This window comes from Ovis aries, chromosome 3, assembly GCF_016772045.2.
Source record: "Ovis aries strain OAR_USU_Benz2616 breed Rambouillet chromosome 3, ARS-UI_Ramb_v3.0, whole genome shotgun sequence".
Taxonomy (NCBI): domain Eukaryota; kingdom Metazoa; phylum Chordata; class Mammalia; order Artiodactyla; family Bovidae; genus Ovis; species Ovis aries.
This window is the reverse complement of record NC_056056.1, coordinates 199194463-199338641: the sequence shown is the minus strand read 5'-3', so window position 1 is coordinate 199338641 and position 144179 is coordinate 199194463. Positions and strand designations below refer to the sequence as shown.

The 144179-nt window shown below is 39.5% G+C and overlaps 1 protein-coding gene across 1 annotated transcript; it reads right to left on the bottom strand.

Moving 5' to 3' along the window:
• Nucleotides 1-24317: 24317 nt before the first annotated feature.
• SLC15A5 (solute carrier family 15 member 5) lies at nt 24318-124736 on the bottom strand. The gene is given in 10 exon segments (XM_027965843.2): nt 24318-24465; nt 31124-31232; nt 60313-60441; nt 73107-73295; nt 90325-90441; nt 90444-90510; nt 97342-97562; nt 107490-107659; nt 121663-121885; nt 124376-124736. Coding segments are annotated over 10 exon segments (1734 nt in total).
• Between the last annotated feature and the right edge of the window lie 19443 nt (nt 124737-144179).

Here is a 144179-nt window from a genome sequence, read left to right as displayed (position 1 = left end):
CCTCATCGTAGGGACACACTACAGCTGTGCCACTGCTATCCTCCTGAGTGACTCTTTAGGGAGTATGCATGTGAGGGGAGGTGTGACACAGCAGAGGCTACTTATGCACACAGGGTGGAGAAGGCTCTTCCAGGAGACCTTGCGAGCCCCTTGGGGTGAGGTTTTGAGTATGCCAGAAGCTCCAACAATCTCAGGTCCACCTAAATGATCTCGTTTAACTTTACTTACAACTTCAAAGACACTATTTCCGAATATAGTCACATTCAAAGATACTAGGGGTTAAGGATTCAGCCTATACGTTTGATGTAATCCAAGTCAGTCTAAATTCAGCCAGTAACTAGACTTTTCAATGGCATTAAGCCCATAAATTTCTGTTTCCTTTGTGTAATCTGGGCTTCCCTGCTGGCACAGCTCGTAAAGAATCCACCTACAATTGGAGACCTGTGTTCAATCCCTGCATTGAGAAGATCCCCTGGAGAAGGCAATGGCTACCCACTCCAGTATTCTGGCCTGGAGAATTTCATGGACAAGTCCATGGGGTCACAGAAAGTCAGACACAACTGAGCGACTTTCGCTTTCTTTTGTGTAATTTAGGTTGACTTTTTTCGTCACTTAGAACTTAAAAATTTAAACAAGATGGCTTCCCAATGCAACGTCTCAGCTCCTGCTTCTCAATAGGCTTTCTCTCCATAGACAAAATATTTTTAGTGCTCTTAAGAAACTTGGAAATGAGGGAAGAGAGACAGATAAGGTTGCCACGAAGTGCAATCAGATGCTTATGAAAATATATCCTCATACCTTGCCCATGAAGCCTGAAAATATTAGTGATATTGAAGATCAGGTGTCAGCCCCTTCATGTTCACACATAAAAGGAGCTTGGGGAAGTCTTAAACCCACATAGCTTGGGAGCAAATACATAGGCCTATCACCTATCCCTAGATCAGAGTTCTTTCTATCCTTCTCTTTGGTATTAACTCCAGTTGTCCATAGTTCAGAGATAAAGAGCCTAAGTTTGATTCCCAAACTGACTCAACTGTGTGATAAAAAGATTCACTTCCTAGGTGATCTGTGACTACAAAAATTTTAAAACAAAGTATTATTTATATGAAATATGTACCATTACACCAAGGTCCCTGACTAAATTTAAACTGGCAAAACATATGTGATAAAAGACCATTTTCTCACTTGCAAACAAATTCTTTTATAGAAATAATGCAAATAAATGTACTTCTCATTCAGGAAAGATTCACAAATGCTACAATCTAAACTGAGATCTTTGTAGATGTGACTTCAATTCCAGTATGTGAGTAATCAATAATTATAGAAGGAAACTTCTCTAAGGCAATATTGGGCTTCAGAACCAGGACTGAGATTTAAAATTTAGAACACCCTCTACCTATTCCTGGAGTCAATTCCACATTCAGGGCATAGGCTTTGGTCTCGGCAATGAACAGGGAGCAGAAAAATGCTATTTTATTGATACTTGCACAGTTTTCTAAAGAGGAATCACGTTCAGGGTGGATGGATATTTTTTATTTATTGAATGTTCTCAGCATTTCTCATTGGTGTCTCTAAGCAGCAGAACTAAGATCAATAGGAAGGCATAAAGTTGCAAGATGGGAATGAAAAATGAGATTAAGAGTAATGCTTGTAAAAATGCAAAGATACCTGTGTGAGAGACAGCAGAGGAAGTGTGACTCAGACTCTCACAAGCTCTCTTCTCTCCTTGTGTGGCAGCATTGATGTTGTGGCCCTCTTGAGAAAGCTCTTTCTAAAGTGTTGAGAAATTTGAGGCATGTGGAGCTTGAGACAGTGACAGAGAATGTGGTATTTCAAGGGGAAAGACCATTCAGTCAAAGTTGAGTTTTTCATCACTGCTGTTAATACCCAGGACTATAATGAAGTGTAGCTGTTTTCTAGGGGTTGGATCTTGTCTTCCGCAAATATACTAATACATTCAAATGAATGTTTTCATTGGAAAGAGTCACCTTGATAGAACATGTATTACAACACAGTAGCCATTGCTCAAAGTATCTTTGCCATTGCTTATATTTGTGAATATTCAGAGCCAATAAACATATATCTGTTGAATTTTGAAAACTGCCAGAAGCCTGCAAGTGCCAAGATTGGGAAATAAAACCTTGATTTAACTGGATCTTTTTTTTTTTTCTTTCTTTCTTTTACAATTGGTAATCAAACAAGGAAAGTCAATATGAAGTAATGGAATTGATTTTCTTGTATGGTTTATAAAATGATCCTGAAGGCTTAAGAAAGGGTTGAACAATGACAATACCATAAATAGAACCTCCCAAGGTGGCTATTCTGAAAGGTCCAATGTTCAAGTGCATTTGGTTTGTGTGTAAACACACATGTACACAAACATACACACACACACACGAAGCTTGTGTATATGTTGCCATATTTTCAAGTGTCTCAGTTGTGTAGAAAATAAAACTTTATATAATTCAGCTAAGTACACATTCAAAGACACTATCACTCTCTGGCTATAAACCACATGCTCTAAGTCAGTTCTGAGTTTTCCCTGTTTCTGGTTTAAATTCCATCAAATCATGAAAGACGAAAATGAAAGTGTTAGTCACTTGGTCATGTCCAACTCTTTGCAATCCCATAGCCGGTAGTCTTGTCAGGCTTCTCTGTCCATGAAATTCTCCAAGCAAGAATAATGGAGTGGATTGCTATTTCCTTCTCCAGGGGATCTTCCTAATCCAGGGATTGAACCTGGGTCTTCAGTGTTGCAGGCAGATTTGTTTACTGTCTGAGTCACCAGGGACTTAAGTCATAGTTTCTGCTTTTTCTGGGTGCTCACAGGAGCTCACAAGACCTTTTAGAACTAACACCCAAAATAGATGTCCTTTTCATTATAGGGGACTGGAATGCAAAAGTAGGAAGTCAAGAAACACCTGGAGTAACAGGCAAATTTGGCCTTGGAATGCGGAATGAAGCAGGGCAAAGACTAATAGAGTTTTGTCAAGAAAATACACTGGTCATAGCAAACACCCTCTTCCAACAACACAAGAGAAGACTCTACACATGGACATCACCAGATGGTCAACACCGAAATCAGATTGATGATATTCTATGCAGCCAAAGATGGAGAAGCTCTATACAGTCAGCAAAAACAAGACAGGGAGCTGATTGTGGCTCAGATCATGAACTCCTTATTGCCAAATTCAGACTTAAATTGAAGAAAGTAGGGAAAACCACTAGACCATTCAGGTATGACCTATATCAAATCCCTTATGATTATACAGTGGAAGTGAGAAATAGATTTAAGGGCCTAGATCTGACAGATAGAGTGCCTGATGAACTATGGACTGAGGTTCATGACATTGTACAGGAGACAGGGATCAAGACCATCCCCATGGAAAAGAAATGCAAAAAAGCAAAATGGCTGTCTGGGGAGGCCTTACAAATAGCTGTGAAGAGAAGAGAGGTGAAAAGCAAAGGAGAAAAGGAAAGATATAGGCATCTAAATGCAGAGTTCCAGAGAATAGCAAAAAGAGATAAGAAAGCCTTCTTCAGTGATCAATGCAAAGAAATAGAGGAAAAAAACAGATTGGGAAAGACTAGAGATCTCTTCAAGAAAATTAGAGATACCAAGGGAACATTTCATGCAAAGATGGGCTAAAGGACAGAAATGGTCTGGACATAACAGAAGCAGAAGATATTAAGAGGTGGCAAGAATACACGGAAGAACTGTACAAAAAGATCTTCACGACCCAGATAGTCATGATGATGTGATCACTAATCTAGAACCAGACATCTCGGAATGTGAAGTCAAGTGGGCATTCGGAAGTATCACTACGAACGAAGCTAGTAAGAGGTGATGGAATTCCAATTGAGCTGTTTCAAATCCTGAAAGATGATGCTATGAAAGTGCTGCACTCAATATGCCAGCAAATTTGGAAAACTCAGCAGTGGTCACAGGACTGGAAAAGGTCAGTTTTCATTCCAATCCCAAAGAAAGGCAATGCCAAAGAATGCTCAAACTACCGCACAATTGCATTCATCTCACATGCTAGTAAAGTAATGCTCAAAATTCTCCAAGCCAGGCTTCAGCAGTACGTGAACTGTGAACTTCCAGATGTTCAAGCTGGTTTTAGAAAAGGCAGAGGAACCAGAGATCAAATTGCCAACATCTGCTGGATCATGGAAAAGCAAGAGAGTTCCAGAAAAACATCTATCTCTGCTTTATTAACTATGCCAAAGCCTTTGACTGTGGATCACAAAAAACTGTGGAAAATTCAGAAAGAGATGGGAATACCAGACCACCTGACCTGCCTCTTGAAAAATCTGTATGCAGGTCAGGAAGCAACAGTTAGAACTGGACATGGAACAACAGACTGGTTCCAAATAGGAAAAGGAGGACGTCAAGACTGTATATTGTCACCCTGCTTATTTAACTTCTATGCAGAGTAAATCATGAGAAACGCTGGACTGGAAGAAGCACAGGCTGGAATCAAGATTGCTGGGAGAAATATCAATAACCTCAGATATGCAGATGACACCACCCTTATGGCAGAAAGTGAAGAGGAGCTAAAAAGCCTCTTGATGAAAGTGAAAGAGGAGAGCGAAAAGTTGGCTTAAAGCTCAACATTCAGAAAACGAAGACCATGGCATCTGTTCCCATCACTTCATGGGAAATAGATGGGGAAACAGTAGAAACGGTGTCAGAGTTTATATTTTTGAGCTCCAGAATCACTGCAGATGGTGACCTCAGCCATGAAATTAAAAGACACTTACTCCTTGGAAGAAAAGTTATGACCAACCTAAATAGCATAGTCAAAAGCAGAGATGTTATTTTGCCGACTAAGGTCCATCCAGTCAAGGCTATGGTTTTTCCTGTGGTCATGTATGGATGTGAGAGTTGGACTGTGAAGAAGGCTGAGCGCCGAAGAATTGATGCTTTTGAGCTGTGGTGTTGAAGACTCTTGAGAGTCCTTTGGACTGCAAGGAGATCCAACCAGTCCATTCTGAAGGAGATCAACCCTGGGATTTCTTTGGAAGGAATGATGCTAAAGCTGAAACTCTAGTACTTTGGCCACCTCATGTGAAGAGTTGACTCATTGGAAAAGACTCTGATGCTGGGAGGGATTAGGGGCAGGAGGAGAAGGGGACGACTGAGGATGAGATGGCTAGATAGCATCATGGACTCGATGGATGTGAGTCTGAGTGAACTCCAGGTGATGGTGATGGACAGGGAGGCCTGGCGTGCTGTAATTCATGGGGTCGCAAAGAATCAGACATGACTGAGCTACTGAACTGAACTGAACAGGAGCTCATAACACAGTCTCATAGCAATGCTAATGAGGCAGTACCTACTCCCTGGTCTTCACCTGTCCTGCACTGGTTGATCCTGAGATAGATAATTCTCCCATTTGGTCCACCATGGTGTTTTATGCTTCTGTGACCCCTCATCATGACCTCAAAACACATTCAAGGGGCACTTGTTTGTTCCCTGTCTTTCTCTCCTCTCTTTCAGAGCTATAACTTCTGTATCCTGAAGAGGGCAAGTGGGAGTGCAGGAGACTTGGACATGCTGTGGACTCTCTGCCCCAGGCATCCCATGAAGCAATTCGTCTCTACTACTGCCTTGCTTTAGTGATATAAGCAACAATGAAAGCCCTGTGGAGATATGTCTGGCACAGAACAAGGATCACTATGAATGTTTGTTGATTGAGTGACTGGAGTGAACATGGATGCTGTCTTCCTGACTTCCAGAAGAACTTGGAGTTCTTTTGGATTCCCCCAATCATCCCAGGATTCTATTCCCTTCTTCACTTTCTTTGAAACTAATCCTAGAATGAGAGTGGAGAGAAGAACATGAGGCCCCTTCTAAGAGACTTTATAAAAATAATGCTAGGTCTCCAAGGACTTCCTGTATGAACACTATCACTTGAGGGCTGCCAAGTGTCCCCCTTGTTTGATTAAGTTATATTCATCTTTCAGCTTCCCTGATAGCTCAGTTGGTAAAGAATCTATTTGCAATGCTGGAGATGCTGGTTCAATTCCTGGGTCAGGAAGATCCCCTGGAGAAGGGATAGGCTACCCCACCCCAGTATTCTTGGGCTTCCCTTGTGGCTCAGCTGGTAAAGGATCCTCCTGCAGTGTGGGAGACCTGCTTTTAATCCCTGGGTTGGGAAGATGCCCTGGAGGAGGGAAAGGCTACCCACTTCAGTATTCTGGCCTGGAGAATTCCATGGACTCTACAGTCCATGGGGTCGCAGAGAGTTGGACACAACTGAGCAACTTTCATTTCACTGCATGTCTTTCAGCATTTAGATGAAACCTACATCTTGATTCTTCCCTAGACTGTATGTCCCATGAGGAATCTTCTCTGTCTTCCTCACCTTTGTATTAGTAGGTACTATATGGGCAGGGCAGCAGTCAGTACGTATCTTTGAAATAATTAATGTGAGCATGAAAAGTTGAACAATTTGAACCAGGCTATTTTGGCATTTCAGAGGGTTGCTGGTGTTTTCTAGATTTTGCTAGTTGTTATCTCAGAAGAATTAGAAGTATTCTTTTAATCCTGGCTGCACTTTTGCAGATCTGGATATAGTGGCTTAAGAGGGAAAGGGTACTAATCTCAAGTAAACATCCCTTACACAGCCACAAATTTAAGCAAATAGTTGGCTTTTAAAATGTCATTTATCTAACTTTTCAGATAGTTGGTTAAATTTTTTTTTTTTTACACATTCTTTAAGCACACTAAAGTGTGCTTTAGTGTCCCAAAGCACACTATTAGAGTGCCTTGGGACAACTTGAGATCTGACAAAGTCAGTTATCACATGTAAAATTTTGGTTATATGATGAACAGTCCATTTCATACCATTCAGACTCTTCAGTGAACATAAATGACTTTGAAAGGAAGAATAATTCTCACCAACTAGTACAGGGAAATCTTCCAAGGACACTTTGCATAGCTGGGAAATGGCTGGTAAATCTTTAATGGACAATTGGCTCCACTTTTCATGGGTTTATGAGAACAGCTGCACCAAACTTACTAAATTGAAATGTTCTGCACTCTAAGGAGAAGGGTCAACTTCTCTCTTCCTTCCTTCCTTCCTTTCCTTCCTTCCTTCCTTCCTTCCTTCCTCTCTCTCCCTCCCCTTCCCTATTCTCCTTATTTCATTTCACCCTTTCTTCCCTCCTTCCCTCTCTTCCTTCCTTCCTTATTTTCATTTTTCCCATTACATTTATAGCTACCATGTCTTTAGTTAACTAGTTCTGCTCGGAAGTAACTTTACTTGTGATTGACACATGTGAGGGTGAGAAGAGTGCTCCTTTCCATTTTTTTTTTTCTCATTCATATCCAATTCAGCTGTACATAGGAGCTAAATTGTTTCTAGGGATGAATAATAAAGTCCAAGGTAGATACTAGTTGTCTGGGATTTTCTTTGGTCATATGTCTTCTTATAACGGATACCAAAGACAGAGAGTTATTATATACCCTCAAAGTCAAGACAAAAATTTAGCATGTCTGTGATATTTGATCTTTATTAACTTGGGTTCATCACAAGGAGTGGCACAGCCAATGGGAAGGTGGGAATTAGAAGATGTTAGTCCTTTTCTTAGATTTAGGGCAAACTGTTTAACCATAGCTTTGAAATTTGAAATTTTAGATAGATTGCCTTTTCATCTTGTTGTTAGTTCCTTTGGTGTGCAGACACTTTTTAGTTTTATTTAGTCTTACTTGTATATTTATGTGTTTGTTGCTTGTGCTTTTGATGTTGTATCCATACAATTATTGCCAAAAGCAATGTCATGAAGCATTTTTTTGTTTTATGCTAGGAATTTTACAGATTCAGGTCTTATGTTTAAAATGTTTAATCCATTTTGAGTTGATATTTGTGGATAGGGTAAGACAAGGGTCCTGCTTCATTCTTTTCTATGTGGAGGTCCAGTTTTCCCAACACTGTTTTCTGAACAGACTATCTTTTATCCATTGTGTGTTCTTGGCATCTTTATTGAGGATCAGTTAATCCAATATGTGTGAGTTTATTTCTGGGCTCTCTACTCCACTTCATTGGTCTCTTTGTCTTTATGCCAAAACCATACTGTTTTGGATACTATAGCTTTATAGTATATTTTGAAATCAGGAGATTTGATTCCTTCAGGTTTGTTCTTTCTCAAGATTGATTTGGCTATTCATGGTATTTTGTGGTTTCAATGAATTTTAGGTTTTTAAAAATTTCTGTAAAAATTGCTGTTGGAAATTTGACATGGATGACATTGAATCTGCAGATCACTTTGGGCAGGCAGTATGGGTATTTTAAAAATATTAAATCTTTCTATTCATGAACATGGGATGTCTTTAATTTGACTTTTTTGTAATAAATAAATGAATTTGTCTCGTTAAAAAAATTTCTTCCATCAATGATTTGTAGTTTTAAGTGTGCAAATTTTTCACCCCTTTGGTTATTCCCAAGTATTTTATTCTTTTCCATGCCAGACAGTAAATCGATTGTCTTAATTTTGGATAGTCCATTCTTTTTGTATAGAAATGCAGCTGGTTTTTATAGGTTGATTGTATATCCTGAAATTTAGTGAATTTGCTTATTAGTTCTAACATTAGAAAAAATGGAGTCTCTGGGTTTTTCCATATGAAAGATCATACCATTTGCAAAGAAGGACAGTTTCACTTTTTTCTGATTGGGATGCCTTTTGTTTTTTCTTATCAGTTTGTTCTGGTGAAGATGTCCAATATCATGTTGAATAGAAATGGTGAGACTGGACATCCTTGCTTTGTTCTGATCTTAGAGGAAAAGCTTTCAGTTTTTCACCATTGAGTTGATGTTATCTGTGGGCTTTTCGTAAATAGTCTAGGGCTTCACTGATAGCTCAGTTGGTAAAGAATCAGTCTGCAATGCAGGAGACCTGGGTTTGATCCCTGGGTTAGGAATATCCCTTGGAGGAGGGAAGGGCTACCCACTCCAGTATGCTGACTATATACTCCAGTATATAGTCTTAATTATATTTTAAAAACTTTTCATATATAGTCTTAATTGTGTTGGGATGATTTCTTTCTATTCCTACTTTGTTGAAAATTTTTATCATGATATGGTGTTGAATTCTGCCAAATACTTTTTCTGCATCTACTGAGATAATCACGTGATTTTTTCATCATTTATTCTATAATGTGTTATATCAAATTAACTCATTTTCATTGTTGAATAATCCTTACATCCTAGAAATAAATCCCATTGGGTTATGGTAATCCTTCTAATGTGCTGTTGGGTTTCAGTGTATGTGTCAAACCTACAGTGAGTTTCTTATAGATAGCATATAGTTTGATTTTTTTTTTTTTTTAGTCCATTCAGCCACTCTATGTGTTTTGATTGGGGAATTCAAACCATTTACCTAAAATAATTACTGATTGGGAAGGCTTTATTATTGCCACTTTTTTTGTTTGTTTCCTGTTAGTATTGTAGTTACTTGGTCCCTTCTTTCTTTTCTTGCTGTCTTCTTTTGTATTTTTTTTTTATTTTTTAATTTTTTTTATTGATACCTGTCCTTTTCACAGTTCAAGTAGAAGACTTAAATGGGGTTTGGTGGAAATCACCAGACCCATATCTTTCAAGCCCTTGATGGTTGGTACTAACTTCTGTAATCTCTCCAGAAATATAGTATTGCTTTTGGTTTCAGTTCAGTTCAGTTCAGTTGCTCAGTCATGTCTGACTCTTTGCGATCCCATGAATCACAGCACGCCAGGCCTCCCTGTCCATCACCATCTCCCAGAGTTCACTCAGACTCACGTCCATTGAGTCCGTGATGCCATCCAGCCATCTCATCCTCTGTCGTCCCCTTCTCCTCCTGCCCCCAATCCCTCCCAGCATCAGAGTTTTTTCCAATGAGTCAACTCTTCACATGAGGTGGCCAAAGTACTGGAGCTTCAGCTTTAGCATCATTCCTTCCAAAGAAATCCCAGGGTTGATCTCCTTCAGAATGGACTGGTTGGATCTCCTTGCAGTCCAAGGGACTCTCAAGAGTCTTCTCCAACACCACAGTTCAAAAGCAGCAATTCTTCGGTGCTCAGCCCTCTTTACAGTCCAACTCTCACATCCATACATGACCACAGGAAAAACCATAGCCTTGACTAGGTGGACCTTAGTCGGCAAAGTAACGTCTCTGCTTTTGAATATACTATCTAGGTTGGTCATAACTTTTCTTCCAAGGAGTAAGTGTCTTTTAATTTCATGGCTGTGGTCACCATCTGCAGTGATTTGGGAGCCCAAAAATAAAGTCTGACACTGTTTCCACTGTTTCCCCATCTATTTCCCATGAAGTGATGGGAACAGATGCCATGATTTTCGTTTTCTGAATGTTGAGCTTTAAGCTAACTTTTTCGCTCTCCTCTTTCACTTTCATCAAGAGGCTTTTTAGCTCCTCTTCACTTTCTGCCATAAGGGTAGTGTCATCTGCGTATCTGAGGTTATTGATATTTCTCCTGGCAATCTTGATTCCAGCTTGTGTTTCTTCCAGCCCAGCGTTTCTCATGATGTACTCTGCATATAAGTTAAATAAGCAGGGTGACAATAGACAGCCTTGACGTCCTCATTTTCCTATTTGGAACCAGTCTGTTGTTCCATGTCCAGTTCTAACTGTTGCTTCCTGACCTGCATACAGATTTCTCAAGAGGCAGGTCAGGTGGTCTGGTATTCCCATCTCTTTCAGAATTTTCCACAGTTTATTGTGATCCACATAGTCAAAGGCTTTGGCATAGTCAATAAAGCAGAAGTAGATGTTTTTCTGGAACTCTCTTGCTTTTTCCATGATCCTGTTTTCCTATGTAGAGGCTATTCTAATGTGTTCCAAGGTCTTTCCAACCATAACACAGTAAGTTCCCTACATATGAACAAGTTCCATTCTGAGAGTGCATTCATAAATCCAACAATGTTAACCTAACTACTCAACACCATTGGCTATACAGTACAGTACCAGTTACATCACCACTGCTTTTATGCTTGCTTCCAGACATCCTGGGCTGAAATAAAGACACTATGCTACTGTACTCATACAGTACTATAGAGTACTGTACCGTAAAGTGCACGAAAGCACAACCACTTGTAGAGGATGCACACATGTGACAATGTATGTCAGATAGCTGAACTAACTTATGTGATTGGACATGTGAAAACTCCACTGGTCATCTGGTCTTTATAAGTCTCTACTCTAACCTGTGTGCCATAGTGATGTTCTGGGTCTCATGGAATCAGTGTCAGTTCAGAGCCTGAATCCAGTAATTCCCAAATGCTCTGATCATTTCCTTATGCACAGTGTACAGGTACTCTAGTAAAAGACAGCAGATCCCTTTTGGGGAGGCCTGGGAGAAAAATTGACAGTATATTTTTGCAGTGTACTGGGATCTTTTCTCAAGGGGACCTGGTTCCCTTTTATCCAAATTGTTCTGGAAAGAGGCTCAAGTCTCTTTGATTAAGTGGCTGCAACTCCGTTTCTATGATCAGGTTAAACTTGCCTTCATTTGATCTAGAACTTTTTCTGCCAGTACAGATTAAATAAGAATTTAGCATCTTACTTCCAGGAACACCATGGTCAACTAGTCAGTGCCACAGGTCTGCATGAGTCAGGCTATTCTGCTTTGACTCTGCTGTCCAGTATAGTAAGAAGGCTCACTTTGCCTTTGGTGGTTGAGTGCTGCCATTGGCCTCAGCCACTCTGGGGTCCAATCACGCCCATCGCATTTAGGTTTCCCAATTCAGTGACTGCCATTCCCACTGTAAGGTCTGGCCTACAGAGAACCTATCAGCATCTCTGATGTATAGCAAAGAATACCAGTGCTGAGAAGTATTCTCTGAGTAAAGGATTGAGTGGTCACATGAATTTAGAAAACACTGAATAGCAAATCCATTTCTCAGAAATTCCCAGTATATATAATAAAGTTTCTGAGAAGTCCTGAAGACATCAAACTAAATTGCTTGTTAAATCCAGCATTTGATGATGGACACTTCTTCCCTAATAATTCTTTTGAGAATTTATACTCTATGGAGCCAGACTGAGTGTCAGAACTCTTGGAAGCTTTCTCAATGAAATAGGGGTTTCTATATGGGCAAATTGCATCACCTCTCTGGACCTAGATTTCTTCATTTATAAAATAAAAAACTTGATTAGCTGTTCCTTAAGGTCCTTTTTAAGTATAACTGCTTGATGATTCAGATTCATTTCTATGTGAACAAAATCCATTATGCCTTGTATAGATCACCAACAAAGTTTTAGAAATCTCCACTCAATTTCCTACAGTCAGTCAGTTCAGTCACTCAGTCATGTCCAACTCTTTGTGACCCCATAGACTACAACACAACAGCCTTCTCTGTCCATCACCATTCCTGGAGCTTGCTCAAACTCATGTCCACCCAGTTGGTGATGCCATCCAAGCATCTCATCCTCTGTTGCCCCCTTCTCCTCCTGCCTTCAGTCTTGCACAGCATCAGGGTCTTTTCCAGTGAGTCAGTTCTTTGCATCAGGTGGTCAAAGTATTGTAGCATCAGCTTCAGCATCACTCCTTCTGATGAATATTCAGGATTAATTTTCTTTAGGATTGACTGGTTTGATCTCCTTGCATTCCAAGGGACTCTCATGAGTCTTCTCCAATACCACAGTTCAAAAGCATCAGTTCTTTGGCACTCAGCCTTCTTTATGGTCCAACTCCCACTTCCACTGACTAGACATTGACCAGACATTGACATCGACATCCATTGACTAGATGGACCTTTGTAGGCAAAGTAACCTCTCTGCTTTTTAATATGCTGTCTAGGTCGGTCAGTTCCCTACAGATGCCTCAAACTCATTTTATACAAACATGTTTGCATCCTTTCTACTATCCTAGTCCCCCATCCTCCTGTATTTTTCTTTAGATGAGTGGCATTAACAGTCAATTTGTTGCTTGAATCAGAAACCTGGCGATGATCTTGAACTCTTTTTCATCACCACCACATCCCATTACTATAGCTTAGTGATTAAATGTATGGGCTTCCATGTTGGACTCTATGAATCCAAGGTCTAATTGTGGGGAAAATGGGCAAGCAGCTTGGCTTCTCTCTGTTTCAGTTTCCTTATCTACAAAATGAAGACAAGAATAATTCCTAGATCATAGAGAGGTTGTGAGAATTACATGAGATTACTCAGTCCCAGTGGAAATCCAATAGTTTCTTCCTATTATTCTGCCTTTGAATCTCTGATGTTTTCCCCATCTCCCATTCACATCTTGCTACGCTAACCTCAGATCTCCTTATCCTTTATAAAAAATTAATGTATTCATCTTTCATTGCTCTGAGTCTTCATTTCTGGGCATGAGTCTTCTCTAGCTGAGCCGAGCTGGGGCTGCGTTTTGTTGCAGTTCACTGGTTTCTCATTGCGGTGGCTTTTCTTGTTGTGGCTCCCAGGCTCTAGGTTCGTGGACTCAGTAGCTGTGGCAGACAGGTTTAACTGCTCTGCAGCATGCTGGATCTTCCTGGACCAGGGATCGAACCTGTGTCCCCTACATTAGCAGATGGAGTCTTAACCACTGGACCACCAAGGAAGTCTGGATCTCATTATCTCTTACCAATATTCACTCACACATAGTGACTATCCTGAGCTAACTTTTGTCTAGCCCCTACCAATTGATCCTCTACATTTTTTGGACTGAGTGTTCTTTTTGAAGCACAAATCTGTCATGTTATTCTGCCCTCGAATCTTGTGCTCCAAACAACTGCTCTTGTCAAAAGTCCAAATGACTTGCAGTTTTCAGAATAAGCTGTGCTGTTTTGTACTTTTCCATGTTGCTTATGCTACTTCCCAACGTTACCTGAAATGCTCCTGCTTCTTCCCTTTGTCTAACAGATATCTGTTCCTCTTCAGAAAAAAATGTCCATACTGACATTTGGGGTCCCACGTGCATTTCTAAGAGTCTTGCTACTTCTTATGAAGAGTTGGATCCAGTTTCCCCTCTTCACATCTAGACAAGGTTCTCTGATTACTTCAACAAACAGAAAGCAGTAGAAGTGATGCTGTGTAGCCCCTGGCTAGGTCACAAAAGACGATATTGTTTCTGCCTGGCTTTATTTCTTTCTGGGGATACTTGCCATAGGGCACCAGCCATCAGGTTTCAAAGAAGCCCAAAGGAGCCTATGTAGAAAGACACGGAGAAGCCCAAAGGAGAGGCATAGTAGCATCAGCTACTAACTGGAATGCTCCTTCTGTACATGGATGTAACTATATGTATTTGTGTATAATTGCTCAGTTGTGTCCTCCTCTTTGAGACTCCATGGACTATAGCCTGCCAGGTTCCTCTGTTCATGGGATTTCCCAGGCAAGAATACTGGGGTGGGTTGCCATTTCCTTCTCCAGAGGATCTTCCCAACCTAGGGACTAAGCCTTTGTCTCCTGCTTGGCAAGCAGATTCTTTACCACTGAGCCACCTGGGAAGCAAGTATATGTATATGTATATGTATATGTATATGTATATGTATATGTATATGTATATGTATATGTATATGTATATGTATATGTATATATGTATATGTATATATACGTATATGTATAATGTGTACTCAGTCTCTTCAGTTGTGTCTGACTCTTTATGACCCTATGGACCATAGCCCACCAGGCTCCTCTGTCCTTGGGACTCTCCAGGCAAGAATACTGGAGTGGGTTGCCATGACTTCCTCTAGGGGATCTTCCTGACTCAAGGATCGAATCTGCATCTCCTGTGGCTCCTGCACTGCAGGCAGATTCTTTATCACTGAGCCACCAGGGAAGCCCATATGAATATGTATACGTACATGTACAGGTGGAGATGCAGTTCTCCACAAACATTTCTGTTTTCATGGACCACATATTCTCTATAATCTTATGGCCACATCTAGAAAATAAAGATCCTGTAATAAAATAGGTATCGTCAATGAGGCAAATATCCTTTTAGCTAGACTGACTTATTAATGTGAAAAATCATTTATGATGTAGCATGGATTAGCAGGGAAAGCTGAAAGGAGAGAAGCCCTTGGATTTTTTGCACCTGCTCGTCTAGCCAGTGAACTTTATGGAGAGTTACGCATGTAAGCTTCTTGGTGATTTAAGCCTTCTCTTGTGTGCTGCATACGGTGATCTGGGCCAGCCGTCTGGGATGTGACTCCTGCTTTGAGAGTAATGATAAAGTTTCTAGCAGTCACTGTTGTTGTGGGAGGCAGACTGTCGTGGAAGTGTTATTATTAATGAGCATTACTACTGGACAGCTTGAATGAGGGGATAATTTATTCTCTGTGAACTTCTAATTGCAGAAAAATGGTTCATTCACTGCTACACTTGTCCATCTTGTTTGTTCCTGTCTTTCAGGCATGGTTGGCTGCAAAGAAATAAGGCAGAACTGTACAAGCTGCATGAAGACAGAAGTCTGCGTTTCTGGAGATATGGTAGAAACAAGTCAGGAAGGTTTAACCCATGTGAGTGAGGCGTGGGAATGCATTAGGAAGCATTTGGTTATGCTCAAGGGGGCCCTCATCAATTCAGGGAAATTAAGGCACTTACTCTGCAATGCATCCCACCCCAAAATGGGAGTTCAAGCTGTCCAGTAGTAATGCTCATTAATAATAACACTTCCACGACAGTCTGCCTCCCACAACAACAGTGACTGCTAGAAACTTTATCATTACTCTCAAAGCGGGAGTCACATCCCAGACGGCCGGCCCAGATCACCGTATGCAGCACACAAGAGAAGGCTTAAATCACCAAGAAGCTTACATGCATAACTGTCCATGAAGTTCACTGGCTAGAGGAGCAGGTGCAAAAAATCCAAGGGCTTTTCTCCTTCCAGCTTTCCCTGCTAATCCATGCTACATCATAAATGATTTTTCACATTAATGAGTTAGTTTAGCTAAAAGGATATTTGCCTCATTGATGATACCTATTTTATTACATGGGAAATCAGTGTCTTCAGATGATGTCTTACTGCTCTGGCTTCTAAAGCTCACCCTTCCTCTCTGGCATTTCTGACAGAGAGCTCTTTCTCTTCCTTAAAAATCCAGCATGGTCTCTTGACTATCATTTTGTTTCCAGAGATGGCTTTGGGAAAATGAAAACTGTCCATGATGATGGTGCATGTGCTTTCTTGATAGTTTCTTCAATGTTCTGGAGACTTCCCTGTGCTTCTTGCCAAGTTTCTGCCTCCCACTGATTCCAGTTTATGGCTTCTTTTATCCCTGTTAGCAGTGTTGCCTTGCTCTTGGCATCAGTGTCTTGAAATGTGCTTCCGACTTGCTGCTACCATGATAATTGACACATGTTATCAGCTATTGATTCATTACTCTGTTTAGACAAGGTTTGGTCACTTGTGGTTTAGCAGGCTTAAGTATTATAACAACCTGATTCCCAGCCAGTACATGGATTCAAACCTGTTTAAGGTGGATGATTGACAGAATGATCTCTGTTCGTTTCCAAGGCAAATCATTCAATATCTCAGGAATTCAAGTCTATGGCCCAACCAGTAACGCTGAAGAAGCTGAAGTTGAACGGTTCTATGAAGAACTACAAGACCTTTTAGAACTAATACCCCCAAAAGATGTCCTTTTCATTATAGGGGACTGGAATCCAAAAGTAGGAAGTCAAGAAACACCTGGAGTAACAGGCAAATTTGGCCTTGGATTACAGAATGAAGCAGGGCAAAGACTAATAAAGTTTTGCCAAGAGAATGCACTGGTCATAGCAAACACCCTCTTCCAACAACACAAGAGAAGACTCTACACATGGACATCACCAGATGATCAACACCGGAATCAGACTGATTATATTCTTTGCAGCCAAAGATGGAGAAGCTCTATACAGTCAGCAAAAACAAGACAGGGAGCTGACTGTGGCTCAGATCATGAACTCCTTATTGCCAAATTCCGACTGAAATTGAAGAAAGTAGGGAAAACTACTAGACCATTCAGGTATGACCTAAATCAAATCCCTTATGATTATACAGTGGAAGTGAGAAATAGATTTAAGGGCCTAGATCTGACAGATAGAGTGCCTGAGGAACTATGGACTGAGGTTCATGACATTGTATAGGAGACAGGGATCAAGACCATCCCCATGGAAAAGAAATGCAAAAAAGCAAAATGGCTGTCTGGGGAGGCCTTACAAATAGCTGTGAAAAGAAGAGAAGTGAAAAGCAAAGGAGAAAAGGAAAGATATAAGCATCTGAATGCAGAGTTCTAAAGAGTAGCAAGGAGAGATAAGAAAGCCTTTTTCAGTGATCAATGCAAAGAAATAGAAGAAAAGAACAGAATGAGAAAGACTAGAGATCTCTTCAAGAAAATTAGAGATACTAAGGGAACATTTCATGCAAAGATGGGCTCGATAAAGGACAGAAATGGTCTGGACATAACAGAAGCAGAAGATACTAAGAAGAGGTGGCAAGAATACACAGAAGAACTGTACAAAAAGATCTTCATGACCCAGATAATCATGATGGTGTGATCACTCACCTAGAGCCAGACATCCTGGAATGTGAAGTCAAGTGGGCCTTAGGAAGCATCACTACGAACAAAGCTAGTAGAGGTGATGGAATTACAGTGGAGGTATTTCAAATCCTGAAAGATGATGCTGTGAAAGTGCTGCACTCAATATGCCAGCAAATTTGGAATACTCAGCAGTGGCCACAGGACTGGAAAAGGTCAGTTTTCATTCCAATCCCAAAGAAAGGCAATGCCAAAGAATGCTCAAGCTACTGCACAATTGCATTCATCTCACATGCTAGTAAAGTAATGCTCAAAATTCTCCAAGCCAGGCTTCAGCAATACGTGAACCGTGAACTTCCTGATGTTCAAGCTGGTTTTAGAAAAGGCAGAGGAACCAGAGATCAAATTGCCAACATCTGCTGGATCATGGAAAAAGCAAGAGAGTTCCAGAAAAACATCTATTTCTGCTTTATCGACTATGCCAAAGCCTTTGACTGTGTGAATCACAATAAACTGTGGAAAATTCAGAAAGAGATGGGAATACCAGACCACCAGTTTCTTGAAGAAACTGTTAGAACTGGACATGGAACAACAGACTGCTTCCAAATAGGAAAAGGAGTACGTCAAAGCTGTATATTGTCACCCTGCTTATTTAACCTATATGCGGAGTACATCATGAGAAACACTGGGCTGGAGGAAGCACAAGCTGGAATCAAGACTGCCGGGAGAAATATCAATAACCTCAGATATGCAGATGACACCGCCCTTATGGCAGAAAGTGAAGAGGAACTAAAAACCCTCCTGATGAAAGTGAAAGAGGAGAGTGAAAAGTTGGCTTAAAGCTCACCATTCAGAAAACTAAGATCATGGCATCTGGTCCCATCACTTCATGGGAAATAGATGGGGAAACAGTGGAAACAGTGTCAGACTTTATTTTTTGGGACTCCAAAATCACTGCAGATGGTGACTGAAGCCATGAAATTTTAAGATGCTTACTTCTTGGAAGAAAAATTATGACCAACCTAGATAGTATATTGAAATCAGAGACATTACTTTGCCAACAAAGGTCTGTCTAGCCAAAGCTATGGTTTTTCCAGTGGTCATGTATGGATGTGGGAGTTGGACTGTGAAGAAAGCTGAGCACTGAAGAATTGATGCTTTTGAACTGTGGTGTTGGAGAAGACTCTTGAGAGTCCCTTGGACTGCAAGGAGATCCAACCAGTCCATTCTGAAGGAGATCAGCCCTGGGATTTCTTTGGAAGGAATGATGCTAAAGCTGAAACTCCAGTACTTTTACCACCTCATGCGAAGAGTTGACTCATTGGAAAAGACTGATACTGGGAGGGGTTGGGGGCAGGTGGAAAAGGGGACGACAGAGGATGAGATGGCTGGATGGCATCACCGACTCGATGGATGTGAGTTTGAGTGAACTCCGGGAGTTGGTGATGAACAGGCAGGCCTGGCGTGCTGCGATTCATGGGGTTGCAAAGAGTTGGACACGACTGAGTGACTGAACTGAACTGGCTGAACTGAAGGTGGATGATAGATTAAAGTTTGGGTGCTGTTATGTTATTTAATAATTAGTAAGGTCTCTGAGTAGACTTGTGACAATGTATCACTTCGGGAAAAGATCTTGGCTCTCAAATAGCATCGATTAGACCATAGACAATGGATGCTAGACCATAGTATATAGTCCACCTCAGTTGAACACACAGCCAGAGAGAAGGAGAAGATAGATACAGAGAGAGAGAATGAGTGTGTGTATGTATGAGAGGGGTCGCATAGAGTCGGACACGACTGAAGCGAGTTAGCTGCAATGTATGAGAGACAGAGATAGGCAGAGTGAGACAGAGAGACTGGGTCTCATCATCACAGTGCTCCATTATCTTCACACTTTTATTAAATTTACTTGAGGAATCCCAGGAATGTCCATGTAGAGGCTAAGGAAATGGAGACTAGTTGGCCTAGGGTTCCATCTTGATCTAACAATGACTGTAAATTGAGGAATAGACAGCTTAAATTGTAGATTAAGAAAACTCCAAGAGGACCCCTACAACAATGGCCACAGAGCCTGAAATTCTGCCCTTAGAGTCATGCCTTTGGGTTTAAGCAGAAGAGCAATAATTATTCACAAAAGAGAGGGAGGGGCAGTCCCTGGGGTTGTTAAGAGTTGATATTGTTTGCATCCAACAATTACTGATGGAAGAAGTCCTGTTCTTTTGTACTGGGACAGAAGATACTGAAATGCATTGGGCCAAGGCACTGTCTTCCCTGGAATTGCCCTGAGAATATCTATTGTTGGCGACAGCTCTACTGAGGGGTAGTTCCATCTAAAGGGCTTGCCCCTGCAATTTGTCATCAGGCTCCCTAGGTCCAAATTTTCACTCTGGCCATGCTGCTTGTACAACCTTTGTAAAGTTATTAACTCCTCTGTGTTTCATGCTTTGTATCTGTAAAATGGGATTTACCATTGTACTTACAGAGGTAATTGTACTTACAGAGCAATTATTGTGATGACCAAATGCTTGTGCACATGCTCAGTCACTTCAGTCCTGTCTGATTCTTTGTGATCCTTTGGATGCAAGCCTTCCAGGCTTCTCTGTCCATGAGATTCTCCAGGCAGGAATACTGGAATGGGTTGCCATGCCCTCCTCCAGGGGATCATCCCAACCTAGGGATTGAACCCACCTCTTTTATATCTCTTGCATTGGCAGGTAGGTTCTTTACCACTACACTACCTGGGAAGCTGATGATTAAATGAGTTAATATTTAAAAAAAACAACAACAGAGCCTTGTATTTAGTAGTACTATAGGAGTTTTCACCATTATTAATAATATTTTAGAGAGTAAATTTGCTTTCCTTAACCTGTTCTTTCCTAAGGCAGTTTGGAATTGACTATATCTCATCTGAGGGCATTTTGTTGCAAGGGGAAAGAAAGGATGCTTTTGAGCCCAAGACCCTCTTTCCCAACCTCAGGGTGGTCAGTCTGGGGGCGTCTTTTCAGTGCAGTGCTCCTGAAAGCCTAAGATCCACACAAGGACAGTGGCTGGCTCCATAGAGGGAGCTAAGGGCTGGGGAAGAGATGTTAGAACAATGCTGTTCTGGGTAACCATTCTGTCAGGGTCTATAACCCTAGTGGGGCTTCCCAGGTGGCTCCATGGTAAAGAATCTGTCTGCCAACGCAGGAGACATGAGTTCAATCCCTGGGTCAGGAAGATCCCCTGGAGAAGGAAACGGCAACACAATCCAGTATTCCTGCCTGGAAAATCCCATAGATAGAGGAACCTGGCAGGCTACAGTCTACTGGGTCATAAAAGAGTTAGACACAATTTAGCAACTAAACAACAGCGAACCCCCATGTGGTCTTTCCTTTCATTCTTGTTCTCTTTGGGATGATGTGGAGAGTGTTTCACCCAAGTGGCTGGGAATCATCTGGTGTTGGTGACTATTGTGAGTGTCTTTTGTAGAAGGGGCTAGCACTTTAAAAACAGTGAACATCTTGAGACATCCACTGTCTCTGTGACTCTCGATTATTCGCTCTGTCTCAGAGCTGCAACGTCTCCTGTATGAAACGGGCTTGCCAAAATGTGTCTACTTCCCAGGGTGGTGCCAACCAAATGTGATGATACAAGTGACAGCAGCTTGTAAACTATAAAGGGTGACACAGATATGAGTTGTTATTATGAGTGGTTCCTCTAATTTCCCTGTTCTCTACAAGCAGACCTGAATGTTAGCAGCACCTGCGTGCTGTCATCACTCAGCTGTTGATTTCATTTAAGGACCTTATTTATAAGTCTGTGGCTGGTGATTGTATGTCGGCTTTTCTAGCAGTGGTGATGGGCTATGCCCACCACCGGACTGGTTCAGGGTGCTAAGGCTGAAGCTGTTTTGTCATACAGCAAAGGGATCCTATGGTTTTTAGGAGCCTCCCTCCTTCAATTTGTAAATCATGTAATATTAATAGGAAGTGTTTTGGAATCATAAGCTGTTTTTGGTGATACTGTTACTCTGATATTAGATAAAAAGCTTTCAGAATCCAGGAGAATTAGATTTTGGCCAGAGTGGAACGAATGCTATAAATCAAGATTAACCTGAAAGGGATATGAGAAAGGATTAAGTTGAGTCCAAGAGATAATGAGGCGAGGGACTTCCCTGGTAGTCCAGTGGCTAAGACTTAAGGGGCCCAGGTTCAATCCCTGGCAGGGCAACTAGACTCCACATACCGCAACTAAAAATCTGGCATGATGCAACTAAAAACATCATGAGTGAAGCAACTAATACCTGATCTATTAATTAATTAACAATTAATTAATAAAAAAGAGAGGGACAATGAGGGAAATATCCAAGAAGCTTGAAAAATTTACTAACTTCCAGGAGCAGATTTCTAACTGTTATTTAAAAAGTCACTCTGATGGGAACATTTTCACTGGCAGATTCACATCATAAGAAAGTGGTTTTCTTAATTTTGTATACAGTTCAATGCAGGGACTTTTGGCTGCATTGCATTGAAGTGTTACAAGAAGAAAAGAAAGAGGAAAGAGACGTAGCTGTCAGTTGTGGACAGAGTCAGCTGGTCTCAGATGTGTGCTCTGCAGGTCACAGAAAACATTTTCAAGTCCCTCACCTTTCAGGTCTCGGTCATGGACAGAAATAGAGCACAGAAGGTGATTCTTAGGGAAGACTTCATCTTCCCCATCTTTTACAACTGAAAAATGGAGCAAATGAGTGTCTGGGTTCAGACCCTTGGCAACAAGTGACTGGGAGTCAATGCAACACTGCGGGGACACAGAACTTTGCCTGCCACTGAGCATATTACTGGAGAAATACTGTACAGAACCCAGCAGGCTTCTGCAAACAACACATCCCTTTAAGTTAATTGGTGTTATAGAGAAGCTGAAATGCTCTGCTTATTTACAAAGCTACAGATTTATGTAAAGCAAAACCAATTACACTTAATGCCTAAACTATTCCAGGTGCTCAGTGATAATGTTGCTAAGCACTAGACAAGAAACTAGTGTGTGAATGCCTCCTGCTTCCAATGCAAGTGTGTGTAGTTCCTGCAATTTAGCTAATCACGAGTGTCATCCCCAGTGTGAGAATTCTAAGCTCTTTTGGTGTTTGCTTGGGGTCATTTTTATAATTCTGGAGATCTTTTTTTCACCTCTAATGACGAGTGAAAGCATAATGAGCACTTTTTCCTATCATGATGTAGGAATTAAGAAGACAAAGGCAAATTTGGGAGGGGCGGACAACAAAATAAAGCAGACCCTATTTCTAACAGTGAGAGGGACTGTTGAAGCTTCTGACTTGTTCTGAGATGAGGTGTGTTTAAAGGTTTTTTGATCTTTGGAGCATTGATTAAACCCAAATCACAAACCCAGCATTTAACCTTTTACAACAAAGAAAGATTTTAAGGCAGATCAGGGATCAGCCTCACTGTTTCATCAGAGAACAAATGACCCCCCAAAAAGAGAGAAGGATTTGGAAAATGTTACAGGGCAAGAATTTTTGTCTGTAAGGGTTTGTCTTTTCACTGTCCTCAGAACAAACAAATGAAAAATAGTTTGAGTAAGAGAAACACCTGGCGCTTTACAGCTGCTCTTTTGCAATTAAAAATGCATATCATACCTCATCAAGATGTATAAATCTTTTATTCTGAAGATCTAAAATATTTTAGATATACACAAGGGAGGTGCTTTAACTGCAGAATCATTTCCAATCAACTGATAAAACCCACCTCTTCTATACAGCTTGAACTGTCCCGGAAAAGAGTGGTGCTCAGATTTTAGAGAGTGTTAAGAATGATTTGGGTGGGTTTGTTAGAACCGTCAATTCCTGGGAAAAGTTTTGCCTTAAAGCAGTCTGTGGTTGGGGCCAGAAAGATCTGCCTGAAACTGGGGGTCCTCAGCAAAACCTTGATAAACACTGCTACAAAGATTTGGGACCCTAGTTGTATTTGATTTTTTTCAATTAATTTTTTCACATTTATTTGCTTATACTGGTAAAATCTCTTTTGGAAAACAGTTTTCTGAATGCATCTGAACTGGTACCAGTGGAAACCAGGTTAGGGAATCTCTTTAAGCATCTCTTTGATTTGATCACTTGCCCTTCCTCCAACACTCATTTAACCTCCTTAATTTTCTTCTTTCCTTTAATCTCAATAATTCCACCACTTATATTTATTTTACAATTTCTTCAGTATGTGAATATTCACTTTTGGGTTAAGGATCTCTATTTTAGTAATGCTGTTTTTAAAAAAAAATTTTTTTTTAAAGAGGACCATTTTTTAAAAGTCTTTATTAAATTTGTTACAATATTGCTTGTGTTTTGGCTTTTTGGGATTTTACTTAGCTCCTCAACCAGGGATCAAACCTGCACCCCCCTGCAATGGAAGGCAAAGTCTTAATCACTGGACCCAGTACTGCTGCTGTTTAATGCAGAGAAAGTTTCCTTCACTCACAACTTGATAGTGTAATAGCAAGATGAAGTTCAGTAAAACTGTATAGGCGTATTATTTATGTATAAGATATAGGTTACTTGTGTTTAGGGTTATTATTTACTCTGACATAAACTGTGTCTGATTATTATGCCTGGCATGTAATAAGGGCTCAATAAATGTGCTGAAGGGGAGAATACTAACGTACTATTATTTCAATTCTAAAGACTTAAAACTATGACAACTAAGAAGTGTCATAGACATTGCTTTAAACGGCTGAATCATTAAAGTACACAGATAACGTTCATAAGGCCACTCTCTTACCAATACATACATATTAGCTCTTAAACTAAAAGGCATAGCAGCCAGCTGAAGAAAACAGTGAATACTCTGCTCATATGATGGGTTGAGTCGAATAGTTTCACAGGGCTGTTTCCCAAAGATCAATACTTGAAGAAAATTCCTGTGTACCGCCGTAAAATTTCAAAGACTTTTCCTGGAGGGGAAGGGTTTCTTCGAGATTACTTCCACTGGTGTTCTGGGCATTAAAATGATTTAGATTACAATACCTAAAAAAGAAAGAAAGAAAGGTTTTTTTTTTTTTTTTAAGGCCAGATGTAGATGACTTGATAAATCATTTGCTTTCTCCCCGTGCTTGTCTCCCTTTTATTACAGTCCCATAGATACTGGCACAACGGTGATGATTATTTAAGAGCCCTGCTCCCCAGAAGAGTCTGGATAAAACGACAAAGGGAGTTTTAGGACGTGTGAAGGTGTCTCACAAGGACCTTTAGGTGGTGCTGTTTTACAGTCTGCCATGAGTCCGATGGTGAGAAATGTTAAAGTCTGGAACTACCGACTTTGTAGACTTAATGGCGGGCAGGACTGGAAAGATTGATCAGATATACTGTGTGTGTTAAGTCACGTCAGTCACGTCCGACTCTCTGCAGCCTTATGGTCTGTGGTCCACTAGGCTCATCTGTCCATGAGATTCCTCAAGCAAGAATCTTGGAGTGGGTTGCCATTTCCTTCTCCAGGGGATCTTCCCGACCCAAGGATTGAACTCCTGTCTCTTACATCTCCTGCATTGGCAGGTGGGTTCTTTACCACCAGCGCCACTTTAGAGTGGTCAGATGCACTGCTGTTAAGTCGCGTCAGTCATGTCCGACTCTGTGCGACCCCACAGATGGCAGCCCAACAGGCTCCTCTGTCCCTGGGATTCTCCAGGCAAGAATACTGGAGTGGGTTGCCATTTCCTTCTCCAGTGCTGAAAGTGAAAAGTGAAAGTGAAGTCGCTCAGTCTAGGGGTTTGTAAATTCAGCGCTGAGACTGTGTGGAAAATACCACTGTTGAAGAAGAAATCTACAAATGTGTTTCTAAACTGTATCCCCTTATCCATGATGTACCCCAAATCTGGATTCCCCATCTTCTAAATGCCAGACAGTAAGCCAGGGCCCAGTACTCACCTTAACTAACCAAATTCTCACTACAATCTGGGAAGGATGGAACCATTCCCATTTCACAGGCAAAAAAGACTGACGTTTTAAGAGGTTACATAATTTGCTTAGGTTCACATGAGTAAGAGTTGACAGAGCTTAGGTTTGAAACCAGAACCCTCTGAGTCCTGACCATTTTCCTCTATAGCATGCTGCCTCTGAAGACCAATAGTTTCTTAAACATTTTGAAGAAGCTCTAGGAGGAGAGGAGTTTCAGCCTATTTTATTCACTGCTGTATGCCTACTGCTTTGACCAGTGCCTGGTACATGTTGTTGTTTAGTCGTTAAGTCATGCTTGATCCTTTTGCGAACCCATGGACCGTAGCCAGCCAGGCTCCTGTCTATGGGATTTCCCAGGCAAGAATATTGGAGTAGGCCTCCTCCAGAGTACATATCAGATGTCCAATATATATTGGTTGAATGAACAAATGAATAAGAACCATAAGTTCAATTTTATCAAAGACACATAAGTCTCTGAGGTTAGGCTTTTTTTTTTTAATTTGCGAAGGTTTCTGATGCTAACTTTGCCTTCTTTCCCTTCTCAACATTGCTAAAAATACCTGTAAGAAAAGGATATGCTTTGAATAACTAGTCCTTTGTCTCTGATTTAGGTCTCTTTCACTAATTGTTACAGGTTAGGTACAAAAGATTACTGGTATCATTAACAAATTAAGCACAATGATATTAACTTTATGTGTTTTACAATATTAGAGGGATGATGGTGTCAAGTTGTAATAATAAATACCCTTCTATTTTCCTCCACTATAAACATCTGTGCGTGCACTCTAAGTCAGTTCAGTCATGTCCAACTCTGCGACTCCATGGGCTGTAGCCCGCCAGGCTCCTCTGTCCATGGGATTCTCCAGGCAAGAGTACTGGAGTGGGTTACCATGCCCTCCTCCAGGGGAGCTTCTCAACCCAGGGATTGAACCCGTGTCTTCTATATATCCTGCATTGGCAGGGGAGTTCTTTACCACTAGTGCCACCTGGGAAGCCCAATAAACATCTATAATATCCTTTATTATTATCTTAGCATCTGATGTAGGATGCATATTTCTATTAAGGTCTATAGCGATATTTGTATAATACTTTCCAGCAAGGGAAAACATTTCATCTACCTACTTTCTTCAGCCCCAACCTGGAGAGCCTCAGGTGTTCATGTCACTATTTCAGATGTGATTGAAGAGGACTCTAATACAGACAGAGGCAGGGGACTATTTGCTTTTGTTTCTTCTTAGAAATGGGAGGTACACCTGGTCTGACTCTCTGGAATATTCCTAACTACACTTAGCTAGGGCTTCCCTGGTGTCTCAGAGGTAAAGAATTCCCCTGCCAATGCAGAAGATTCGGGTTCGATCTCCTTGGGTTGGGAAGATCCTCTGTAGAGGGAAATAGCAACCCACTCCAGTAGTCTTGCCTGGGAATCCCACAGATGGAGAAGCCTGATGGGCTATAGTCCATGGAATTGCAAAAGAGTTGGACATGACTTAGAGACTAAACAGTAGCATACCCAGTTAAGTGATTTTCTACTGACCTCAACAAGATTAGTTTGGTTCTAGGACTTACACCAGGATTGTAGCACAGTAATATAAACTTGATGGTGGGGTGCCCTTGTATGCTAGCACAGACCTAATTCCACTTGTATATTCGTGAGGGTGCTGTTTCATCATTAAACACTGGCCTCAGGATCTTTGGGACAAGAATAGCTTGGGACTCTCCTTGATACTTGGGACTGACATTGATAGATTTATCACCAGTATCTGGCTCTGACCAGATATACCTTTGGGTTTGGTAAGAACTAGATTGTGTTTGGAAGTATATTGAGATAAAACATCATCTCTCTCATAAATAATGTTTCAATAATACTATCCCTCAGACATCTGTGTTCTCTCCTGTTTCCATCCTTATTGTTTGTTGTTGTTTAGTTGCTAAGTCATGTCTGATCCTTTTGCAACCCAATGAACTGTAGCCCACAGGACTCCTCTGTCCATAGGACTGTCCAGGCAAGAATACTAGAGTAGGTTGCCATTTCCTACTCCAGGGGATCTTCCTGACCCAGGGATCAAACCCTTGTCTCCTTTTAGGCAGTCAGGTTCTTTACCACCGAGCCACCAGGGAAGCCCCTTATTTTTTGCCAGTGTTTGACAAAAGCAATCAGTATAGAAATAAGCTGGAATCCTGCACTCTCACTGCAGAGACTGATCTAATCACTTATATTCCATACTGTTTCTCGCTTAATGCTTTTGGTTAGGCCTCTCCAGTCCCAACTGGGAATAGACACCCAAGGCAATGTGTTCCTTTGAACTAATGTAGTTGGTTCTAGCTATTTAATCTCTATGGGCAAATTTTTTAGACTCTCCTTTCTTCTGAAATGGGACAAGCATTCTTGTGGAGGGTGATCAACAGGTGGTGGTGAATACAGTTACTTGAGCTGAAGGGACAGTCTCCGTCCCCATAGAGTTAAGGAGTCATCAGAGCAGGAAGACGGCTCCTCCGTGGCACCTAAAAGCAGCGCAATTTACTCAATTAGGTTTTCACTTCAGTGTTCTCATGTATTCAGTTCAGTTCAGTCACTCAGTCATGTCCATGGACTGACACTCATTTGCTCTTTGTGACCCCAGGGACTGCAGCACACCAGGCTTCTCTGTCCATCACCAACTCCCGGAGCTTGCTCAAACCCAGGTCCATCGAGTTGGTGATGCCATCCAACCATCTCATCCTCTGTTGTCCCCTTCTCCTCCTGCCTTTAATCTTTCCCAGCATCAGGATCTTTTCCAATGAGTCAGTTCTTCACATTAGATGGCCAAAGTATTGGAGTTTCAGCTTCAGCATCATTCCTTCCAATGAATATTCAGGACTGATTTCTTTTAGGATGGACTGGTTTGATCTCCCTGCAGTCTAAGGGGCTCTCAAGAGTCTTCTCCAACACCACAGTTCTCATGCATAGAGTGGTAAGATCAGAGAGGTGGACAATCATGCTGCTTAAGACAGAAATGCTCAACATGTAGAAAATTAATTTCTTCTCATCCTGCTTTATTTCATCCTCTCTTTGTTTCCTTCCCTCATAAAGGATGCAAGATAAAAGAAAGCATACAGGGAATGGAGAAGATTTGGTAAGAATCCAATTTCTTTCTGAATAAGCCCTACATTGGGGCTTCCTCGATGGCTCAGTGGTAAGACTCTACCTGCAGTGCAGGAGCCGCAGGAGACATACCTGGGGTTGGGAAGATCCCCTGGAGGAAGGTATGGCAACTCACTCCAGTATTCTTGCCTGGAGAATCCCATGAACAGAGGAGCTTAGCAGGCTATAGTGCATAGTGTCGCAAAGAGTAGGGCATGACTGAAGTGACTTAGCACACATGCACAAGCCCTGCCTACATTATCTCTTAGTCCTTTTATCTCTGGTTCCCCCAATCTCTGGTGCTTTGTATATTTTTATTCCTGCCTCCTTCTCTGAACCCTCCTCTAGCATCTCTCACTTTATAGTAACTCACTTGCTCAACAATCACAGAAGAATAATCACACTTATATATTTTGAGTGCTACATGCTTGCTCCATGTAGACCAGTACTTTGCTTTCTTCAATTTTATTTTTCAAGTGCTTGGAACGATGCTTAACACATCGGTTGAATGAATGGATAAATGAATAAATGTGTGAGTCAGTCCCAGAGTCATAGAGTTTTGGTTCCCATGCTAGTGATACGGGAATTTAGTCCACAGTCATGGTCATCTTGGCCACATCTCAGCATGAGTCTAGGAGAAAAATAAACAGGAGGAAGAAGAGAGCATAAAGCATCACATGAAGCCATTATTATTATTATTGCTAACATTTTTGAGTCTTTTCTTATCCTTACAATAACCTTATGGCACAGTTACCATTCTTATTGTTTCCTTTTGACAAAGAAGAAATTGAGGCTGAGCAAGGTTAAGCAACTTGCTGAGGTTTGTGCAGCTAAGCTGTGGGACTGGATTCAGCTGGGCTGCCTCTAAAGATTGCTTTTTTTTTCAACTTTATAAACATATATGTATTTTTAATTAAGATATAGTTGCTTTGCAATGTTGTGTTAGTTTCTGTGGTACAAAAAGTGAATCGGCTATATGTATATATATATCCCTCCCACCCCCACCCGTTCCACCCCTCTAGGCCATCACAGAGCACCGCGCTGAGCTTCCTGTACTATACAACAGGTTCCCACTGGCTATCTATTCTACGCATGGTGGTGTATATATGTACATTCCATTCTCCCGATTCAGCCTGCCCTTGCCTTCCTCACTGTGTGTCTGTGTGTCCATTCTCTGTGTCTGTCTCTATTCTGGCCCTGCAAATAGGATCATCTCTACCATTTTTCTAGACTCCACATTTATGTGTTAAGATACAATTTTGTTTCTCTTTCTTCACTCTGTAGACAAACTTGAGGTCTGTGCACGTCTCGACAAATGACCCAAACTACTTTTTGAAACACAGGGTCAAATCTTACAGTGGGAGAGTGCGTGAAATTGAGAAAACAACACAGATGTGTGAGACTTAGCTGGTGGGTGACACTCATGTGTTTGGAGGCAGTGGCCAGAGGGGAAAGCAGCCTTGCCTGCAGTTTCAGGTTTTGTTGCTGACTCTGTTTTGCTGCAGAGACAGGGACATTGCTGTTGAATCCCTCTGCAAGAATCTGACTTTCTAATGTGGTGGTCAATCTGAGAACCAGGCAGACGTTTTTAAGGAGATTTTACAGTACAGAGGGTCACTTTGGTAACATATACTTTGGAAGGTAAGAAATTTTAAAATTCAGGAAGCGCTTAAGACTTTTAATTTTTATTTGTTTTTTTTTTTATTTTTGTCATTAATTCTGTCTCACATGAGGTCTCAGTGCTTCTCTTATGCTGGACCATAGGCCCCACTGACTGATACCGACTGCATGTCCTTCTGATTGACCACTTCCCATGACTGATGTTCCAAAAGAGATTTATTAGAGGAATAAAAGAATGATTCAGGCAAGGAATAAGTGGTACTAGACGAGAGACTAAGTGACTAAATAGATAAATGAATGGAAAGAAGTGAGGAAAATAAAGACATATTTAGTTCCTGCAACATGGCAGACATGCTTGGTCTTTTATCAAAATTCATTTCCACAAAAAGCCCACAAAAGGTTGGAATTATTGTCCTTATTTTACATGTGTGAAGACAGAGGCTCAGAGAGGTGAGGCACTTTGCTCAAAAGCACACAGCCATCCAAGAAGACGTCACTGAGAGAGAGGGCCTGGCAATGGATGGATGGTAGATGATACATATTAAGCCACTTGAATGGTCTCAGGTGACTGGCTAAATGATTTTGCACAGTTTGTTATTGACCTTGAAATGGTCACTGCTGATTTAAAGGCCTGAATGGAATCCAAATCTTAAGGCTCATTAGATTTCTAGCTATTTGTTTAATGATATTTGCTTTTAATGATAATGACTCATTCATTCTTATTATCGATATGGTTATTTCTAATTCTAAAATGGCACTGGATGTTGGAGGAAAAATATCTTTTTTAGAGTTGAGCGAAGAACTTTTTATTATAAGGACTGATGGAAAAAGTGAAGTCTAAATGAAATTTTCTTGCTCTGAATGTCTGTTAAATTTCTCTAATATGCTAATTTGTCCAGTCATGGAATACAAGATTCCCATTGGCTCAGTGATGGCTCCCAGATCAATATTTCATGGACTCAGAAATTGTTCATCTTACCACACACTTACCTTTGTGAAACACTCCAGAATCCCAGGACGTTCAACAATGTTAATGATGCCAAGAAAAAGAAGAAGTTTTCTAAATTGCCTTTGTTTAATGTGTTTGGAAACCAATTGCCTGTTTGGAACAAATGTAATTGTTATTCAACTGCAGAGTTGTAAGTTTCTGTGAATATTTTATCATTCCACAATTCATAGAGTTTTATTCGCTTGAATAATATCTACAGAGCAAAAAGCACATCTGAAACTCAGAGTTAAAATTCATTTAATTCTGTAATTAACAGTAAAATAATAAGCAAAGCACGCCAAATGTTTTGAAGGTCAAAAACTTGATTTCGATAGCACAATATAGGTATCAGAAGAACCTGATTATGCTTCTAATTTGCAAGGATCACATTTTTAATTTATTCTTATATGTTTAATATATAGAACAGTGCTTGGCACCCCCATAGGGATTGTTTGGTAAAATACATTGATGTATGAAAATTATTTGTCATCACCAGATAGCCCATTGTATGTGCTAATTATAAGGTTGTGAATGTGAAAGTCACTCAGTTGTGTCTGACTCTGTGATCCCATGGACTGTAGCCTGCCAAGCTCCTCTGTCCACAGACTTCTTCAGCCAAGAATACTGGAGTGGGTAGCCATTCCATTCTCCTGGGGATCTTCCCAACCCGGGGATCGAACCCAGGTCTCCTGCATCGTAGCTGGATTCTTTACTGTCTGAGCCAGCAGGGAAGCCCAAGAATACTGGAGTGGGTAGACTATCCCTTCTCCAGGGGATCTTCCCGACCCAGGGATTGAACTGGGATCTCCTGCATTGCAGGAGGATTCTTTACCAGCTAAGCTACCAGGGAAGCCCAATTGTAAGGTTAGTGAGATAATACATGTAGATGCCAGATGTTACTTTATTTTGATAACTGAGATAGGATAAATCCAGTGTTACTTTAATACCACAGACCTTATTGGTCATATTGCAGTCTGTGGTTCATGTGAAGATTTTCTTTTAACCTGATGAGAATTCCTCAATTTAATACCCTTAAGTAAGGAATCTTCACCTCCTTTTGATGTCACACTGAGTATGTGCTGTGGTGTGTTAAGTTGCTTCAGTCATGTTTGACTCTGTAACCCCATAGACAGAGGAGCCTGGTGGACTGCAGTCCATGGATCGCAGAGTCAGACTGTAGTCCACCAGACTCCTCTGTCCATGGAATTCTGCAGGCAAGAGTACTGGAGTGGGTTGCCATTTCCTCCTCCAGGGGATCTTCCCAATGCAGGGAATGAACCCGCATTTCTTATATCTCCTGCATTGGCAGGCGGGTTCTTTACCACTAGCATCATCTGGGAAGCCCCAAACTGAGTATACAGGAAATTAATTAGGGTTCAAGGTCATTGCTTTCACTACACTTCTAAGTTGTGACTTTTGCTTTGGATCTTTGCTAGAACTCTCTTTTCATACCTAAATCTATATATCTATATCCATATTATCACTATGACTTACACACACACTCAGTTTTTCTTCAGTGGGTGTTGAAATTTAATATTGAATATATTCTATGAAATATGATGTATTCTATCATATACATTATACATGTAGCACTTATTTTTATGCACTACTTTTAAAAACAGCAGTAGGATCTTAGTAGTAATAATATATCATAGATATATAGCATTATGGAAGTTTAAAAGATTACTTAAAAGGCAAAATCTATCTTCAGAGAGAGAATTTAAATTCAATTGCAGTTCTGATTGGGCAAAATAGTCAGTTCAGTTCAGTCACTCAGTCATATTGGACTATTTGCAACTCCATGGACAGCAGCATGCCAGGCTTCCCTGTCCATAACCAACTCCCAGAGCTTGCTCAAACTCATGTCCATCCAGTCAGTGATGCCATCCAACCATCTCATCCTCTTTTGTCCCCTTCTCTTCCTGTCTTCAATCTTTCCCAGCATCAGGGTCTTTTCCAATGAGTCAGTTCTTCCCATCAGGTGGCCACCCCGCAAAATGTTATGCATTATGAGACCAGGAAGAGATCATCTCTGAATAGTCAGCTCCTACAATGGGTTGTGAGCAATATGTCTATGTTCCAACTGACTTGATCTTCAGTGTCATCTCTGGCACACGGGTTATATGTTGCTTCCTTAACTAGTATATGGGTTTTGGCCTCTCTCTTGACAGTGTATACTTTTAAATGGGGTTTGAATTAAATGCTTTGTTCAAGCTTGATAGTCAGCAAGTGCACAAGCATGACAGCTGTGAAGAATTGTGCCATTTCCCACTTAAAGCTGCTGCTCTTCTGTCATTTAACTTCCCAATGACTATTATTATGGATCAACCATGAAAATTATCTTGTGTCCATTATAGTCTAGGACCTATAATGAAATCTGGTATTGAGTTTAAAGCTATTTTGTAAGTTCTACTTCCCCATTTTATTAATTTGTGTTCCATTACAATATAAATTTATGGTTTTATTGCTACATTGGCATGCTGCCTTTATCTGATATTTAGGAGAAGTTTCACTGAATGTCTGTGTCTGTCTATTGGGTATTTTGTAATCTTTTTAATGCGTGTGTTTGTGTGTGTGTTTAGAAACTAAACGTTTGGTTGTGCCTGAATGTGGGAGTCAGGGTAGAGGTCAAGGTAAGTTGAGATGGCATCACACTTATTTTCAGGAAGAACTAAACCATCCTGCTAAGCCTATTCAAACAGTCCCATTTCCTTATTTCTCCTGAATTAATATCCCAATCATATTTCTGTCCTTTTCATTCCACATCAGCACTTTGCATGTCATGCGATTATACCATTTTATCACCGTGTTTCTCTGGCTAGAGTAAGAGGAGTTTGCACAGAGTAGGCAAAGCCTCAGAATTAACATGACATCAATTCTTCTTGGAGCATGAATTTTACTCCATAATAAGTAATTGAAAAGACTATCTTTATTGCATAACAAAGTCAGATGAGGGAGAAGAATATAAATTTTATAAGATCTTTAAAGGTAAAACATAATATTTCTAAGAAATTGTGCAGTTACAGCAAATACCAGACCATCAGGGCTTCCTAGGTACATAAGAGACAGAGGTTTGATCCCTGGGTCAGGAAGGTCCCCTGGAGGAGGAAGAGCATGGGAACCTACTCCAGTATTCTTGCCTGGAGAATCCCATGGACAGAGGAGCCTGGTGGGCTATAGTTCATAAGGTCACAAAGAGTTCGACACAACTGAGAGACTGAGCACGCACACATGTGCCCGGTGTGGGGTTAGTGTGCATACATCTCTCTCATTGGGGGTGCTGGGGTGGGCACACAAGAGAAACAGTGTCACCTGGTATCATGTGCATGGGGCTGACAGGAGGATGTAGTACTTGAAAAGTTAGAGAAAGGCAGTGGAAATTTATGAATAACACAGGATATTTGGTGACTGGAATTATTTTGAAAATAAAAGAGAGAGAAATTAAAAAAAAAAAAAGAAAATAAAAGAGAACCATACCACCTAGTTAAACTCCTGATCATACTCCTTTGAAGTGAAGTGAAGTGAAGTCGCTCAGTTGTGTCTGACTCTTTGCGAGCCCATGGACTGTAGCATACTACGCTCCTCCATGCATGGGATTTTCCAGGCAAGAGTACTGGAGTGGGTTGCCATTTCCTTCTCCAGAGGATCTTCCTGACTCAGGGATCGAACCCAGGTCTCCCACACTGCAGGCAGACGCTTTACCATCTGAGCCACCAGGGAAGTCCTTTATTCTTTCTTTTAAAATTTTTATTGGGGTATAGTTGATTTACAATGTTTCTGAGCTTCTGCTGAACAGGAAAGTGAATCAGTCATACATATGCATATATCTACTCTTTTAAAGATTCTCTTCCCATACAGGCCATTACAGAGTATTGAGTAGAGTTCCCTGTGCTATACGGGAGGTTCTTATTAGTTTTCTATTTTATATATAGGAGAATTCTTTCTAAAATTTGATTTTTAATGTCCATCTTTCTTCCTAATGATGATCTCATTCTAGTTCCATAGTTTTGCCTTTCCTTCTCTAGGGGATCTTCCCAACTCAGGGATGGAACCCGGGTCTCCTGCATTGCAGGCAGATTCTTTACCATCTGAGCCCCCAGGGAAGCCTTTGATTGTGTAGCTAATTTACATGGTGCACTTCATGGTCAAGAAAACCATCACCTGAATTGATTACATGGAACAAACACTAGCATCAAGTTGGAGAGAGATTCTTTGTGAAGCTTAAATTTGCTTTTTATGAGATTACATGTCTATGTATTACATGCCTATGTATTACATGTCTATGTATGCTCTTTAGAGCTAGCATTGCCTATAGAAAGATATAGAAAAAAATATAGAAACAGCATTGCTGGAATCAGAGAGACTTTTGAAGTCTATTATTTAATAGTTTGTTTATTGAGGATTTGCCCAAATGGATGGCTTCAGCCTTGGTTTCTCCTCTCTAAAATGATAGCAGTACCCCTTCTCACTGAGCTGGTATGAAAAGAAAAAGAGATAATAGATGTTGAGGGTTGGGCACAGAGAGGGTACCCCCCATAAGCATTAGGCTATCCCTTCTTGCGCCTCACTTGAGAGGTGCTCATATAAACTCATGGAGCCTGAGCTTGATCTTGAGCCCATCTCCTGTCAGATATTTCATGTTCTGTGTGCCCTTTTTTTTTTTTTTATCATTATCCCAGGACTGGTTGTAAAATGTTCCATTTAACATTGTCAGTTGACTCAGCTCTTAGGTACTATAACTTTATTTTAGTAGCTTATAAACTTTTATTGTCGTAATTCACATTTGTGCCATTTTTCATCTGACATTTCTAGTAGCTGATTGAAATCAGGAGCATCCTTGCAAAAGGAGACAAAATGAAGGCTTTAGGTCTCGAATAGGACTAACGAGACTTCTCTAGGTCTTAGCTGGGGTGGACAGGAAGGTTAACAATGTGAGAAAAAATAGCCGCATGAAGAATCTGGGAGATGACACAGTGCTGTTTGTTAATGCTAACAGTTAAGCCTTGGTGACGTATTTTGATATTGTAACCAGCTTGTTAGTAATGAGTGTTAGACTACTGACTAGAAGAACACTCACAAAATATTTGGCATTGTTCACTGCTCCCCCAAATCATCTCTCACTCAGCTAGATTTATTTGTTCATTTGAAAATCATTTAAGAAATTTTTATGTACCAGGAAATGGGCATTCCATCTCTTAAGCAAAGGAGCTCATGGATTAGTAACATGAAACATACAAACAGATATACCACACACCTTGTTTTACTGCACTACACAGATCTTGCATTTTTTACAAACTGAAGGTTTGAGGCAACTCTTGTCAAGCAAGACTATTGGTGCCATTTTCCCAACAGATTTTTTTTTTTTGGCCACACTACGTGGCATGTGGGATCTTAGTTCCCCAACCACGGGAACTACTACGGACCCCCAGCAGTGGAAGGGCAGCATCCTAACCAGTGGACTACCAGGAAACTTCCCCCAAACAGAATCCTTTTTTGATTATGGTATGTACATTGTTTTTTTTAGACATATGTTACTGGGCACTTAGCAGACTTAGAGTGTAAACATGTTTTATGCTATACCATCTTAATAGACAATATGTGAAGTCACTTCAGTCGTGTCCGACTCTGTGCGACCCCATAGATGTCAGCCCACCAGGCTCTCCCATCCCTGGGATTCTCCAGGCAAGAACACTGGAGTGGGTTGCCATTCCCTTCTCCAATGCATGAAAGTGAAAAGTGAAAGTGAAGTCGCTCAGTTGTGCCTGCAGCCTACCAGGCTCCTCCGTCCATGGGATTTTCCAGGCAAGAGTGCTGGAGTGGGGTGCCATTGCCTTCTCCAATAGACAATATAGTGTCTTAATATACAATGTCTTTTACACATACTGTCTTAATAGACTGTATGGTGTAAACAGCACTTTTATATACCTTGGGAAATGAAAAAAATCCACGTGACTTGCTTTATTGCTATATTTACTTTACAAATCTACGGTGTCTCTGAGGTACGCCAGTAATTATTCTTGAACATTAGACTTTATAGGCACTAAATAAAATGTTTCTGTTTATCTTAAATTATCATGGTCATTTTAGAGATAAAAGGACTATAGACTTATCTAAACTAGTTCTTGTATTTTATTAATGAAAAGAAGAAAGCGCAGAGAGATAAAGCGAAGCTTCACTCAGTAGACCCTCATTTCTTTTCTATTTTGAGCTTTTTATTTCTCTTTTTCTTAAATATTTATTTATTTGACTGCATCGGTCTTAGTTGCAGCCTGAGGGTTTAGTTGCCCTGCAGCCTGTGGGATCTTACTTCTCCGACTAGGGATCAAATCTGTGCGCCCTGCATTGCAAGGAAGATTCTTAACCACTGGACCATGAGGGAATTTCCGGAACCTTCATTTCTTACTCTTAAAACTGCACAATTACAGCTCCCTGTTGGTGCTAATGTAATGATTAATTATGATTTTCCGTAGAATCTTGTCAATAGTCTAAAGACATCTGGACAGCAGTCTTTGAAATAGCTTGCTCCAAATAACATCCAAAATATCTAAGACGGTATCTCCACCTAAATCCTGGGATTGATATTCAACTTATTATGAGACTCAGAATAATTTACACTAAATTTAAGGTTTTAGGAATGGGCTTGAGAAATACATATAGTGAGCCACACATGCTATGATGCTGTAAACAGCGCAAAACTGCTGATGTGAAAGGAAATACTTTTCATCTATTAAACGAAAATCCTATTGCATCTTATGCCCTGTGATGTGAAGCCTAACATTTCATGTAATGCCTTTGTGTCTTGAGTGTCACAGAGCCCTAAAGGCCTGACCACACATTTCTCTGCTTCATCAGATATGTTCTCCACCCAGGGGATGTTGTCCCCTCCAGCTAGTTCACTATCAGCCAGACCAGCTACACTCCAACTGGTCCTCAACAGATTTCACTTCTTACCAGTCCTTCACCATTATTCAGCCCAGCAGTCACATTCCCCTATTGGAAGCAGAGATCACATCACTGTTTGTTGCTGTAAGTCTGTCCCTCACAGACCCTGATTGTATACTCTTTCCCTGGGTGCAGCCCCCATACAGCCGGGCACAGCATGCTCTCGTACCCTAACATGAGCACAGGTGATGGATAAACTGCTGTCAGTCTCGTCTTCCCACATGTTCATCTTATGCTATTTAGGTAGGAGGATCCCTCTCGCCAACATGGTGAATAGGAGGTGACTGGGATATGCCCCCACCCCAGAAATCAAGGTCAGTCCTAGACAGAAAGATGGTATTTGTTGTTGAGCTAATGCACAGTTACTGTTTTGTTTTGTTTTGTTTTTTGGTGATGGTGGGGAAGCCCTTCCCTATACCCCTCTAGCCAGCACCCAGCACCAAGTACCTCTGCTTCTAAAGTATTATCAGAGAGCGGAACTTCCATAAACCATTAGACAAGAAGTAACGGGGGCACAGCACAGTCAGGGGACATTGCATCCCAGAAGTGTAGTCTTCAGAAGTATTATAGGTGAACATGAGTTCTGGGAGCACCTGAAAGTCAAGTACGCTTGAGACTGAAGTTTATAATCACACTATATGATCAGAGTGTTGAAGAACTAGAAAATGGGGGTAGATAACGTTCTTATGTCAGTCTGCTTATTGTTGTAACTTGGATTTTATTGGGGATATTTTTAACAAAAGACTTTGGCAAAAATATGGAATGTGACTGTAATGTGCTCAGTTGTTTCAGTCGTGTCCAACTCTGCAACACCATGGACTATAGCCAGCCAGCCTCCTCTGTTCATGGGATTCTCCAGGCAGGAATACTGGAGTGGGGTTGCCACGCCCTCCTCCAGAAGCTCTTCCTGACCCAGGGACTGAGCTCGTGTCTCTCACGTCTCCTGCACTGGCAGGCAGGTTCATTATCACTAGCGCCACCTGGGAATGTGACTGGAGGTAAGGAAATCCATATACATTCAGTTAGTAGATACTGCCTCTCAGTTAATCTGTTCCTTGAGCTTTCCTCAGTAAATCTGTTCCTCAGTAAATCAGATGGTAAAGACTCTGCCTGCAATGCAGGAGACCCAGTCTCTACACCTGGGTGGGGAAGATTCCCTGGAGAAGGAAATGGAAACCCACTCCAGTACTCTTGCCTGGAGAATGCCATGGACACAGGAGCCTGGTGGGCTACAGCCCATGGGTTCACAAAGAGTTGGACACAACTGAGTGACTAACACACTTTCACTGAGATGAGTAAACAGAAAAAAATCCATATGAGGGAGGAAATGTGATGATAATACATATTATTGCTATTGTTTACAAAATACCCCAACACAAAATGACAAAGGTTAAAATAATAATGATGAAATGAGAAACTCATACAGCAAAGGAGAAGGAAATGGCAAGCACTCCCGTGTTCTTGCCGGGAGGATTCCAGGGACGGGGGAGCCCGGTGGGCTGCTGTCTATGGGGTTTCACAGAGTCGGACACGACTGAAGCGACTGAGCAGCAGCAGCAGCATACAGCAAATGTAAAAATAAAATAGCAGAAAAAACTAGTTTCAGGAAAAACTGAATTCAAAGGAAAAACCATGTCAAAGGGACATCGAGGATCTTTTTATATTGATAAAAAGCTCAATTCAAATTGCAGATATGTCAATGAATATCTCTTAGGTAATGAAACATAACAAAATCTGTTGGAAATGCAGAGATTAAAAAAACAGACAGATAAATAATTCTGCTGAATGATTACATCATAGTTTGATTCTTTTTTTTTTTTGATAGAATAGGCAAAAAGGAACATAATGTAGAGAATTAGAATAATGTAATCGGCACTTTGCTGTACACCTGGAACTAATGCAATACTGTAACTCAACTATACTTCAATAAAAAGGAATAATATGATTGGTAAGAGCTTAATTAAGATTACAGTGTTGTTGAGTACAAAGAAAAATGTTAGAGGACTTATAGAAGTTTAGATAACATTAATGACAAACCAAATTCCTGTAAATTGAAGATTCTGCTCCTAAATAACTAGCTGGTCAAAGAGGAAATGAAATTTGCAATCACAATGTATTTAAAAAATAAAAAAATGAGAAAATTGCATTTACGAATTAAAGGAACAGAGTTAAATCCTATTAAGAGACATTTAAAGGCACACTGTTTTCACTTTTAGAGTAAGAATAAGCATATATGAATTAAATACTGAACGTGAAAATCAGAAAATAAATAAATCTAAGGAAAGTAGGAGGAAGGAAATAGAATAGAAAGTCAACATCTTAAAGTATATTAAACAGTTCTAAGAGCTGATTCATTGCAGGAAAATGTAACAACAACAACAAACTTGACAAATCCAATCAAAATATACAACAAATGAATCAGACGATATAACAGTGTTACGTTATGAGTATGCTAGGTAAGTGTCAAAAAATGTTCTGGAAACAGGATGATTATCTAAGAAAACGCTATTTGCCAAAATAGGACCTAGAAGAAATGAAAAATCTTAATGGCAAGAAATAGCAGGGAAAGAAACATTGCAAAGAATGATCCTCAAAGACACATGAGGTCTAAATGCACCTTTTCATTTTCATGGAAGAAGTGTCTTTCCTCTGGATCTTAAAGAGCAAAAGATCATCAAGTATTGATGCTACTGAGGATTGTTTATCCCATGTAGTTAAAATGATTTAATATTGAAAAGTCTATTAATTAAATATACTGTAATGTCAAGAGCATTAAGAAAAATCAAAAGGTGATCTCAAGAACTGCTTAAGAAGCATTCAATAAAATTTAGCCTGCTTCATTTAAATCTTAGAGAACAAGAAACAGAAATGTTCTTATGATAACATCCTTTAAGATTCTCTTTATAAACCTATAAATATGTTTAATAGAAAATTAAGAAAAATTCCTGTTAAGGCCATGAGAAAGATAAAATGTGACTGTATTCTGTTATTAACATTGCACTGAAGTTCTGTGTCCTGATGAGGATGCAAAACAGAGGAGTTAATATTGAAAATAAGGATGAAAACTGTATTTATCTTAAGATTAGAGAATTTAGCTGTAAACTTAAAAAGATCAACTAAAATGCCCTCATAAATTTACTAAGAAAGTTTAAGAAGTTAGATGCAAGATGAAGACATAAACATTAATAATCTCCCGATATAATAGTGATTATCTCAGTGAGTTGTAATGAGGGAAAATGATTCAGTTCATAATAGCAAAAGAAAAAGAGCATAAAATGCCAACAATAACTCTAAGAAATGTTCAGGATATATGCAAAGAAAAAAATATTCAGTTCAGTTCAATCACTCAGTCGTGTCCGACTCTTTGCGACCCCATGAATCGCAGCACGCCAGGCATCCCTGTCCATCCCCAACTCCCGGAGTTCACTCAGACTCAAATCCATTGAGTCAGTGATGCCGTCCAGCCATCTCATCCTCTGTCGTCCCCTTCTCCTCCTGCCCCTAATCCCTCCCAGCATCAGAGTCTTCTCCAATGAGTCAACTCTTTGCATGAGGTGGCCAAAGTATTGGAGTTTCAGCTTTAGCATCATTCCTTCCAAAGAAATTCCAAGGCTGATCTCCTTCAGAATGGACTGGTTGGATCTCCTTGCAGTCCAAGGGACTCTCAAGAGTCTTCTCCAACACCACAGTTCAAAAGCAGCAATTCTTCGGCGCTCAGCCTTCTTCACAGTCCAACTCTCACATCCATACATGACTACAGGAAAAACCATAGCCTTGACTAGACGGACCTTAGTTGGCAAAGTAATGTCTCTGCTTTTGAATATGCTATTTAGGTTGCTCATAACTTTTCTTCCAAGGAGTAAGCATCTTTTAATTTCATGGCTGCAGACACCATCTACAGTGATTTTGGAGCCCCCCAAAATGAAGTCTGACACTGTTTCCACTGTTTCCCCATCTATTTCCCATAGAGTGATGGGACCGGATGCCATGATCTTTGTTTCCTGAATGTTGAGCTTTAAGCCAACTTTTTCACTCTCCTCTTTCACTTTCATCAAGAGGCTTTTTAGCTCCTCTTCACTTTCTGCCATAAGGGTGGTGTCATCTGCATATCTGAGTTTATTGATATTTCTCCCGGCAATCTTGATTCCAGCTTGTGTTTCTTCCAGTCCAACGTTTCTCATGATGTACTCTGCATAGAAGTTAAATAAGCAGGGTGACAATATACAGCCTTGATGTACTCCTTTTCCTATTTGGAACCAGTCTGTTGTTCCATGTCCAGTTCTAACTGTTGCTTCCTGACCTGCATACAGATTTCTCAAGAAGAACATCTTACTAAACTGAATTTTCGAACACTAATAAATTAAAAATGTTACACACCTAGATGGAACACTATTATAAAAACTTTCCCCACTAAAATTTGCTATTGACTTCTACTTATTTTTTTAAATAACAGGATTTGGGTAAAACTAATAAAATGCCTTCAAAATTCATATGGAGGTATAAACCATAGGGAATATAATTTTTACATTTAATATATTTTTATAAATGAATCACCACAAGAAGTATGATTAGTAATACCTCATATGCACTGCATGCATGCATGCTTAGTTGCTCAGTCGTGTCCGAATCTTTGCAGTCCCATGGACTGTAGCCTGTCAGGCTCCTCTGTTCATGGGATTTTTCAGGCAAGAATACTGGAGTGGGTTGCCATTTCCTCCTCCAGGGGATCTTCCTGACCCAGGGATCGAACCTGCATCTCCTATGTCTCCTGAATTTGCAGGTAGGTTCTTTACCCATTGAGCCACTGGATGCATTATATATCATAAAACTGTATAATTAAAAAGAGAGTGATACTAAGCTAAACTCAAGAGGCATTGGAAAGGAACAAGACAGAAAGACATCCTTGAAACAATGCTAAGACCAGCTGAGAACTAAGTCTATATTAAAGTACATATCACTAACTGGTTTCATTTCATTTATCCTATAGTTGTGGAATATTTTTGGTTTAACTAACTTTTCTCAAAATATATCAAATTATGTTGTGAAACTTGTTTATTTGAATCAAATAAGTGTTATCTTCAGTTAATATAAAAATTAAGTCCACATGAATAAGTCTGTTCTACTAGAATTCCATAGGGTTTCCCTGGTAGCTCAGTGGTAAAGTATCTGCCTGCAATGCAGGAGACCCAGGTTGGGTTCACATCCTCTGGAGTAAGCAATGGCAACCAGCTCCACTATTCTTGCCTGGAAAGTCCTATGGACAGAGGAGCCTGGCAGGCTACAGTCCATGGGGTTGCAAAGAGTTGGACATGACTGGAGTGACTGAGCATGCAAAATTCCATAACCACAGATAAATGTGACTAAGTTAATCACAATGAAAAAGGTTGATAGATTTGATTATTAATATATATCAACAAAACACATGTAAAACACTCATCTATAAAATGAAATGTTTAGTTAAAACTGGGAAAATATTAGCAATAAATGGCAATGATATAATAATATCCCTAAAGTTTAAAGAACATGGAAAGCAATAAGAAAAAACACAGATAGACTAAAAGAAAAATGGGCAAAGAATATGATATGTCATTTTATGAAGAAAAAAAGCAATGTTCATCACATTAAAAACTTCAATTTCCTGTTCTTAAAAATACAAATTAAAGTAACAATGGAATATAATTTTTTGCTAATCAGATTGATGAAGATTAAAATAGTAATATGCTCAGGGCTGAAATTAATACATTGAGACAAGCATTATCCTACCACAGTGGTGGCATAATTGATTGGCCTTTTAGAAAACAATTTGGCTTTACTTCTCAAGAGTCTTTAAAATATTTAACTTCATTGAAAGAGCAATCACATTTCCAAGATTCTATTCTAAGGGGACAATCCTTATCTGATGTACTTTAAGATGATATAAAATATGCACACCTTAGTAATATTTATTAGCATTAGAAAATGGGAAAAATCTAAACATTCCTTAAGAAGGAAAAGGCAAATTAATATATATTATACATGTATATAATATATATTAAAATTCAATCAATATATATCCCCATCCACGCAATAAAACGTATCAAGTAATTGTTAAAAGCAAGCTTTCCTTTTTTCTTTCAGAGAAGAATTTCAAATAACATGGGACGATCTCTCAATATTTTTAAGGAAAGAATAAAAGGTAGGTACTTAATACAAATTTGTGTATTGAGCTTTCAGCAGGATTAATTCAGGCACTAATTTTGTTTAAAATAGATACCCATAGGGCTTCCCTGGTGGCTCAGTGGAAAAGAATTTGCCTGCCAATTCAAGAGAAATGGGTTTGATCCCTGATCCAGGAAGATCCCACACGCTGCGGAGTAATTAAGCCTGTGTGCCTCAACTATTAAGCCTGTGCTCTAGAGCATGGGAACCACAACTACTGAGCCCATGGGCCACACACAGCTTTTTCTCCATTCCTTTATACTTTGAATTTATTTCATCATATATGGCAGAATAATAATATTTTAAAACATATATGGGCACATTTATGGGAGAAAAATATTTTTAAACCACTTCATCAAACACACTTCTGAGGATATTTGACTTCTAAAAATTATTTCTGATTTATTATAAAAGACCAAAAATGGCTGGTTTTCCACTACAATCAACCCTTTTTCAGCAGTCAAAGTCTGGATGATAGCCTTGATATTGTAAGTTGCAAGTTATGTGCTATTTATGAACCTATCCTAAGATTTTATTTTGGAAATTATAATACCCCAAGTAACAATAACCAGTCGAGTCTGAACCCTTCAGTGACATTTCACTATATTCTGTATTGAAATCCTAGATTTACCCAATGCCTCAGGTATACCTGACATTATTTTAAGTGCTAAAATATATTGGGTGTTTTTTTAAAATTTTATTTATTTTTTAATTGGTGGAAAATAGCTTATAATTTTGTGTTGGTTTCTGCAGTACAACACACACACACTATATATATATATATATATATATATATATATATATATATATACACATATATATATATATAATGACAAGCATATTGTTTTTGATTTAAGGCAGATTTCAACTATCTCTTTTTGGAGGAAGAGGTAGTATTTTCTCTTTTACTAACATTTCATTCTGAATGTTATGGGGCTGTGAAAATATTTAAAATTTTTTATTGAAGTATAGTTGATTTACAATGCTGTGTTTATTACCTATGTACAGCAAAGTGATTCAGTTGTACATATAAATATTCACTGTTTTTAAAGTATTCTTTGTCATTATGATTTATCATAGGATATAATAGAACATAGTTCTCTGTGCCATACAACAGGACTTGCTGCTTACCCATTCCACATATAAAAGCCTACATCTGCTGACCCCAGTCTCCCACTCCATCCCTCCCCTAAGCCCTCTCCTCCTTGGCAACCGAGGTCTGTTCTCTATGTCTGTGATTCTGTTTCTGTTTCATAGACCCATTTGTGTCATATTTCAGATTCCATATAAGTGATATTCAGTTCAGTTCAGTTCATTTCAGTCATGTCCGACTCTTTGCGACCCCATGAATCGCAGCATGCCAGGCCTCCCTGTCCATCACCATCTCCCGGAGTTCACTCAGACTCATGTCCATCGAGTCAGTGATGCTGTCCAGCCATCTCATCCTCTGTCGTCCCCTTCTCCTCCTGCCCCCAATCCCTCCCAGCATCAGAGTCTTTTCCAATGAGTCAACTCTTCCCATGAGGTGGCCAAAGTACTGGAGTTTCAGCTTCAGCATCATTCCTTCCAAAGAAATCCCAGGGCTGATCTCCTTCAGAATGGACGGGTTGGATCTCCTATATCATAAGGCATTTATCTTTCTTTCTGACTTACTTCACTTAGCATGATAATCTCTATTATCATACTACGTTCCAATGTTCCAAATGGCATTATTTCATTCTTTTTTATGACTAAGTAATATTTCATTCTATCACACACAGATGTTCAGTAATTATTGCCAGCTTCCCTGGTGCCTCAGATGGTAAGAATCCACCTGCAATGCAGGAGACCTGGGTTCGATACTTGGGTCAGGAAGATCCCCTCGAGAAGGGAATGGCATGGGAACCCATTCCAGTATTCTTGCCTGGAGAATTCCATGGACAGAGGAACCTGGTGGGCTACAGTCCATGTGGTCACAAAGAGTCAGACATGACTGAGTGACACACACACAATATTTCATTGTGTATATATATATATACAAACACACACACACATATATATACACCACATCTTCTTTATCCATTCATCTTTCAATGAACATTTAGGTTGTTTCCATGTCTTGGCTATTGTGAACAGCATTGCTATGGACATAGGGGCGCATCTATCTTTTTGAATTACAGTTTTGTCTGGGTATGTATCCAGGAGCGGGATCGCTGGATCATGTGGCAATTTTATTTTTAGTTTTCTGAGAAACCTCCACACTGTTTTCCATAGTGGCTGCACCAACTAACGTTCCCATCAACAGTGCAGGAGGGTTCCTTTTCTCTACCCTGCCTCCAGCATTTATTATTTGTGCACTTTTTAATGATGGCCATTCTGACTGGTGTGAGGTGGTACTTCCTGGTAGTTTTGATTTGCGTCTCTCTAACAATTAGCAGTGTTGAGCATCTTTTCAAGTAACTATTGGCCATCTGTATATCTTCTTTGGAGAAATGTCTATTTAGATCTCCTGCCCAATTTTGGATAGGGTTGTTTATTTTGTTGTTGTTGAGTTGTATGAGCTGTTTGTATATTTTGGAAATTAAGCCCTTGTCCATCATATCATTTGCAAATATCTTTTCCCATTCTGTAGGTTGTATTTTCATTTTGTTTAGGGTGTCCTCTGGGTGTGCAAAAGCTTGTAAGTTTGACTAGGTCGTATTTGTTTATTTTTATCTTTATTTAAAAGTCAAAAGATCAGAAGCTCAGTCCTGGGTGTTCATTGGGAGGACTGATGTTGAAGCTGAAACTCCAATACTTTGGCCACCTGATTGCGAAGAGCTGACTCATTTGAAAAGACCCTGTTGCTGGGAAAGATTGAGGGCAGGAGGAGAAGGGGACGACAGAGGATGAGATGGCTGAATGGCATCCCCAACTTGATGGACATGGGTTTGGGTAGATTCTGGGAGTTGGTGATGGACAGGGAGGCCTGGCGTGCTGTCAACTCATGGGAGCGCAAAGAGTTGGACACAACTGAGCGACTGAACTGAACTGAACTGAAAAGTCAAAAACCTTAAAATGTGCCTTTTGAAATTTTTCAAGGACTTCAGTTGGGCACAGGGAGCAATTATTTCCTTCAAACTTTGTTAGACTTTTTAAAAAGTTATTTTATAATGGGAATGGTTTAGCAAATATCCAAAATGGTTGAGGCAAAACTGAAATGGGTTTTACACCTTACTTTATTTTAGGCACATCTATCACTTCACTGTCTGCTTTTGGCTTTGGAGCCAAGAAGTAGGCAATTAAAAGATGTAACCATCATTCTCCAGGGTGTATGTGCTTCTGCATCTCGAGAAATAAACCCTATGCAGTAAAAAGAGCTTTCCAATCAGGAATCCACCGCTATAGGATTTGGGTACCTTGTATAGCTTTCTGAGCTCATTTCCTTCTTATCCGTGATGGGGCTACAAATACCTACCCCCAAAGAATTGTTGTGAAGATTTAATGAAATAATATCCTTGTGAAATGCATGTAGCAAGGTCTGCATATAACTGACACTTAATAAATGTTAATTTCTTTCCTTCCTCCTTTCAGTAACCTGATTTAAATGCTTCATTTGAGATTCATAGCTCTCCTACCTGAGTTAATTTTTAAAACACATTAATTTTCATGATACCTGAAGGAAATAATATCTAACAACTATATTCTAACTTTGGCTTTTCTACCACTTTTTTCATATTTATCTAATAACTACTCAAATTATTATTACCCTCAATTTACAGACAAGGAAACAGGCACAGAGAGGCTGAACTGTTTGCCTAAAGTCATGTAAAGGAGATTGAATAAGTATTTGTTGAATGAAGGGGTGGTTGGAGTTTGGTCCTGAATCTACACATGCTCAATACTTTTTTCTCATAACAATGTCTGCATGGAGACTTAAATTTGCATTTCTACTTCTTGGGAATTGTGGATAAAAATGAAATCAGCTTGCTGTTTCCAGGAAGGGACACAGTGTCTTTCAAAACTGTAGAGAAATCTCTATGCATTGTTCACTTGAACTGCAGGAGAATGGGCCTGGGTACTATTTGGGATAACAAGCTTTCTTAGAAGGGTGAGTTCATTCTTTTGAAGAGCATTGGGAGGTAAAAACCCATCAAGATAGTGTGTTCTCATGATGATTTCAATGAATTATCATGGAAATGAGTTTTAGAAGAGAGGTAATGCTTTGTGATAATAGCCCGATAATGCCATTAGCAATGAACTGTAATTGTAATAGCATTAGTCAAATGAATATATCTGATATTAATTTGAGTGTCAAATATTTCTATAAGATTCTTCTTGTTAATTAAACATCAGCCTTGGTATTATTAATTCAGTATCTAGCCAGTACTTGCACATAGTAGGAACCTAATATGTTTTTGTGAACTGATTTAATAAATCCATCTCTAAGTGGAGCTATTTCAAAGAGTGAAATATTGAATTTAAATAACATCATGGCTATAGCAGGAACTGATTTTTGTCCCAAATCTGCCTGCTGGTACAGTCTGTTCACTCATTTGCAGCTTCAATTAGCTAATGGTGCAGACATTAATTTCAGTATTTGAGAAGAAAGCTTTCTCACTTTTTTGCATATTTATGAGAAAATAGCCTATAAGATTTACCCCCAGAGTACTTAAAGTCATGAATAGAGTTTGTGCCTTTCTCCCTGTGTCTTGTGATCTTTAGACCATTTTAAAATCTACTGGACAGTCTCGTGACTGCCTTGAGCACCTGAATATTACTGAGTAGAATCATGCTTTAGGTGGTTTGAAATCGCCCTTCATGATCACCAGTGTCAACTACGCCTTCAACACTACCGCCCATCTTAACACTTTTCTTCTTCTTTTTATTTACTTTTGGCTGTGCTGGGTCTTTGACGCACACGGACTTTCTCTAGTTGTGGTGCATGGGCTTCTCATTGTGGTGGTGTCTCTTGTTGCAGAGCACGGGTTCTAGGCACATGGGCTCAGTGATTGTGGTGCATGGACTTAGATGCCCTGCGGCATGTGGAATCTGTCCGGACCAGGGACTGAGCCTGTGTCCCCTGCATTGGCGGGCAGCTTCTTAACCACTGGACCACCAGGGAAGTCCAGCACTTCTCTTCTAAATCATCTTTTCTAGCTCTCGAAATAACATTCTCCTATCTCCCATTCTTCTTATTCTTCATTCTCATCCTATTTCCTTTTTGTTCTCATGAATGGTTTGCTGCCTACTTTATGAAGAAAGTTGGGACCCGTGAAAGGAAGACTCCAGTATATTTCTAACACGAGAACTATACATCTGCTTGCACCTGCACACCCGCTCTCCTTTCTTCTATTTCAGTAGAGGAAAGAAATATCTACCCTCTGATAAGAAGTCCATCTCCCTTTCTTTCTTGCATGTTTTTTTTTTGCTTGCATATATTTCTTTCTTTTTAAAAAACTTTCTTTTTATTGGAGTATAGCCCATTGATAATGTTCTGATAATTTCAGGTGCGCAACAAAGAGACTCAGCCACACGCATACGTGTATCCATTCTCCCCCATTCTCTTGCATTTTTAATTTCTCCACTTGTACCAGATATTTTCATCAGTTAAACATGCTCAAGGATCTTTCAAGATTAAAAAAAAAAGTATCTTGAACTCACATCTCAGTTTCCCAGATAAAACACAGGACCCATAGTTAAATCTGATTTTAAGAACAACCTTGAAATATTTTTTTTAGAAGGAGCATGTCCTGAATATTGCCCTGGTAACTTTATAAAGTATAATTTATGCAAAGTACATCCATATTATTGCACGGGATATATTTATTCTAAAAAAAATTTAGTTTACTTGAAATTCAGATGTAACTGGGTGTCTTGTATTTTTATCTGCTAAAGTTGGCAAATCTACCCACAGCTTCCTCCAGCCACCACTTTATTTTTTAAATATTCAGAGAAAGTTCTTCAAAAGAGACACAGATGTATAGAACAGTCTTTTGGACTCTGTGGGAGAGGGAGAGGGTGGGATGATTTGGGGGAATGGTGTGGAAACATGTATAATATCATATAAGAAATGAATCACCAGTCCAGGTTCGATACAGGATCCTTGGGGCTGGTGCACTGGGATGACCTGGGGGGGGGGGTGTGGTACGGGGAGGGAGGTGGGAGGGGTGTTCAGGATGGGGAACACGTGTACACCCGTGGTGGATTCATGTTGATGTATGGCAGAACCAATACAATATTGTAAAGTAAAAAAAAAAAAAAAAAAAAAAGAGTGGTTTTAAATGTGATGCCTCTATTTCCTCACTTAGTAGCTATTTTTGACCCTGTTCCAATCTGGTTTGCTTTCCCTTTTCACTGCTGAAATGACTCTTGTTACAGTTATTAAGGATCATAATGTTGCAAATCTAAGGATACTTTCCATTCTTCATTCTATTATTTGATCTCACAGTAGCATTTTTATATATATATAAACATATATTGTTTATATAAAATACAGGGAATATAAGGGAAAGGACCGCTCATTATCAAATGATGTTAATGACTATTTTGCTGCTGTTAAATAGAAATGTGTTCTACATAGATATTTAATATCTGGCTTCATTTACTTCATCATATTTAATCATCATATTTAATATCTGACTTCATTTCCTTCATCACTGAGCAGCATTTCTGAAACTAAAAGATTGATGAATTTTCTGAGTTTTATACTTGCTATTTCTTCCTTTTTGACCATTCCTTACATTACTTGTTTGAGCTATTTCACCCTCAGAGCATCTTTAGAATTTTCTTTTTCATTTCTTACTGATCCTTGTTTGTTAGACATTTTATTTTGTATTGGAGTATAACCGATTATCAATGTGGTGATAGTTTCAGATCTCACAGTAGCATTTAACACAACTTACTATTTCCTATTTTCAGTGAACACACAGCACGCAAACATACATGCACGCACATACACATCCATGCAGGAAAGCATGTATTTCCCCCTGCCTCTCTGCTGTCCTCTTCCTTCTCTAGCCAGCCATTTCTCCTCCACCCAACCTCTAATATCTAGGTCCTTCTCTCCTTCTCTTCTCCTTCTTAATACTCACACTAGATAATTTTGTTCACTTCCTTGGATTCAAATGCTATTTTTGTGCCACAGATTGTCATATTTATATATCTAACCCAGATCCTTTTTCTGAGCTCCAGGTATTTCCCTTTGGATGTCTCATAGATAGGTCAAACTTAATGTGTTAAAGGTGATAAGTTTTTCAACCTGTCTTCTAACGTTCTCCATTTGATGAATAGACTCTTTTTCCACCCAGTTTTTGGCAGAATCTGGACCACTTCCTTGACCCCACTTCTACATGCTACCGCCTCCTAACTCAAAAGCTTCACTACCCTACCTCTAAAATCAAGCTCACATCCATCCATTTCTCTCCATCTGCCTACTTTGTCACTAGTTCATCATTACTAGACTTGTAGAGTCTTACTTCAGTTGAACCCATCCTGCTTCTCCCAAGCCATTCTTCTTTCCTTTTCAAATTACACTGCATCCGCAGTGATCTTAAAACACAAGGAGATGTGACTTGCTTAGTGCCTTTATACATTCTTATTGCATATAGATTTTCTAAAATTAGAGGGAAACTGTTTTACAATGTTGTGTTGGTTTCTGCTGTACAACAACATGAATCAGTCATAAGTATCCATAGATCCCCTCCCTCTTAAGCCTCCCTCCCACCCACCCCATCCCATTCCCTGTAGGTCATCACAGAGCGCTGAGCTGAGCTCCCTGAGCTGTACATCAGCTTCCCACTATCTGTTTCACACATGGTAGTGTATATATGTCAATGCTACACTCTCAATTGGTCCCACCCTATCCTTCCCCCCTCTGTGTTCACAAGGCCATTTTCTATGTCTCTATCTGTTTCTATGTGTCTCTATTTCTGCCCTGTAAATGGGTTCATCAATATCATTTTTCTAGATTCCATATATATTGCATACAGCTTTTTAAAAAATATCTGTAAGCCAAAGTTCCTGCATGATTTTACTCCTACTTCCTTGACCTGACTTCACGTGATTCCCCCTGAATATTTTCAGGCTACTGATCTTTTCTGAGTTCCTCTGATGCACCAGGTGACTCCTTACTTCTAGGCTTTGATATATGCCTGCTTCCCTGGTGGCTCAGTGGTAAAGTATACACCAATGCAAGAGATGTGGGTTTGATCCCTGGGTTGAGAAGATCCCTTGGAGAAAGATGTGGCTACCCACTCCAGTACTCTTGCTTGGAGAATTCCATGGACAGAGGAGCTTGGCAGTCCATGGGATCAAAAGGAGTTGGACATGACTGAGCGACTAACACTTTCGCTTGTTATATATTCTCTCGACCAGAAATTCTTCACCCTTATGCTTACCAAGGCAAATACCATTCATCTTTCTAGAGCCAACTTCAACACTGCAGGGAGGAGCATAGATGTGTGTCTAACTCTATCTAGATGTATAAGTTTGCCTTGCAAAGGGTGTACCACTAATGACATGGGTCCAAGAGGGCCAAGAAAAATCTCAGAACATAGCTTTATTTCATCTCATCCCAATCCAGTCCTAGAATTGAAGCTGACTAGGACACCTGTGCTCTGCATTTATGGAACATATTCCTGAAGAATTATGAAAGTGCCAAACTGGAACATCATATCCATGATAATCCTAGCCCACTTGGAAAATGTTGAGATCCCACTCAAATTACAATAACAACCACCCCAACAACACAAATCACTATTTTTTGTGTGCTTTACTGATTTGGTGCTTTATATCTATTTCCTCTGGTCGTCCAAGATATCTTGGAAGTTGTTAGTGACACCATTTAGAGAAGGAGAAATTGAGACTCAGAAAAATTAAGTAATGCGCAGTCAGGGTTGCAAAATCCTTTCTTCTGTCCCTTTAGGTTCTTCTGGCTGGTCTAAGAATGAAACTGACCTGAGACAGATTGACAGGAGAAAATAAAATTGAATCTTGTACTTACAAGGACCTCCCCCCACATGACAGGTTCAAAGAGAGAAAGATACAATGAGGTATATATGCCATCATGATGTAAGAAATGGGGTAGGGACCTGGAGCTTCCAAGAAAGGAGGGTCATTTATAGGATGATAAGAAAGACAGCAGATGTTTGATAACTAGATGTCTGCCCTGCCATATAGATAAATATAATAACATAATAGTGTAAGAACCTTGTGGCTTCCTAGGTGGCTCGGTGGTAAAGAACCTGCCTGCCATTGTGGGAGCTGTGGGTTTGATCCCTGGGTCAGGAAGATCCCCTGGAGAAGGGAATGGCTACCCATGCCAGTATTTTTGCCTGGAGAATCCCATGGACAGAGAAGTCTGGTGGGCTGAAGTCTGCTGCTGCTGCTGCTAAGTCATGTCAGTCGTGTCTGACTCTGTGCAATCCCATAGATGGCCCACCAGGCTCCGCCATCCCTGGGATTCTCCAGGCAAGAACGCTGGAATCTAGAGGGTTGCAAAAGTTGACACAACTGACCGACTGAGCACATAGGCCTAGGTAAATACAGACGTTTGGTAATTAGATGTTTGCCCTGCCACCTTAGATAAAGTGTATCTCTGATGAAAACTCTTTTTTTCTGGGGAAAACTTTCCAATTTAAATTTTTCAATGAATCTAAGGGAGAGGCAGTAGGGTCTCCACTGCCTTTCACTCAAAATAATCCACATGCCAAAGGAACTCATCTTGGGAAGACCTGTTCTGAACCCCTAGAGCTAAAAACTTCACAGCTTATTAAGGGCAGAGTTCAGTTTGAATTCAAGTGCTCTGACTCCAAATTCTGCCCTTTCTACCTCTCATGAGCCAGCAGCACTGGATACTTGCTGTCCATGTTGGAAAGGTATTTTGAGCTTTGACATGATACTGTTGTGAAAACTTAAGGTCTCGGGGCAATGCCGAGGGTCTCTGTGGAGCCAAACGTTGAGGATGTAGAATAAATTGTTTCTGGAACATATAATCCCATTGGATGAGGGGGTCTCTGCACCTGATTCTGACTGAGAAAGAAGAGCACGGTTTGCTCGTGAAGCACTGGGGGCCTGCCATATCATCCATGGGAATGGGGGCACTAAACTACTTGACAAATGTAGAATATGGCCTGGCTTCCCAGGTGGCGCTAGTGGTAAAGAATCCGCCTGCCAATGCAGGAGATGCAAGGGGCACAGGTTCGATCCCTGGGTCAGGAAGATCCCCTGAGAAGGAAATGACAGCCCACTCCAGCATTCTTCCCTAGAAAATCCCAGGGACAGAGGAGCCTGGCAGGCAACAGTTGGACACGACTTAGCGACTCAATAACAACAACATAGGTGAATTCCTGGGTAGCGAGCCACTTTTCCCCTCTGGGTCTATCATTTCAATACCCATATGAAGTTGGACCTTAGGCACTGACCTGAGTTTGAAGAAACCCATCTCCAAGAAAATAGGCGCGGACCTGTGAAATCCAGCTGAATAGCTTTCCAGATGCATAAATATTTTCTTCTTTCAAGTTTACTGCAACTGCAAATTCCCATTTCAAGAACAACCCAGTGATTCATGCCAACAAGGCTGTCAGTGGTCTCAATCATCAGAGATATTTAAATGAGAATTTTAAAAGATCACAGTTTTATTTTAAAACGGCTCTTGATGGGCGTTAAACTGCTACGTGCTCTGCCCCTTTGCTGAACTCTGAAAAGGAAGGGCTAACAGGACAGGAAGATGTATACCTTGACCTCTTGATTCTGCCCAATTATCCTTTTTTTCTTTGAGACATTCTGCTTTGGATCTTTCAATCACCTCCACGTCTATAACTAAGATGTCACTTTTCACTGAATTCCCATTTTGTTATTTTTGTCAGAAGGTAAGCTTGTGCTCACGCATGTGAGAAAATTGATCTGGTTGCTAATGGCACAGAGTCGAAATAAGCAGTTTGACTGACTTCTTCACTCCCTTTTTATTAGCATTGCTACTTTTAGATAAACTATTCCTGAAATGATTAGTGTAGGAGGATGGGTTTAGTCTTGTATCTTCTCCTTTAAGGCACTTAGAGTTAGAGATCCCAGAAGCATCAGTTTTCTCACTTGTACTGAAAATGTCACTCTAACAGCTATCTGTCTGCACCGTCAAGTTTTGAGAAATCTTTTGAATTTACCGCATTCACACCATTCTCCATCATGGTGCTAAAAATGACTAATGCAGCTTGGAGACTGTGATAACTGATCATCTTTTCAAATCATACGCTAACACTCACACACACACGCTCACATACACACATGCTCTGCTGACATGAATCCTTAAAGATTTAAAATATCCTATATGCTAAATGGAATGTGGAGGCTTGTGGGATGCTTAAACATAGAGCTATAGAGTTCTTTTCATGACACTCGGTTCTGTCAAAGAAATTGGTCTGGCTGTTTGATTAAACAGACTGATCTTCTTTCTAACTGAATGGGCCACTATGGCTTTATTCTATATTTAAAATAATCTCTAACATTAAAATGCTCAAATATATTATTTAACTTTATCTTCTCATCATCTCTGAGAACAGTGAACTGCAGCATTTCCTTTTTTAAGCATTCTTAACAAGATGGTGTCCTGCCTGAAATCATGCAGATAGTCTAAGGATCACTCTCTTTTAGAGGCCCTAATTAGTCACCATAAGCCAGTTTAGGGTCACTAAAATCAAATCATCTAAATGAACTTCATTGCCTTTCTTGATGAATGCTAATCTGATGGCTAAAGTGACGGTCACAAACTCAGATATATCTACTCCCAGAAAAAAACTATTTGACAAAAGTCTCCTGTGATGTCATTCTGGGAATGATGGAGAATCGTGTGGGCTCAATGATAGTAACTAGGTGAAGAGGCAGCTGATTATATCCAAGAGGAGAGGATTAGTTGATTACCATTAACTTACAGTGAGGTCTCTAGGAATTTTCAACAAGGCTCTGCTTTTGGTCCTGTCCAATTCAACAATTTTATCAATTACCTGAAAGAAGTCTAGAAACTTGCTTACTAAATTTGCCAGTGACACAAAGCTGGTAAAGAAGTAAAGACCCATAATTCACCAGATGACAGAATCAAGTTTTTAAACTGTCCGTTATTTAGAATGATGGGTTGACATTTATTAAGGATAAGAGATAAAGTCCTGCATTTAATTAGACAACGAAATTGTGATAAGATGATTGGAACTGAACTGAGAGAAACTGCTAAAAATAAAAAAAGAAGCCTCAGGTTTTAATTGAACATAGGTATGATGCAACTACTGAAAAGTAACTACAATCTCCGTTGGCATTCTATTAAAAATGCCAAGAGAGAGAGATTGAGAAGGTTGATAAAAGTAACATATCTGTCTTGGATGTACCCATTTTGAGCCTTGTGATTGAGTCTGGAAACCATATTTTAAGAACAATACTGACAAATTGTTATCTATCCATCAAGATAGAGGGGTTTTGATAATGAAAAATCAAGGAATCATGTACTATGAAAAAATTGGAGTGGTTTGTCTCTATATTAGAAGGGGGTCAAAATAGCTATCTTTATTGAATACTTATTATGCATATTAACTACTTAATCCTCTAAGCAACATAATGAATTATTTATTGTTGCTATTGACATGAAAACTGAAGACACAGAGCTAGACTACCTGGATTGGAATCCGTGGAGTTTGACTATAGAACCTACCCTTTTAACATTGTACATTATTGCCCCAAATATTTATTGAATGTTTTGAAGAGTTGCTATGTGGACAGAAAAAGTAGGTTTATTCTGGGAAATATATTTATCAACAGTTGGGTTACTTCTCAAAGTAAAGAACATTTCCTGGGTACTAGAAGAAGATTGTGCATCTTCTAGTTTGGGGTATAGTGTTGGATTAGATGACCTCAACAGTGACACCCAATTGCAAGATTCTAGATGCTTTGGAACTGTGGTGTTGGAGAAGACTCTTGAGAGTCCCTTGGACTGCAAGGAGATTCAACCATTCCATTCTGAAGGAGATCAACCTGGGGATTTCTTTGGAAGGAATGATGCTAAAGCTGAAACTCCAGTACTTTGGCCACCTCATGTGAAGAGTTGACTCATTGGAAAAGACTCTGATGCTGGGAGGGATTGGGGGCAGGAGGAGAAGGGGACGACAGAGGATGAGATGGCTGGATAGCATCACTGGCTCGATGGACGTGAGTCTGAGTGAACTCCGGGAGTTGGTGATGGACAGGGAGGCCTGGTGTGCTGCAATCCATGGGGTTGCAAAGAGTTGGACACGACTGAGCGACTGAACTGAACTGAACTGAACTGATTAGGATATGACTTGATGTAACACAGTATTAGTATGAATAGAAAAACATTTTAAAGAAGTAAATTAAATCAATTAGCAATAATTTAAATGATGTTCTTTTCAATATAAGTTTAGAGACTGCTCCTCCCCTCTGCCTCGCATTGCATGATGCTAAGATGTACTCACTGTGTGTTCTTGGTAGACCTCCTTTAATGGGCACCAAACTCTGCCAAAACTGTATAAACTCTTGGGCTTTCATGGTGGCTCAGTGGTAAAGAATCAGCCTGCCACTGCAGGAAACGTGGTTCCATCCATGATCCGGGAAGATGTCACGTGCTGTAGAGCACCTAAGCCCAAGTGCCACTACTATTGAGTCCGAGCTTAGAGCCAGGAGGCCACAACTACTGTGCCCATGTGCTGCAGCTACTGAAGCCCATGCACCCTAGAGCCCGTGCTCCGCAAGGAGAGAAGCCACTGCAATGAGAAGCCTGCCCACTGCAACTAGAGAGTAGATGCTTTGTCAACTTTATACAATTGTTGTAATAGACCCAGTGATGTTATATAGCGGATCCTATCATACTGTGCAGATTCTCAGTAAAAATAGATTTTCAGTAAAACATATTTGCAAGAACAGTTGTGTGTAATAAGAAAATTGTCTAGCCTTTCTTCCTGGTTCCTGGGAGGTAAACTCTAAAAATCTTTGAATTTCCTAAGGGACTGAAGTGTCTCTGTTATTCATGGTTGGCTCATTAAGCCCCACCTGATGGTTTTTCTTAATGGCATGACTCAGAATGGGAGCTGGCAAGCCTGGAAGACCAACAACAGGGTTAGAGGGTTGGCATTTTGAGCCACAGAGTGGGTATCAGCCCAGTTTTGGGGGAGAGAAGATAGACTGGAGACTGAGTTCAACTATATGGCCAATGGTTTAGTCAATCCTGCCCACATGAGACAGAAGTGTTAGTCACTCAGTCGTGTCCAGCTCTTTGTGAACCCAAGGATTGTAGCCCACCAAGCTCCTCTGTCCATGGGACTCTCTAGGCAAGAATAATAGAGTGGGTAGCCATTCTCTTCTCCAGGGCATCTTCTGGACCCAGGGATCGAACCTGGGTCTTCCTGCATTGCAGGCAGATTCTTTACAGTCTGAGACACCAGGGAAGCCCCTACCTCGATAAAAACTCTGCATACTGAAGCTCAGGCAAGCTCTGCTGGGTGACAGTGCTCTGTGTATCGTCACACTGCTGTGACACTGTCACACTGATGCCATTTGGGTACCACATCTCTGAGGATGAAACAAGCTTTGTTTCTGGAACCCTCCTAGACCTTGTTTTATGCATCTCTGCCTTTATCTCATTCCGATTTGTACTTCTTTGCTATAATAAATCTGTAATCACACGTATTGTGCTTCCTAGCAAATTATCAGTTCTGAGGGGGAATCTGTGGGAATCTCCACATTTATAGCCAGCTTGTCAAGAGATGTTTAGGTAGAGGTATTGGTAAGATTTTTCCAGGCTATCTTATAAAATCCTAATATCAGTGTTCTAGGCTTTGTTTACACTTAAAGACTCTGATCATCAGAGATGTCAACAAATTCTGTTGTTCACACTTAGTTATGACAATTTGAATGTGAGCTCTTAAGAACTGGAACCATGTCTCACATAATTCCATGTATTAATAACGTAGAGCCTGGCACATGGTAATTACTCATTACATACTTTGGCTTAACTTTCTCAGTTAACTAAGAACAGGGTTTGATCTTAACAATCAAAGACTTTAGATTTGTTTCTTAAACTCTACTATACCTATCATTTAATTTATTACTCAATTTTATTGCTTCCCTATACCCTTAGAAATTTTGTGAGGATCTGGAAGTTAATTTTCTTGGCATGGTATCTCTAGTACCTAATATGGTATCTGAAACAGAGTGGATCCTCATAAATATTTTTTGAATGGATACCTAGTGTTAAAAGGAGTTTCTCTTTCATAGAATTTATTTTTTCCATAGTTGGAAGGTAAGTAAATTAAATTTATTTGTAAAGAATATGAATATTTGTTTACAATTTTAAAATGCTTTTTTGAAAGGAGAGAACAATAAGCCTTCAGTATTTCCCATAAAATATCACAAGCAAATTTAATAAATTTTAAGCTGTATTAACATCTCAGAACAAATAAAGGAAAAAGTCTGTAGATTTAAAATACAGCCAAAGACATTTTGTCATGACAGCTAATTTTTAATGTTATTCTGTTTGATTTTTCTACCAGTCCATGTAAGAGAAGTACTTTTTATGTAGCATGTGACTTTTTCAGATTGGTTGTTTCTTCTGACCAAATATCTATTGCGAAATGTTTCCAGTTCAACTCACAATTTCTCTTTGGTTGCAGGCTATATTTCTGGATAAAGGATCATCCAGATACCCCCATCCTCCTATATTTACACAGGACTTACCTTTTCTGAGGGTTATCTATGACCCATTATTGAATACAGCCCTGTTGAAAAACCTAATAAGAACATAATGACCAGTTTGCATTAAAGTACGATAAAGAAAGACAGCAGACAGGGTCTCATGAGAAGTGACATTCTGTAATTACCTCCTCCTATCAAAAGAAAAACAATTCCCAGAAATTAATGAATACAGCAAGAGTCTATTTCCTATCTTAATTCTATCTTAATTGCAAAAGTGGATCAATTAAAAAAAAAGACTATGCTGGCAAAGCCTCTCTTAAGGTTTTGTCTCTCAATTCTCTAGTCATCAAATCAATATATATATATATATATATATATATATATATATAAGCAAACCATTTTTTACCTTCTGAGATGAGGTAGACCAACTCCAACAGCAGTGCCCCCATGAAACAAGCAAATCCATTGATCAGTGTCAAGCAATTCATAAAGGTTCTTCTGATGGTACTTGGAACAAATCTGTATATTACAGAGACTGAGAAGACAAAAGTTCAGAATTTAGAACATTATTCCTTTTTAAAAAATTTTTATTTTATATTGGAGTATAGCCAATTAACAGTGTTACAATAGCTTTAAATGAATAGCAAAGGGACTCAGCCATACATATACATGCATCCATTCTCTCCTAAATTCCCCTCCCATCCAGGCTGCCACATAACCTTGGGCCAAGTTCCCTGTGCTAATCAGTAGGTCCTTGTTGTTTATCTATTTTAAATACAAGAGTGTGTATATATTAATCTCAAACTCCCTAACTAACCCTTCCCTCCATTCTTCCTCCCAGCAACCATAAGTTCATAGAAAATTCTCTCTAAAGTAAAAGTACGGATACTCTTCAAATCGGTGTTGATCATACCGCCAAGAAAGTTTACTGATGCAGGTAAAATTTCTGTTGGGCCTTGTTAACACTGGGCTTCCCTTGTGGCTCAGCTGGTAAAGAATCCACCTGCAATGCAAGAGACCTGGGTTTGATCCCTGGGTTGGGAAGATCCCCTGGAGAAGGGAATGGCTACCCATGCCAGTATTTTTGCCTGGAGAATTGCCTGGACTGTATAGTCCATGGATTGCAAAGAGTCAGACATGACTGAGAGACTTTCACTTCACTTTTGTTAACATTACTAGAGTAAGATATATTATGATGTTAAAAAATGCTTGCTCCTTGGAAAAAAAGTTATGACAAACCTAGACAGTGAATTAAAAAGCAGAGACATTACTTTGCTGACAAAGGTCCATCTAGTCAAAGCTATGGTTTTTCCAGTAGTCATGTATGGATGTGAGGGTTGGACCATAAAGAAAGCTGAGTGCCAAAGAACTGATGCTTTTGAATTGTGGTGTTGGAGAAACTCTTGAAAGTCCCTTGGACTGCAAGGAGATCCAATCAGTCAATCCTAAAGGAAAACAGTCCTGAATATTCACTGGAAGGACTGATGCTGAAGCTGAAACTCCAAAACTTTGGCCACCTGATGCGAAGAGCTGACTGACCCTGATGCTGGGAAAGACTGAAGGCAGGAGAAGAAGGGGACGACAGAGGATGAGATGGTTGGATGGCATCACCAACTCGGTGGATAGGAGTTTGAGCAAGCTCCGGGAGTTGGTGATGGACAGGGAAGCCTGGAGTGCTGCAGTCCATGGGGTCACAAAGTCAGACAGGACTGAGTGACTGAACTGAGCTGATACGATGTTACAGTTTACAGATATCTACAAGAAATAAAATGTGGCAAAATACAGTTCTATATAGCTCTAAGGAAAATTTAACTGCTAGGTGGTTGAGTGTCCCAAAGTATTCACCCAAGTTATACATCAATTTGAATATTTCTTATGGATTTTGGATTGAGCTAAGGCTTGTATTGGAGAGTATCATGTATGCATGCTAAGTTGCTTCAGTTGTATTCGACCCTTCGTGACCTCATGGACTGAAGTCCGCCAGGCTCCTCTGTCCACGGGATTCTCCAAATAAGAATACTGGAGTGGGTTTCTGTGCCTGCCTCTAGACGATCTTCCTGACCCATCCTGTGCCTCTTACATCTCCTGCATTGGCAGGTGGATTCTTACCACTAGCACCACCTGGGAAGATTGTAATGGATAGTATCATGACGATATCAGTAAGTTCTATGATTCTGTTGTTTATATACATCATTAGATTCCCCATGGAAAACTCAATCTATCATAGAAAACTAGCATGGCAGCGACCAGTGTGAGCTCTGACTTAGATAAGCTTATGATAAAATCCTGGGTCAGATGTTTATTACCTCTGTGATTTTAGGTTGTTGTTTAGTCAGTAAGTCATGTCCAACTCTTTGCAACCCTATGGACTGTAGCCCGCCAGGCTCCTCTGTCCATGGGATTCTCCAGGCAAGAATACTGGAGTGGGTTGCCATTTCCTTCTCCAGGGGATCTTTTCAACCCAGGGATTGAACCCATGTCTCCTACTTGGTAGACAGATTCTATACTTAAACTTCTCAAGTCTCAGCCTTCTCTATGAAATGGTAGTAAGATCATTATGTACTTGTTTGAGGTGTATGACTGTTACTTGCTATGATGTATACAAGAACTGAATAAGGTTAGCCATTTGTAATGATATCAATTTTACCAAATCAAATATCCCCTATTTGTGCAAGTGAAGTTGTTCAGTCGTGTCTGACTTTTTGCGACCCCATGGACTGTAGCCTACCAGGCTCCTCTGTCCATGGGATTTTCCAGGCAATAGTACTGGAGTGGATTACCATTTCCTTCGCCAGGGGATCTTCCCAACACAGGGACTGAACCCAGGTCTCCTGCATTGTAGACAGATGCTTTACCATCTGATCCACCAAGGCACTGTATGAATCCTTTCATATGCATTACAAAATTTGTTTTTTGGCTGCACCTCATGGTTTGCGGGATCCTAGTTCCCCAACCAGGGATTGAACCCAGATCCTCATCAGTGAAAGTGTGGGGTCTAAACCACTGGACTGCCAGGGAATTCCCTTTTATTTATTTTTATATGCATTTAAATATCCCAATTAAGGAAAGGCAGTAGCTTAAGTATTCGGTCTCCAGAATGGTTATCTTTTCCCTCCCAAGTCATTGTTTGAATAGTAGTAATGATGGTGGTAAGGGGTGAAAAGAAAATTACGGAGGAAAGTTTTTATTTTAAATTTCAATTAAACATAATTTTTTATATTAGAAATAAATGTCATCTGCAAACAGTGAGAGTTTTACTTCTTCTTTTCCAATTTGGATTCCTTTTATTTCTTTTTCTGCTCTGATTGCTGTGGCCAAAACTTCCAGAACTATGTTGAATAGTAGCGGTGAAAGTGGACAACCTTGTCTTGTTCCTGACTTTAGGGGAAATGCTTTCAATTTTTCACCATTGAGGATAATGTTTGCTGTGGGTTTGTCATAGATAGCTTTTATTATGTTGAGGTATGTTCCTTCTATTCCTGCTTTCTGGAGAGTTTTTATCATAAATGGATGTTGAATTTTGTCAAAGGCCTTCTCTGCATCTATTGAGATAATCATATGGTTTTTATTTTTCAATTTGTTAATGTGGTGAATTACATTGATTGATTTGCGGATATTGAAGAATCCTTGCATCCCTGGGATAAAGCCCACTTGGTCATGGTGTATGATCTTTTTAATGTGTTGTTGGATTCTGATTGCTAGAATTTTGTTGAGGATTTTTGCATCTATGTTCATCAGAGATATTGGCCTGTAGTTTTCTTTTTTTGTGACATCTTTGTCAGGTTTTGGTATTAGGGTGATGGTGGCCTCATAGAATGAGTTTGGAAGTTTACCTTCCTCTGCAATTTTCTGGAAGAGTTTGATTAGGATAGGTGTTAGTTCTTCTCGAAATTTTTGGTAGAATTCAGCTGTGAAGCCATCTGGACCTGGGCTTTTGTTTGCTGGAAGATTTCTGATTACAGTATCAATTTCCGTGCTTGTGATGGGTCTGTTAAGATTTTCTATTTCTTCCTGGTTCAGTTTTGGAAAATTGTACTTTTCTAAGAATTTGTCCATTTCTTCCACGTTGTCCATTTTATTGGCATACAACTGCTGATAGTAGTCTCTTATGATCCTTTGTATTTCTGTGTTGTCTGTTGTGATCTCTCCATTTTCATTTCTAATTTTATTGATTTGATTTTTCTCTCTCTGCTTCTTGATGAGTCTGGCTAATGGTTTGTCAATTTTATTTATCCTTTCAAAGAACCAGCTTTTGGCTTTGTTGATTTTTGCTATGGTCTCTTTTGTTTCTTTTGCATTTATTTCTGCCCTAATTTTTAAGATTTCTTTCCTTCTACTAACTCTGGGGTTCTCCAACTCTTCCTTTTCTAGTTGCTTTAGTTGTAGAGTTAGGTTGTTTATTTGACTTTTTTCTTGCTTCTTGAGGTATGCCTGTATTGCTATGAACTTTCCTCTTAGCACTGCTTTTATAGTGTTCCACAGGTTTTGGGTTGTTGTGTTTTCATTTTCATTAGTTTCTATGCATGTTTGCAGATGACATGATCCTCTACATGGAAAACCCTAAAGACTCCACCAGAAAATTACTAGAGCTAATCAATGAATATAGTAAAGTTGCAGGATATAAAATCAACACACAGAAATCCCTTGCATTCCTATACACGAATAATGAGAAAGTAGAAAAAGAAATTAAGGAAACAATTCCATTCACCATTGCAACGAAAAGAATAAAATACTTAGGAATATATCTACCTAAAGAAACTAAAGACCTATATATAGAAAACTATAAAACACTGATGAAAGAAATCAAAGAGGACACTAATAGATGGAGAAATATACCATGCTCATGGATTGGAAGAATCAATATAGTGAAAATGAGTATACTACCCAAAGCAATTTACAAATTCAATGCAATCCCTATCAAGCTACCAGCCACATTTTTCACAGAACTAGAACAAATAATTTCAAGATTTGTATGGAAATACAAAAAACCTCGAATAGCCCAATCAATCTTGAGAAAGAAGAATGGAACTGGAGGAATCAACTTGCCTGACTTCAGGCTCTACTACAAAGCCACAGTCATCAAGACAGTATGGTACTGGCACAAAGACAGACATATAGATCAATGGAACAAAATAGAAAGCCCAGAGATAAATCCACACACATATGGACACCTTATCTTTGACAAAGGAGGCAAGAATATACAATGGAGTAAAGACAATCTCTTTAACAAGTGGTGCTGGGAAAACTGGTCAACCACTTGTAAAAGAATGAAACTAGATCACTTTCTAACACCGCACACAAAAATAAACTCAAAATGGATTAAAGATCTAAATGTAAGATCAGAAACTATAAAACTCCTAGAGGAGAACATAGGCAAAACACTCTCAGACATAAATCACAGCAGGATCCTCTATGATCCACCTCCCAGAATGCTGGAAATAAAAGCAAAAATAAACAAATGGGATCTAATTAAAATTAAAAGCTTCTGCACAACCAAGGAAAATATAAGCAAGGTGAAAAGACAGCCTTCTGAATGGGAGAAAATAATAGCAAATGAAGCAACTGACAAACAACTAATCTCAAAAATATACAAGCAACTTCTGCAGCTCAACTCCAGAAAAATAAAAGACCCTATCAAAAAATGGGCCAAAGAACTAAATAGACATTTCTCCAAAGAAGACATACGGATGGCTAACAAACACATGAAAAGATGCTCAACATCACTCATTATTAGAGAAATGCAAATCAAAACCACAATGAGGTACCACTTCACACCAGTCAGAATGGCTGCAATCCAAAAATCTGCAAGCAATAAATGCTGGAGAGGGTGTGGAGAAAAGGGAACCCTCCTACACTGTTGGTGGGAATGCAAACTAGTACAGCCACTATGGAGAACAGTGTGGAGATCCCTTAAAAATTGCAAATAGAACTACCTTATGACCCAGCAATCCCACTTCTGGGCATACACACCGAGAAACCAGAATTGAAAGAGACACATGTACCCCAATGTTCATCGCAGCACTGTTTATAATAGCCAGGACATGGAAACAACCTAGATGTCCATCAGCAGATGAATGGATAAGAAAGCTGTGGTACATATACACAATGGAGTATTACTCAGCTGTTAAAAGAATTCATTTGAATCAGTTCTGATGAGATGGATGAATCTGGAGCCGATTATACAGAGTGAAGTAAGCCAGAAAGAAAAACACCAATACAGTATACTAACACATATATATGGAATTTAGGAAGATGGCAATGACGACCCTGTATGCAAGACAGGGAAAGAGACACAGATGTGTATAACAGACTTTGGGACTCAGAGGGAGAGGGAGAGGGTGGGATGATTTGGGAGAATGACATTCTAACATGTATACTATCATGTGAATTGAATTGCCAGTCTATGTCTGACGCAGGATGCAGCATGCTTGGGGCTGGTGCATGGGGATGACCCAGAAGGATGTTATGGGGAGGGAGGTGGGAGGGGGGTTCATGTTTGGGAATGCATGTAAGAATTAAAGTTTTTAAAATTTAAAAAATAAAAAACTAAAAAAAAAAAAAAAGAAATAAATGAAGTAAGCATATATAATTGTATACATTCCATATCAACATAACTATGAATAGCCATCTTAATGATACAAACTAAAATCTTTACAGTATGTATTACAATTTGATACCTATGGTTTGCTTCATAATTATACCATGAAGAGGAAGACATTTTGTGAATGAAGGTAGAGAAGAGACAGTTTGGGCCATGTGTAGAAAATTATTAGAGCTGGAATGTGAATACATGGGAGTTTATTGTACTCATCTCTCTCTTCTGTATATAAGTGGCAAAAAATTATAAAGAAACACATCAAATAATATAAATGGTTTTAGCTCTGAGTGGCTGAATGATTGGATTTTTAATTTTTTTTCCTACTCTTCTGTACTTAGCAAATTTTTCTGCAATGAGAGATTGTAAATAAATATTGAAGCTCTTTTTCAAAAGAAAGGTGGTGATAGAAAATGGATATGCCACGAACACTAAACTTTTAGTTTCACTCTCTCTACAAAGAATGAAATTTAATTATCTTCCCCCTTTCCTTTCACGAAGACTTCACCCCTAGTTTCCCCATATTTTACCCCAGTAAAACTCTGCATTTGTCCAGCACTTTTAAAAAAATTTAATTTACTGTTATTGTTGGCTGCCTGGGTCTTCATGGTGGCGAGTGGACTTAGTCATCCCAAGGCATGTAGCATCTTAGTTCCCAGACCAGGGATTGAATTCACATCCCTGCATTGGAAGGCAAATTCTTATCTGCTGGACCACCAGGGAAGTCCCTTGTCCAGCACTTTTAAATGAACTTATAAATACTTAATGTAAATGTATTACTATTCCTTCCTATATTTATTTAACATTTTCATTTTGCTTTCTCTGTGTTCTCCATGTGTTTTTATTTATAATTCAATAAACATTTAAAGGAATCTCTGTGCTTCAGATGTGCTGAAGTACTAAGGCTGAGGGTGGGAGAAAGTATCAGTACATCTTCCCTGGATTTTGAACTCTGGGAGGGCAGAGAGCAGAGATATGCATAATACTAAGGGCAGCACTAACCAGGTGCTTAACATCACAAATATTGTTATTGGAAATTAAGGTAATGATGATGATAAGTAAAATACTGTGAAGAAAGGCTTCAAATATTGGCAGCAGGAGACGTGGGTTCCAGAGCTGAATTGTGCCCTGAAAATTACTTGCAGGAGTTTGAGGCCAAGCTTGCAAGTTTTCTCAGGAAAAGCCAAAGGAAAGTGCAAGAGAAATGCTAAAGAGGCTTTGGGCAGGAATGACTCAGTTACGAAAAGGATTTGGCTGATGAACTTTCCTCTTTCTAAATACAAGGAGACAAACAATGGGCAGGAAGATGAAGTAGGACGATTTCTTTCAGTGAGAAAAAGTGGAAAATTCGGGCCCATTATTACTTTGCTAGTTAATTATTAATCCTGTGCTTTTCCTTTGCAAGAACTTCTGGTACAGTATATAATTCATGAGCACACTTTGCCAGCTCTCTGCCTGCTGGTTAATCTCTCTTTGGTGTCATTTTCCTCGTTTTGAAAACTTCTGGTTCTCTTTTATAGGACTTGGCTTTTCAAGTCCTCCGAACTCCAATTTCAGGAGTGTTCTGATCTTTTTTGACTTTGGTGATCATCGACTTGATTTTTTTAGGTTCCATAATATTTCCTTTAGCATACTGTAGTATAGATGTAATCAACAAGTCTGCCACTATTCTAAAATCCTAATTTTACTGTGAAAAGTGTTAGTCGCTCAGGTGTGTCTGACTCTTTGCTACCTCATGGACTTTATACCCCAACAGGCTCCTCTGTCCATGGAATTCTCCAGGCAAGAATACTTGGAAAGGTAGCCATTCCCTTCTCCAGGGGGTCTTCCAGATCCAGGGATCGAACCTGAGTCACCGGCATTGCAGGCAGATTTTTTTTACTGCTTGAGCCACCAGGGAAGATCATTTTACTGTGAAGACACAGTAAAAAATATACAGTGTATGGGAAAGCTGGTCTTGTTGCCAAAGAGCGAGTTGAAATTTGTCTCCAGGTGGAGACTGTAGTGTTCTCAGAGATGCCCCATCACAGTTTATGTGGAATCTACAAACTATAGAGCCATAACTGCCTTCCTCAGGCAGCTAGTACTGGAGACTCATTCCTGGAAATTTTTTTACTTCACTTGTTCTTAAACAGTTAAAATGTGTTTATTGCATTTGGTGAGGGGTTTGTTTTGAACATGTGGAGAAGTATGGCAGAACTAGAAAATGGAACTTTATGCTATTATCATTTCAGATCATTATTCCTCCCTCATCTCTACAAAATCTTCAACTTTGAATCTCATGTTTCCTGGTTAGATCACCTAATATTTCTTTTCTTTGCTGTCAGCTGCCAATCTCTGTGACATTTTCTTATATTTTTTCAAAGTCATCAGCTCCCCTCTCATTGTTACGCTCTCTGGTTCCACTTCTGTCTTAATTCTTGGCAGTTTTTAAAAAATATATATTTTTTGATGTGTACTATTTCTGTCTTTATTGAATTTGTTATACAATATTGCTTCTGTTTTATTTTAATTTTTTGGCTTCAACGCATGTGGGATTTTAGTCCCCCAGTGAACTCAACCCTCCTGAATTGGAAAATGAAGTCTTAACCACTGGACCTCCAGAGAAGTCCCCTGGCAATTTTAACACACACATACATATAGATCATCTTTCCAACCTTCCATTCTGTCATATCTTGGAATGGCCCAAGATATGACAGTTCCATGACCCCTTTCTAATGTCCTTGTCCACTATTTGACCTTAGCCACGCACACCTATGGACACATGCTGAAACTTGTACCTCAGACCAGGGGTTGGTGAACTACGGTCAGGTAAGGTCCAGCTGCCACCTATTTATAAATAAAGTTTTACTGGGACACAGCCGTGCCCATTCATTGTATATCATGTCTGACGGCCTATACACCACAATGACGGAGTTCAGTAGTTGCACCAGAAATGAGTGCAAAACCGAACCACTTAGTATCTGAAAGTTTTAAGAAAAAGTTTGCCAACACATGCCCCAGAGTAGTGATCATCACTGATCCATAATCTCAACTTTGTGAACTGGCCTCTGACTACCACCTTCCGTCTTCCCAGCTTGCTCTCGATGACCCAACCATCAAAATGCCTGTCCTCCTTCAGGGCTTCCACTCCATGACTCCTTTCATTATTTTCACCTCTTTCATGCCCTACATGTTCTCACTACTTTTTTTTTTATCCAAGCTAAGTTCCATGGTCAACTATTAGAATCATATTCTTCCACATTCCCTCATGTCTTTGCCTGTCTCTTGCCTTCTGGAAATTGACTGGCAAGACAATTCACTACCTGGTCCTAGATCCATGCAGTCTGATGTAGCTAGAGAAAACCACATAACTCTGTTGACCAATTCTTTTTTTTTTTTTTGACAATTTTTATTTATTTGGCTGTGCCAGGTCTCAGCTGCAATACGGTGGTGGTGGTTCAGTCTCTAAGTTGTGTCCAACTCTTTGCAACCCCATGGGCTATAGCCTGCCAGAACTCATCTGTCCACGGGATTTCCCAGGCAAGAACACTGGAGTGGGCTTCCATTTCCTTCTCCAGTTGCGGCATGCAGGATTTTTTAGTTGTGGTATGTGAATTCTTAGTTGAGGCATGAGGGATCTAGTTTCCCAAACAAATGATTGAACCTGCCCCCGCCCCCTCCCCCATCCCCCTGGAGCAAATTTAAGTTTGACAGTTTGACCAGGTTATCTCTTCCTCATGCCTCCAACTGCATGAGACTCCTTGTATTTTCTTGCCAGACACACTCCCACCTGTGTGTTTACATACCACTTTTCCAGCAGTGATGTTTATTAAAAATATTTTAAACAACTCACACCTAAGTCCACTATATCCCTGGAATATTAAATCTTTTATTTTATTTTTTAAATAAGAAGTGTGCATGCGGAAAAAAAGAACTGGGATTAGAAACTAGGTGAATAGAAAAGGAGATGATGAGACAGGACCTGATTTAAATTATATTTCAGAGTAAAGACTAAGACTTGCTGTTGGATTGGAGGTGAGAAGTAAGAAGAAAAAAGGAACTTTGGATGACTGGTGACAAAGACACAATACTGCTCCCACTATCAGATCTCCTGGTGTTCAAGTTGTGGGAGGTGTGGTTTTTACTATGACTTGTGAGCCGGACATCTGTGCTTGAGCCCTGAGTCTTGGACTATTAATTTCCCTGAAGCATAGGAACAATAATAGCAGCACACATGTGCTGTGCTATGCTTAGTCACTCAATCGTGTCCAACTCTTTGTGACTTCATGGACTGTAGCCCACCAGGCTCCTCTGTCCTTGGGGATTCTCCAGGCAAGAATACTGGAGAGGGTTGTCATGCCCTCCACCAGGGGATCTTCCCAATCCAAGGATCAAATCCAGATCTCCCCCATTGCAGGCAGATTCTTACCATCTGAGCCACCAGGGGAAGCTATGCAATTGTTAATGGTAAGTGCGGTCTATCCTATATATTGTCTATGTACACGCTGCTTCTTCCTTTACATGAAATATTTCACTTGGTCCTTACAATGAGAAAGCCTCAAAAATGCAGAATAATTTTGCCAAGTTCACACAACTAGTCAGTGGCTGGACGGGTTTGAATTCAGTTCTGCCCGACTTTATGGATATTAACAACTATGCCATCCTGCCTTCCAGAAGGATGATTCTTGATTTGATAGTTCAAAACACCCTCTCACATTTTATGTCATTTAATTCTCAGGAGTAGGTTTCATTCCCATTGACTGTTACACCGATGCTGTGATATGAGGAAGAATTATAAGTATTTCCATTTTAAAGGTCTAAAAGGTGAAGCTTAGTGGCTAAGTGGATTTTTAAGGTCACATGTGTAGTTAATAACAAGGCTGGAAATTAAAATGAAATCTTCTGCTCCCTGTCCCATGAGCTCTATAGAGGAAAAAGTCAGTGGACTTAGTTGGACCTCAGTTTTCAGATGGGAAATCAGGGATGGATGGACTAAGTGCTTAATATGACATGATCTGCCTTTTTAACTCTCTGGTTAAAAGTGCCTCTCTAGCTTTCAAATGTTGAACCACAATTGCTTAGCTGGCTGGGAATTTCCTGACTGTATTCACTCATCACCCTCATTGATTCCTTGATGACTCAAGCAGTAATGAGTTCACCTGCATTGCAGGAGACAGGAGATTCGGGTTCGATCCCTGGGTCAGGAAGATCCCCTGGAGGAGGAAATAGCAACCCACTCCAGTATTCTTGCTTGGAAAACCCCATGGACAGAGGAACCTGGCAAGCTATAGTCCATTGGGTCGCAAAACAGCTGGACGTGACTTAACAACTGAGCACATAAGCATTCACTCATCACCTTCATTCATTACCTATAAAATGTCAGCTGACTACTTCCAACAATATTCTGGAAACATCAGGGAAGTCACAAACATTTGTGTGGTGATATCCTTTTATACGTTTTTTGTATTTCCTCTAGTATCAAACAGTGATAGCCACATCTTAGAATCTCATAAAATTATTTATTTCATGTGAATGAAATGACCTAAAATTATAAAAAAGAAGTCTAACATACATATATGGCTGTAATTACACATTTAATTTTATTTTGATTTTTTAAAAGAATTACCTTGATGTCATATATGTGTATATGTGCATATATATTAAATACATATATATATATGTATATTGCTTTGAGAAATTTAAGAATAATTGAAGATTTTAGCAAGAGAATTAGAATTGTCATCTACGAAAATTACTTAAAAGGTTGAGTTGAGCAGATAGAATGGGAGAGACATTAGAGGCAGAAGAGAGTCAGGAAGTTATAAAAATAATTTTGGTAAAGTATAATTGGCTTGAGTTACAATTAAGATCCTCTGTGTGGGGAACTTATAAGGAAGACAGAAATATAAGACACAGTAGATCACACTGATAAGTATACACACACACACTCACACATACATATTGCAGTTTTGTAAGAAGTCACTGAAATACTTTGATGAATTTTGAAGTGGCTAGTTTAATTAATATCAGCATCTAGATGATACAGAAAACCCTTGATACTTAATAAAGTTATTTTGAACCTGTCTTATGAAACATTCGTGATCACACTTAATTTAGTGTCATTTAATTTAAAGACACTGAGTTGTCTGGAAAACTGGCTTAAACTTTCAGTTCATTTGCATGTTTATATACTCTCAACGTACACTACAAATGTCATTTTTGGAGGGAGTATATAAGTGAGTTTATCTATGAATTAGAGGGAGAGGGTGGAAAGAGGGAAGGGAGAAGATCAGAGGAAAGATTACATGTCAGTCTTGTCTTCTAGGTTTTAGCAGAATTTTCTCCTGTTGTGTATCTGACCAAATGATTGCTACCTTCAACCAGATTAGTAAATCTTCCATTCCATCCTATCAACATTCAGGTTGAATTAACAATTGTCTGTATGTGGTAAAAGAACGAAGAGAAATTGTAATTTCTTTTTAAATGAGGATGATGCATAAGCTTGTTCTGAAGCATTGTAGGAAATTTCTGGGGCAGGATCAGATTTCCAACCACTTGAGGCAATGGACTCCAAGTGAAGACTCAGTATGTTCCAACAGGAGGTGAAAAAAATTATTACTCACAGGCTGGGTTGACCAGGGTTTCAGCCACTCCGAGTAAAACGTATTGAAGAACCAGGTGGGACCAGGGCATGGAGGAGACGGTGACAACTTTGCCTGAAAGAGGTTGCTCCACTGGTGGGAAGTGCTTTCTGTGTATTTCAAAGAAGCCAGCTACCAACACAGACAAGGCAGCTGAAAGATTGCCAGTGACTGAAGAAAACGAATGCAAAGGAAAAAACCAAATTTTAAAAAGTCACTGAAATGGAGTATCTCCTGTCATATCTATAAACAAGCATTTCACAGCTATCTATGATTCTGGCCCTCCAAATGGGAATTTCTCAACCCAGAGGGCCCCCAAAAGGAAGAACCATCCCTGTGATATAGCTGCCAACACGACGCTCCCTACAGACAGGAGTGAGGGGGTGGGCAGCTGGGGATGTGAAAATGCAGGATTACTGGCCCCAGATAGCTGAGGTGCATGTGAAAGGAATGAATTCAGTGAGTCCAGACGCTTGCATCCTCCCAGGCATGCATGTGTGCCTGCTAAGTTACATCAGTCGTGTCCGACTCTTTGCAACTCCATGGACTGTAGCCTGCCAAGGCTCCTCTGAACATGGGGTTCTCCAGGCAAGAATACTGGAGCGGGCTGTCATGCCCTCTTCTCCCATACATAGAAGAGCGCTAATTTCCTTACTGTGCGATATCTGGTTTTCCTTAACTACCAGTAATCTTTGATGTTCAGACTATCTGCTCTCTTTGTTGCAAACTTCTATATAATCTGACTCCATCCTCCACCATCTCAGAGCAGTTTCTCAGGGCTACTTGAGATGCTGCCTCCCTGGCTTGAAGTCCTAAAAATTCCCATTGAATGGAACAGCTCTCTACTTTCAGGTTGTAACTATATTTTTTTAGTCAACACCCCCGATCAATGTAATAGGCCACAGTATTTCTTACACACTGACACTAGAGGATGTATCTTCAACATTTTGTTATTGTTATTCTGGGGATGTCCAGATGTCAGCTGACTGTGTTATGTGATTTTACTATGCTTAGGCTTTGGTCTCTCAGAAATGGTTGCTTTAGTTCCCTGTTTACTGTTCAAGCTGGTTTTAAAAAAGGCAGAGGAACCAGAGATCAAATTGCCAACATCATCAAAAAAGCAAGAGAATTCCAGAAAAACATCTATTTCTGCTTTATTGACTATGCCAAAGCCTTTGACTGTGTGGATCACAATAAACTGTGGAAAATTCTGAAAGACATGGGAATACCAGACCACTTGACCTGCCTCTTGAGAAACCTATATGCAGGTCAGGAAGCAACAGTTAGAACTGGACATGGAACAACAGACTGGTTCCAAATAGGAAGAGGAGTACCTCAAGGCTGTATATTGTCACCCTGCTTATTTAACTTACAAGCAGAGAACATCATGAGAAACGCTGGGCTGGAACAAGCACAAGCTGGAATCAAGATTGCCAGGAGAAATATCAATAACCTTAGATATGCAGATGACACCACCCTTATGGCAGAAAGTGAAGAGGAACTAAAAAGCCTCTTGATGAAAGTGAAAGAGGAGAGTAAAAAAGTTGGCTTAAAGCTCACCATTTAAAAAACTAAAATCATGGCATCTGGTCCCATCACTCCATGGGAAATAGATGGGGAAACAGTGGAAACAGTGTCAGACTTTATTTTTTGGGGTTCCAAAATGACTGCAGATGGTGATTGCAGCCATGAAATTAAAAGACGCTTACTCCTTGGAAAGAAAGTTATGACCAACCTAGACAGCATATTCAAAAGCAGAGACATTACTTTGCCAACAAAGGTCCGTCTAGTCAAGGCTATAATTTTTCCAGTGGTCATGTATGGATGTGAGAATTGTGCTGTGAAGAAAGCTGAGCGCCAAAGAACTGATGCTTTTGAACTGTGGTGCTGGAGAAGACTCTTGAGAGTCCCTTGCACTGCAAGGAGATCCAATCAGTACATTCTAAAAGAGATCAGTCCTGGGTGTTCTTTGGAAGGACTGATGCTAAAGCTGAAACTCTAGTACTCTGGCCACCTCATGCGAAGAGTTGATTCAATAGAAAAGACTCTGCTGCTGGGAGGGATTAGGGGCATTAGGAGAAGGGGACGCAGAGGATGAGATGGCTGGATGGCATCACTGACTCAATGGATATGAGTTTGGGTGAACTCGGCAAGTTGGTGATGGACAGAGAGGCTGGCGTGTTGCGATTTATGGGGTCGCAAAGAGTCAGACATGACTGAGCGACTGAACTGAACTGAACTGAACTTACTGATTGACTATTCAGATGGCCTAAGTCATTTAATCTCACTATCATTTTTCCTTGGCTCTGTGTGTGTGTGTGCTTAGTCTCTCAGTCATGTCTGACTCTGCAACCCATGGACTATAGCCCACCAGACTCCCCTGTCCATGGGGATTCTCCAGGCAAGAATACTGGAGTTGGTTGCCATGCCCTCCTCCAGGGGATCCTCCCAACCCAAGATTGAACCCAGGTCTCCTGCATTGCAGGCATATTCTTTACCATCTGAGCCACTAGGGAAGCCCTTCCTTGGCTCTAAAAGGTGGTTACTTTGTAGGATGGCTATGAGATTTAAATAAGATCACATACAGGTAATATTGGGCTTCCTTGGTGGCTCAGAGGAAAAGAATCCACCTGCAGTGCAGAAGATGCAGGAGATGTGGGTTCAGTCCTTGGGTCAGGAAGATCCCCTGGAGAGGGCATGGGAATCTGCTCCAGTATTCTTGCCTGGAGAATCCCATGGACAGAGGAGCCTGGTGGGCTACAGTCCATGCGGTGGAAAAAGTCAGACATGACTGAGGTGACTGAGCACGTCCAGCTATTATTGCAACAGTTCCTGGTAGCAATTAGCAGCAATTATTGTTGAAGCTAAAGCAATGGTTTTGAACTTTTATCCTCTGATCAAATATACTATTCTGAAAAAATTTAAAATCTATGTCTGAATAAAAAATGATTTGGGAAAATTTAAAATAAATGATCTCTTCTAAAGATTGTAATTCTTATTTTAAAAAAGGTTATGAAATAAACTGTAAGCATTATCAGTTCTTGGTTTTCTGACATTTCTCTAATCCTTGCAGAAAAAGTAAAGAAGCTACTACAGAATTAAAGATTAGGAACTTTTGCTTAGGAAAAAATATTAAATGTAATTAAGTGGATAGAGAATATAAATGGAAGGAATTATTCCGATAGCAGTCCAACTCTTCTCTTATTTTTAAGGAATTACCTAGGATATTTTGGTTGAAAATGAGAAGAGATTTTGTTACAGTTTATATCTACTGTGAAAGTGCTACACTCAATATGCCAGCAAATTTGGAAAACTCAACAGTGGCCACAGGACTGGAAAAGGTCAGTTTTCATTCCAATCCCAAAGAAAGGCCATGCCAAAGAATGCTCAGATTACCACACAATTGCACTCATCTCACATGCTAGTAAAGTGATGCTCAAAATTCTTCAAGCCAGGCTTCAGCAATACGTGAACCAAGAACTTCCTGATGTTCAAGCTGGTTTTAGAAAAGGCAGAAGAACCAGATATCAAATTGCCAACATCTGCAGGATCATCAAAAAAGCAAGAGAGTTCCAGAAAAACATCTATCTCTGCTTTTTTGACTGTGCCAAAGCCTTTGAGTGTGTGGATCACAATAAACTGTGGAAAATTCTGAAAGACATGGGAATACCAGACCACCTGATGTGCCTCTTGAGAAATCTATATGAAGGTCAGGAAGCAACAGTTAGAACTGGACATGGAACAACAGACTGGTTCCAAATAGAAAGAGGAGTACCTCAAGGCTGTATATTGTCACCCTGCTTATTTAACTTATATGCACATTACATCATGAGAAACGCTGGGCTGGAAGATGCACAAGCTGGAATTAAGATTGTCGGGAGAAATATCAATAAGCTCAGATATGCAGATGACACCACCCTTATAGCAGAAAGTGAAGAGGAACTAAAAAGCCTCTTGATGAAAGTGAAAGAGGAGAGTGAAAAAGTTGGCCTAAAGCTCAACATTCAGAAAACGAAGATCATGGCATCTGGTCCCATCACTTCATGGAAAATAGATGGGGAAACAGTGGAAACAGTTATTTTTTGGGGTTCCAAAATCACTGCAGATGGTGATTGCAGCCATGAAATTAAAAGATGCTTACTCCTTGGAAGGAAAGTTATGACCAACCTAGACAGCATATTCCAAAGCAGAGACATTACTTTGCCAACAAAGGTCCGTCCGTCTAGTCAAGGCCATGGTTTTCCCAGTAGTCATGTATGGATGTGAGAGCTGGACTGTGAAGAAAGCTGAGTGCTGAAGAATTGCTGCTTCTGAACTGTGGTGTTGGAGAAGACTCTTGAGAGTCCCTTGGACTGCATGGAGATCCAACCAGTCCATTCTGAAGGAGATCAGCCCTGGGTGTTCTTCTGAAGGACTGATGCTAAAGCTGAAACTCCAATACTTTGGCCACCTCATGCGAAGAGTTGACTCATTGGAAAAGAGTCTGATGCTGGGAGGGATTGGGGGCAGGAGGAGAAGGGGACGACAGAGGATGAGATGGCTGGATGGCATCACGGACTCGATGGACATGAGTTTGTGTGAACTCCGGGAGTTGGTGATGGACAGGGAGGCCTGGCGTGCTGCGATTCATAGGGTTGCAAAGAGTCTGACACGATTGAGCGACTAACCTGAACTGAACTGATATCGACTGCAACCATTTCATTTCTCAAGTTATGATTCATATTGCTGGACTTAATCCCATTGTTACATCAGAGGCAAACTTTAGCTTGATGGAATTTACTTGAAATTTAGAGATAGTCACCTTTTGCTAACTTGCATAAAATTTCAGATAAGCAAACTTTCAATTTAGAAAAATCAATCTAATGTTTAAATAGCTTAGTGTTTGTTTTAGTTGATAGAGAAACTGGTAGGTAAATTTTTTGATTGTATCTCAACATTTAAATGTATCCATAAGGTCTGCTCTTTCTAAGACCTCAAGAAACAGAATGTATAAAAATGAGGAAATCTGAGTAACAGAAAATTTAAGGAATTTTAAAATATAGTATTACTTTAAATTAGATTCCATGAAAGCCCATTCATAATGAAGTAGAGATTTTGGTTCTGTTAACAGCTCATATTGAAAAAAGGAATTTTAATATTACCTGTCTTGAAGATATGACTTCCCTGGTGGCTCAGAGGGTAAAGAACCCGCTTTTGATGCAGAAGACCTGGGTTCGATCCCTAGGTCAAGAAGATCCCCTGGAGAAGGGAATGGTAACCCACTCCAGTATTCTTGCCTGGAGAATCCCATGGACAGAGGAGCCTGAAGAGCTACAGTCCATGGGGTTGCAGAGTTGGACACAACTGAGTGACTAACACGCACATACCTTGAAGATAAAATTCATCACAGAATTTATCTATACTTAGCACACTAAAACTCGCTAGAAGGAGACCTAAAATGTCAATTTGATTTAATATTTACTCTATTACTGCTATATGTAAAGTTGTCTGTTAGGGCAGTTGGGGAGGTAACATTAAAAAAAAAAATTGTTCTCAGTTTTTGTGGACTGCCTGCAGGGTGGGAGACCTGGGTTCGATCCTTGGGTTGGGAAGATCCCCTAGAGAAGGAACTGGCAACCCACTTCAGTATTCTTGCCTGGAGAATCCCATGGACAGAGGAGCTTGGTGGGCTACAGTCCATGGGTCGCAAAGAGTCAGACATGACTGAGCGACTTCACTTTCACTTTTCACTTTCAATGCTATTCTAAAAGGAGAAGAATTTACTTCCAGCTGGAAAAGTGAGAGAAATCCTATGATTTAAAGAAAGAAGGACTGAACTTCCTTCCAGTGGTTAAGAATCCTCCTGCCAATTCAGGAGACATGGTTCCATCCCTGGTCAGGGGAAATCTCATGTGCCTTGGAGCAACTAAGCCCATGTGCCACAACTACTGAGCTCACGTCATAAAGCCTGTACTCTGCAACAAGAGAAGCCACCAAAATGAGAAGCCCTCCAAGTGCAGCCAGAGTAGCCCCTGCTTGCTGCAACTAGAAAAAGCCTTCATACAGCAATTAAGACCCAGTGCAGTGAATACATAAATACATACTAAAAAATAAAGAAAGAAGGGTTTCAGTAGGAAGAGGTGAGGGCAGCATGAATTGCCTGAGCAAAAGCACAAAGTCATGAGAGTATCAGACAAATTTTCAGAATGGTGAGAAACTCAAGTTATTTAGGTATCAGGGGAGAAGACAGATTGAGGTCAGATCACAAGAGGCATTTCATAAAATTTTAAGGAATTTTCAAATTACTCTGAAGAAAATGGAATCATTGAAGATATTAAACACAAGTGAAAAGATTAGAATTGGCATTTAGGATGATAACTCTAAGAGCCAGGGGCTGGTTGATAGGATGGGAGTGATACTGAAGCTGGAAGATAGTTAGGAAGTTGAAGTGGCGCTAGAGGTAAAGCAGTCATCTTCTAAGGCAAGAGACAGTCGTGGGCTTGATCTCTGGGTCGGGAGGATCCACTGGAGAAGGAAATGGCACCCCACTCCAGTATTCTTGTCTGGAAAATTCCATGGACAGAGGAGCCTGGTGGGCTACAGTCCATGAGGTCACAAAGAGTTGGACACGACTGAGCAACTGTGCAGAAACCAACCTATTTATTAAGTACAGAAAAATAAATTATTTCTTTGGTTTTGCAATGACATACATATTATTACTGTTTAAAAATGTTTTTATAATCATATTATTCAACAATATTAGACAAATGACACCTAAAGATTTAAAAAAATGGTTTGCCTCTGGGAATTATGACTGACTGGATATAAAGAAAGCAACGGTTGGAGACTGTTACTTACTGTTAAAAAACTTTCAGAACTATTGATATTCTCACCTACCATGCTTCCCTGAATCTAAGATTAATTTAGCTATATGAGGAAACATTCTTTCATACCACTGAGAAAAGAAAAAAAAATGCTGCCAATCTAGCATAATATACAACCCAATTTCATGCACACATACAATGAACTGAATTGTGTTCCTTCAAAATTCACACATTTGAAGCCATAACCTCCAAAGTCATTACTTGAACACAGAGCCTTTAAAGAGGTGATTAAGATTAAATGAGGTCATAAGAGTGGGACACTAATCTAATATGGTGCTCAGTTGCTTCAGTCATGTTCAACACTTGCAATACCGTGGACTGTAGCCTGCCAGGCTCCCCTGTCCGTGGGATTTCCCAGGCAAGAATACTGGAATGGGTTGTCATTTCCTTCTCCAGGGAATCTTCCCAACCAAGCAATCAAACCTGGGTCTCCTACATTGGCCGGCAAATTCTTTACTGCCTGAGCCACCAGGGAAGCCCTGTTGGCTGTTATCTTTGTAAAAAGAAGAAAAGATACCATGTCTATACAGACACAGAGGAAAGGAAGGGTGAAGACAGCAAGAAGTTGGCCATCTACAATCCAAGGATAGAGGTCTTAGGGGAAATTAAACCTGCCAACACCTTGATCTTGGATTTCTAGCCTCCAGAGCTGTAAGAAATAAACTTGTTGTGAAAGCCACCTAGTGTATGATATCTTGTTCTGGTAGCACTAGCCAACTGATTACAGGTATGTTCAGATATTACGTGAAAATTAAATTGTTCAAGAATTTCCCTGGCAGACCAGTGGTTAAGACTCTGAGCTCCCCAATGCAGGGGGCATGGGTTCAATCCCTGGTCAGGGAACTAAGATCGTTCATGCAAAAAATTAAGTTGTTCAAATATTGTGCAGTTAAATTGTAAGATATTCCCATGAACCTCAAAGAAAGGATCGAGGTAGACAGAATAGATTTTTAAATTTTCTTGGCTTTCTTACTTTAGAATTTGAATTCTCTGTGTATCTTCTACAGTACGTCTCATTCTAACTAATTTAGTATAATTTAGATAAAAGATATCATGTCTACTCCCCCCCCACCTTTTTTTTGTTGTTATCACCTGTTGTATATAAAAAGGCTTATATTGTATTTTATCCAGAAAAGTTTATAGCTTTAGAGGCAATAGATTAGACAAGAGATGGGCAAATATTTTTTGTAAAAAAACAGTAGTAAGTATTTTTGGTTTTATGTGACAAAAGGCAACATTTTGAAGCTATGTAAGTATTATATAACAAGAAATAGAATACATTTTATACAATTTTTTATTGATAAGATTCAAACTAATAATGCTTTTTTGAGGGTGTAATGTAATTTCACTTAATTGGTATTCAAAGTTATCATTTCTTATCAAATCAATTGCAAATGTTCATCAGTGAAAACAACTTTTAGCTTGCAGATAATGTAAAAGCAAATGGAAAGCCAGATTTGGCCCATGAGTGTAGTGGTTGGCCAAATTTTGGTTGACTTGTCAGCTTTTATTGCCTACTGCTGAATTTTAGCTCTGACCTGATGAGAAATTGTAGCTTTTTTTTTTACCTAAGCCTCTGCTGGCAGTGTACAAGCATGAAATGTGAGAGAGCAGTCTCTTGGCTTTTTGCTCTGTCCTTGAAACTTAAAGTCTAGTCTTTGATCAACAGCATAGGAATCACCTGGCAGCTTTCTAGACAGAATTTCAAGCTCCATTCTAGTAGGTTTGATCAGACCTACATTCAACCAGATCCAAGAAGCTCTGAGACCTGTTCTAGGAAAATCCAACGAAAGACAGTTCTCCAAACAATTTCAAGCAAAGCACAAATATTTGGTTTATCTACCTAGATATTTTAGGGCAAAGCATATTTTACCTGAAACATCAAACTAACTGCATTTGCTTTTTATTTGCTACTGCACTCTGGCGCAGATGAAAATGGCTTTTTTAAAAATTCAAAACAAAGCTGCATTCCAACCTAAATTAAATCTGCTCCAATTTTATCGTTAACACCTATGAGATTATAACTTGTCCAAAGCAGAGTGTAGTTTATCAGAAAGTACACATTTTAAACCTCTAGCAGATCTGTATTTTCAAGATAAAGCACATGGTTCCAAAGGAGATCTTATATTCAGATAAATAATGTATGCTTTAATATTGGCTATGTCATTATAGGGGCTTCACTGGTGGCTCAAATGGTAAAGAATCTGCCTGCAATGTGGGAAACCTGGGTTTGACCCTGAGTCGGGAAGATCCCCTGGAGGAGGGAATGGCAACCCACCCCAATATTCTTGCCTGGAGAATCCCATGGACAAAGGAGCGTGGTGGGCTATAGTCCATAGGATCGCACTGATTTGGACATGACTGAAGAGGCTGAACACACACGTGGTTGTAGACAACTCTCTAAAAGTCTTAAATGGCTTAGAGTTTATTCTAATATCCCACCATGTAAGACTTTTTCAAATCAGACCACAATGAATTTTTTAAGTCAGAATTTATTCAAACATTTTAGTTGTATTTGCTGCTTCCTGTTGAGGCAAAATCTAACACTACAATATAAATATGTAAAGATGATTCCAACGTTGGATAAATTTGCCTCACTGAGAAAACTATGGATTTTTTTTTTAATGTGTCATTTGAGGTATGAGCCTCCGATATGTAACACAACTGAAAGGATGAAACTGTACTGAGTCCTTGAGAAATTGTCCTCAGATCCATGATTTTGGCAAATTTCAAAAACAAGAAACTGGCTAATGTAAGAACACACTTTCTTATAAAGATAGCTATGATTTCATCATCGTATATGTTTCTGCCTTTGTGGAAGATCTTTCTCACCTGCTACTTGGCATATGTTTTTTGCTTTGTTTCTCCTGTTAGTGGCATGTTCCTGTGTTTGAACTGAGCTATCCACATTCTGTCTCTTGTTTTTGTTTAGACCACTGGGAACTCATTTCAGGAGGTTCAGCTTCAGTTTGTGTTTTAACTTCTGAATCTGGAACAGGTCATTCATTTGCATGGAGATCAGTTACACAAACATATCTGTAAGGCATAAAATATTGCTTCAGTTGACTTACTAAATGGTCTAATTTAGGGGTCCCCAACCTCCTAGATCTAATGTCTGATGATCTGAGATGGAATTGATATAACAATAATAGAAATAAAGTGCACAATAAATGTAACACTCGAATCATTTGGAAACCATCCCCCCCTTCAACCCATGGAAAAATTATTTTCCCTGAAAAAAAACTATTTTCCTTCTGGTCTACTTTACCTCAAATTTAATTCCAGTGTTGACGTCAACTTTAAAAGTAAGAACCTAAGAACATCAATGTGCTTTTATTAAACAAATGAACAACTGAATGAACGAGTTATTCAGGCTAGATATTTGCATGTTACTTTTTTTAGTGTTTACAAAACTTCCTGTCAGGTATTTTGCAGAAGGTATACACCATGATGTTTCTTGGTGTCACAGTTCTGAAAACTATACTAGGGAAAAAGTAGTTTTGACGAAATAATCCTACTTTCAATGAAGGTAACTGGATCCCTGGCTTGGTTTTTTAATTTAGCAAGCACTTTGATTCCAACCAAAAAGAAACTCTGTCAATTATTAAAACTAGCAGAAAGTACATATACTATATATAAACTAGTAGAAGGTATATATATAAAAAGGGACCAGCACCTTGGCTGTACCTGAATCATAAAGAACTTTGAATTAGGATTTGAATTTTCAAGTTTTATTTTAAAGAGGAAGGCCTAGAAGATATTTGGATATACTTCATCTGCATTTCAATATCAATGTTACTTAAAAGCCAAGATAACAGCTACCTACTGGGTTGTGCACTTCTGCTTTGCACAAGGCTTAATGACAATCTTAATTAGGCTAATTTTAGTCAGATTAATACTGGTGTGTGTCAGCACTAGCTACTAAATGCCACATACTGGATTTTAACTAATGGTAGGAGAGGAAATACTCATGGTGCAAACATTTTTGAACTGAAAAAAGCTAAAATAAAGTATACTCAACTATGACAGAGGATACATCATAATATCACTGACTCTAGATTTTTGGTGTATTAAGGCTGACTTTTAAACAGATACATCTGTCTCGTGTAATGTTAGGAAAATACAGTCTTGATGAAACACTCTGTGTGTATCAAACCTTTGCCGTCCAAGTTCTAAAAGATTACTTGTTAATTTCTTTAGCTGATAAACTCAAGAATGTCCTATCTTCAATCAGAAACCCCTCTTTCCTTGCATTGTTATGAGCTAGATAAAAGCAAGCTCATTTTTTTTTTTCCTTTGTTAAATTTCTACTTTGACCAACCAAATGAGATTTCTCTACCTCTCTCACTCTTGGCCTGGGCTGTCATTATCCTTGTCAAACCCTAGGCATATCAGTGTTGGCACCATCTGCCTCCTTAAACATAACAGTCCTTGGACAGGGAGTGACTGACTGTGAAAGGGGCTGGGGGAACCTTAAAAATCAACTCATTGTGATGGCAGAAGGATTTTTCGTTTACTTCATAGCCTTGATTAGAAATAGCAGTAAGGATTCCAAATTAACACTAATAATGTCTATAATTTAAATGTTCAAAACAGCACTGTTTACAATAGCCAGGACATGGACGCACCCTAGATGGCCATTGACAGACGAATGGATAAAGAACATATGGTACATATATACAATGGAATATTGCTGCTGCTGCTGCTACTAAGTAGCTTCAGTTGTGTCTGACTCTGTGCGACCCCATAGGCGGCAGCCCACCAGGCTCCCCCATCCCTGGGATTCTCCAGGCAAGAACACTGGAGTGGGTTGCCATTTCCTTCTCCAATGCATGAAAGTGAAAATTGAAGTCGCTCAGTCAAGTCCTACTCCTAGCAACCCCATGGACTGCAGCCCATCAGGCTCCTCCATCAGTGCTTTTTTCCAGGCAACAGTACTGGAGTGGGGTGCCATTGCCTTCTCCAACAATGGAATACTAGTCAACCACAAAAACGAACGAAATTGAGTCAGTTGTAGTGATGTGAATGAACCTAGAGCCTGTCATACAGAGTAAAGTAAGTGCGAAAGAGAAAAATGAATATTGTGTATTAATGTATATATATGGAATCTAGAAAAATGGTTCTGATTAATCTATTTGCAGGGCAGGAATAGAGGTACAAAAGTAGAAAACAGACTTGTGGACAAGGTGGGGGAAGAAATGAGGGTGATGAACTGAGAGAGTGGCATCGACATATACACACTGCTGCTGCTGCTGCTGCTAAGTCACTTCAGTCGTGTCCAACTCTGTGCAGCCCCAGAGACGGCAGCCCACCAGGCTCGCCCGTCCCTGGGATTCTCCAGGCAAGAACACTGGAGTGGGTTGCCATTTCCTTCTCCCATATATACACCACCAAGTGTGAAACAGATAACTAGTGGAAGCTACTGTATGGCACAGGGAGCTCAGCTTGGTGCTCTGTGATGACCTAGAAGGGTGGGATTGCGGTAGGAATCGGGGTATGGGAGGGAGACGAGAGAGAGTATATATGTATACATATGACTGATTCACGTTATTGTACAGCTGAAACTAACACAATATTGTAAAACAATTATACTCCAATAAAAAGGAACTATAGATGGCTAGTAAGTGGAATAATAATAACAAATAATAAAACAACGGCCTTAGAATTAGAAGGTCTGAATTCAAATAAGACATTATCTTTGAGATCCTTGACCTAGTAAATGATGACTTATCATGAGATTAAGTGGGATATGCATAGGAAGGTGCCTAGGTTCAAAGAGGAATTCATAAATATTTGTTTGTTCATAATTTATATACTTACATACTTCACTCACATTTTCAAGGCACTTAGGTTCAAAGTAAAAGTAAATTTTAATGTTAGATTGATTCAGTTATGTAAATCACTATCAAAAAGTACCCTAGGTTTATGCTTCTATGTCCTGATAAAACTTATTAATCTTCCATAATCACAAGCCCGATATGGAAAACTTAAGCAAACATCTAGTTAAAAAGATACATATCATCACACCTCTTTATTTCCCCAGAGCAAAATATTATGCAAATAAGTGAGCAAGTATGTAAATGAACAAATGAATGGAGTCTGGCTTAGAAACAATTGAATTCAGTAATTTGTACTCAGAAGGATATAGCTCAGATTTTTTAGATGAATCTAGTTTTTCCTTTTCTTCCTGCCCACTAAGTCTGTTACCAACCTTCCCAGGGAATATTTAGTTCATTAACATCAAACAATATATCAGATAACTCTACCTAACCTTCCTTCCTCCAGAAAAACCACATACACTTCTTTTAAGAACAGGCATGCTTTCAAATATGTGAGACTGGAGAATTGTCCAAGAGAAAGTGCTCATATTTCAAGTGAATTTAAGATTGCTTATACTCAGGAAGGATTTTATTTTATTTTATTTTATTTTGGCCATGCCATGTGGCTTGCAAGATCTTAGTTCCCCGACCAGAGAATGTACTTGAGTCCTCACCCAGGCCCTCGTTAGTGAAAGCTAACCACTGGACTGCCAGGGAATTCACAGGAAGGATTTTAAAAAGTAGTTTTTTCATTCATATTGTATACCATATTTCTCTAAAGTAACCCAATTTAAAAATTTTTTTAGTAAGAAAGCATAATTCAGAAGCTTAGACTGAATTTTCATGATTTTGTACTGGACTGCCAAGAATTCTGGCATTTTGCAATATAAATTTATCCCCACATTGTTCTGCATTCATTATATTTTAATAGTACACTTGCTGAGGGTATGTACAAAGTCTTACTCTTCTTTTGCATCCTCAAACAGTGCTGGACATTCACTAAATACTGGTTTGGATTTCTATACTAGCAGACCAAAAAAAAAAAAAAAAAAGCAGTTTGTAAGATTTAAGGATTGTTAAAACCTATTAAGTTTTATAGTTTGTCTAAACCTATAACAATAAATAATGTCAGGGTTACTGGCTTACAGAATTAATCAAAAAATATTTTGTACTGAAGACCTCTACAATTGAAGATAAAATAAACTGAATTTAGTCACTTCGAGTTCTTTCTAAAAACAAATCTACTCTGTGATGTGATCTGGAGTGATCTTGTTGATGGCTCTGGTAAATAACAGGAGGCACATATGCTAAAATGTAACTTCTATAAACAGAGAAACAGCAAATATATATATATATCATAATGGGTTACCAGAAGACTGCATTGTTTTCACAGATCTCTACAAAGGAGGTTTTAAGAATAACAACCAGAGCACCAAAGAATTGATGCTTTTGAACTGTGGTGTTGGAGAAGACTCTTGAGAATCCCTTGAACTGCAAGGAGATCCAACCAGTCCCTCCTAAAGGAGATCAGTCCTGGGTGTTCATTGGAAGGATTGATGTTGAAGCTGAAACTCCAATACTCTGGCCAACTGACATGAAGAGATGACTCATTTGAAAAGACCCTGATGCTGGGAAAGATTGAGGGCAGGAGGAGAAGGGGACAACAGAGGATGAGATGGCTGGATGGCATCACCGACTCAATGGACATGGGTTTGGGTGAACTCCAGGAGTTGGTGGTAGACAGGGAGGCCTGGCGTGCTGCAGTTCATGGGGTTGCAAAGAGTCAGAGCAACTGAACTGAACTGAACCAAGAGAAAAGAAACTTCCAGATGCCTGGCCTTGACTCTCAATGAAATTATTTCTCAAGTAGATGATAAGACATAATGTTGCCATTGTATGCTATTTCTTAAGAGTTTCAAACTTCCTCTGCTCTCTGTTTATCCTCACCAAACAATTAGACCTGCCCATGCAAACGATGACTTAGTATTAGCTAATATTTATAGAGCTTCCACTCTGTGCCCTAACTGTGCTCTAGGCGCTATTATCACCTTGAATGATTTCAAACGTTTTACAGAACAAAGGGTTCCTACATTTATCTCAGGTACGGCCCTCAATTAAAAAAAAGTGAACTAGAAGACAAAATTAAGTGGCTTTCCCAAGTTACCCAGGAACAGCTCAGCAGCAGAGCAGGGGCTGAGACCCCAGTCTCTGGTCATCAGATGAGCTTGGGTTTCCTGTTTCTTATCTTCTTGGTCCATGGCAGTGCCTGGCGGACCACAGCGAGGCAGAGGAGAATGTCACCAGGATGCTCCTCCTCTCCCATTTCATTGGCAGAAATTTTACTTTACCCACTATAGATTGTGTTCTGAGTAAGAAGTCTTACATTTTTTCACTTTAAAAATTGAGAGTAGACCATATCATCAACAACAACATGATAATAATGAGGTCAGTGTTCAGTCATGTCCAACTCTTTGCCGCCCTATGAACTGTAGCCCGCCAGGCTCCTTTGTCCATGGAATTTTCCAGGCAAGAATGCTGGAGTGGGTTGCCATTTCCTTCTCCAGAGGATCTGCCTGATCCAGGGATGGAATCTGTGTAGGATGTCCTACATTTTTTCACTTTAAAAATTAAGAGAGGACCATAACTACAACAAGGTAGCAATTATGTGAGGTCAAGGATGCGTTTACTACCCTTATTGTCATAAATATTTTGCAATATAGAATGGTATCAGTTTATAACATTGTGTACCTTAAACTCACACATTTGATGCTTTTGAATTATGGTGTTGGAGAAGACTCTTCACAGTCCCTCGCACAGCAAGGAGATCAAACCAGTCAATCCTAAAGGAAATCAACCCTCAATATTCACTGGAGAGACTGATGCTGAAGCCGAAGCTCAATACTTTGGCCTCCCAATGCGAAGAGCCGACTGATTGGAATAGACCCTGATGCTGGGAGAGACTGAGAGCAGGAGGAGAAGGGATGCCAGAACATGAGATGGTTGGATAGCATGGCCGATTCAGTGGACATGAGTTTGAGAAAACTCTGGAATATAGTGAAGGACAGGGAAGCCTGGTGTGCTCCAGTCTACCGGCTTGCAAAGAGTTGGGCACAACTGAGAGACTGAATCTTTATTTTTAAAATGGAAGGATAATTCTTTAAGAACATGTAAATAGACACCCAAAGGAATAGAGAGAATATACGAACATAAGTAGACCTTATTTGTACATGGGCTTCCCTGGTAGCTCAGACGGTAAAGCATCTGCCTACAATGTGGGAGACCCAGGTTCTATCCCTGGGTGGGGAAGATCCCCTGGAGAAGGAAATGGCAACCCACTCCAGTATTCTTGCCCAGAAAATCCCATGGACTGAGGAGCCTGGTAGGCTACATTCCATGGGGTCTCAAATAGTCAGACACGACTGAGCGACTTCTTTCTTTCTTATTTGTACATGAAATTTTATATCTATGAAACTATTTACGATTTTTTAAAAATTAAAATTTTAAATGAAAGACAGGGAAGCTTGTCGTGCTGCAGTCCATGATATGACATTCTAACATGTATACTATCATGTGAATTGAATCGCCAGTCTATGTCTGACGCAGGATGCAGCATGCTTGGGGCTGGTGCATGGGGATGACCCAGAAAGATGTTATGGGGAGGGAGGTGGGAGGGGGGTTCATGTTTGGGAATGCATGTAAGAATTAAAGATTTTAAAATTTAAAAAATAAAAAACCAAAGAGTTGGACATGACTTGGCAACTGAACAACGTCAATTATATCTCAAGGTGGAAAAATTGTTTGAAAATTATTGTTGCACACCTTACTAGTGGAAGAAGTACTGTACTGAAACTGAATCACAGTACTAACTTGTAATAATTTTTTTTGGTGGTTCAGAAGGTAATTCCTCCCAAGTATTATTGCTTACCTGTGTTAATTTTTTAAAACATTCTCAGCATCAACTTAGGAGTAGAGACTGTTTTACATGAAGAGGGAGACACCATTTGGCGGCACTGAAAATTTTGCCGAGTCTTTATATCAGGTGTGTCTTCTGAGAAGCAAAGAAGGATAGGAAGAAAATGGAACACTGATGTCCATGTAGAGACTTGAGAAAATGGACATCAATACTCTTGAATGTACCTTCTTCTTAATTTGTCAAAATCAGACTCTACTCCAGAGCACATAGCTAACTTAGAGCCTTGTACAGTGTTTCTTATTTTAGTGTGGGATGGAGAGGGTGGGACGAATTGAGAGAGTAGCACAGAAACATACACTGTACCATACGTAAAACAGACAGCCAGTGGGAATTTGCTGCGTGACATAAGGAGTTCAACCCAGCGCTCTGTAACCACCTCCAGTGGTGTGGAAGGTGGCAGGGAGGATCAAGAGGGAGGACATATGTAGACCTGTAGCTGATTCATGATGATGTGTGGCAGAAATCAGCACAATATTGTAAAGTAATTACCCTCTGATTGAAAAAAAGTTACAAACGACTTACTAGAAATGGTAAGTTGTCCTTACGAATGCATGCTGACAGAAAAGAGCCATTTCTCTTAGACGGAAGCAGGCAGGTGCTGAAATATACCATAAAAGGGGCCAGAATGAGCAGTGGGAGGATAGTGATGACATTCATGATGAAACTGGCAGAAGCGATCCACGCAGATTGCGACTGGAATTCACGGTCTGCAGAGAATATCCTGAAGGAATCTGCTTTTCAACAGGGAAAGAGCCATGCTTTAAGACAGTGGTTTAAGACTTCCCCGGTGGTCCAGTGGTTAACACTCTGAGCTTCCAGTGCAGCGGGGGTGTGTGGGTTTGGTCTCTGGTTGGGGAGCTAGGATCCCACGTGCCCCATAGTGAGGCCAAAATAAATGAATAAATAAATAAAATGATTTCAAAAAGAAAAAAAAAGTGGTTTAACTTTAGAGGAAGATTCCTGTGGCAGATGCCTTGTCCCTTGCCTGTACTCTGTGAGAGATAAGCTGGACATTCCCCATGTCTTGGAGGTCATGATTATGAGCTGACAAAGGTCAGTAGGAGCTCTGTTTAGTCTATTGACAATGCTACTGATTCTTTACGATGAATCTTTGGTCATCTAGTCTTTCTTCTTAATTTTCCTTGGAAAAGTAACAAAGACCCTAAGTTTGTGCCTCAGATGACACATAAGAAATCAAGTAACAAATATTCCATATCAGCAAGTAAAGTTTTTGTTTTTCCCAACAATAAAGCGAAAGCCAGCAGGAAGTATTAAGACTTTCTTTTCACTCATAAACAATAGATTGTGGCCAGTATATCCTTTAAATTGCACTGAGTTTGGTAGCAAAATAAGTAAGAATGATTTTTCCCTAAGAAGAGGGGCCCAGTGTAGAAACCCATTGCTTGATGTAGGCTATATTTATAGGCTCCCTGGACTGGTCTTGGTTTTAATATGTCAAGTAAAATGAAAAAAAAAAAAGAGAGAGAGAGAAAACAGACTTGTTTCTATACTCTCCTTTTAAACTAATTGTGAAGCACTAGAGGACCAAAAAGGTAATTCCATGAAAAAAGTTGCACAATAAAGTAGAAGAAATTAAAAGCAAACATGCAAAAGAATCTACAACACAAACAATACCTCTGCCCCACTGCAAACCCTCAACATAGTGTCCGAATTTCATTTGTACAATAAATCCTAATACTAACTGAAACTCTGACATTAACTTGGAGTCTCTTCATGTGCTCCAAACCCTTTGTTAGGTTATAACTGTTAGGTCAGAACTAAAGCACAGTGTCACAGGAAAGGTGTATCTTCTCACTTCATGAGCTTTGTTGCAATAATCACCTCTTTGTCATTATCATTAGCAGCACAGAGTATTTCTTTAATTCCCAGTGGCACACAAAGCTACTAATTGGCTTGGTGAGAAAGTCAACCCAAGTTTTGTCCTTAAGGGATGGAGTCTCCATATTTTTTTTTTCTTACAGTGTGTGAACTTCATTAGGATTCCGGCTTTACCCCCATCCTGGGAGAGCAACCTGGCTCAAACATCCAGATGATAACTTCTTGTTTGAAACCTTCAGTATCTCCTTCTCTAATTATCAGGTTGTGCAACTTGAGAAGCATAAGGAGAAGCAGAGTCATAAGTCAGTACAGTTGCAAACAAGTCCACCAATTACAGAATGAGCCTTTTGCTCTATTAACTGCCTCCATCCAGGGATGAACTACATTTTCACTAAGATTTTTTTTTTTATCTATATAAAATATGTCCTGGTGATAATTTATTTTCTGATCTTGAATTTGACCCTTGGGATAGTAAACAGGATTGTTATAGTTGGGTAAAGACAGCAAGAGAGAAGGGAACATTAGCTAGTTCTGCCCTAGTTCCATCAAAATATTAAGTTTCTTCCTTAAGCAGAGGAAAATGAATGATTTTTTTAAGAAAAAGTGCTGGCAGCAGAGCTCCTCTAAGACTGAGAGGCTCACAGCACAACTTGGAAGTTTCTGTTACTGATTTCAAACGAGAATTATTGTTAATAGGAATAGTTATTATCAGCATGAATCACAGACACAGAAACCTGCTAACTTAATAATGTGGCAAATGTATGATTAATCTTTAGTGAAGCAATATTCATATATTGCCTAATCTAAGAAAAGGCTCTGATGTCTTGAAAGCTTGAAATCATTTCTGCTTCTGCCTCAAGTTCTGAAATCATCTCCTTTTAAAATTTTAAATGCTCTTATTTCATACAAGCTTCTGAGTATTCAGGAATAATTGCTGTCAATAGAGATTCATTTTCACCTCTGAATGGCCAGTAATGTCAAATGGCAACATCATCGGCCTTAATATCAACATATTTTAAATGTATGTCTTGGAACTGAAGGTCAATAATTGCTACTAAATTTAAAATATGGCATGCTATGATGTTTTATTCTTGGTGCTTTGATCTCCTTTATACTGGTGATTATTTCATCTGGAGGCAAAAATCTAACACCAGCCTATCCCAGCGGAAGTTTCATCGGCCCCCTTGAGAAGTATATTCTAACCATTTTCTCTGGAGTTTCTGGCATAACATTACTGTATATGATTTTGGAACCTGTATAGTCTGTACAGGGTTTTTTTTTTTTTTTTTAATTAATTTTTGGTTGCACTGCCTGGCATACAGGATCTTAGTTCCTTGACCAGGGATCAAACCCATGACTCCTGCAGTTGAAGCACAGAGTCTTAACCACTGGACTGCCCAGGGAGTTCATTGTACAGGGATTTTTTAAAATACAATTTTACCTATTCATCTATCATATTCCTGGCTGCTCTGGGTCTTCGTGGCTTTGTTGCTTTTCTCTGGTGCCATGAGCAGGGCTACTCTCTAGTTGCGGCGCTCGGGCTTCTCATGGCAGTGGCTTCTTCTCTTGTCGTGGAGCATGAGCTCTAAGGCACCCAGGCTGAGCCACCGAGGCATGTGGGCTCAGTAGCTGCGGCTCCCGGGCTCTAGAGCACAGGCTCAACAGCTGAGGTGCATGGGCTTAGTTGCCCTGAGGCCTGTGGGATCTTCCCTGATCAGAGGTCGAATCCACGTCACCTGCATTGGCAGGCAGATTCTTCGCCACTGAACTATCAGGGAAGCCCTGTATACGGGTTTTTAACCCAAAGGCAAGAGCAGTATAGTTGGTAACAGCAAAGTGTGGGCACTGATACCCGCCCTGGGTTGGGACAGCCATGTGGCCATAGTGCTAGTAGGGCAACCAAGAGCAAATTGCAAGCCACTTAATGTCTCTGAGACTCAGATCTAGGATAACAAAATCAGTTCTGAGACATGCTGTGGGGGTTGACTTAAGACACTGTGAAGTCATCCTTTAGCGGCTATATAGGTGATCAACGATATTAGTGTTTGTTCTTTGCAACAGAGTAGGCATCTAGATTTGGTGATATGCTTAAAAATTAGTTTATCAAAGTTTATTATAATTTATGTCAAATTTTAAAATATATGACAGTTTTCCGAGAAGGGTTAGATTTAGTCAAAAGAAACAGTAGGAGTCACTAAATTATGAGGGTAAGAATCAAGAATTTGTGCTATTCACCAGTCAGAATGGCTGCGATCCAAAAATCTACAAGCAATAAATGCTGGAGAGGGTGTGGAGAAAAGGGAACCCTCCTACACTGTTGGTGGGAATGCAAACTAGTACAGCCACTATGGAGAACAGTGTGGAGATTCCTTAAAAAATTGCAAATAGAACTACCTTATGACCCAGCAATCCCACTGCTTGGCATACACACCGAGGAAACCAGAATTGAAAGAGACACATGTACCCCAGTGTTCATCGCAGCACTGTTTATAATAGCCAGGACATAGAAACAACCTAGATGTCCATCAGCAGATGAATGGATAAGAAAGCTGTGGTACATATACACAATGGAGTATTACTCAGCCATTAAAAAAATACATTTGAATCAGTTCTGATGAGATGGATGAAACTGGAGCCGATTATACAGAGTGAAGTAAGCCAGAAAGAAAAACACCAATACAGTATACTAACACATATATATGGAATTTAGAAAGATGGCAATGATGACCCTGTATGCAAGACAGGAAAAAAGACACAGATGTGTATAACGGACTTTTGGACTCAGAGGGAGAGGGAGAGGGTGGGATGATTTGGGAGAATGGCATTCTGGCATGTATACTATCATGTGGGAATTGAATCGCCAGTCTATGACGCGGGATGCAGCATGCTTGGGGCTGGTGCATGGGGATGACCCAGAGAGATGTTATGGGGAGGGAGGTGGGAGGGGGGTTCATGTTTGGGAACGCATGTAAGAATTAAAGATTTTAAAATTAAAAAAAAAAAAACTAAAAAAATAAAAATTAAAAAAAAGAATCTGTGCTATTTGCACAGAAGGTTCAAGGCTGCCCATGGGTCAGTTAGCAATTTTGCACTCATGATTAATTTCTTCATCCTAAGATTTTTTATAATATTAATGTTCATATATAGAGGTGGTACTTTTGTATTTTTGCACCATCTATTATTGTAGAATCAAGAGAGAGGTTGAATCTACTAAATCAGCCTAGTTTTCATGTATTGTTTAGAACAAGGGTCAGCAAGCTTTTCTGTAAAAGGCCAGATAGACAATATTTCCATGTGTGGATTCTGTTGCAACTACTCAACTCTGCTGTTTGCAGGCGTAAACAGACATGCTATTACAAATGAACATAAGACTGTGTTCCAATAAACTATATTTATGAACGCTGAATTTTTTTTTTTTTCTTTTAAAGAAGAGGCTTTTATTCTAGTTGCTGGCAGGATCCTTCTAAACAAGGAGAAATCCTATGCTTATTCTTCTCTAACAATTGTACTTTCTTTTTTTTTTTTTAATCAAAGTAGAGTTGATTTATAACGTTGTGCTACTTTCAAGTGTACAGCAAAGTGATTCAATATATATACACTCAATATATGGGGGCGCTCTGATAGTTCAGTTGGTAAAGAATCTGCCTGCAATGCAGGAGACCTCAGTTCGATTCCTGGGTCAGGAAGATACACTGGAGAAGGGATAGGCTACCCACTCCAGTATTCTTGGGCTTTTGCTGTGGCTCAGCAGGTAAAGAATCTGCCTGTAATGTGAGGGATCTGGGTTCGATCCCTGGGTTGGGAAGATCCTGTGGAGAAGGGAAAGGCTATCTACTCCAGTATTCCAGCCTGGAGAATTCCATGGACTGTATAGTCCATTGGGTTGCAAAGAGTCAAACATGACTGAGCGACTTTCACTTCACTTCACACTCTCTCTCTCTCTCTCTCTCTCTCTCTCTCTCTCTCTCTCTATATATATATATATATATATATATATATATATATATATATATGGGCTGCTGCTAAGTCACTTCAGTCGTGTCTTGACTCTGTGCAACCCCATAGACAGCAGCCCACCAGGCTCCCCTGTCCCTGGGATTCTCCAGGCAAGAACACTGGAGTGGGTTGCCATTTCCTTCTCTAATGCATGAAAGTGAAAAGTGAAAGTGAAGTTGCTCAGTCGTGTCCGACCTTCAGCGACCACGTAGACTGAAGCCTTCCAGGCTCCTCTGTCCATGGGATTTCCCAGGTAAGAATACTTGAGTGGGTTGCCATGCACTCTTGTGGGGGATCTTCCTGAGCCAGGGATTGAACCCATGTCTCTTACATCTCCTGCACTGGCAGGTAGGTTCTTTACCACTAGCACCACCCAGTAGAGTGTATATGTTAAGCTCCTAATTTATCCTTACTGCCCTTTCCCTTTGGTAATCATAAATTTGTTGTTTGTTTTCTATGGACACCTCATTTTGAATTTCATACAATTTATAATTATAATTGTGCACCCAATTATAATTATAATGTGCTGCAAAATATTATTCTTTTTTTATTTTTAAAAATCATGTGAAGATGCAAAAACCTTCTTACCTTACAGGATATATGAAAAAGGCAATGGGCTGGATTTGGTTTGCAGGTAGTAATTTGCTGACCCCTGGTTTAGAGGAGCAAGTGTTTTACTAAGAGTCAGAAGATAAGATTCTGTCTTTTCTTTCACTGCTATTCACTGACCTACTTACCCCAAATCACTTAACTTTTTTCAAGCCTCAGTTTCCTCTTCAACAAATGAAGGAATTGAGTAAATTAATCTCTAAGATTTTTTTCTAGATCTATAGATTCTAGAATCTAGTATTCTATGATTTAACTCACTCATTAGCCATCTAATTCCAAGTTAGATGTTAGCTATGAAGAGTTTCAAATTTCTTCAAAGATTTTTATAATCATTTATATTTCTTCATAACTGAATCAGCCAATTTAGCTACTTGTTAATACCAATTTTTAAAAGCTTGGTCAAGGAGGAAAGCAAAGTTAATTTATCTCCATTTCTGTTGCTCAGACGCTCAGTCATGTCTGACTCTTTGTGACCCCCTGGACTATAGCCCACTAGGCTCCTCTGTCCATGAGATTCTCCAGGCAAGAATTCTGAAGTGGGAGGCCATGTCCTTCTCAAGGGGAACTTCCTGACCCAGGGATCGAACTCTTTATCTCTTACATCTCCTACATTGGCAGGTGAATTCTTTACCACTGGTACCATCTGCGGAGAAGGCAATAGCACCCCACTCCAGTACTCTTGCCTGGAAAATCCCATGGATGGAGGTGCCTGGTAGGCTACAGACCATGGGGTCACTAAGAGTCAGACAAGACTGAAGCCACTTAGCAGCAGCACCACCTGAGAAGCCCATAATTGCCCATAGAGCTCATATTTTTCTAAGTTACTCACAAGCCTTGGAAATTCTGTAAAGTATTGTCTGCCATGTCTGCACCTAATGACAAACTCTTGCAGTTCAACAGGAAAAATGCCACACTCAGATCCTCCTCTGGAATGCTTATATCTGACTCCACTTAGTCCTTAAAAGCTAGAGCCTGTAATGATTAGAAACATTTATAGGTTAACATCCTAACGAAGTATATGGGAAACACTTGTTGGGGTGAAAAGAAATGTCTACTTGTAATGTTATCATGCAATCATTTTACTGTTTCTGTGGGTAGTATTAGTTATTTTTCCTCACTTGCATAATGCACATTTTGTAGAGGAGCTGAAAAATAAAGAGTGGCAGAAGGTTGAAGAAAAATTTTGGGTCTTCCACAAGGAGCTCACTGTAAAGACCGCTATTTTTTTCCTTGGCATGGTCCAACCAGCTTGTCACACCTCCACCAAGGTGGCAATACTGCAGACAACATGTTTTCAGTGCATTAACAAACGCCTTGAATGTTGTCAGGAGGGAGCAACCTGCAAATAATCGGAAATATTATGTATTTAGTAAAGGAATATTTTTCAGTTTTCCAAAATATCTATCAGAAAGATAACAATGGAAAGGATGAAGGGCAGTAAGTGAGAAGGTTTTAGCACCCAAGAGGCTGAATTCAAAGGAACAAGCTTCTGAAGAGGGTTCTGGCATCCTGGTGACCAGCCCAAGGTGGTGCCTGACAGCCGATGTTAAAAATGAAAAAGGTAAGATCAACGGGAGCATATTAAAAAGGGAAGAAAGGTGACAAAATATAGCACCAAAGTAAAAGATTTCAGAATCTCTCAGAAGCCTCTAACTTTAACACATTAATGAATGAGACACCCTGAACTTTCTTTTACAGGCTTAACACAAAGAACTGGTACTGTTTTTTTTTTTTTTTTTAAATATAAATTGCCATATAAATAATCCTCACTTTCCTTGTCAGGTAGAAGGTGGTTTCTTATTTTGACATGTAGATGAAAGGAAATATATTCTCTGCTTTGACTTTATCCTTGAATTTCAGACATAAGGTTAAACTTTGAACTCTTCAAATGACTTTATATATGTTGATAGTGTCACCAAAAGTTCAGATTAGATTAGCTGGCTTTTGACTTTTCCAGTAGTTTCCTCTGGGTTTATATGGCTGTCGCTTAGCATCAGAAGCATTTTATTGCTTTAGGTATTTGCAATCACTTAACTGATAGTGATTTGCAACCTCATTGTTGCTTCTTTTATGATCTTTCAAACTTCACCTTTTCATTGACTCCGTTAGGACTTCCTAATCCAATGACAGATAAGAGATCCTGGTTTAGTTAGCAGTTCAGAGGTGCCATCATGATTGTTACAATGTTTCATAGCACTCCCTTAGCACTCCCTTAGACCAGATAAACCTTGCCTTAAATTACAAAGACACCAAACCATGGTTGCAGGATAAACAGTGAAATAAACAGAAACATGCTTGAGTTTCTCCAAAGAAGGCTGCTTTAGAAACTCAAGAGTATATAGTTTGATCATCATTTTAAATACGTTCAAGTTTCCCATAGTAAAATTCTAGATGAAATGCATTGTAATCAAGTTCATTTAAATGCCACAGTGTTGGTTTTCAGATTTAAATAAAGAATATTCATTTCTTTTTATGGTTATAGAGTGATGATATTGATTGGATCTGGTCTTTTCCTTAAGAGTTGTAATAGACCTATTATGTCAGTCTTTGATTAATTGAGGAAGCTGGGGGCCTGGTAATTGAATATGGAGCCTTTCACCTCTAAGTCACTGAATCAAATCCAGCCCAAATTGGTAGTGACCAAGAATGATTACAGCAGAGGCTCTTTGGCTGCCTCTGCGAAGTGTGTTGAGGTCAAGTAGAAGTATGTCGGGATAATTGCTGACAGGAGACAGGCTCATATCTACTGTCACTCTTGCCTCGTAGTCACTGTGGCCAGACTTGGATGAAAGGCCCTCAAAACTGAGAAGTCCAAAGGAGACAGACGTCCCTGTGAGTGGCCACGGTTTGTGTCCCTTAACAATGAAATAACTGGGACATCTCTTTACTATTGGAGGAAGAACTGCTCTATTAGGAAACTTTCTCAGCTATTTCAATTAGTTTACTTAAGGTTTTGGTAAGATGAGAACTAAAAAATGTCTTGATGAACAGTCTAGAGACTGAATATGGACAGGTCTGGGCTTGGAGACTTAACTTCCTGACATTTCCTTCTGATCTTGTTTCAGTTGCTCATCAACCTGTTCTCTGTCCAACTCTTGTGAAATAGTACCAAGTAGTCAGAAGGGTGATTACTGGCGTTGATCCAACTTACTCTGTGCTTTCAAATAGGCTTTATTATTAAATGATAACTATTTGAAGGATAAAAGATTATTTCCAGAGGTATTTCCCCTAATTTCCTTTGTATGTTTTAAATTCAGGACTTTATTGAATATAATGTTTTAAACTCACTATTTCTTCTTCACATAAACAAATCACTATGTCTTAAGGAAAATTGGGATCTGCTTTTATGTGTGATAAATTGATATCTCCAATCTTATTAAATAATTAATATTGCTATCTTATTATTTCTAAAGAAAGGGAGTTTGAATTAGTGCTTCTGAAATTAGCTGTGTTAAAAGATAAAAGTTTTAAAAAAAAATTTCTCAACTATAATAGTCAATACATTTGTGAAGTATGATAAAATGAAATACCTAAGAAATAACATAAAAACAAAGATACAAAATATAAAACCTGATCATCTGATTATTAAATACAACAGATATATGATGTAACTTTCCATAATACTTCTACTGTGTTTTCTCCCAGTGACTTTATCTTCTTTGTTACACACTAGTAACAATTTATGATAAGCATTGCTTGATGGACCAAGTTTTCAGTAGCCTACCTTAAATACACACTTTGAAAAATGAATTTATTTAAACAAGTAAAATTGTATCTGATATGGCGATATGCAACAATGAAAACAAAATGATTAAGAACAAGAAATGATTAAGTATGAAGAAGGTCTAAAATTTTAGCTAGCCCTTCAAGTGTGCATCAGTTCAGTTCAGTCGCTCAGTCGTGTCTGACTCTTTGTGACCCCATGAATCACAGCACGCCAGGCCTCCCTGTCCATCACCAACTCCTGGAATTCACTCAGACTCACGTCCATCGAGTCCGTGATGCCATCCAGCCATCTCATCCTCCGTCATCCCCTTCTCCTCCTGCCCTCAATCCCTCCCAGCATCAGAGTCTTTTCCAATGAGTCAACTCTTCGCATGAGGTGGCCAAAGTACTGGAGTTTCAGCTTTAGCATCATTCCTTCCAAAGAACACCCAGGGCTGATCTCCTTCAGAATAGACTGGTTGGATCTCCTTGCAGTCCAAGGGACCCTCAAGAGTCTTCTCCAACACCACAGTTCAAAAGCATCAATTCTTCAGCACTCAGCTTTCTTCACAGTCCAACTCTCACATCCATACACGACCACAGGAAAAACCATAGCCTTGACTAGATGGACCTTCGTTGGCAAAGTAATGTCTCTGCTTTTTAATATGCTATCTAGGTTGGTCATAACTTTTCTTCCAAGGAGTAAACGTCTTTTAATTTCATGGCTGCAGTCACCATCTGCAGTGATTGTGCATAAGTGATGCCAAACAAATGTGAATGCCAACATTCATTCATTCATTTAACATATTTTATTACATACCTACTAAGTTCCAGTAACTTTTCTGGTCCTTAAGAATATAGTAGTGAAGAAGATTTACAGGTCCCTGAGAAGACACTAAACAAGCTGGGAAATGCTAGGTGAGTTCAATGATGAAACAAAGTGAAGTGATAAGATAGAGACCGTAGAAGTAAGGTGTGCATGTCCGTGCTCAGTCATGTCAGACTCTTGGTGATCCCATGGACTGTAGCCCGCCAGGCTCTTCCATTCATGGCATTTCCTAGGCAAGAATACTGGAGTGATTTGCCATTTCCTTCTCCCGGAGATCTTCTCAACCCAAGAGTCAAACCTTCATCTCCAGTATCTCTTCCATCGGCAGGCAGATTCTATACCACTGCTTAGCTGGGAAGCCTGGGGTAGGGTGTAGACAACACCTAAAGAGTTGAAATTTGAATTGAGAGTTGAATAGATTGGAAATAGGCAAAATGACCCAGAGGAAGCATATACCAAGCATGTCATGAAGTAGAAATTAGCTGGGAGAGGCTCAGAAATAGTAAAGGTCAATGAAGCTGCAGTTCAGAATGTTGGAAGGAAATAAGATCTAAGAATTGGTCAGGGTCAGACTTTACAGGCCAAGGTAAGGAGTTATTTTTCATGTTATGAGAAACTATTAAGAAATTTTACACAGAGTAGACATAAGATATGATGTACGTTTTAAAAAAAGTTACTCTGGAACTCTGGTAGTTGTGTGCATAATGGATTTTACCGAACAAAAGACAAAGATGGAAGACAGTTAACAGGTAATGACGACTTGACCACAGACCAGGAAGGAGAGAAGTGAACCGAATGGGATGCGTTTACATGTCAATGCCAACCCCCTAACTACCCCCTCCCCAATCCTTCCTCCCTGGTAACCATAAATTCACTCTCTGTTTGTTAGTCTGTTTCAGTTTTATAAATAAGTTCATTTGTATCTTTTATTAGTTTCATATAAGTGATATCATTATGATATTTGTCTTTCTCTTCTGATTTATTTCACTCAGTATATACCGATAATCACTAAGTCCATCCATGCTGCCATAAATGGCATTATTTCATTCTTCTTAATGGCTGAGTTTTCATCACATATAATGGACACACTGCTATATTTAAAGTGGATAACCAACGGAGACCTACTTTATAGCACAGGGAACTCTACTCAATATTGTATAACTACCTAAATGGGAAAAGAATTTGAAAAAGAATAGATAGCTGTACAACTAAATCACTTCACTGTACATCTGTAACACAACATTGTTAATCACCTAATCACCTATACTTCAATATAAAATAAAAAGTGAAAAAAAGAATGAGAAGTGTTGTTGAAGAATCAACAGGATATTTTGACATGGGGAGAGGGTGAAGAAATGAGAAGATTTAAGGATGGTACTTCTGTTCCCCTTACATGAAAATGGAAAAGATAAGCACATTTGCAGCGGGATGAATTAAGAGTTGAGGTTTGGTCAGCTTAAATTTGAGATGACCCCTGGATAACCAAATGAAAATGAATAGGAAGTCAGGAATGTGAGTTTCAAGATGAGGAGAGTTAAATGAGATGGAGTGTTTGGTGTGGATCACTTAAGGAAAGAGGGTAAAGAGAGAAGAATGCGATCCTGGAATAAATTCCAGGGCTCTGTTCCAATTCGCCATCTGATGTGAAGTGCTGATTCAAGACCCTGATGCTGGGAAAGACTGAGGGCAGGAGGAGAAGGGGACGACAGAGAATGAGATGGTTGGATGGCATCAATGGACCTAAGTTTGAGCAAGCTTTGAGAGATAGTAAAGGATAGGGAACCCTGGAATGCTGCAGTCCATGGGGTTGCAAAGAGTTGGACACAACTGAGTGACTGAACAACCACTCCATTAAGAGACTATAAGAATGAGAAAAGGTGGCCAAGGAGAAAGAGTGGACAATGAACTAGATGGACTGTTAGTCAGAGGAAAGAGGAAGCAATAAACCTAATTGACAAGGTGGACTGAGAGGGAGCCAGTAAGGAGGCGGGAAAAGGAGCTATGCTGTATCTGTCTATGCAGAGGGAGCATTCATTATCCATTCAAACTGTAACTATCCCCGAGTGTCAGGAGGGAAGCCCCATTGAAAACATCTGTATCTAAACATCATACCACATTCCTGGATTAATCTATTAGGCTTAATAGGAAACTCAAGCCTTCTGTACAATAAACTCCAAACCCAAGCCTTCTGTATAATATTGTGTGTCGTGTAGACTCAGCCTTTAAAAAAATCCATTGTCATTATAATCCTCAAATTGCTTTTCTACACCAGGAGCAGAAACTGGGAAGCTGAAAAAAAACACCTGAAATGAAAATGCAACCGAGACTTCAAGTTCCAGTTTAAACATGCATGGCAAACACACCAGGTGTGCACATTTTAAAATAAAACAGATGAGCTATTTTAAATGTTTATTGCCAAACTTAAAAGATCATAACCATTACTATTTTTTTATTTTTTATTTTTTTATTTAAAAAAAACTTTAGAAAGCAATTTTTAAATTCTTTGCACCTTTAAGTTCTTGGCTCTGATGGTCTGCTCCTCTGACCTTGATCTAATCATGAACATCTATTCTACTTAATTATAATAAAAAATCCTACATTGCACTCTAGATGGTAGATGCACTTTTTCCCCTTCTTCTTTGGTCACCTGCCAGTTCTCAAAATTACAGCAGTGGGAAGAAATGCAAATGAAGACTGTGCTTGACAGCTAAACATAATGTAATGCATAGTCCACATTTGAAAAGTTACCTTAAAATAAAAGGTAGCATATAAAAATCATTTCTTTAAGGTCACCTATGGCTTTGAATTACAGCTTTGAGGAAGTTCCAATTTAGTCATCAGAGAGGAAGAAGCCAAAATAAGGATGATATACTTTTCTAGAGGGAAGACAGAGTTTTACTTCACCATAGTTGGGTGACTGTATAACTTTGAAAAAGAAAACAAAACAAAGCAAAACAACTCCAAAATATTCATTTTATAGAGTATTGTGTAAACTGCTGGTGAACATTTTGTAGTTTTACCTGCAGCTAATATAATTTTTTCTTGTGACTGTCCAAAGAAAGGTTACCTTATCACATGTTAAAATAGGTAGCATATGAACTGCAGTAGTCTGGCAGTAAACAGAGCTGATCAAATAGATTTGTATTACATGAAGAATTGTAGTTCTTTATTCAGATGAATTCAGATGAATATATACTTTCAGATAGGAGATTAGGAAGCAAATGGTTGGATGCTGAATAGTTATATAGAAAATCTGAATGTAAAAATTATGTATAAGCTTCTCTGTTGGCTTAGTAAGTTAAGAATCTGCCTGCAATGCAGGAGACCCAGGTTTGATCCCTGGCTTGGAAAGAAGCCCTGGAGTAGGAAATGGCAACCTGCTCTAGTATTCTTGCCTGGAAAATTCCATGGACATAAGAGCCTGATAGGCTGCAGTCCATGGGTTGCAAATAGTCAGACACGACTGAGTGACTAACACATTCACAAAAGCAGAATTACTTGACAATTACATACTCCAGAATATGCCAAAGTGGTCTTTTGACAAAAGCTTATACTTCCTTTACATTTTCCTCTTTTTTGCCTTTTGGGGCTGACAGAGAGGATCTCTCAGACATCCTTTTGCATAATGAACCCATTCCACAGACTGCCAGGAGGCTGTGTACTGCCCAGCTGTGACTGACAGAACACAGATCTCTGAGAAACAAGGCAGAGGCTTCCGGGGTAATGTTTCCCCTGTCTCACTGCCTCAGTTCATGGTGTGAAAAAAACAAGCTCTAGCCTGAGAAAAGTAAGATCTGGGTTCTGGTTCCACATCAGCCACTGCCTGTGACGTCTTGGGCAACTCATTAAATTCAATTATGTCTCATCTTCTGCACTCAGCTTAACAATAACAAACACTGAACATTTACTATATTCCAAATATGTATATGACTCAGGAATTTTCTTTTATAATTGAATTTATTTATTTTTAATTGAAGGCTTCCCTTGTGGCTCACCTGGTAAAGAATCTGCCTGAAGTGCCGGAGACCTGGGTTTGATCCCTGTGTTGGGAAGATCCCCTGGGGAAGGAAAAGGCTACCCACTCCAGTATTCTGACCTGGAGAGTTCCATAGACTGTGTAGTCCATGAGGTCGCAGAGTCGGACATGACTGACCGATTTTCACTGGTTTTTAATTGAAGGACAGTTGCTTTACAGTATTGTGTTGGTTTCTGCCAAACTGACACATGAATTTTTAACTGATCAGAAATAGACCATTTCAGCACAACATGCTAAGTGGAAAAGTAAAGCTCGGGATGGTACAAGAGCAGAAATAAAGTCCATGGAGTATAGTCTGTAAAAGGAAACCCTGTGCCCTTCTTGCCCACTTCACTGATATGGGGTGAAATGAAGTACCAGTGGTGAATGTGCTTAATTTTAAAAAACGTAACTTCTTGCATTGCTATTAGTGGTAGCTGTATAGATAAGGGGTAGAAATAGGGGTAACAGTGAAGATACTACTGAAAGTAAAATATGTTAGAAATCAAGATAAGAGTTTTTTTAAACAAGAGAGATAATATGAACAGAGTGACTGATCAAAGGAAGAAAACAGAAATTCCAGAAATGCAAGTGGTGGTATACAGGAAGGTGGCATCAAAGCAGTGGGAAAAAATACACTTTTTAATAAAAGGCTGGATAATATGACAGTTATATGGAAAAAGATGAAATTGAGTTCACTCTTAAAACTTATTATAATATAATTTCCAAATGGGTCACAGATATAAAGGTAAATATATATATATATGCCAAGACAAATATGAATGAATTCTTTTATAATCTGGGAGTGAGGAAAACTTATGCACCAACATTCAAAATCTAGAAACAAAGAAGATAGGTAAATTTTATTTCAAACATAAACTATGCAAAAGACAAAGCAAATAGACGAAAGTCCTGTGCATGGAAGGGCTCTACCAGTGGCTCAAGGGCAAAGAATCCACCTGCAATGCAGGAAGTGTGGGTTCAACCCCTGGGTTGGGAAGATCTCCTGGAGAAGGAAATGGCAACTCACTCTAGTATTCTTGCCTGGGAAATCCCATGGTCAGAGGAGCCTGGTGGGCTACAGTCCACAGGGTCACAAAGAGTCAGACATGACTTAGCAACTCAACAACAGCAACCTTGTAGTGCTGTTCATCTCAGCACTATTTATAGTAGTAGACCATGGAAGCAACCGAGATGTCCATCAACAGATGAATGAAGAAATCGTAGTACATATATAAAATGGACTATTACTCAGCTATAAGAAGGAATGAATTTGAGTCAGTCCTAATGCAGTGGATGAACCTAAAGCCTATTATAAAGAGTGAAGTAAGACAGAAATACTGTATATTAATGCATATATATGGAATCTATGGGCTTCCCAGGTGACACTAGTGGTCAAGAACCCACCTGCCAATGCAGGAGACATAAGAGATGAGGGTTCATTTCCTGGGTTGGGAGGATCCCCTGGAGGAGGGCATGGCAACCCACTCCAATATTCTTGCTGGGTGAATCCTGTGGACAGAGAAGACTGGTGGGCTACAGTCCAGTCCACAGGGTCACTAATAGATGACCTGTTAGTTGTTTTTATTAATAGGTTAAAAACAACTAATAGATCATCTTTGGAAGACATTGAAGTTCATCTCATTAATTTGAAAATCTAAAAACAGAGGGAAAGAATTAGACATTTATCTTCTTTTCCTTATACAAACTACTTCTGTGTAATGAAATAGTTATTGAGAATATATTTCAGCTAATAAAATTTCTCTTTATAGAATTTCTTTATAGAATTATTTCAGCTAATAAAAGAGGAAGAAATATAGAATATCACCAACTTGCAACCCCCAATGGGATCATAGATTTAAACAAAAATTAACAATGGGTACTGACCCTGCAAAAGCAGATAATGAGACAGTGTGAAGTACCTAACACCATCTGTGAAGGAATTTTGCCAAAAATGAAAAATCTGAATCTGATCAAGGATCTATGTCTGTCAGACATTTTAGGGGAAATAAAGAGGGAAAACCTTTTGGATGACATTAAATGGATATAATCAGCAAAATTCAGATTATGTGAAATGTTCAGATTTCGTAAGGAAAAAAATATTGAAAGGCGAGAAATAGAGATGAAGGGGGAGTATGTATGGTTTAAGGGACATGGCTGCCATTTAGAATATATGGGCCTTATTTGGATTTCATTTGAATAAATTATAAAACAAAACAAAATAAACAGATTTTAAAAGGGAAAAATATTTTTTAACAGATTCTTGATCATCTTAAGAAATTCTGTGTGTGCATTAATGACATTGTGATTATATTTTTAAAGTATTGGGCATATATATAGCTTCTTTTTATACACACATATGAAGCACTGTAATATTTGGTTCTTGCTTCAGAACTACCAGTAGGGATGGGGCAAAAGTGAGTAGAAATGAATTGAGAATTGCTGAAGCTGAGAGCTAGATAGAAGGGTTCATATATGATTTTTTTCTACTTTTGTTTATGTTTAAAATATTCCATTGGTAAAACTCTTTTAACAAGGGAAAAATAAGATAGAGATTACTGATATTCTTATAGACTCTGTTGCTCTCAAGTGAAGTAAGTGACAGACTCTACAAATTCTCTGAGTTGAAAGTGAAATTATACGGAACCTAAGAGGAAGAAGACGTGTCAAGAAAACCATAAAAACAAACAAAAAAATGTAAAGTGAGATTTACTTACATTTTTCTGGCTGATAAATCAGGTTATAGTGCATCATATAAAGAGTTATCAGAGCCATAAGTGTAGACATAAAAGGAATAAGTAAAACCAGGGCCCAGGCCCCTGAGTATTGGATATAAGATATTCCCAGAAAGACCACAGTTGCATTCAGGTTCATGATCCAATAAAACCTGGGAATCAAAAACAAAAATAAAATTTCCATTGAGTAGCTTCATATAATAGCTGCTAATTCTTTAAATAAACATACGCTATAAAGTAGTAGCATATGAGGCAAACTAGATTTTGCAAATACTGTTTATTAGCTTTCTTTTTTCAAATTCCATTTTTTAAAATTTTTATAAAAATTTTCAAGGTCATTCTCCATCTATAGTTGTTACAAAACAGTGGCTCCATTCCCCATGGTGTACAAATACATCCTTGTGGCCTGTCTTACATACAACCGTGTGTACCTCCCACTCTCCCAGCCTCTATACTCCCCCACCCCATAACCACTAGCTCATTCTCTATATCTGTGAGTCTGCTTCTCCTTTGTCATTTCACTAGTGTGTTGCATTTTTTAGATTCTATATATAAGTGAAGCCATAGAGTATTTGTCTTTCTAGATCTGACTTATTTCACTTGACAAAATACCCTCCACTTCCATCCATGTTGCTGCAAATGGCAACATTTCTTTCTTTTTTATGCCAAATAGTATTCCATTGTATGCATATACCACATCTCCTTTATTCACTTACCTGTTGAGGGACACAGGCTGTTTCCATAACTTGGAAACTGTAAATAATGTTTCTATGAATACTGGGGTGCATGATTCTTTTCAAAATTAGTTTTTTGGGTTTTTTTTTTTAGATATATATATACCCAGAAGTGGAATTGCTGGGTTATATGGTAGTTCACAGTCTTCTTTTTGAGAAAGCTCCATGCTGTTTTCCACAGTGGCTGTGCCAATTTGCATTCCCACCCACAGTGCACAAGGGTTCCCTTTCTTCCACATCCCCACCAACATTTGTTATTTGTGTTCTGTTTGATGATAGATGTTCTGATGGGTGTGAAGTAATATTAATATCTCATTGTGGTTTTGATTTGCATTTCCTTGATGATTAGACATGTTGAGCATCTTTTCATATGCCCGTTGACCGTCTACATCTTTGTTTATTAGCTTTCTTATTAAGTACATACTTATTAAGTGGGGTCTGGTTGCTCACTATTCAAAAGCCAATAAAGAGGCAAAGTTGGTAGAAAGGAAAAATTGCTTTGTTTTGGGTGCCAGCAACTAGGGCAGAGGGCTTCCCTGGTGGCTCAGTTGGTAAAGAATCTGCCTGCAGTGCAGGAGACCTGGATTTGATCCCTGGGTAGGGAAGATTACCTGGAGATGGAAATGGCAACCCACTCCAGTATTCTTGCCTGGGAAATCCCATGGACAGAGGAGTCTGGTGGGCTAAGTCCATGGGGTCACAATGAGTTGGACACGACAACCGGGGCAGGGGGAGGGCAGACTCCTGTCCAAAGGCTGACTCCCCTCCACTGACAATCAATGGGCGAGAGCTTTTATCGGCAGAAGAAGGGGGCTACATATAGAAACAGTACAGTGAGTCTGACAGTCGTCTTGAAATTGGCCATATGGTGGTCTGACCAATGTCATCCTGTCAATTTAAGTTTTGAATATGTATGCACCCATGAAATGATCACCCCACTCAAAATCTTGAACATCTACTCTCCATAACTGACCTAGAAAAGTAATCAAATGTCAAGCATGGTCATGCCGAGTAAGCTGACTGACTATAATCTACTAATAATGATTGATTTATCACCATGCAGTTCAGTTCAGTTCAGTTCAGTCACTCAGTTGTGTCCGACTCTTTGCGACCCCATGAATCGCAGCACACCAGGCCTCCCTGTTCATCACCATTTCCCGGAGTTCACTCAGACTCACGTCCATCGAGTCCATGATGCCATCCAGCCATCATCCTCGGTCGTCCCCTTCTCCTCCTGCCCCCAATCCCTCCCAGCATCAGAGTCTTTTCCAATGAGTCAACTCTTCGCATGAGGTAGGTGGTCAATATGCTACTGGAGATCACCATGCAGGGGAGGTACAAAGTTAGAATTTTCTAGGACAATGGGATAGAGTCCCTTGGCTCTACCTCAGGTCATCTTTAATGCTTCTACAAGCCGGACACTTGAACTGTGGCTGGTAGTAACAAAGAGAAGCTGGAGCTGCAAGCAATGTTATAGTCCTTTTAATTTTTAAGAAACCCTGTTTCAAATGCTAAGTATTGCAGAGAAAACCAAGAGGACTCCCTGAGATTCTTCAGTACACCACTGGGGAATGTAAATGGAATTACTCTAAAGAGGGTCAAGGAAAATTACAATTCTTCCAAGACTTACATCTTGTGAAATACAGTTATAAACCAAAGAATTATAGTGCTGAATATCTCTGTATAGGAAGAGATTTCACATAAAATACTAAGTATATTTTAACAAATGTCACCCGACCTATTTGATTGTATAATTTTCTAAAAGAATTACCTAGTACAATCACGCTTTATATATGTCTTTGTTGATCCATGGACAGGACAAGCCGTAGATAATTAAAGGTGAAATTATATATGTATCAACTGTAAAAAAAAAAGAAAAGAAATAAAAATCCACAGTCTTCAAACTCACCATTAAGACTCCTTTCATCTCATAGCTCACTAGCAAATTGAATATATAAAGCACCTCTCGCACAGAAAGTCAGAGAGCAAAGCACTAAAGAAAAATAAATACCAGTGATTAAGGAAAATTGAAAGCAGCAGTAAAAATATGTTTCTTTAGTCTACTTTTAAACACAGACTGGGAACTGCAAATAATTGTGAGTACATATAAATGGTAATTTTTTCCTTTTTTTTCTTTTTTTTTGGTCTTCGTGATTCCACAGTGTTGAATACAAATAAAGGGGAAAAACCTTATCGCCTCAAAATTTAGCAAATCTTTTGGGATTAATAATTTTAAAATTTCCCATAATTTATTTAGTAATCCTGAAATCAGATTGATTATATTCTTTGCAGCCAAAGATGGAGAAGCTCTATATAGTCAACAAAAACAAGACCAGGAGCTGACTGTGGCTCAGATCATGAACTCCTTATTGCCAAATTCAGACTTAAATTGAAGAAAGTAGGGAAAACGGCTAGACCATTCAGGTATGACCTATATCAAATCCCTTATGATTATACAGTGGAAGTGAGAAATAGATTTAAGGGCCTAGATCTGATAGATAGAGTGCCTGATGAACTATGGAATGAGCTTCGTAACATTGTACAGGAGACAGGGATCAAGACCATCCCCATGGAAAAGAAATGCAAAAAAGCCAAATGGCTGTCTGGGGAGGCCTTACAAATAGCTGTGAAAAGAAGAGAGGCAAAAAGCCAAGGAGAAAAGGAAAGATATAAGTATCTGAATGCAGAATTTCAAAGAATAGCAAGGAGAGATAAGAAAGCTTTCTTCAGCGACCAATGAAAAGAAATAGAGGAAAAGAACAGAATGGGAAAGACTAGAGATCTCTTCAAGAAAATAAGAGATACCAAGGGAACATTTAATGCAAAGATGGGCTTGATAAAGGACAGAAATGGTATGGACCTAACAGAAGCAGAAGATATTAAGAAGAGGTGGCAAGAATACACAGAAGAACTGTACAAAAAGATCTTCACGACCCAGATAATTACAATGGTGTGATCACTCATCTAGAGCCAGACATCCTGGAATGTGAAGTCAAGTGGGCCTTAGAAAGCATCACTATGAACAAAGCTAGTGGAGGTGATGGAATTCCAGTTGAGCTATTTCAAATCCTGAAAGATGATGCTGTGAAAATGCTGCAATCAATATGCCAGCAAATTTGGAAAACTCAACAGTGGACACAGGACTGGAAAAGGTCAGTTTTCATTCCAATCCCAAAGAAAGGCAATGCCAAAGAATGCTCAAACTACCGCACAATTGCACTCATCTCACATGCTAGTAAAGTAACGCTCAAAATTCTCCAAGCCAGGCTTCAGCAATACGTGAACCATGAACTTCCTGATGTTCAAGCTGGTTTTAGAAAAGGCAGAGGAACCAGAGATCAAATTGCCAACATCCACTGGATCATCGAAAAAGCAAGAGAGTTCCAGAAAAACATCTATTTTTGCTTTATTGACTATGCCAAAGCCTTTGACTGTGTGGATCACAATAAACTGTGGAAAATTCTGAAAGAGATGGCAATGCCAGACCACCTGACTGCCTCTTGAGAAACCTATATGCAGGTCAGGAAGCAACAGTTAGAACTGGACATGGAACAACAGACTGCTTCCAAATAGGGAAAGGAGTACGTCAAGGCTGTATATTGTCACCCTGCAGAGTACATCATGAGAAACGCTGGACTGGAAGAAACACAAGCTGGAATCAAGATTGCCAGGAGAAATATCAATAACCTCAGATATGCAGATGACACCACCCTTATGGCAGACAGTGAAGAGGAACTAAAAAGCCTCTTGATGAAAGTGAAAGAGGAGAGTGAAAAAGTTGGCTTAAAGCTCAACATTCAGGAAACAAAGCTCATGGCATCTGTTCCCATCACTTAATGGGAAATAGATGGGGAAACAATGGAAACAGTGTCAGACTTTATTTTTTTGGGCTCCAAAATCACTGCAGATGGTGATTGCAGCCAAGAAATTAAAAAATGCTTACTCCTTGGAAGAAAAGTTGTGACCAACCTAGATAGTATATTCAAAAGCAGAGACATTACTTTGCCGATTAAGGTCAGCCTATAATTTTTCCTGTGGTCATGTATGGATGTGAGAGTTGGACTGTGAAGAAGGCTGAGTGCCGAAGAATTGATGCTTTTGAACTGTGGTGTTGGAGAAGACTCTTGAGAGTCCCTTGGACTGCAAGGAGATCCAACCAGTCCATTCTGAAGGAGATCAGCCCTGGGTGTTCTTTGGAAGGAATGATGCTAAAGCTGAAACTCCAGTACTTTGGCCACCTCATGCGAAGAGTTGACTCATTGGAAAAGACTCTGATGCTGGGAGGGATTGGGGGCAGGAGGAGAAGGGGACGACAGAGGATGAGATGGCTGGATGGCATCACGGACTCGATGGACGTGAGTCTGAGTGAACTCTGGGAGTTGGTGATGGACAGGGAGGCCTGGCGTGCTGCGATTCATGCGGTCGCAAAGAGTCGGACATGACTGAGCGACTGAACTGAACTGAATAATTTGTATTTTTTTATTTTTTTTGTTTTTCATTTTTTTTAAATTTTTTTAAATTTTTTATTTTTAAATTTTAAAATCTTTAATTCTTACATGCGTTCCCAAACATGAACCCCCTCCCACCTCCCTCCCATAACATCTCTCTGGGTCATCCCCATGCACCAGCCCCAAGCATGCTGCATCCTGCGTCAGACATAGACTGGCAATTCAATTCTTACACGATAGTGTACATGTTAGAATGTCATTCTCCCAAATCATCCCACCCTCTCCCTCTCCCTCTGAGTCCAAAAGTCCGTTATACACATCTGTGTCTCTTTCCCTGTCTTGCATACAGGGTCGTCATTGCCATCTTCCTAAATTCCATATATATGTGTTAGTATACTGTATTGGTGTTTTTCTTTCTGGCTTACTTCACTCTGTATAATCGGCTCCAGTTTCATCCATCTCATCAGAACTGATTCAAATGAATTCCTTTTTATGGCTGAGTAATACTCCATTGTGTATATGTACCACAGCTTTCTTATCCATTCATCTGCTGATGGACATCTAGTTGTTTCCATGTCCTGGCTATTATAAACAGTGCTGCGATGAACATTGGGGTACATGTGTCTCTTTCAATTCTGGTTTCCTCAGTGTGTATTCCAAGCAGTGGGATTGCTGGGTCATATGGTAGTTCTATTTGCAATTTTTAAGGAATCTCCACACTGTTCTCCATAGTGGCTGTACTAGTTTGCATTCCCACCAACAGTGTAGGAGGGTTCCCTTTTCTCCATACCCTGTCCAGCATTTATTGCTTGCAGATTTTTGGATCACAGCCATTCTGACTGGTGTGAAGTGGTACCTCATTGTGGTTTTGATTTGCATTTCTCTAATAATGAGTGATGTTGAGCATCTTTTCATGTGTTTCGAACTGAATAATTTTAAAGTCACTCAAATGTTTTGTCATTTTTTAGACTGACCAATTTTGACATGGTTCAGACTTTTTTTAGGTGATTTTAAGATAAACTGTTTGAAATGGGCTTTCCATCCTACTTGCGAACATAATGAAAGAGGGGAGGAAAACTTCCGGGACTCCCGTGCCTTAGTGGACAATTTTAAGAGTTCAGAAAGAATATGTTATTCTTCATGGAATGATACTGAGATAATTCACCAGGATTATGGTGGCTCTTCACCTGGATTTGCCTAGTCAAGGCTATGATTTTTCCTGTGGTCATGTATGGATGTGAGAGTTGGACTGTGAAGAAGGCTGAGCACCAAAGAGTTGATGCGTTTGAATTGTGGTGTTGGAGAAGACTCTTGGCGGTCCCTTGGACTGCAAGGAGATCCAACCAGTCCATTCTGAAGGAGATCAACCCTGGGATTTCTTTGGAAGGAATGATGCTAAAGCTGAAACTCCAGTACTTTGGCCACCTCATGCAAAGAGTTGACTCATTGAAAAAGACTCTGATGCTGGGAGAGATTGGGAGCAGAAGGAGAAGGGGACGACCCAGGATGAGATGGCTGGATGGCATCACGGACTCGATGGACGTGAGTCTGGGTGAACTCTGGGAGATGGTGATGGACAGGGAGGCCTGGTGTGCTATGATTCATGGGGTGGCAAAGAGTCGGACACGACTGAGTGACTGAACTGAACTGAATGGGTTAAAATTGAACTATTTAGAAGAGTCAAGGAGAAGGCAATGGCACCCCACTTCAGTACTCTTGCCTGGAAAATCCCATGGGCAGAGGAGCCTGGTAGGCTGCAGTCCATGGGGTCGGGAAAAGTCGGACATGACTGAGTGACTTCACTTTCACTTTTCACTGTCATGCATTGGAGAAGGAAATGGCAACCCACTCCAGTGTTCTTGCCTGGAGAATCCCAGGGACGGGGGAGCCTGCTAGGCTGCCGTCTCTGGTGTTGCACAGAGTCGGACACGACTGAAGTGACTTAGCAGCAGAAGAGTCAATGTAACACTGGGGCTCTGATTTCATGGTGGATGCTGTTGTCCGTCACTGCTTCTTTTAGCATGACCACCGGCCCATTGAAGTACTTCAAAGAATAATCTAGCGGACATGAACTTGGAGAAAGAGAGACCAGAGGAAGTTTTGCAGTTTCTACTTAAAATTACTGGAGTATAGTTGATTTACAATGTTTGTGTTAGTTTCAAGTATACAGCATAGTGAATCAGTTAAATAGTACATATATGCATTCTTTTTCAGATTCTTTTCCCTCATTGGGTTATTACAGAATATTGAGTAGAGTTCCCTGTGCTATACAGTAGGTCCTTGTTGATTATCTATTATATAAATATAGTGGTGTGGGCTTCCCAGGTGGCTCAGTGTCAAAGAACCCGCCTGCCAATGCAGGATCCAGATTTGAGCCTTGGGTCAGGGAGATCCCCTGGAGAAGGAAATGGCAACCCACTCCAGTATTCTTGCCTGGGAAACCCCATGAACAGAGGAGCCTGGAAGGCTACAGTCCTGGAGCTGCAGAAGAATAGGACATGACTGAACAGGTAAACAGTAGAAATAGAGTAGTATCTGTGTGTTCATTCCCAGCTCCTGGTTTATCCCTCCCTGCTAAGTTTCTCCTCTTTAACCATAAGTTTGTTTCCAAAATTAGTGAGTTTATTTTTGTTTTGTAAGTAAATTCATTTACATAATTTTTTCCCTACTTTTCATCTATAAGTATTTTTCAACAATGCTATTAAAGAAAAGACAGCTTAATAAAAGAAGGTCATCGATTTTGGTGAACAGGCAGCACAATTAAAGTAAAAGATTTATTTTTAATTAAGAAATTCAGGGGGGGCGCTTTATTCTCTTTTTCTGCTCTCCCTGTCTCTCACTCTTCTAACTAGCTCTCATTCCCTTTCTGTCTTTATTTCCCTTTCTTCTGTTAACATCCCAATTTTAACAGTTGCTAATGTTGTTGAAGAGAAAACCAGGCCCAAAATGATGTCATTTGGGCTAAAGTTCATGATACCAAACCTAGACTTAGATACAGGACTTACTTGAAGTTTTGAGCCTCCCCAGAAATGTAATCAACCAGTCTGGAATTTTCAGATCAGCATCAATGAAGTCATCCGTCTTGTGAACCTCTCCATCCCTTGGGAGAAAAAGCAGCAATCTATGTGGTGCAGCATTTGCCATTCCCTTCCCAACATCCACCCCCAAAAGAAGATCTCCTGACCCCAAAATAATGCTTTCTTTTCTTTTGCTAATAGCTCCCTTGCCTTACCCTTCTTCCTGCAAAAGCCTTCCATTTCGTACAACCCCTCAAAGCACCCTTCTGGTTGTTAGAAGAGATGCTCCCCAATTCATGAATGACCTTATAAAGCCCACTAGGTCTTCAAATTTACTCTGTTGCTTTTTTAAAAAAAGGTGTATCATTTTCTCATTTTCTGAGTTTAAGATCTTTGAACCATTGCATGTTTATTGATGACAGTAAGTCACTATTGATGCACCTACAGCTTAAAAGCCACCACACAGGCCTTAAGAAAAAGCGGGAGGCTGCAGGAACAGTAAGAAATGTAAGAAATTTCTTTTTTTTTCTTTTTCTCAATATTTTTTAGTTTATCATTGTATGTCAGAGAGGAATTCTAAGTATTTTCTGAATGCTGACAATTTCGGCAAAGATAACGGAGGAGGTGCCTGTTGTTACTATGTTGAGTGGGTACATTTGTTAAACTTGGCTGGAGCCCAGGCAAATAGAATTTTGGAAGGTCTAGTGGTTTTTTAAAAAACTGTTTACAAGCTATTCCTCAGTATTCAACTTAGAAGATATTCTGAGTGCAAGCATATCTTGAAGATATCAATACTATGGGTCTGGTTTCAGACCACCAAGATATAACAGGGGGCATGAAGTTTTTGGTGCAAAAACTTTTTGGTTTCTCAGTGTATGTAAAAGTTATGTTTACACTATGCTATAATGCATTAAACATGCTATAGCATTATGCCTAAACAAATAATGTGCTTACCTTAATTTAAAAATATTTTGTTGCTAAATAATATTAACCATCATCTGAGCCTTGAGTGAATGGTGGTAGTAACATCAAGGATCACTGATCACAGATCACCATAATAAATAAAATAATAATAATGAAGTTTACACACTGTGAGAATTATCAGATGCTTCAGAGACACAAAGTCATCAAAGGCTGTTGGAAAAAACGGCACCAATAGACTTGCTACACACAAGGCTGTCGTTAACTTGCAATTTGTAAATTTTACAAAATTTACAATTCATAAAAATTTAGAAATTTATTAACTTAAAAATTCTATTCCCTGTGAAGCACAATAAAGCAAAGCAATAAGAAGAGTTATGTCCATGTTAATGAGTACTAATAAGAAATGAGTTCTAATAAGACGATGCCAAGAACTGTTTTGATTTTGTTAGCTGAAATGTATCTTGTAAATTATGATTTTAACCTTGCAGAATTGTGTAATTTCATATTTTGTTTTTCTCCTCAAGGATAGGATTTCTCAATCAGGTAGATTTCTGGAGTGGTAAAGAAAAACTGTTATGAATCATCAAAATTTTCTGAAGCATCTTGGTACAAAATAAGTGCTTCCATCAGTGTTTAGCTCCATTTCTTTTCAAAAATCCAGACCACATGTGGAATTCTCTTTTCTTAAGTCTCTCAAACTGTTTTCAAAATTCTGAAGCACTTGGTAAAAATGCACATTCCCCAGCTATGCTCCCAGGAAATTCTGATCTGAGAAGTTGGAGGTAGGGACATAGGCAATGTTTTTTGTTTGTTTGTTTTATTTTTTAATTAATTTTTATTGGCGTATAGTTACTTTACAATATTGTGTTAATTACTACTGTATCGCAAAATGAATCAACCACACACATACATATACCCTCTCCCTTTTGAATTTCTTTCCCATTCAAGTCATCACACTGCATTAAGTAGAGTTATGGGGAATATTTTTTAACAAAATCCTCAAATGATTCTTAAAATCAGGCAACACTTCTTGAGAGCAGTGGTTCTCAAACCTGAATACTTAGGCAGCTTAAAAAAAAAAGCCTCTGGTTCCCACCTCAAATTAACATGATCAGAATTTCTGGTGGCAGGGTCCAGGCATCAGCATTTTTAAACTTTCCTGGACATCTAGGCTTGAGAATCACTTCTCTCAGATAATACTCCAATACTCCCTGGTGGCTTAGCTGGTAAAGAATCCACCTGAAATGCAGGAGACCCAGGTTTGATCCCTGGGTTGGGAAGATGCCCTGGATAAGGGAATGGCAACACACTCCAGTATTCTTGCCTGGAGAATCCCATGGACAGCAGAGTCTAGTGGGCTACAGTCCATGGGGTTACAAAGAGTCAGACACAACTAAGTGACTAACTTTCACTTTCTCTCAGACAATACTTTAGTAAAATATTACAACAGGTTTGAAAAAAAAAGGCTGTGGGATAATAATTTTTTACTTCTAGTATTTTCCTAAGATAAAAAATATTAAATTTGAGCAAGTATTTTAAATCAGAACACTTTAGTAGGAGACATATATTATGTAGAGTCAAACTGAGTACCAGAAAATCAAAATTTCAAGGATGGAAAAATTCAGTCTCTAGACTTTTACAAGAAATTTACAAGTATACTATTTGAGCCTTTACAGCATGTAGAATTCACTCTAGTAACTGGTTCACAACAGACTATGATATGCAGACAGGATGCAAATTATCAGGTGAAGTAAGTAAAGATATGAGTGAGTGTTAGTCGCTCAGTCATGTCCGACTCTTTGCAATCTCATAAACTGTAGCCCACCAGGCTTCTCTGCCCATGGACTTCTCCAGGCAAGAATACTGGAGTGGGTTGCTATTCCCTTCTCCAGGGGATCTTCCCAACCCAGAGATAGAACCTGGGTCTCTTGCCTTGTGGACAGATTCTTTACCATCTGAGCCACCAGGGACACCCAAAGTAGAGAGGTGAGGGAGCAAGGCTTAAGTTTAACTGTGGTAGGATTTAAAATTACGGTCATGAACAGACTTAATTATTCACCATTCAGTTTGCCTCCAGAAAAGATTCTGCACAGGTGTATTTACTTATATGATCTCCAGTATGGTAACTCTTAATTGTACACCTCAGAGTTTGGAAAACACTGAAAGAGCCAGGTTCAGTTCTGGGTGATGGCACAAGGAGAAGTTGGCAGATTATCATGCCTTTTGATTTCAGGGAGCTTAGCTTTATTCTTTCAGTGAGGTACATATTTGAGGATGATCCAGTACCAGATGGTGATGTTGGCTGGGAGAGGTTTTCTCACCTACATTTGGCAGCTCCACTCGGAAGTGGTGCTTTCAGTGCCTGAGACTTCCAGTCTACGCTATTTCACATGATCATTGGGAAGCGTTAGGTGGGAGAGATGCAATGACACGTCTCATTAAGGGTCCCGTAACTATGAACATCTGACATCTGTGCTGAAACCGGAACTGGATGCAACCTCCAAGTGGTTATGGATTCAAGTGGTATGTTGCTTTTTCAAAAGCCAGTACTGAAATTCATTACATTAACCAGGCTTGTGATTTCTAGGGGCAGTTTTGACTTGAAGACATAGATGATAAGTCAATGGGCTGCTCATTTTAAAAATGACCTTCTCCTAAATGGCCTTCCTCTTTCCCAGAAGTTGGACAATGACTTTAGCTGATGACTTATTCGTCATTGAATAACACTGGTCATGGCTACCCTGATTTGCAAACCTGTAATGTGCCATGGTACTTTGCGTAAAAACTCCACAACAGCCCTCCAAGGCATCCACATTCTGTGGTTGAGGGACCCGGGGCTTTGAGAGGTGAAGAAACTTGCCGAAAACTGTAAGACACCTAAGTGACACAGCCAGGTTCCCACCAGCTGTCTGGCTGCCCAGCAGGGGTTCTATCCATCTTGCCACCAACCCCTGCAGTACGTACAAGAATAGAATGAACATTCATTCCTATAAACTGCAACAAGCAGCTGTTCATAAAAGTTTTTCCATAGTTTAGTATTTGATCTGAGAAAGAAAAAACAACCATCTTCAGCGTTCGAGGAGCTTATTATTTCCATAGTCTTTCATCATGTTAAAGAATAACACTCTGATTCTTTATATCCTTTTCTCAGTGCCCTTAATTTTAAAAATGTTGCATGATCCCTTTATCGGAGATTTTAATGAAATCAGAAAATAATAAGTAACCCAATCTAAAGGTGTTCATCTTAAATGTGGCCTGGCTCCAGAAATTCATTTTCACCCCATTTCTCATCCCCCTTTCCAATGTCCTAAAGCACAAACCCATTGGGTGTCCCCTCTGTTTCCCCGAGGAAATATTTCATTCATATAATGTCTCCTTTGTAATCAACGCTGAGAAATGTCACTTTGATTAAACACAATTCTGAATGACTAAGACCACAGTACAATAAATTCTCCAGAGCTATCTTTCAGAACAACTGATTGCTCTCTAGTCTTAATCCTCCAGAGTCTTATTTAATCAAAATGATGTTGCTAATTAAGGATTAAAACCTCCGAATAGAATAAAAAAGAAAGATTTTTCTTTCTCCTTTGGGCAGGTCAAGGAGGCAGAATTTGCTGTAAGGAAGTAAAGAGTTCCTTCCACCTTTGGTAAAATAGCATTATTCTCTTTCGTCTGGACTTAATCCAAAATAGGCCTGAGTGCTTTGTAATATTAATATAATATGGCAGCAGGGTGGGGAGAAGAAAAGGAAGGAAGAAAGAAAGACAAAGAAAAAAGGAACTGTCTCAGATAGCTACATGTAATAATACCTAAATAATATTTATTATAATTTTTTCATTTAATGCTTTAAATATGAGTTCTCTTTAGACATTTTGTCTGATGCTATTTCTGCTTTGCTTTTATCTATTGCTAACACTGGTGGATAAGGCAATATTTTAGAAAAATGTTGCTAACTCATTTCACAGAGAAGAGGAAGAAAGACAACATATCTCAGATATATCTGATATCCACCAATGAATGACAATAACAACAAAGTTCCCTACTAAGTGTTGAACTACATTTTCTTAAGATCAAAATTTCAAGTTTTTTCTTGAATTTGCATTTGATAATTAAAATTGGTTCTTTAGAAACACATAACACTGTAAAAGAACTCACTGGGAGAAAAAGACTCATAGAAATGTGGTCTGATTTCTATGGACTAGAAATTCTGTCAGGTGCTGGGAGTGGAGTGAATGTGAAATAAGAGATGTTGGTTGATGCTTTAATGGATATTTAAGAAGTAAAATTCTTCTTCCATCCTTCTCATCTTCTTGCTGAATTTATAATCCTTGCTGAATTAGTCTATTACAATGTAGACATAACTAAGAAAAACAACTTATTGATTACTTTACTGCTATGTGCCATGTTCTCTACCAGCAATATACATATTATTACCTCTAAGAAAATGCAAGAAGAGGTATTATGATAACCCTTCAGAAATGGTTAAACTCATAAAGAATAAATGACATTACTAAGATCAGGCAATTGTGTAGAGCTGAGATTTCCACCAAGGCCTGTTTGGTTCCAAAACCATCTTCTATTCAATACAACACACCATCTCACACTTGTTTACATGGAGGACAAATTCATCAGTGTGTTTCAAGAAGGTGCTGGTAAGCTGTATTGGTCTATACCTGACTCATAAGCTCCTGGGACTACTGGCTTAATCACTGTCACAGGTATTATCTCACTGTCACCCAGCCTAAAAAATGGCAAAGGCTGAATGACTGCCATCAAAATGGACCCAGAGAGCAAACAATGAGAAATGCACAAAGGGAAAAGGATGTTATAAGCCTGTTTTCTCTCCTAGCTAGCTCTGCTGCTGCTGCTGCTGCTAAGTTGCTCCAGTCGTGTCCGACTCTGTGCGACCCCATAGATGGCAGCCCACCAGGCTCCTCTGTCCTGGGGATTCTCCAGGCAAGAATACTGGAGTGGGTTGCCATTTCCTCCTCCAGTGCATGCAAGTGAAAAGTGAAAGTGAAGCTAGCTCTACTTACCAGTTGAGGATGATCGTTTCTGGGATCCATACTCCTGAAGTCTGTAAGCACCCAATGGACAGACTATAGCTCTGATTCCTCCTGTGCCGAGGCAGACGGCCAACAGTGCTATGTGAAACAGCCTTGTCTGCTCTTTTTTGGGTACGTTGTTAATCAGATGGTGAGTGCCTATGTAGAAATCCTCCAAGGGAAAGGCAGCCACAGATAATAAAGCAGTGCCTGTAGATGGAGAAAAAGAGAAATAAATATGCATAGACCACTGACTCACCAAAGCACACCAGAAATAAAGTTTTTCTTCTGAATGTAGCCTCATCTTGTGATAGTCTTATTAAAATATTAATCATGGCAATTCGGGAGGCAATATAATTTTCCTAAAAGTAAATATTTCCCTCAATATGTGTTTTTAATGAATCCAGAGTCCTAGTTTATTTTTCCCTCGAACTCAAACCACCTCTCAGAATGGATAAACAAATCATGTCCATTTTTGAGGAACCTTTTATTTTGTATTGGAGTATAACCGATTAACAATGTTCTGATAGTTTTATGTGAATAGCAAAGGGACTCAGCCATACATATACACACTGCTATGTTTAAAACAGATAATCAACATGGACTTATTGTACAGCACATGGAACTCTGCTCAGTGTTATGTGGCAGCCCGTATGGGAGAAGGGTTTGGGGGAGAACAAATCAAGTCCATTTAAACAAAATTAAAACAATTCAGAAACACCTGATGTGACATACTAAAGATGTCTGCACTCCCACCCCTCAGAGAAAACCATCTTTCGCAATGGTTATTTGTTCTTAATCAGTAGAGACAGAAAACGTTATGATCTTAGGCAACTCAGAAGCCTGCTAAAGAAAACTTTTTTTTTTTTTTTAGCATGAATTGCTTATATTTTTCTTTTTAAAATTTTTTGTTGGAGTATAGTTACTTTACAATATTGTGTTCGTTTCCACTGTATAGCCAAGTGAATCAGCTCTACGTCTATATATACATATATCCCCTGTTTTTTGTATTTCCAGATGTCCATCAACAGAGAAACGGATAAAGAACATGTGGTACATACTACACAATGGAGTATTACTCGGCCATAAAAAGGAATGAAACTGGGTCATTTGTAGAGGCACGTATGAACCTAGAGACTATCATACAGGGCGAAGTAAGTCAGAAAGAGAGAAACAAATACCGTATATCAACACGTATATGTGGAATCTAGAAAGCTGATATAGATGATCTTATCTGCAAAGATGATTGGTGTTGTATATGTACACTACTATGTAGTCTGACCAAGTAAATCATGCTTAAATGCCTCCTCATCAGAAAATATTCCCTGATACAGAAAAGCAGCCTTGGCACTATCTGTCCTGTCCACTTCCCCAGCTTTATCTTTCATCATTGTGCACTACCACCCAACAAAATAGCTATTTCTTGATTTTCTCGTATCCCATTTGAGAAAGTTAGCTTCATAAGAAGAGACCGCCTTCTTCTCTGTTACATTCCAGAGCCTGGAACAAACAATGCCTAATAGTCAATAAGAAACATTTGTGGAATGGTGAATGAATATTTGCCATGCAGTGACTTAGTTTATGTCTCACAGAACTGAAGCAGTTTACAAGTTTGAATCACACTCTGATTGATTCAGTGAACGGTACTTGGCCATCAGATAGAAATGTACACAGGCTGAGTGTCTGCTACCCATCACTTCCTCATCATCTTCCCTGTCGCCCAAAACTGCATTTCTGTTGCACTGGTTGGTTTTGATGAACTACCTCCTAAGTTCCTTAACTCAGAACTTGGAGTTAATTTCTGTCTTTCCATCATATTTGTGCCTTTATTTAGTTGATGAGTTTTTTTGTGGTTTTATGTTCTTTCCTGGATTGATACTTCTCCAGCATCCAGACCAGCATCCAGAGATTTTCTGTTCTCTCTCTAACCTCTCACTGTGATTGTTTACTGGAAGATTTCCCAAACGTATTCATCTCATCTTCAGTAACTCCTTTGTGTCTAGAAGACCACCTTGAACTTCACAGTATAAATTTCTAGATTCTTCATCAACTTGGTCTCTATACCTTATCAAACAAACGATGTTTTACCAACATTGCTTGCAATCACTTCACTCCCCAAATTTTAAAGGTATATTTCTTTTTTTGTTATGTAAAGTAGCACAGGATAGTGTTAAATTAACTCATTTTTTTAGCAGGTAACCATAGCTCATAACATGGAAATCATGTATTCAAATGCAATCTTAATTACTATATGACTAATTAAAGGATCATTTTTTCATGAAAATGTTTCTCAGTTATTCTACATGAACTTCAAAACACCTTTTTAGCACATTTCATTTTAATTGTGAAGCAAATAAACATCACATTTCACATAGAATTTGTCACAAATTTGGGCTTGTGATAGGAAGGGGGAAAAGGAGGGCATTCTACAGAAGACAGACATTTGAAGAGATAATTAATATAAAATATAATCAGTGCAATGATAAAGGTATCAAAGCAACTTCTAACACACAGAGACACACATACACACTTACTAGTATCCCTCAAATTATACAGAGAATAAAATAAATTGAAACAACATTCTAGGATCATTCATTACACTTTATGCAAAAAACAAGGTGGAATAACAAAAATCAACCATTTTAATAAAAATCCACTAAAATGAGTTGTAAAACAATCCAGTCAGAAGTGGACACTCACCTAGAAAATGCAGAAATAAGCAAATATGGACCAGTTTGTTTCTTCCTAGGCAGACATCAGCAAGCCAACCTGAAAACACCTGGGTAAGGATTGACACTCCAATAAAACACAATTTCAAAATGGCGGCCTGGTAATTGCGATAACCAAGCTTGACAGTACAGAAGGGAATCATATTGCAGACGACTTCAAAGAAAGTGAACCTCTCACACAGCTCTACTAGAAACAAACAGATTCCAACCTGAATTTTTTTCACGGAGTATGAGGAAAACAAATAACCCATATGTCTTATGGTTTTCTCCTTCTCGATGCTGTGATTTAAGGGTATCCTCTCATCGGTGTTTTTAAAGGCTGTAACAGACATGACTACCCTCCTCGAATACTACTTAAGTTAGTGGTTTGAACTTGGTGATTTTTGCCCCCATCCCTCTAATGAAAAAATAAATAAGATCTTTGCTTTGAATTTCACAACTCCATGCTAAAGTGTCATAAGGCTTTTTTTGCATGCTAATGTTCATTTTGATGATCCAAGAGAACATGAGAAGAGACATGAGTATTTAAACCATGGTAGCTCAGTGTGGCTAAATCTGATTTGTTTGTCTAATTACTTAGAGGCTAAATTAGGCTTTTCCTCCAAAATTTATATTGAATTGCATGAATCCAGTTTCATACATGTGGAAACTCATCTGCCTCACACTGATAAAGGTTTAAATACGGAGGCAGAAGAAGCAGTTTTTCAGGAGAATTTGAGCACTAGATCAAGAAATAATTTGAGCCTAATAATTTCTGATACTTTAATTAAAACAAGCCAGAACAGTACCTAGAGATAAAGCACAAAAGGAAATCTGTTTGGAGGGGGCAGGATACCTTATCATTATTACATTTCTTGTTATTTTTGGTTGGAATTCTGATAAGAAAGCTAATTAGGTAACAAAAGTGCTAGCACATTTAGGTAACAAGCAGAGTTTGCAAGAAAGTAATTTAAGTGCACTAATGAAAGGAGAAATTTTTAAACAAAAACCCTGTCCCTTTAAGTTGACCCCATGCTTGTAGAACAGCCTCTCAGAGGAAATCAGAATGAAAAGGTGCTATTTGATTCATTATTAGTCAGCAAGAGGGGTACAGCAGCTATCCTACACATGCTTTGGGGAATATCGACTCTGGTATCACCCTGACCCTCCAGCTGGGTGAATGGATGCTAGCATTCTATTTTGGAAAGCAGAAGAGCACAAATTAAGCTAAAAAAGTGGCAGTAAAAAAAAAGAACATTTTAACAGTTAGGAGTTTAGCAGAAGGACATAGGAAGACAAGGGATTAGAATTATTGGGTCAAAGTCATAATAATTCAAAACGTAGGGGGTGAGTACAGGAATGGTATTTTCATATTGGAGTTGAAAGCAGAAGACTGATAAAGACTTTTGACTGTGATTCTTTGACCTGAGAGATTGGGTGCAAAACACTTTGTGTGGACCTCCTCTAAGGGTCTCATTGGAATGGTGGCTGTCTTCACCAGCTCAGCACCGTTTCTCCCCCTTTGGTTAACAATGCCCTGTTTTTCCTTTGTGTGGAGTGATCATGCAATTTCTTATCCAAACTGACACATATTTGTGAGCGAAAGTCATGCTATTTATAGTTATTCCTGAAAAACAAGTACACACTGGGATTGTGTAGGGCAAACCCCAATGTGTGGTCCTCCTACCTTTGAGGAATGACTTCCTTCTATTCCACGACATCCTGGTGGGGCTTTCTTCTGGCCAAGGGAGATCAGCACAGGTCAAAGATGGTTGTTTTGCTGTTTCTCCACAAGGAATTTTAGTCATAAGTGGGTTGATAAGATTAGACCTGGTGGAAGCCGAGACTGATGGTACAACCCAATAGGGATTGTCCATGTGCCCCTGATGGAGAGCTTAGGACTGTTCTGGTTCATATTCTTCAGGGGGACATGGTTAGTTTTTCCTTCTGTAAAGGATTCAATTTCTTTTCTTAAGAAAAATCTTTATTGAATTTGTTACGATACTGCTTCTGTTTTATGCCTTGGTTCTTTGGCGTGCCATGTGGGGTCTTAGCTCCCTGACCAGGACTTGAATCCACACCCTCTGCATTGAAGGCAAAGTCTTAACCACTGGACCACCAGGGAAGTCCCAGGACTCAATTTACAATCAATTTTGGTTTAAATTAGCCCCCTTTGATTTCTGTAGCTTACAAAGAACCCTTAGTGATAGCTTTTTTTTTTTTCCCATTCCAGATGGAAGGGAAAGTGGTCCCCAGCCACTGGTTGATATATTAATATTTAGCCAGTATCTGACAAAGAACTCCTGCAGTGTGATCTCACAAGCAGGGTAGCACCACCTCTTACTGGGGCCTGGTGATGATTGCTTGAATTCTTTGGCTCCTCTGTGCATTCTTGCCCAAGGACATGACTCAGGTGGTGGGAACCTGTCATCAGGGGATGGTTACCAGGGAGTGTGCGGTGTGTGCTCTGTCCCTAAGTTGTGTCTGACTCTTGACGACCCTGTGGACGGTAGCCCGCCAGACTCCTCAGTCCACGGGATTCTCCAGGTAAGAACCCTGGAGCAGGTTGCCATTCCTTCTCCAGAGGATCTTCCTAACCCAGGGATTGAATCCTTGTCTCCTGCATTGGCAGGTGGATTATTTACCACTGAACCACCTGGGCTTCCCCAAAGCAACAGTATTTGCTGAGTAGAGTTGAAACAATAGGAAAGCATTTCTCAATACTGAGCTCAGAATGAGTTTAAAGGACAAGTCCCAACTCCACTTGAGAATAACACTTGGCTGGAAATATTGAATACTGTCATTATAAATACACTTGAGTCCTTAAGTGGGAATTTAGGCATACTTTATAGCTTTATACAACCCTATCCAAACGCCAACACCCTCAGGCTTGTTTTCTGTCCTTCCCCCTCCATGCCACCCTTAATAAAGTGACATTTTCCCCCCATTATAGAAATAGGTACACACAATTTGGAAAATGTATAAAAATAGGAGGAAAAAGCAGTGAATCTTTTCGAAGCATTTCCTTTGATGTTGTCCCCTCATGGCTAGTCTTTATTAGCATGCTTTAAATATTTCAGTTGTATAATTGTATACAATTACTGTATAATATGTTTTCTACCCCTTTTGTAGGTAATGTTAACATGCCATAACAGTTTAACATGCCATTGTGAACTCCTTGTAAACATGAATTTTTATGGTTGCATTAATAGACAGATACATGGCTTACTTAACTAATCCTCCATTTGGGGTTAGTTACATTTGTCTCAGATCAGTTATGTCAATCTTTCTTTAACTTTGGACCTTGAGCCCACATTTAAAAGAGAAGGAACATTATTAGCAAAATTTTAATGAATATTTGTGCATAAAAGTTCTCATTCCCTGATTACAACCTTAGGCTAGTTTCTCAGAAATAACATCATTGGGTTAAAGTGTGGGAAAGTTTTTAGGCATCTTGATATTTAATGTCAAGTTATAATACAAAGAGCCTGTATCATTTTTGGAGTGCAAAATTTTACTTATCATATTTAGTAGAGGAAATATATTCTAATACATATTATAGATATTATTTATATTATATATTTATAATATACATATAATACATATTTAATGTATCTTATTTAATAGAGGAAATTAGTCAAAGGCCTATTTGATAGCCTAATGCCCACCCATGATTTTTACTAAGCACCCAGAGCCTGAATGTATCAGATTCCACAAGGGTTTCATGGGAAATGTATCAGAAATGTAAGCCCCACTTTTAAGGAGAATATTTTTAACAGTTTTACATTTTTAATAATTTAAAAAGTATTTCTATGAAATATCCCCAAGTTGATTATAAATTCTGAGAATACTGTGTTGTCTTTCAAAATGATTCTACAGTATGTTGGTATAATAATTTCAAATTCGATATGTACTTATGGAATAATTTTTCATAAGTCCTCTCTAAGCATTAAAATATTTTTTTAATTGAAGGATAATTACTTTACTATGTGTGTTAGAATAAGCATTTTTAAGGGAATGGTGGGAATGTAAATTGGTACAACCACTATGGAGGACAGTACAAAGTTGCCTTTAAAAAACTAAGAATAAACCTATCATATGACTCACTGATCCTACTACTGGGTATATACCCTGGGAAAACCATAATTCAAAAAGGCACATGTACCCCCAATGTTCATAGAAGTACTATTTACAGTAACCAAGACATGGAAACAAATTAAATGTTCATTGACAGACGAATAAATAAAGCTGTGATATATATATGCATGCGTGGATGTTAAGTTTCTTCTGTCATGTCTGACTCTTTGAAACTCCATGGATTATAGCCCACCAGGCTCCTCTGTCCAGGGGAATCTCCAGGCAAGAATACTGGAGTGGGTTGCCCTGCCCTCCTCCAGGGGATCTTCCTGACCCAGGAATGGGACCCAATCTCTTGTATCTCCTGCATTGGCAAGCCAGTTGTTTATCAATAGTGCCACCTGGGAAGCCACATATATATCTATTATATATGCATATATGCACACACACACAGTGAAATACTACTTGGCCATAAAAAACAAAAATAATGCTATTTGCAGCAACATGAATGTAACCAGAGATGATCATACTAAGTGAAGTAAGTCAGAAAGAGAAAGACAAATGCCATATGATAGCTCTCATATGTAGAATCTAAAATATGATACATAGAACTTGTTTAAAGACAGAAACAGATTCATAGACATACAAAACAATTTATGGTTCAGTTCAGTTCAGTTCAGTTGCTCAGTCGTGTCCGACTCTTTGCGACCCCATGAATCACAGCACGCCAGGCCTCCCTGTCCATCACCAACTCCCAGAGTTCACTCAGACTCACGTCCATTGAGTCAGTGATGCCATCCAGCCATCTCATCCTCTGTCGTCCCTTTCTCCTCCTGCCTCCAATCCCTCCCAGCATCAAAGTCTTTTCCAATGAGTCAACTCTTCGCATGAGGTGGCCAAAGTACTGGAGTTTCAGCTTTAGCATCATTCCTTCCAAAGAAATTCCAAGGCTGATCTCCTTCAGAATGGACTGGTTGGATCTCCTTGCAGTCCAAGGGACTCTCAAGAGTCTTCTCCAACACCACAGTTCAAAAGCATCCATTCTTCGGCACTCAGCCTTCTTCACAGTCCAACTCTCACATCCATACATGACCACAGGAAAAACCAAAGCCTTAACTAGACGGACCTTAGTCAGCAAAGTAATGTCTCTGCTTTTGAATATACTATCTAGGTTGGTCATAACTTTTCTTCCCAGGAGTAAGCGTCTTTTAATTTCATGGCTGCAGTCACCATCTGCAGTGATTTTGGAGCCCCCCCAAAATAAAGTCTGACACTGTTTCCACTGTTTCCCCATCTATTTGCCATGAAATGATGGGACTGGATGCCATGATCTTCGTTTTCTGAATGTTGAGCTTTAAGCCAACTTTTTCACTCTCCTCTTTTACTTTCATCAAGAGGCTTTTTAGCTCCTCTTCACTTTCTGCCATAAGGGTGGTATCATCTGCATATCTGAGGTTATTGATATTTCTCCTGGCAATCTTGACTCCAGCTTGTGTTTCTTCCAGTCCAGCGTTTCTCGTGATGTACTCTGCATAGAAGTTCAATAAGCAGGGTGACAATATACAGCCTTGACATACTCCTTTTCCTATTTGGAACCAGTCTGTTGTTCCATGTCCAGTTCTAACTGTTGCTTCCTGACCTGTACACAGATTTCTCAAGAGGCAGGTTAGGTGGTCTGGTATTTCCATCTTTTTCAGAATTTTCCCCAGCTTATTGTGATCCACACAGTCAAAGGCTTTGGCATAGGCAATAAAGCAGAAATAGATGTTTTTCTGGAAGTCTCTTGCTTTTTCCATGATCCAGTAGATGTTGGCAATTTGATCTCTGGTTCCTCTGCCTTTTCTAAAACCAGCTTGAACATCAGGGAGTTCATGGTCATGTATTACTGAAGCCTGGCTTGGAGAATTTTGAGCATGACTTTACTAGCATGTGAGATGAGTGCAATTGTGCAGTAGTTTGAGCATTCTTTCGCATTGTCTTTCTTTGGAATTGGAATGAAAACTGACCTTTTCCAGTCCTGTTGCCACTGCTGAGTTTTCAAAATTTGCTGGTTACATAGCACAAGGAACTATATTTAATATCCTCTAATAAAGCATAATAGAAAAGAATATGGAAAAGAGTATATATATAAAGGCATAACTGCATCACTTTGCTGTACATCAGAAATGGATACAGCATTATGAATCAACTATGCTTCAGTAAAAAATACTCCTTTGATTCTCAAAGATAGTTTTCTCTGTGTTCTTAGGACACTGTGTACATCTTTTTTTAAAGATAGTTTTTAATTAGTTTGCATTTCTTCACTGACCATGTGTCGAGAATAGGGGCAAATTCGTGTTTATCTTTATACCTCACTGCCTGGAACAGTGCATGGAATGTTATTTCACTCTGTGTCTAGTGGGTAAAAGTGAGTGAGACATACCAGATGGAAATAACATCTACTCATGCAGAGTTCTACAACAAGTGCTGCTTATTTGTTTTTTAAAATCTGCTATCAGATCTTGACGTTAGCAATTGGGTAGGATCCACCTGTTGTCTACATATGAATACATGACTAGTTGACTTCCTGAGTGAATACATGAAAAAACAGTTTAAGATGAGATATTCTTAGGATGTTCTGAAGGAAACAAAGGCATGTTATGCACCTAATGAACCCTATCTGACCACTAGCAATATTTACTGAGCACCAGGTAGCTACCAGGCCCTGGGGAGCCCATGATGACAAAACAGCAAACTTGGATGGATAGGGGTAACCATACAGTGAGGAATATCAACAATTAAGCAAGAACTATAGTCCAGAGAGTTATGTGCTGTGGTGGAGGAAGAAGAGAGTGCAGCAGAACTTATAGCGGCACTAGCTGTGGGGGAGCAGGGGGGCAGTATATGTATGCATATGGTTGATTCACTTTGCTGTAGAGCAGAAACTAACAGCATTGTAAAGCAATTATATTCCAATAAAAATAAAGTTCACAGAAAAATTTCCATGGAATCACGTGATACCTATGCTTGAATCTCCTGCGTGCATGCTCGGTAGCTTGAGTTGGGTCCATTTCTTTATGACTCTTTGTCCTGTAGCCTGCCAAGCTCCTCTGTCCATGGAATTCTCCAGGCAAGAATACCAGAGTGGATTGCCATTTCCTCCTGCAGGGGATCGTCCCGATTCAGGGATCCAACCTGTGTCTCCTGCATTGCAGGTAGACTCTTACCACTAGCACCATCTGGGAAGTCCTTGAATCCCTTAGAAGGATACAATTCAACCTTGGGAAATGTAGAAGATGAGGCTTGTTCCTAACAGAGGGCATACTTTCTATAATACAGATCACTTTACTTTTTTAAAAATTAATTTTTACTGCAGTATAGTTGATTTACAAGGTTGTGTTACTTTTTGCTGTGCAACAAAGTGAATCAGTTGTGTATATGTGTATACATCTATATCTCCACTCTTCTTTAGATTCTTTTCCCATGCAGGTCATTACAAAGTATTGAGTAGAGCTCCTTGTGCTATACAATAGGTCCTTGTTAGTAATATCATATATCACATATGTGGAATCTAACAAAATAGTACAAATAAACTTATTTACAAAACAACAACAAAAAATAGAGTCACAGATGTAGAAAGCAAACTTATGGTTACCAAGGGGAAAAAGGGAGAGGGGACTCTTTTCCATTCTTTTCCATGATATCTCTCTTTCCCTGTCTGACTTACCTCACTCAGTATGACAATCTCTAGGTCCGTGTTTGTCACTGCAAATGGCATTGTTTCATTCTTATTTTATGACTGAGGAATATGCCATTGTATATATATACACCACATCTTCTTTATCCATTCATCCATTGATGGACATTTAGATTGCTTCCATGTCTTCGCTATCGTAAATAGTGCTGCAATGAACATTGGGGTGCATGTATCTTTTTGAATTATGGTTTTCTCAAGGTATATGCCCAGGAGTGGGATTACTGGATCATAGGATAGCTCTGTTTTTAGGTTTTTAAGGTTTCAAAAGGCTTAGATTGGGGAGCTACAAGGTCGGGGATAAAAGAGTCAGGAAGCTAAGAGATAAGAAAAAAACTAGATCATAAATGGCTTTATGATATTGAATTTGGACTGGGTCCTAATGTTATATGTTGCACCCATTGAATAGAACAAATTTCCACAATAAAGCAGGATACAAAAGACTAAACTCTTTCATACCAAATCATTTTTTTTCCACTCACGATCAGAAGTATGGACCCCAGTTAAGAGTTATTGACAAAACTCAGTAATTCCTAACTACTTCTTTTACGACCACCACTGCCTAGAATACTAGCATAGTAATCTAGGGGAAAATGAATGAAAAAAAAGAAATCCCAGGATTTGCTAGAAAATTGAAGGTAGAGTCTTTAGTACTAATTGGATATGTGTCATGATGAAGTAAGAGTGTCAAGGATGATGAGTAGGTTACATAGCAGACATTGCTGTGGATAATGGTACTGTTCAACACTAAGGAACAGAAAAAAGTGAAGTGAAATTGAAAGTGGCTCAGTCATGTCTGGCTCTTTGCAGCCCCATGGACTATACAGTCCATGGAATTCACCAGGCCAGAATACTGGTGTGGGCAGCATTTCCCTTCTTCAGGGGATCTTCCCAATCCAGAGATGGGACCTCGGTCTCCCACATTGCAGGAGGATTCTTCATCAGCTGAACCACAAGGGAAGCTCAAGAATGCTGGAGTGGGTATCCTATCCCTTCTCCATCGGATCTTCCTGAGCCAGGAATCGAACCAGGGTCTCCTGCATTGCAGGTAAATTCTTTACCAACTGAGCTATCAGGGAAGGCCACTAAGGAACAGAGCCGGAGTCAAACTATCTCTACCATTTGACATATTGGGGCACCTGCAGAATATCCAATCAATGACAAAACAGGGAAATGGAGTTCCCTTTGTGTATATATGGGAAGTTACTTCCGGTTTTGAGTGGAAGAAGGAAATGGCAACCCACTCCAGTATCTTTGCCTGGAGAATCCCATGGATGGAGGAGCCTGGTAGGCTACAGTCCACAGGGACACAGCAAAGAGTCGGACACAACTGAACGACTTTTTACTTTACTTTTTACTTGAGTGGAAGTGAAACATAACCCCAATGACGTTTTCTGTAATGATGTTAAATATTCCAAAGCAAAAGTATTTCAGAACATTGCTGTTTAATCACCTCTACTGAATAATATGTGTATTTCATGGGAATTTATGGACCACCATGTCATACCTTTGTAAAGCATCTAGAGAAGATTATAGGAGACTATAGCCTCTGCTAAACATATGCCAGGATGATAACCTTAAGAAAAAGTTAACATTTTTATTCAAGAAAGAAAATGGATTTTAGTTGTTTCGAAATTCACCACAAGATGTAATCTATTTTAAAATTTTAATTTTTTGAGTCACTATTTTTAAAATTTTGCCAAGTCTACCAAACAATTTGTTATTTTTAATAGTAGATTATATTTTCACTAAAAGGAAAAAGGAAGCAGTTGAATCATGTACTATGTTAATCAGTGTGAAGGTAAAACCAATTTCTTGTCATTCACCTCAGATTTGGGTTTTGCCAATTTTAGAGAAGATCTGTAGGAGGAAATTATTACTCTCTATGGTACTGACCTTGAAAACTTAAAATGCTGATGAATGTTAAGGCCTCCACTTCAAAACATTAAAACAAATTTTCTTTGGCCACGCCGCAAGTCATGTGGAATCTTAGTTTCCCAACCTGAGATCGAATCTATACCTCCTACATTGGAAGTGCAGAGTCTTAACCACTGAACTGCCAGGGAAGTCCCAGCCCCCAGTTTAATCTAATCATTTGCTTAGAATGTGGGTTTGGTCGTTAATAGACATGTTTTGAAAGAATGATGCCTTGCTTAAGGAAAGCATCTTACCATGGGGGGAGGAAGGATTGGAAATATAAATACAGGAGTAGGACCGGTGGCATCTGGGTTTTAAATCTATACTTTTAGATAGACTGGCACCTAACATCAAAACTATACAGTCTTAAATCTGCAAGAGGGTATTTGCGCCTGGTGGGTTACAGTCCATGGGGAAGCAAGCGTCAGACATGACTTAGTGGCTAAACCACCACCCTCACCTTGTTTTACAATGTTTTACAGCTGAAGGGCTGAGAGGTGAAGTGATTTGTCTAAGCTTACTTAACTAATTGATAGCTTGTCCTGTGATAAAATTCATACCACTTTGTTGCCAATCCAATTTTATTTCTATAGCATTGTAGTTGGGTAAAATAATCTGTCTTAGAGCTCTGAAGGTTGAGTATCTTGGAAACTAGAAATTGACCCAAACCAATAAAGTTTATAGTTAATCAAGTTCATAACATTATAGAAATGCTTTTAGACCCAGTTGCCTTCTGTGTGTTATCTTCACACATTTGTACAATAAACTTGACTTCTCAGGACCTCGGTTTCCTTTCACGGTGACTAATGCCCTTGGATTATTGATATTTAAAGCCCTTTCTAGTTTTAGATTCTAATTTCCCTTGCTAAAGATCCTGGAAATTTACAAGAAATAGATCCTTTTCACAGTAGTAATAGAGTTGTCTTCCTATAAATTTTACTTTTCATATATGTAAACTCTGAACAGGGCATAAGTAAGATTTAACTATTTTAAAAGATGCAATTACCATGGTTATAGCTAGATTTCTATCTTTGCAGTACTGTCCCTGTGGATCCAATTTGAGAGGTGAGAAGGTAAAAAGCAAAGGAAGAGCTCCTCATCTCTCTCTCACTCCCTGGACCCCAGAATTAGAAAAGCGTCCCTGTCCTTTCAAAATTTATACAGGAGAAAAAACAGAAAATTTAAAAATATATAGTTATAAATAGCACTTTGATACTGATTTCATTGTTTCTTCAAACTCTGCAAAATTTATTCTCGGGACTTTATTCAAACACATGTAATTACCTAAGCTAAGCAGTTTTTCATACTTTCAAAGCTCTTGCGTTATTGCACCTGTACGACAGCTTTATAATTCAGTAGTAATTGAACAGCAATTATTTTTCATGATGCATGTACATTTTTATATCAGATTGTTGGCAGATATTCTTTATGATTATGTCGTTTTCACTAATGAGGAAATTAGAGCGAGTTATCTCATAGAGTGAGATGTCTTTTTCTGACTCATTTCCTAGCCCTTGACATGGATTTTAGAAAGTTGTATTGTGAAGCTACATACACAAATGGGAACAATGTTATTTCTGAACCCACGGAATCCAGGGGCAGTGGTGAGCTGTTTTATAAGGCTGGTAAGATCCTGCCTATCTTGTCCATGTGATAGACTCTGATATTAAACTTATATATGTATCTACCTATATGTTTAGATTGTAAAAATTCCAAGAGACCAAAAATCAAACCTTTTAAGTTTTCACAGTGCTCTGCCCAAACTGTGTGCTGTGTGTGTGTGTGTGTGTGTGTGTGTGTGTGTGCTCAGTTGCGCCTGACTCTTTGCAACCCCATGGACTGTAGCCTCCCAGGCTCCTCTGTCCATGGCATTCTCCAGACAAGAATACTGGAGTGGGTTGCCATGCCCTCATCCAGCAGATCTTCCAGATCTGGAATCAAATCCACTTCTCTTAAGTCTCCTGCATTGGCAGGCGGGTTCTTTGCCACTAGTGCCACTTGGGAAACCTCATTTTGATAATTCTAGAGCACAGTATGAAGAGAAGGAGTGGTGAGAGACAAGCAAGATGGGGCAAGATTGTAGAGGGTCTTGTTTCATGATACAGAGCTTAGGTTTTATGCTGAACTCATGAGAAAGCCATGAAGTTTTCTAATTGTGCGTTGATGGAGTCAGAACTATATTCTAAAGAGACAGAGTATTCTTCCAGCATCAACAGGAAGAATGGTAGGAGGCCACAGAAACTGGCTAGCAAAGACATAACCTGGGAGATAAGTGATCACAGCCTATTTGTGGGTGTTTTAACGGAGAAGGCAATGGCACTCCACTCCAGTACTCTTGCCTGGAAAATCCCATGGACGGAGGAGCTTGGTAGGCTGCAGTCCATGGGTTTGCTAGGAGTCGGACACGACTGAGCGACTTCACTTTCACTTTTTACTTTCATGCATTGGAGAAGGAAATGGCAACCCACTCCAGTGTTCTCGCCTGGAGAATCCCAGGGATGGAGGAGCCTGGTGGGCTGCCGTCTCTGAGGTCGCACAGAGTCAGACACAACTGAAGCAACTTAGCAGCAGCAGCAGTGAGGGTGGAAGGCAGGAATTAGTGAGTCATGAAGGAGGAAAACATGACAAAAATTTCTGACTGATTTAAATATAGATGATAGGGAAGGGGAAATCAATCTTGACTCCCAGGTTTCTGACTGTAGAGATTTCATAGCACTATTTGCTGAGACACAGATGCGTGGAAGGGTTTTGAAGCAGGAGTGTATGTGGGGATGAGGAACATCATGGACTCAGTGTTGATATATTGCTTTTGAGAAGCCTGAGGAACATACTGAAATAGATGTCCAGAATATCCGTATCTAAAGCTGAGGAGACAACCTGGACCAGAAATACAAATTGAGTCACCTGCTTACTGATGCTCAGTGGGACCATAAGAGTGGTTGAAGCCATTCAAAGAGGGTGGGGAGAGTAAAACAGAGGCAAAACAAGGCCTGGTGGGGGATTTCAATATTTAAGTCAGAAAAAGAGGTGTGTATGTGGGAATGCAGGATGGAAAATGGAGTGATGGCCAGGGTGGGGTTGCCCAGTAGATTTTAGAAGAACTGAATAGTCAAATAAAATGTATCTAAATAATTTAATAATAAATAAAGTATTGATATCTTTAGGCTTCCCAGGTGGCTCAGTGGTAAAGAATCCACCTGCCAATGCAGGAGAGGCAGTTTCAATCCCTTGGTCAGGAAGATCCCTTGAAAGAGGAAATGGCAACCTACCCCAGTGTTCTAGCCTGGAAAATTCCATGGACAGAGGAGTCTGGAGGGATACAGTCCATGTGGTCACAAAGAGTCAGACATGACTGAGCAACTGAGCACACACATGCACATTGATATCTTTGATGAGGGGCCAATTTCATTGCCACACTAAATGCTGTACTGAACATGTTTTCAAAGCGCTCAGAGCATGTTCCTGGATTTTTATGTAAAATGCCTGTATAAAAGGGTGGGATTAATTCCCCTGAGTTGAGGAGGCCATCAGATAATATTTGAACTGACCAGGAAGAAAATGGGAATCTGCCTTAGGGAAAAGGTGAAAAAGTGAATTCTATTTAGGGCAACAGTATGAACAAAATCCTGCAGGCTGGTAAACAGAATATTTGAGTCCCTAAGTGACTGGGTGTTCCTGACAGTCCCCCTTCTCTAGGCCTCCAAGTTTCCACTTGTGCACACCCTCTATCTATTGATCAAACTGACATAGAATCCAATTGGTAAGAGATCTTCAGAAACAGTTTTCAGAGGTTAATCTCCAGTGATACAGAATAAACTAAGCAAAAGGCCCAGAATGAACCTGAGAAAAAATAATACTGGAAATGGACAGGAAGAGGTAAAAGGAATAAAGAAGTCTCAGGTATTTATGCCTATGTGCTTCCCCAGTGACTTAGCAGGTAAAGAATCTGCCTTGCAATGCAGGAGACACATGCTCAGTCCCTGGGGCGGGAAGACACCCTGGAGGAGGAATGGCAACCCTCTCCAGTATTCTTGCCTGAAAAATCCTGTGGAGAGAGGAGGAGCCCAGATGGCTACAGTCCATGGGGTTGCAGAGTCAGACACAAATGAGCACACGCTGATGCCTAACTGTACTCATTGTCTGGAATCGGTCAGGGATACTGGTCCCAGAGAGATTATGAAAGCCGACTGCATCCCCGCCCCACCTGGGTCCCCATACACATTTGGGTGAATGAATGACATTTAGCTGGAGTGGAAGATACAGAAGAAAAAGCTCACTTAGCTTGAATTTAGGTGTATGGTTGAAGTTCCCAAGAAACGTAAGGATATTCAGATATAGAAAATTGGAGCTGGGACACAAGAATGTGGGCCATAAGGAAGTTGACCTGGGAATCATCAATGTATAGATAATCACTGGAGCCAATAAAACAGATGAGTGCATAAGGGGTGTAGAGCAAGATGAGAAGACCACCAAGGACTCAGTCCTCTGAGGACTTGACAACGCTGGATTAGATTTGATAATATTTGTTTTCTTCACTCATCCTCCTAGATTCTGATGTGATTTTCTCCAAAGGTATCTATGGTAAGTAGGTAAGTAAAGTGGATCATTGAGTTTATTCTAAATATTGGTAAGTATTTCAATCTTTCATTTCAAAAGAACATCTACCACTCAGAGGAATAAAGAGTCTGGATTGTTTCGGTCTTTATTTCCCTGCATTTTTACTCTTTTTAACAACACCATTAAAAAAAAAAAAAAACCACACTGGTGATTTTGGTTGACTCATTTCATTTTATCTTTTAATTTTCAGATTCCTTCTTTTTGGGATTTTACTTATAGCCATACCCAGTTAATCTGCCTTATTTTTTTTTAAATCTACTTTGTGCCTTACTCTGGCCACCTCTACTGAGAGAAATCAGCAACTATTTCCTGAATCTCTTTGTGCGGTGCTGATGGTCTTCATTTAACACCCAGAGAGCATAGAACATTTAGCTGTTGCCTTCCCTTACATTTGCAATTCATACTCTGTGTCAATTCATGTGGTTGATATTATAAAAATCATTTTAAACCTAGTTTAACTTTTTCTTTTTTAACGTTTGGCTTATTCATAATTTTATGAGCTATAAATTTTATTGCATTGTGAATTGCCTTTCCCATCTGCAGATAACTCTGAGGAAGTCCTTGGAGAAATTGCTTAGGATGTGGTAAAAAAAAAAAAAAAGAAAGAAAAAAAGAAAAGAAAGGGACTTCTGTTGTGATGTGGTGTTAGACCAAAATGTATCCTTGAGTAGAAAATGACCTGGGGGGAAGGATTTGGGCTCTCTCTGTAAATTCAGTTTTATTTGAAGGGTTCACTTTGCCTGAACAAGTAAATTCTGCCCACAGCATGCAAAATGAACATGAAATTGGATGCAATTGCATGGTTTACTGAAACAGTAGTTCTAATGAATCCACATAAAGTCCTGAGCAAAAATGTTCTTCAGTGCGATTATTCAGATACACTGTCAATAAGAATGAAAATAAGGAGAACATGCAAATTCCTATTTTTCTTGTGAAATGCAGATTTAGTCTTGGTATGGATTAAATCTGGGATTATTATGGTCATACCAAAAGGAGAAGGGAGCGGCAGAGAATGAGATAGTTAGATAGAATCACTAACTCAATGGATATGAAGTTGAGCAAACTTCAGGAGATAGTGGAGGACGGGGAAGCCTGACGCACCACAGTCCATGGGGTCACAAAGAGTCAGACACGACTTAGCAACTAAGCGATGACAACAACCAGATACTTACTGAATGTCTGAGGATTCCCACAACCACATTTTATTATTAAGGCAAAGCTGAAATATGCAGAAGAAAAATTATTATGTTGATTATTTTCATGTTGGGTTTATTTATATTGACAAACACTAAGTGAATGTAAGGATATTGAAGAACAGCTATAATGAATTGGAGGTTCAAGTTCTTCTGGCTTGTTGATTCAGTACAAATATAGTTTTATTTATTCACTAACTATTTAAAACTACTTTGTTTATATCTCTAATAATGTGAAATATTTTCCTAGAGAGTTTGGAGAGGTCCACTATCAGAGTGTTAGAAGCAGAAGATACTCCATTTGAGTACTGTTTGTTGGAATTAAACTTTACTTTTAAAATTTTGCTGTCTGCAATACATATTTTTACTATGTCTGTGTACATCAAACATATCCTCATGGAAGGGCCTTTTCCTCAGCCCTTTCCTCTGTCTAAATAGAAGGCTTTTCTCCCAGATAACCACATATCCATCTTCCTCACCTCCATCAAGACTTTACTCAGTTACCATTTTCTCAATTAGGGCTATACTGAGCTTCCTCTTTAAAACTGCTCACTGACTCCCCGCTGGACTGGCTTCCCTGGTGGCTCAGGGGCAGAGAGTCTGCCTGCTAACACAGAAGATGCAGCGGGTGGGATCCCTGGGTCGTGAAGATCCCCTGGAGGAGGACACGGCAACCACTCCAGCATTCTTGCCTGGAGAATCCCATGGACAGAGGAGCCTGGCAGGCTACAGTCCATGGGGTCTCAAAGAGCTGGACACGACTAGCACACACTCTACACTCTGGGAACCAGCTTGTCTTGCTTTACCTGGAACTTTCCTTATTTTAACACTGCAAGTCCGCATTCCCAAAACCTCCTCCTCCAGTACCCCTTACTCTGTCCAAGTTGTTAATTTATGTGTATATGTATGTATGTATATATCCATCCATCTTCATATACACCACACACACACATGTACATACACACACTTAGTTGAATGTTTCCCTATAGAAGAATTGTTTTACAACAGCAGGACTTTTCACTATCCGCCCCCCATCCCCACAGAAACATCCAAAGGCCTCAAAGCAGTGCTCAATAAATACTCATTAAATGAATGAAAAAACTTTATATGTCAAGGCAGATTAGTAAAAATTAGAATAGAAAGGCCATGCTGATGTCACACCTATCAAATTGGTGTTTTGATTTTTATCATTTTTCTCACTGATGCTGCTGCTGCTGCTAACTCACTTCAATCATGTCTGACTCTGTGCGACCCCATAGATGGCAGCCCACCAGGCTCCTCTGTCCCGGGGATTCTCCAGGCAAGAATACTGGAGTGGGCTGCCATTTCCTTCTCCTTTCTCACTCATACTTACAGGTAAATGCGGCATGACTCTGAGATTGCAAACGGCAGGAAAGGTAATGCCTTATATACTGGTCATTTGAATGGGAAATTGAGATTTAAGTAATGAAAATGTTTTTTCATATCAGAATTGTGCTGCTGGATGATAAGATTGGATAGTAATTTTCAGCTGTGCTTCAGTCTGTTAGAGACACTGATAGAAAATAAAGAGGAGGCAATGGTGGGCCTGAAAGAGCATTCTAGAACTAACTTGGCATCTGTTTTTGAAAGAAGGCAAGGGTACAAGCAGATTTAGATTCAAATTCAGTCTACCAAAATGTGTGTGGGTGCTTTCACATGTTGTATATAGATATATGTATCTAATGGAAAAAAAATCCCAAACCAAAAGCCAAATATAACAGACCCGATGCTGTGCTTAGTCACTCAGTCATGTCTGATTCTTTGTGCCCCCATGGATTGTGATCCACCAGGCTCTTCTGTCCATGGGATTCTCCAGGCAAGAATACTAGAGTATGTTGCCATTTCCTTCTCCGAGGGATCTTCCCAACCCAGGGATCGAACTTAAGTCTCCCACACTGCAGGCAGATTTTTTTTACCATTTGAGACACCAGGGAAGCCCAAGAATACTGGAGTGGGTAGCCTATCCCTTCTCCGGGAGATCTTCCCCACCCAGGAATGGAACTGGGGTCTCCTGCATTGCAGGTGGATTCTTTACCAGCTGAGCTACCAGGGAAGCCCATAATAGACCTGTATGTGTTATTAAATGACATTAAACCAATATCTCAAGTAGAAATGAGGATATTGGCCCAGGAAAATGGCACTGTTCACCAGAATCATTCAGGTACTCAGCATGAGTTCCTACAAGTCTTTATAATGGTTTCTTTCAGCCTATGCCCTGACTGATGGCTAAATCTTGTTACCTCCCATTATCCCTCATTCTCCTTTCTCATTTAAGCTTCTGAGTTTTTGGAGATTTCTCTCCTCTTTCCTAGACTTTATATCCAATCAAATGACTGGGCTTGTTTTATTTTCAGATACTTTTCAGCTTGTCTCCTCTTTTCTACCCTTAGTGTCCCTTATTTGGTGTTCCCTCCTGATCCCTTGCCATAATTATTATAAAAGACTCTCTCCACTTTAGTGACATTACAATTCCTTCTCTATCCAGTTTCCATAATCCTCCTTTTACTGTGTCACTCTCCCCAATAAAGCACTCACTCCTTGGGAAGACACGGTGCTCACCATCCTCTGACCTCTGTTTTCCATTCTTCAGCAACTCTTTATGCTTCATCAACATCCCACTACCTATGTGTATACGCTCAGCTGCTTCAGTCATGTCTGACTCTGCAGCCCCATGGACTGTAGCCCACCTGGCTCCTCTGTCCGTGGGATTCTCCAGGCAAGAATATTGGAGTGGGTTGCCATGCCCTCCTCCAGTAGAATCTTCCCAATTTGGGAATCAAACCCTCGAACCCTCTCTCAAGTCTCTTGCATAGGCAGGCAGGTTCTTTACCACTAGTACCACCTGGGAAACCCATCAATATTTTCCACCACAACTCTGGCCTTAGTTTCTTTTGGCCCGTGCTGTCTCCTCTTTCATGAATACCATCCTCTCCAGTTGGCTAAGTTTTATTCGTATTTCAAGATTTATGTCAAATTTCCCGTCCTCTCAGAAGCTGTACCCACGTTTCAGTCCATGGAAGGTGACATGTCCTGTCTCTGTGCTGTTCCAACACTGCGCTTCAAGATATCACATTACCATTATCTATTTTTATCTCTTTTCCCCATTTTGTCCTTCCATCTCACAGATATGGATGAAGTCTTATTCCTTTTCAGATTGACAGCATCAGCAAAGTACTTGGTGATGAAACAACTGCTTGTTGAAAGGGTGAATAAATGAATTAATGAATGCTTATATGGCTTCACTGTTAGCAGCACTGAATTGATGTTCACACTCAAGTCATTTATTGGTCAGCGAAGGATTTCCTTTAAACTCTTTTTTCAAGGTATCTCTTTTGTTTCTCTCATGGAGAATCCTCTTTTCCTTTGACACCTGACAAATGAGTCACACCTCAACTGTAATGAAATTTTCCTTCCACTGCCAATTCACTGTTCCTGATGGAAGGATCCATGTTAAAACTTTTTATTTTATTCCCTTCAGACTATTGTAATGGTCTTTTGGCTGGTGTCCCAGCACTTATAATTAACAGACTTCAGTTGGTATGAAATGTTGCTGCTGGAATCCAACCCAACACTGGATCAAATAAGCACATAACTCTGGTTTTCGTGTTGTCAAAATTAGAGATGGAAAATTATTATTAGTTCCACATAGACTCTGATCCTCTGGGGAGTTAAGGCAAAATTGCTCCCCTCTGGTGTTTTGTCCACTGAGTTTAAGTGAATCAAGCAACAGGTTTTCTGCTATTTCCCTTGGGAGATTCTTTCACTGTCAAATAGAAGTGATTAAAAAAAAAGAAGGGGGAAAAAAGAAGGAAAAAACCTCTTCAACTTATATTAGGTTTTCTTGACTGTTTTCTTTCTAGCCTTTGCTCAGTGGAATTCCGAAGCATCTATACCTGATGGAGTGTATCCTTTTGGCCGAAAGGTTTATTTTCTTCTGTGATGCTAGTTGAAGGCATTGCCTTTATAATGACCCATTTAATCCCAGTCACTTGGAAATGAGTTAAATACTACCTCTTTCACACAATCTAAATTGGTTTAACATCTTTCAGTGCAAGTTATTTGTGTAATTTCCTGCCCATGCTAATGTATACATCTCAATCTGACTACATAGACTTCAGGTCTAAACAAATGATGTCAGGGGCCCAGGAGCGAATTACTGTATTGATCTATTAAATAGACCTAAAATGCTTGTTTGGATTTGGAAGTCACTTGCAATCAGTAGCATTTTGGTGAAAAGC